Source organism: Solea senegalensis, linkage group LG11, assembly GCF_019176455.1.
Source record: "Solea senegalensis isolate Sse05_10M linkage group LG11, IFAPA_SoseM_1, whole genome shotgun sequence".
Taxonomy (NCBI): domain Eukaryota; kingdom Metazoa; phylum Chordata; class Actinopteri; order Pleuronectiformes; family Soleidae; genus Solea; species Solea senegalensis.
This window is the reverse complement of record NC_058031.1, coordinates 4173824-4318002: the sequence shown is the minus strand read 5'-3', so window position 1 is coordinate 4318002 and position 144179 is coordinate 4173824. Positions and strand designations below refer to the sequence as shown.

At 40.5% G+C, this 144179-nt stretch overlaps 7 protein-coding genes and 1 non-coding gene across 18 annotated transcripts in view; 5 read left to right on the top strand and 3 right to left on the bottom strand.

Moving 5' to 3' along the window:
- Positions 1 to 38798: 38798 nt before the first annotated feature.
- zgc:113278 (Translocating chain-associated membrane protein 1-like 1-like) lies at positions 38799 to 49218 on the bottom strand. The gene is made up of 11 exons (XM_044039083.1): positions 48785 to 49218; positions 46922 to 46982; positions 46674 to 46792; positions 45097 to 45213; positions 44949 to 45007; positions 44622 to 44706; positions 43190 to 43260; positions 42926 to 43030; positions 42696 to 42839; positions 41400 to 41560; positions 38799 to 40113 (listed from the first exon to the last, which is right to left on the bottom strand). The coding sequence occupies exons 1-11, from the start codon at positions 48902 to 48904 to the stop codon at positions 40040 to 40042; spliced, it is 1116 nt and encodes a 371-aa protein (XP_043895018.1). The 5' UTR covers positions 48905 to 49218; the 3' UTR covers positions 38799 to 40039.
- Positions 49219 to 50477: 1259 nt separating this feature from the next.
- On the top strand, positions 50478 to 50550 carry trnak-cuu. Its single transcript has one exon. It is a non-coding gene; the product is annotated as a tRNA-Lys (tRNA).
- Positions 50551 to 51364: 814 nt separating this feature from the next.
- LOC122777891 (protein kinase C-binding protein 1-like) lies at positions 51365 to 71807 on the top strand. Of its 8 annotated transcripts, XR_006361373.1 has the most exons (22): positions 51365 to 51840; positions 57193 to 57263; positions 57684 to 57847; positions 60506 to 60727; positions 62165 to 62278; positions 62403 to 62495; positions 63041 to 63128; positions 63224 to 63279; positions 63367 to 63444; positions 63537 to 63652; positions 63767 to 64242; positions 65369 to 65497; positions 65608 to 65763; positions 66349 to 66861; positions 67264 to 67779; positions 67895 to 68040; positions 68145 to 68225; positions 68324 to 68402; positions 68898 to 69137; positions 69879 to 69910; positions 70009 to 70119; positions 71503 to 71807. XR_006361373.1 is itself a non-coding variant. In XM_044039422.1 (21 exons), the coding sequence occupies exons 2-21, from the start codon at positions 51827 to 51829 to the stop codon at positions 71679 to 71681; spliced, it is 3531 nt and encodes a 1176-aa protein (XP_043895357.1). In that variant the 5' UTR covers positions 51366 to 51509; positions 51605 to 51826; the 3' UTR covers positions 71682 to 71807. The 8 variants fall into 8 exon arrangements, 7 of the variants coding, with proteins under 7 accessions (XP_043895361.1, XP_043895357.1, XP_043895356.1 ...); XM_044039422.1 differs by lacking the exons at positions 69879 to 69910; positions 70009 to 70119 and having other exon boundaries at positions 51366 to 51509; positions 51605 to 51840; XM_044039421.1 differs by lacking the exons at positions 69879 to 69910; positions 70009 to 70119 and having other exon boundaries at positions 51366 to 51509; positions 51602 to 51840.
- A 1524-nt stretch (positions 71808 to 73331) lies between these two features.
- Positions 73332 to 103091, top strand: si:ch73-181d5.4. 3 transcript variants are annotated; one of them, XM_044038998.1, is made up of 16 exons: positions 73332 to 73418; positions 74585 to 74616; positions 74748 to 75906; positions 76026 to 76251; positions 76663 to 76947; positions 77329 to 77512; positions 90982 to 91501; positions 91889 to 92048; positions 92617 to 92733; positions 92845 to 92967; positions 93093 to 93252; positions 93362 to 93953; positions 94084 to 94237; positions 94333 to 94422; positions 94524 to 94719; positions 95302 to 103091. In XM_044038998.1, exons 2-16 carry the CDS (start codon positions 74586 to 74588, stop codon positions 102405 to 102407), a joined length of 11103 nt encoding a protein of 3700 aa, XP_043894933.1. In that variant the 5' UTR covers positions 73332 to 73418; position 74585; the 3' UTR covers positions 102408 to 103091. The 3 variants fall into 3 exon arrangements, with proteins under 3 accessions (XP_043894933.1, XP_043894931.1, XP_043894932.1); XM_044038996.1 differs by having other exon boundaries at positions 74585 to 74631; XM_044038997.1 differs by having other exon boundaries at positions 74563 to 74631.
- A 3012-nt stretch (positions 103092 to 106103) lies between these two features.
- On the top strand, positions 106104 to 111169 carry LOC122776800 (transcription factor-like 5 protein). Its single transcript, XM_044037524.1, has 6 exons — positions 106104 to 106648; positions 106746 to 106902; positions 106989 to 107130; positions 107219 to 107393; positions 109810 to 109951; positions 110720 to 111169. The coding sequence occupies exons 1-6, from the start codon at positions 106104 to 106106 to the stop codon at positions 110819 to 110821; spliced, it is 1263 nt and encodes a 420-aa protein (XP_043893459.1). The 3' UTR covers positions 110822 to 111169.
- A 384-nt stretch (positions 111170 to 111553) lies between these two features.
- col9a3 (collagen, type IX, alpha 3) lies at positions 111554 to 129748 on the bottom strand. Of its 2 annotated transcripts, XM_044039010.1 has the most exons (32): positions 129415 to 129748; positions 128494 to 128562; positions 127348 to 127383; positions 126845 to 126916; positions 126599 to 126652; positions 124283 to 124318; positions 123763 to 123786; positions 123574 to 123627; positions 122759 to 122812; positions 122287 to 122328; positions 122135 to 122191; positions 121968 to 122021; positions 121051 to 121104; positions 120914 to 120967; positions 120764 to 120817; positions 120597 to 120650; positions 119904 to 119957; positions 119763 to 119816; positions 119627 to 119680; positions 119306 to 119350; positions 119068 to 119121; positions 118895 to 118948; positions 118352 to 118405; positions 118178 to 118249; positions 117695 to 117730; positions 117502 to 117546; positions 117240 to 117272; positions 114638 to 114784; positions 114456 to 114510; positions 114188 to 114370; positions 113101 to 113178; positions 111554 to 112645 (listed from the first exon to the last, which is right to left on the bottom strand). In XM_044039010.1, exons 1-32 carry the CDS (start codon positions 129478 to 129480, stop codon positions 112461 to 112463), a joined length of 2037 nt encoding a protein of 678 aa, XP_043894945.1. In that variant the 5' UTR covers positions 129481 to 129748; the 3' UTR covers positions 111554 to 112460. The 2 variants fall into 2 exon arrangements, with proteins under 2 accessions (XP_043894945.1, XP_043894946.1); XM_044039011.1 differs by lacking the exon at positions 129415 to 129748 and having other exon boundaries at positions 123763 to 123781.
- A 1190-nt stretch (positions 129749 to 130938) lies between these two features.
- On the bottom strand, positions 130939 to 137926 carry ogfr (opioid growth factor receptor). The gene is made up of 7 exons (XM_044039015.1): positions 137595 to 137926; positions 136976 to 137041; positions 136011 to 136092; positions 135841 to 135919; positions 135014 to 135080; positions 133446 to 133594; positions 130939 to 133368 (listed from the first exon to the last, which is right to left on the bottom strand). Exons 1-7 carry the CDS (start codon positions 137718 to 137720, stop codon positions 132309 to 132311), a joined length of 1629 nt encoding a protein of 542 aa, XP_043894950.1. The 5' UTR covers positions 137721 to 137926; the 3' UTR covers positions 130939 to 132308.
- A 5455-nt stretch (positions 137927 to 143381) lies between these two features.
- The window catches only part of kcnk15 (potassium channel, subfamily K, member 15), a 2069-nt gene continuing 1271 nt past the window's right edge, over positions 143382 to 144179 (top strand). The window contains exons 1-2 of the mRNA XM_044039031.1: positions 143382 to 143936; positions 144091 to 144179. The exon at positions 144091 to 144179 is cut by the window's right edge and continues 1271 nt beyond it. Coding sequence (XP_043894966.1) covers positions 143654 to 143936; positions 144091 to 144179 — 372 coding nt within the window. The 5' untranslated portion in view covers positions 143382 to 143653. The remainder of the gene's footprint in view (positions 143937 to 144090) is intronic.

The window sequence follows — 144179 nt, the reverse complement described above, 5'->3', positions numbered from 1 at the left end:
CAATTTTGGGTGGAAGATTAATGATAATGTACACACCGCACACGCCTATAATCGGGGAAAACATGTGCATGCAATAGCACATCAGTGCAATTTATGTGAAAAATGAAGATGACCAGTGTGTACTCTTACCCAAATTCCAACACACCTTTACACCACTGATCCATGTGTAAGGAAATAACCAATGACACATGTGAGTCAAAGTGTAAATAGTCAAATGTGTTCAGTATCTTAGAACGAATGCAGAATTTGCACACAGAGGCAGTGAAATAATCAAAGTCAATAAATGAAACTTAGTGGAGTTGAAATGGAGTTTTAAAGAAGAGAGAGGGGTTAGTGTGAAAGAACAGCATGTCAGTGTAAAGGTGTTTTTTCTCAAAAGATAATTGCATGCATATAAAAACCCAAACCTCTTCACTGCTGCCGGGAGAAAGTGCACTTCTGCTGATGTAAGTGTGTGACGATGAGTGAGCGTGTGTGTGTGTGTGTGTGTGTGCCAAATAGCTGTGAGACTTTCTTTAGAGGGAATGGGACATAATTGGCTCACAATAACCCATCAGTGTGGTCTTAGTAAGAGAACACCATCTTCTCCTCAACCTCTTTCCTCCACACCTCCTTCCTCACTCTCTTGTTCTCCGTGGTGACAGTGAGGGAGCAGATTCGACACATGAACACCACCCCTCCCTCACTGTCCTCCCCCTCCTCCCTCTGTTTATTTACTCAGTCCAAAAACTGCACCGCACAGGGGAAAAAAAAAATAAAAAAAATGACGGGGGATGGGAGGTGTGGAGGAAGAGGAGTGAAGAAGAGAGGAGGGAGCGAAGGAGGGAGGCAGATACACAAACATACACACTGCAGATTCAGCTGCACACACGTGGATGGGACATGAAGGCACTGCGCATGCGCACACACGCGCACGCACACGCACACACACACACACACACACACAGAGTCCTGGTGGAGCATCTAAATCACATTAGCTGCCTGCCTGCCATCCATCACTCCCACAGACAAAAGCACATGCCGGAGAGGCAGGGAAACTGCATGGCAACATGCATAACCACCCACAAACAAACACACACTCGGTCACAGGGCAGCCAACACACCTTACAAACATACGACAGGCAAAAGGAAAAAACCCAGCGGTCCCTTCCTCGCAAATCAACTGGCATTCCCTCGCACACACATCATTGTCAGGGCACATCAGCTCTACGTTCAGGGACGCACTCGTTCACTGCTGCTGCTGCTGGGTTTGCTCAGCAAAGTTACATTAGCATCAAAAATGATCAACAATTATATGATAATCCAATGAAGGAAAAAAAAACATGGTCACTTTAAATATTTAGATGGGAAGCAGGGGCAGAGAAGAGAGGTATCAATCTTGTTTCTCATTAGAGGGGGGATGGGGCCCTTATCTACCTGTGCGTGTGTGTGTGTAGACACAAGTTGTTGTGGGGGACCCCTTATCTTGAAGATGGTGCGGGGTGCATGTCCGTGGGGTGCTCCTTACCCAATGAGATGCATGGTGAGCCTCTGTGTGCATGCGTGTTAGCGTGTGTGTGTGTGTGTTTTATCTAATGGGCTGTCTCACGGGAAAAGTAATTGGCTGGCACAATGTAGGGGAGGGAGAAGACGGAGAGGAGAGAATGGAGGACAAGAACGAGATGAAAAGAGAACAGGAGTTAAGTTTTAAGGGGGAGTCGGACAAACTTGATGTATGTTCTATACACTAGAAGACCATATGGTACACCCATTGTGTAGCAGACGCAAGCAGGGCACCGCCGCGCAGGCAGCCCTCATCCACTCGTCTATCAAGCTAGTCTCTCGGCTCCCTCCCTCCCTCTCTCCCCGTCTCTCTCTCTCCGCCTCTGTCTAGTTAACTCAATAACATCCCCAGCCTCCTCCTCACTTAACTGGCTACACATAAAATAAAGAAAAAAATTCTCCTCCTGCTTTCTCTCGTCCTAGACAACTGGTTCTGGCTTTCGTCTCCTCCACACCTTAATGCCATAACAACCTGTTTTCTCATTGTGGAGCCTAATCCGAACCAAAAAGGATTATTTCAAATCGCATTAAAATCTGACAACTGACGGTCCTCTGGATGCAGCATCTCCATGATGATGACAAGACTGTGTTTACACATGCACATGTGAAGCACAGGAGGAGGGGAGGGGGAGGACACTGAAATTAACTTGGAGCAACAAACATTTACAGTAGACACTTCACCACACTGTTGCCTCTGGCCAGCAAACCTGTTTAATCCCAGGTTTTTTAACCAGCGTGAATGTGTTTAAATGGACAAATGACTCTGGAATGCATGTGGGGTTTTTAATCGGTTTCGGCATGTCTGCTCGATTATTTACCAGCAAGAGAACAGAGACAATCTCACTGACGTTTTCAGCGGCCCTTACTTTTAAAAAAACTTGAGACAGCGCTCAATGACATTTATTCCATTAATCAGGTCATATAAGATAAGATAGTCCTTTATTAGTCCTGCAGTGGCGAATTTTACATTGGGTCCAATATCGAAAGATACAACAATAACAATAGGACTATAAAAAAAGTAAGAATAGAATGTACAGTTTCCAGAATATATACAGTATGGGCTTGATATTTACAGTATAAACAAAGATTGAACATGGGAAAGGTTTGATTTAAAGACAGACCAGAGTGAAACATGCCAAATTGAACCATAACATAATCACAAGGGCTATGGTGTTTTTCCCTTTCCCTGAATCATTTTGTTTTCGGCACATCGGTGACAACTCACACTCCGGTGAGAAAGAAAACACCACTGGGCAGAACAACCACTGGCAGTGGGAACGGTGTTAATCACCTTTTTTCAGAGCGCTTCACCCGGGTTTAAAACTCTGGAGTATGTCCTCTCATTTTAGTGGGAGAGAGGCTTAAGAGAGGCGGCTAATGGTCAAATGCAGCTACAAGCCCGCATGTCCGTCTACGCGCATGCATGTGGCATCAAAGCGGCAAGTAAGGGGGCGCTCTTGTCTCTTGGCTCGTGGAGTCGTTTAAAATCGGCCCTCCGCACACATACAAACGTGCACAAACCCTTATGCACATAAAGCCCCCGACAAGTCGTTTGATGTGTAATGAGAGAAGCCATTAGCAGTAAAAATGGCCTCTCCCCGCCCTGCTGCTCAGCAGATCTTAGCCAGAGCCAGTTACATGTCTATTTATACATTCACTCCCCTTTAGATTTTCTTCCTCTGTAACAGGGAGCAGTTTGTGCTGCAAACTCGCTGCATTTGCTCCTGCCCTGCTCTCCCCATGTCTTCTTCTACTGCTTCTCTCCCTCTGTCTCCTCTCCCATCCCCCTCACCATGGCTGTCTCCTTCCTCTCTATACCCTTCCCCCAGCTCTTTCCTGCTCTGTGCCTCCCTCCCTCCCTCCCTCTCATCAGGCTATATGCAGCGAGGCACAAATTCATAGGGAGAAAGAGAGGCAGCAAAAGAGAGCAGGAGATAGGAGGAGTTTGAGACAGAGACACGGTTTGGACTGAAAGAAAGCAAAAACAGCAGCGAATAACAGACTAACGGGGCGAAAGAAAAGCATAGACGCCACATAGAGAAAGACACAGAGAAAGTGAGAGGGTATCGGGGACGGGGGTAAGCTGGTGGGAGACCAGTGGCGAAGAGGAGGAGGAGGAGGGAGAAGCTCATGCTCGCTACAGGAATGGGCGTTCCTCTCCCTAGATTCTGTGGGGTCAAAAGTTTACCGTGGTTTTAATTTCACCTTTCCTCAGCCAATCAGAACGCGTCCCTGGCTGCTCGGGGAACTTTGACCCACTCGTAGAATTAGACTCTGCTTCTCCACAACTCTCACTTTTTTTTTTTTATTTTCTACATTTTTCTTTTCTCCCCCAAACATGTTTATCTGAGAGTTGTAAAAATGATGACTTTTTTCTGTTTTCCTAGCAGACACCACCAAGAACACGCGTGGGTCAAAATCCACAAGATCCTCAAGGATGAACAATGCACATCACAGCAACGACAAAGGGAGTCCACAGTCCACACTTCACCTGATCGAAAACAACATTAACGTAAATACTAACAGACAAGGAGCAGAGGCACACCCCGCACACTGCCTGTGTGCAGAACGGAGGGTGTATAATCACTTGTTTGTGTGTGTGTGTGTGTGTGTGTGTGTGCGTGTGCGTGTGTTTAGGCATGCCAGTGTGGAGAGAGTGGATGTGTGTGTGTATCTATGAAGGGGGAGGAGGGTGCAGTTAGATCATAGCATCAGAGAGGGGAGGGACGGCTCTGCAAATAGAGCGAGCAGAGAGTCGGCATGGCTGGCGACAGCAAAGCAGAATGGCTTCAAGCAGCTTGTAAGGAGACTAAATTGTGTTTGTGTGTGTGTGTGTGTCTGTGTGAGTTTTTCTATAGCCACTTCATCACTGTCTGAGTGCGTGTTTGATTAATTAACAGCCTCGGTCAGTGAAGAAGCTCCCTGTTGTTCTTTTCTCCAGATATCAACTGCACAATTGCTCTCACACCCTCCTCTCCCTCCCCCTCCATCCACCTGACTGAGATAATAAGGTGCATGCAGGCGCTTGTGCATGTACACACACACACAAAGAGAGCAGCAGGCGTTCATGAGTGTATGCATATATTTGATGAGGTACAGCCACCTTCCACCTATAGCTGGTTCTCTTCCCAGATTCTGTTTTATCACCGAAAATATCACTTTTAAATCAGGGATGATGAGCCCAGACAAACTTAAGCATCCTTATTTTAATTGAATATCAGGGGGGAAAAAAAGAGTTGAATCCAATGCTATTTGCAAACCCCTAAAAATGATGTCAATGCTTCACTATGCACTTAGCAGAAATGTCAGCCGCCACTGTCATGTGAGCAGGACGTGAGTGAGGGCTGCAAATGTCTCCCTCACAGTGAAAGCACTATATGTTTTTGAACTGGCTGATTATCACTGATGATTCAGCACAAACGTCTCATTAACAGCTTTTGAATTCAATATCTGACATAAAAACTCACCTCTGGATTTAAACGTGTGCTGGTTCACCGTTTACCCTTGCAAGTTGTGGGTAATCTCGGCTAATCGGCACAAGATTGACAGACGCCGAGTGTGAAATATTCAATTTATGACCTGCAGGAAGACCTGCTGTCGCATTCCTGACATTTCATAGACCTCAATGTCATAGCCAGCATGCCAATCAAGGGCCAAGATGGTGTGGTGGCAGGTGAAACACCAACAGAAATAAAACATCGGTCTATCGTAGAGAAGATGAAAACAGAAATGCCAATTAAACAAATTCACATTTGTGAAAAACCCATATTAAATTGTGGGATTGGGGTCATACATGAAAATTCAGGTACTTAAATTGACACCAACTGTTACTATTACTGCTTTTCTTACTACGGGTTTTGAAACATCGACATAAAAACAGTTCCATAATTACGCCAACGTAAAATTCATGCACACAAATGGGAGCTTGACAAGCAGTCGAACCTGAATAAGCTGCATCGTAAAATCTGCAACACCTTGCCCGGAGGGGGGAGGGGCTCAGTGTTACCCCTAGGTTTAAAGTTACACAGTAAATGGTCAGTTTGAAATTTAACAATGTCAACTGCATTGCCCATTCTTCTGCTGTTTCAAATCCCCCCCAACCCCCCGTGGCAGTAAAACCATTTAAAACCTTTTCCACTCTCCCTCTTCTTTCTCTGAGCCCTGCCTTCTGCCTTGAGGAAGCTTGAGGAAACATCTGCATCACATCTGCATCACTGTGTCCCCTAACCCTTATTCAGGGCCTCGGTTTGTTTCGTTGGTAAACACAAACACAGTCCACAGTGTTTGTCGTAGAACTGTAATCACACAGCAACAGGTTGCCCAACCCCTTTAGCCCTCCTCAACTCCTCCAGCTTTATTTCTGTTCCTTTGTGCAGCTGAAACATGTCAGGGCAAAGGTTAAACGCAGAGCAGTCGCAAATTAGTGCTAACGAGTCAGGGTTGAATATGTGTGCGTGAGTAACGTGGTGTCAAAAGGACACGCGGAGCTCACGGAAAAGAACGAACGACATGTGCAAACAATAAAAACCGGCACAAACAAGGACTCGTCATTGTGCGGTTCAAACCCTTTTTATTATACGTTTATTTCACACTGTGCCGCGCAGCCAAACTGTTCAATGCTGTAAGTTTAATGCGTCTACCACCACAAACACAGGGGACTATACAATAAACTGTAATTGCTGTCGTTAATGGACGAAGCATAATATTTTTAATTGAAATAAAACTGTGGTCCGGTCATTAAGATTCTGGGTACAAGCTTGACTTTGTTTTGCCAAAACCCATATTTAATTTATGGAATATTTAAAAAATGCCATGTGCCAAAAACTTTGGTCAACTTTGGTCACAAAACAGCTAAATACTTCAGTGTGCTTGAAATACTTTGTTGATAAAGTTGAAACTGATCAATTCAGAAACAAAAGTATTTACAGCTCCGTAGTGTAGTTGCAGCCATTTATAGTAGGAGAGCAAATGATCAATTCATCTGTATTTATTTGTATTAATTTCTTTGTCGTTTGATCCAAACTGTCAGAAAATGGTGATCCGTGTTTTCCAAAAGCTCAAATTGACAATGTCCTCTTTTGTTTTTCACCTTGTCCAAAGATATCCAGGGCATTGAAATAAAAAAACTGAGAATATTCACATTTAAGAAGCTGAAATCAGAGTTGTTCTTATCATTTATCAAAATTGAGATGAGGAACTTGACCAAACAAAGCAGAATATGGGAGGAAAAATGATGAATTATGAAAGAATAAAGATTCTCTCCAAGTTCACACTTCGCAGGATGAACATTATAATTATATATCAAGTTCTTCACAAGGGAAGATGACGTTATTTTTGCGTTAATAACTTTTCCCATAATCCTCATGGAACACCCTTGTACATTTGGCAGCTTCAAACTCATTAATCTCCTACTTAAACCGTCTTTCCTACATCATATTTCATCTTCTCTAAGGAGAAAATCTCAATGCTATTTTGGTGTCTGAACTTCCCACTAAGCACCTGATCACACCTGACCAGTCGCGGTGGACATGCACTTCCAGACTGTGCACAACACAAAACAACACTGTGCTGATATCATGTGAAAGACTTTCCAAACACTATAAGGCATTCTGCGAAAGACTTTGTTCTCTGCTGAACACCGCTGACCAGAAGTAAAGGTCGAACTAAAAGTGTCCTCCAGGTAAATAATTAATGACTTGTTTTCTTTTCCTCCTAGCACCTCTGCTCCCTCTCTCCGTCCACCTCCTCTCCCCTATCTCTTGCTTAGATTGTTGTTTTCTCACTCTCCGCCCTCCTTCTCTTCCAGTCATCCCCTCTTTCGCCTTCCCCACTTCCCCCCTCCAACCACTCTCTGTGCTTTCCCTCGCTCCCCTCCTTTTCTCTGGGTCTAGTGTGGAGTTTTATTTTTAGCCGTGGTGAGATTGGGAGAGAGAGAGATCATGCTGGGCTACCATGGACTCTCCACAGGGCCTCAACTGGAGACCCGTCACCAAGGATCAAGAGAAAAATGGTTTTCTGTTAACACATTCTAAAAAGTTATTTAGAAAGTAGTCAGGCTCACAGGAAACATCAAAGTTCCTAAACACTTCTATCGAGACCCAGAAGCTGGTGCCATGCAATCCCTTCATTCAACAGTTGGAATCAAAACAGCGCCACTTTGGCAGGAAAGTGTGCTGTTCTACACCATAAACTACAATCCACAAACCATGCTGATCTACGCCATGCAATGTTGGCTGTGTTTAAAAGTCAAGATGGAGCATAGCTGACAAGATCACAAACTGATTCTGTGAATTCAATGCTTACCAACTTGAATATCTTTATATTTCAAATAATTTCACTGCAATGTATAAGTGTTCTGCAGAGAAGGATGAGGGGAAAAATATCGAGATACTGAAGGTCTGGATTAATGTCGGCTCACAGCTGTCTCAATACTTTGCGATATATTGCTTGATCTCTATGGATTTAAAGTGTGCAGTGAACTCCGGCAGCTTGAGACCATGCCAGTATGATGAAATGGGAGTCTCATGACGTCCGGAGCTCTGTGACAGCAAGAGCTGCATCGGCTACGCAAATGTGAGACATTCACACCACAGCCAGAAGTCCTCCAATAAACTCAACAGAAAAGAAGAATGTGACACAATATGGTACTGCGCGCTGACATTATTCATTAAATAAGAAAGACAAATGACCTTTAAATCCTCTCGTTGTCATAACGCACAGTATACTGCAGCGTGTCCAGCTCAGCCCTTTAGAGGCTCCCTTTTCGGCACCCTTTTCAACTTTTCACATGGTTTCATCAACAGCTTTGTTGACAGTGACTACATCAAGAATCATGCGTCACTTGTCAAGAGTCACCTGTAAAGAAACAGCTAACACTATCGCAATGAAATGCACAGGTGACAGATACGCCAGCGAATTCATCCATTCAGTCCTATAACCCTACACACAAACTCAATAAAACAATAACAGGCAAGTGTATTACAAAAAAAACACTTTTAAACAGTTTTTCTGAGGGGGAAACTGAAACTTTTGGCAACAGAACGTAGGTTTACACTCCGCCAGTACAATGAGTCCTTTCCTGGAGTTGGTGTATTAAACGTTGTCCATGTCAGGGTTGTTTGGGTAAATGGTTGATTATAAAGTCACACCCTGTCACATCCTACAGTAATGTTTGCAGACTAACAGACAGAAGAACCTGCCTTGCTCGAGGATACTGGGTGATTTGAATTGGCAGTCAGGGAAAGTCACGTCTTTGGGGATAAAACAAACATGAATCAACAAGACTAATCGACCCTGTCCAATGAGTGAGTTTCATACAGCAGAGTTTGAGGATTTTGAGAATTTGTGTTGGCTTTTATTCATTATTCAGTTTGAGCTAGACTTTATTTATTAGTACACTCTTCAAAATAGGTCTAAATGTTAGCTTTAATATATGATCCTGACAAGAAGGTAACAAAACAAACAAAAAATACTGACATTTTTAGATATTCTAAAGGCTCTTGAGGTAGAAATGCCTGTTGATAAGTCCAAATAGTTGGAACGGGAATGGTGACGTTTCACTGAGCACCAAAAAACATGGATCTACCAGGGATGTCAACGGTCAGTCAGTCAGTCAGTCAGTCAGTCAGTCAGTTCAGCTGCCTTCTAGGTCTCCAGGAAAGCTGAGGCTGCTCACCTGATGGTTACCTGAGTGGGCAGCGGAGTCCAGCAGGAGATGATATTTCATCCTGGGCATCTAGTCTGACCAACTGATGCCAAACTGAGCTGCAGCAGCGTGTACAGAGGCACATCAAGCGTTACCACAAGCCAAGCCTTCTCTTTTTTTTTTGGACGATTTTCTGGAAAAATGGCTAAAAATAAAATAAGGAACAACTGGAATCTTTGTCTCACATTGCAAATCAATATTTAAATTCTGGCCGCCTTTTTCCGGGAGCATGAGGACGTCAGTGCCCGTTTACTACCACTCAGATCTTCCACAACTACCAGAGTCATTGTGAGGGAGGCAGGCATTATTAGAAAGTGAGTAGGGAGAGTGTTGAAGAGGAAAAGCTGATTCAACCAACGAGCTGATGCTGCTACATGGAAGGTTTCTTTTACTTCCTAACTTGGCAGAAACAGATGGGTAAAAGGTAGAAACGCTGCGTAATCCACAGCAGAATATGAAATTCAGCAGTTTGACTAAAGCTCTGAGCCTGCATCTTAATTTCACAACTTTCTGTATCCTTTCAGTCATACACGATCCACTGATCCATGCTAATACAGGGTAGAGCTTCCCTTTGCTCCTAAAACAGCCTCCATTCTTCACAGGGCATGGTTTCCATTGATCAGGTTTGACATGATGCATCATATCATTTATCAAATCTCAGATCTGATGAATGAGGAAACCACGACACTCCCTGCCATGCTCTTGAAAACCCTTTCCACCACTCACTTCATCACCGATCAACGGTGATGAAAAAACTTTCTTCTTCATTTTGGTAGATGCAAATGTTTCCCCTTTTCCGGTACATTTGTTGTTTAAAAAACATCCATATATTCCCATTCAATTTGGTTAAAACAACATTTAAATCTCCGAAAGAGCTCTTACACATTTAAAATTACCATACTAGAAGTAGCCATTCGAAGATGGCTAATTGAAGACATTAATGGATGCACTGCAGTGGCAGCATTCATCAACCAATGATTGGTTGGTTTTAAGGGACCTAAATTATGTCAGGAAAACATCCTCCTCTACTCATTAGACCACCAACAGCTGCCTGCACTTTTGATAAAAGGCAGATTTTTGATGCCCACCTCTTATCCTTCTATCTGCATCCCTCACCAAAACAAAGAATTTGTGAGACTGACCATGTTTATGATTTTTCCAGTCCCACTGCAGCCTCAGATTTCTGTTCTAGGCCCGACAGGTGTGGAACCTGACCTGGTCTCCTCCCGATATTGTCCACCCACCTCGAGGCTTGTCGCGTTGTGTGTTTGCGGTTTTTCTTGCTCATCACAGTTGACTATGTGAGTTACTGTAGCCTGACAGCTCCACCCAGTCTTGCAATTATCCTGTGACTTGTCTCATTAACAAGCTATTTGCAGTAAGGATTTCATTTTGCCTGCCGCACATGGAAATCCTAAGAGGATACATTTCAGAAATACTTGATCCAGCAGCCAAAAGAACCAGTTTCAAGCAATAGAACTTTCAGTCACATGACACTGCAGGGGAAAAAACGAGTAAAAAAAAATGTTACTTCCAGAAATTCACCATCTCATATGTAGAGGCTTTTGTTGTCATATTTTCTGTCAACGTCAAGAGGACTATAGTTGCCACTCCTATGGAAGCCAATGTTTATGTGAGGGGCAGTTGTGTACAGTATGCTGCAAGTGAGCATGACAGGAGGTACAAATAAACATGGCTCTGTGACATCACATCACCGACAGTGTTGCCTCGAAGGGGGAGGCGGAGCAGCAGCCAATCAGGCGACGCCTGCTCGGCTGACCTGCTTCCCTACACCAAGGTGATGAGGTGGGGGTAGCAGACCTTGAAGTGCTCTCCTGCTATCCTGAGATGAGTGATGCTGCTGCTGCTGATGACACTGGAGAGAGGAGCTCATGGATGGAGATGGAAACCGCGTTGGGGGGGTGGGGCGGTGGGGGGGGTGAGAGTTATACAGGAGGTGTGGCAGCTGAGAGGAAGGCAGGACAGGAGTGAATTAAGTTGAGGAGGTGGTCACGTAACAGTCAGGTTCAGGCAGAGTTTAAACCACTTGCTTGCTGTGCTGCAGCTGGTAACATTTACCTCTACTCCTAGCCCATAAATGTGTGTACGTGCACGTGTGTGTGTGCATAGGCATGTTAAGGAGCTCAAAAAGACATAAACTAGGCCTGGATTTTTACAATGGAAAAAAAAGAGCGAGAAAGGACTCACACACACACACCTCTAAATACCTCTTTAACAAGCATCTATTACTTTACATCAGAAGAAAACATGAACTAAATCCCCTCCTCCCTCCATAGTCCAGCTCTTATCTACGTGGGCCTCACAAAAAAGGTGTCAGATTGTGTTTTTCTAACTCTCTTGTAAACACTGATATACAACCACGCCGTTGCCCAACGTCACAGCATGTCAATGACCACGAAAAGTGGAACAATTCTCCGCTGTGCTCACAGAAAATGTTGACTTTGTTGTTGGCTTGTGTAAAATCCAGCTGAACTCTGCGTGCACTCTGTGGAGAGCGAAGGAAAACAAGGAGGTAGAAGAACAAAAACCTCTCCTCCATTTTAGGCACCAGCACGTGTTGTCTTTACAAGATTTCGAGGTGAGATCCAGGAATATGTAGCCCGGTGCTTATCTGTAACATGCTGACAGTGGGCTTCTGCTGTATGACCCTTCATCTCTGTGTGTTTGTACAGCGACGGCGTGCGAGTCAGGTTTCTTGAGGCCCCTGCTCTGTTTGATTTTCAGCGCCCCGCGAAAAGTCGATAATCGGGACGGAAATTGGGGCAACGCTCTGGACACGGATCCAAAACAGTGACCCTGCTGGAGTCCAGCTGATCAATAATCAGCTTTAAACTAATGATGAACTAATGTGTCATGATATCTTCATGGTCCCACAGACATGAGTGATCTCCCAAATTTCCTTTTCACACGTTTATGAAGTTGACATTTGAGTCTTGAATTTAAAATGTCTCCACTTGAGCTCAACAATTTGGGGAAACAGTATCTATCTGTTAATTTTTGTGGACAGATTTGCTGTTTGAATTGTGGTACAGTCCCACTTCAGTTCAATGTTCTTTATGTAATGAATTAAAAAATGTGATGAGCATTAACACAGCCCGTCACCATCAAGTATGAAAGCACAGTTTTTCCCAAAAGTGTTTGTTTGTAGCCCCCAATCCCCAAATTACTATAAATTGTTTACTTGTATTTAGTTTACTCATCTTTTTGTATTATTTAACTTTTATTGACTTAGGTGTTAATGTGGATTCTTGCATCTTTTTATTCCACTAGAGGTCTGTTGTTGTGTACTGTATGTTCATAACTGAAAGGAATATCAAATGTTTTATATCAAAACAAATGATTGTGCAGCCATAATCTTTACATCTGCTGATATTTAGAGACGCCTCCCTGACGATGCAGCTGCAAAACTAACTATAGACCGACATACAACAGGATCACACCAGCTTATGAAGCATATGCCAGCACGCTGACATGGTGACCCATCGGTACTAAGTGATAATTACAAAATTATGACACAAGTCTCAGTATTTTACGGTTTGGGGACCATGACCCATCATTGTAGACGGCCTTCATTTTGAAGGCGGTTCCACCAAGTGTCATCATTCCCATCTGTGACACGAATACACACACACACACACACACACACACACACACACACACACACACACAGATAAACATCAAGGTCTTCCCAGAATCACATATGCACTGCCATGATGACGCACACAGCTGTACATTGTGTTTAGTGCTAATTACAATGTTAGTTTTAGCAATTAGCTCAGGGTATAACCAAGTTTACGGTCTCACAATTAACGTGGCCGCTGAGCCGTCTTTCCCAGAGAGTGGGTTGAGGGTGGATTTACGGGTTTTTAAATAAATAACCAACATTTTATGTGTTTAAGTTTTAAATATCAATTTGTCAATCATATATTTTTTGGAAATGGCTGCTTTTGCTATTGTTTGTAAAACAAATGACCTTAAATTAACAGTAAATTGCAAGCTTCTGAAAGCATTACTTTCTAGGCATATTACTGTATATACAGTATGTGTGTATATTTACAGTAAATCATTTAATCCTATATACTATACTTCCACAGTTGTACTGTATTATTCCAGAGAAAATTACAATAAATATAGAACTGTTTGTATATAAACATTGTATTCAACTAGAACTTTACTGTAGTTAGTGTAGGTGTAAAAATGTTATATTGTGCACAAATCTGTTCTCGCAATTTATCCTCTGAATTGGGTCATGATCGCTAAAAAGTGGGTCCGGCATATAACAAGTTTGGGAAAGGAAACTGCCGTCAACTCTCTGTAGACTCATCACACATAATGACATGCCTCAAAATAGGCATCATCTGACACAAACCCCCTCACCACAAAATCTGATTAGATTTATTAATTTCAAACGGCACGAGACACAGTGACAGTTGGAAGATGGTTGATCATGCACGGTGTGGCATCGGGGTGTTCGGTGTACAGCGCGCGCATATGTGTGTGTGCACGCTGCTGTACTGGGTCCAGTCAATCAGGAGAGGAGAGGAGAGAGGAGAGGAGAGACGAGACGAGAGACGAGAGGAGAGGAGACCCAGGTAGCTCCACAGCAATGCACCATTAGAGAAGTGAAAACACAAAGCCGAACTGCTGCTTTCCTCATCTCCAGCCACTGTATTCCTCTCTCTCTCCAACTGACCAGATAAATATTTTATCAGCTGGCAAAAGAACCTACAAGCCCCAGGGCCAGAGGTTCTTTTTTGGTTTGTTTCTTTCCTGAAGAAAGTATCTGTGTGTGTGTGTGTGTGTGTGTGTGTGTGTGTCACGGAGAGAGCTGCGCATGTTCACTGACCACAGTGTCACCCAAAGTGCTTTTGATTGGTCACTTTGAAGTAGTTCTTCAGCCTTACTCTCTCTCTCTCCCCCTCTCTCTCTCTCCACATGCATCCTATGTGCAGCACCCTGCTCAGTTCAGAACTGGATGAACGACCTTGAGCAGGCGCGAAGGGCTGAGTTGCCATGGCAACGAAGCCTCGCGCAACCAGTAACAGCTGGATGCAACAGCGCTCCCTGAATTTTAGCGGGAGTCGCCACGTTAATAAAACGACTCTACACATCTCCTCCCCCTCCTTTGCTCCTCTCTGTCTCTCTCTGTCTTTCGATCACTCCCTCTTCATCCCTCTCTCCCTCTGCCCCCAACCTCCATGATTCTCCGTTCACACACACACACACATACACACACACACACGGGCCTGTACAAACACACAAAAGAAAGCCACGGTCGCACGGGTACAGTACAATTTCATTAACACGTGAACTTATTTAGCTTCTCGGGCATCGTGCAGCTAATTACATTCAGCCAGAAAAGAACCAGAAACGAAGGAGCCGCCCGACAAGGACTGTGGAGGCAAGTGGAGGGTAAAAAAAAAAAAGACGGAAATCAAGAGTGAAGTGCAAGTAACAAAACAAAACCCAGAACAGGGAGAAACGCACCGAGATGGGCACTTGACATTCCTCTCACAGAAGAAATAGCTCTCAGAAAAAAAGACATGAGCTGCAGTGAGGCATTCTGGGGAAAGAAACAGAAACCACCGGGTCGACTGAAGAGTGCATCAACTCATCCATCTCTCTTCTTCTTCTCATCATCATCATCACTTCATCCTTTTGAGCTCTGCTTGACAAGTAGCTTTTTTCCCCACTAACACAAACAAATGTGTCCGCCTTTATTCAGCTCCGGCACTTTAGCAACAACAACAACAACAACAACAACAACAACAGCAACATTGTGTTACTGCTAATTTCCTCTGAAGCAATGAAATAAATATCAACGTGGTCAAGAGCAGAAGTGAGCGGCAAAGCCGTCGGATCACTTTCAAAAGTGAGGACATGGCCCCGTGTTTGCTGTGGGTCAGCACATATTATTACAACTCACTCCAGATCAGAACGTTAGATACGTTAAAAAAAAACAAAAAAACATTGAAATACCCAGATTAGTTGGACAAACTGCAATAAATAAATAAAAATGTACATCTACTGTGCAGCTTTACCCTCTTTGGTACAGTAAACAGACTAGAAATGTCACACAAACTCCATTTAATTATTACTTAGACAATGACAGTGTTTTATTTAAATGAGTATTCCCTGTTGCATCGGTGCGCAACAGTGTGACAGTGTATGCATGTATGTGTGCAGCACTCTGCCTCCATCCTGCACTCTGTTTCCTTCCACAATGAAAGTGACTAAAGGAGAGGTACAGCTGCAAACGCGGGAGCTCTTGTCATCCGCCTACAGCTCGTTGGCAAAGAGGAGGCACAAAGCAAAATGTGGAATTATTTCATAGCCGACGAGCAGGGCGGGCCCGCAAAGGCCGCGTGTGAGAGAAGTTTTTAAAGCTACGCAGAGCGAGGGGCGCCGACGCAGGACGTGACACAAACAAGCTGTGCTGTTTAAAGAGAAAGCAACAGGTTGGAGAGACTGCTTCAACTGCTATAAAACTTTGTTTATTGCAGTCACCTCTGTGGGAAATTACCAGTGTGCTGCATCTTCAAGACAGCGACCAAACAGGAACTGCTAAGGACTCGGAAGTCGTCTGTTACTTCTTTATTAAGCAGGGACACACCAGAGGAGCGCTGAGCACACACAGGATCCAATACACCTATACTTGCACTCAGTCGAGCACATTTCCTGGCGTCTATTTCTAGATTTCCATTATGACTTTTAATGAGAATATGCATTTGAGTGACATATTGAGGGAGGGGTCTCAACGAAGTCAGAATGTTGTATTTAGAGTGAGGGGGGCGGCCAACAGCTCTGAAGGCAGGGATGCAACTATTAACCAATTTCACTATCAATCATTAAAAATGGTTACGCAACAGTAAAGGTTAACCTACACCAAGAGTCACACTCTGGAAACTTGAGATATAGGCGCAATACTTTTCCATGAATAAATGACAGGTTACTGCAGACACAAGTGGTGGCAGACTGCAGGTGGAACGACCGGGTGCAGCAGCTTACAGGACTGTGCAGTAACAACATCAGTTGTGCGGTACTATGAACCACACTCCAGCAGAGCAGGTGGTGGCCTTCTACTACATCTGCACAGTTAACGCTCGGTGTGACCTGACGTTAAATAATAGCAACATGACTCCATTAGCTTGAGCAACAGCCAACGACGGCTAAACTAGGGATGGGAATCGGCACGGGTCAAAATTACTGGATCGGATATGGGACAGATAAAATCCAACAAAACCTATATTTGTTGCACAGTTGGAGAATTTATGTCTGAAATGAACCAGCACAAATGTGTTGTTATAACAGCTTTATAGTTCACAAATGGTCTAAAATGACTTTATCGGACTAACGTCAGTATCGGTAGCGACTCGAGTTTGTGATATCAGTATCAGTATCCTTCCATCCCTGGGCTAAACTCAAGCTTTGTTTCAACCAAAAAAGAAACATTGTGAGTCATCGTGTAGGAGCATTTTGGACACTCAAAGACCAAAGTTGTCCAATAAGACATCCAATGTGAAAGGAAAAACAAAAATGCTCCTCAAAACACCTCAAAATTTTGCAATATCTTCAAGATCACCAACCAACTGCACATGAACAAGTAAAGTTGGACTTAAAAGAATGAGTTCTGGCAAGTTGCTTGCGAAACACTGAGCTGGTAAAGTAATAAATGAAATATGAACATGTCACTTACAATCAATTTTAAGCACAATATAAAGCACCAGCAGCTACACAGACCAAACACTCTCCTGATGAAGTAATCAACTCCAGGCACAATGAAATAAAAGCTATCATTAAAGATGTTCATGTGACTTTATAGTATTAAAAAATATAAAACACAATGACTGTAACATTTTATGTAATGAAATGAAGTTAATAGTTTTTATTTTTTCATTGGAACCATGTGTCTTCACATCTTTTGAACAGTGGCGTCATCACTGAGAAACACTCCTTCCTGTATCATCTTGTCTCATGAAGGAAGCTTCCGGGTACAACCACTAGAGCTTAACTACACACACACACACACACACACACACACACACGATCAGCAGCACATTAAACATATTAAATAAGCAACTGTTCAATTATTAACAGAATATCCCATATTTTTTAAGTGTAAAATACTTGTTATGAATGAGCAACGTGGGGAGACAGAGTCAAGAGCTCTCCAAAAACGGAGAGAGTTGACAAGCAATTAAAAATAAACAACATTTAAAGATAAACTTACACATCTAATCATCGTTAAAAAAACTTTGAAATGCACACCATGAACGACTTTAATTGATTGTAAAATAAGTGAAAGTCCTTTATGAGCCTTTAAAGCTCCCAATAAGTTTTTTTAACTGGATGAAGGTACTCTGTCTGGTTTCAAACTGTTAGCTGTACAATAAAATGGAGCTCATTTGACTGTCAAAGCTAAAGCCAACGCATAAATCCTCCGTCTATCTCCAATTCATCATCAGAAGAGCGGCAGTGAAATGAGTCTCTTGATGACTTTGCAGGTGGGAATGCTGGCTCAGGAGCAGAGCCATAAATGTATCAGGCAGATTGTCTTGATTTATGAAAAAATCATTGAAATGACACATGAGAGTTCTGTTTTTGCATTTTATTACGTCTACAGCCATCTCACAGTTAACTTGTTAAGTTGTGGTTGACTGTATACACGCCTTTTCTCACTTATTTAGTGTTATCATGTGTCAAGACAGATGACTGAACTGGTAGTTTCATGTTGATTCAGGTTCTAGGAGCATGTTGCATGACATTGTTTTCATAATGAATTTTACTTATAGCTCCCCAAACTTAAAGGTTAAAAATGTAAGAAATGTATGATATTAGGGCAAGAAATACTATAATGTGTCATCAGAGATTCACTTGAAATACTAGCAGACCGAACGGAGACCAGCTCGCTGCTAAATGTCGTAAATTATGAACAATACCAGACCTAAAAAGCCTCAGTACACCTCTCAAAATGTCTCAACTGGAAGAGAAGAATTATTTATTTCTATATATATATATGTACATATATACATACATACACATATATATACATATACATACATACATATATATATAAATGAGAGACTGTATTTGGAGAGGTAGATGACAACAGAGCGTGACAGAGATACTTTTTTCTCAGACAGAATAGCAACATAGGGGAACTTCAGTGAAGAATGACCAATGCCTCCTTATCTTACACTTTGTTAACATGCAAAAATGAACTAGGTGTGCAACGATAAGTTAATCATCTTCTGTTTTGATAATCAGTTTGAGAGTTTTTTCAAAATTAGAGCAAACTTTCTGTCAAAGTTATATTCTATATTTAATTGCTTTTTAAACATATTATATAAATAATTGCTTTGGACAAGGCGAGTCTCAAAAAAAGTACATGATGAAAAGATGAATAGGACTGCAACTAACAATAAATCTCTGTTTGTTTTTTTATTAGATGCCAATTGCAAATGTGAAGCAGGAAACGTAGTGTCTATAAATGCTCTTTCGTCTCCAACCAGTGTCTAAAGTTTACTTTAATAGAATGTAAGGAAACCACAAAATATGCACATACAAGTGAATGAAACCAGAGAATTGTAGCATATTGGGAAATCTGAAAAACAAAATGAGTGATCAACTCGGTCATTGAGACAAACTTAGTATGAGTGTATCCACCAATGCAATGTAAATGCCTGGGTGAATGACAGGATGACACAAATGAGTGAGATTATTTCTTTTTTTTCCTGTTTTAAAGAAAACTTCCCCTCCTCCACAAAGCAAAATCAATGAGAGCTGGTGAAGATAAATTCCTGTTTAATGCATCCTGACACATGAGAGCGAGGGCCCCCAACGACAACAAGACAACAGTTCAGCTCACCACACTGCTGCCATGGGGGAGGCAGGGGGCAGCAAGAAGACGAAGACACACACACACACACTCCATTCGTTCACAAGACATTAGACAAAACCCAATTATTGTGTTAATCCTACACAAACTGAACTGTTGAATACAAAGTTAGTCTGATTGAAACTGCACTAAATCAAATTTAAACTAACACCCAGATAATGCAATTAGGAGTTGAGCTACTTCTGCATGTATCCCTTCAGTCGACCAGATTTAATCTGGCCTGGGAGTTCTCTGCATGTGCCACAGTTCCCACCTAATACCCAGGAACAATAGAAGATGCTTTTGTTGTTGTTGTTTTGTTTTTGGACTGAGGAGGAGACGACTGATTTTATGTTGTGTCACTTTAAAGAATTTATTATTTTTTAATTGATGGATGTCACTCGATGTGCTAACGACTAGCCTCATGCTAAACTAGAAACCGCCTAATATGCACGAGCTGAAAGGAGGCAGAGGTGGACACACTTCGTTCAATAAATTGATTCCCCACTAGTGCTTGTGTACTGGGACAAAGGACAATGTAGTCCAATTGAACGGCATATGACTTGACTGTGCATGGAAACATATTGACAGAGCGAGAGCGAGAGAGAGAGACAGACAGAGAGAGAGAATGTGGACCGTTAGACTTCCTGATTCCTGGAAAACCACAAAAGCGGCAGAGTTCAACAAAATCAACAAAAGGACCAGGGAAGACACAAAAGACAAAACTGCCAGGTAGAATTCCAACATGGGGCTCCACCTGAGCCCCTCCCCTCCTCATTCTCATCCACTCTCCCTCTACTAGACACACAGCTTCCCAGGCTGATGTGTGAGGTCCCGTGGCCCTCCCTGCCCCCAGCGCCTGACCCAGTCACCAGCATCCCGAGCTAACCTCTGTCCCCTTTTTCCCTATTCAGCAAACATCATGCATCACTGTCACCCTCCTCATGCTCCTCGTCCACAAATTCATTCCGCCATTCCGTGGCGTAGCAAAGACCCCTCATGGGTCCGAGCAGCTCACCCACACCCCTTCCTGTCCGCGTTCCATTCAAATACCAGTGTGCTAGGTCACAGACACACGTGTGTGTGTGTGTGTGCGACTGTAAATCTGTCAGGGGAGAGGTGTGGTGAAAGAAGACGAGGGCTCTCAGCCGACACACCCCCTGTGGGCAACAGACAGTGCAGCCCCAACGATTAGTCAATTAAACAGTTGGTTGATGGACACTAAATTAAATACAAACAACTCAGATAATAAAGTCATGATTTAAAAGCCCCCTAAAAAGCAGAAGCTAGAGTATAAATCCTCCTTCTGAGTTGATGTCCACAGAAAGAGCAGCGCTTTCTACTAAGCTAATATGAAGCTAATATGAAGCTGTTGCTGCAACAATAGTTGGAATATAGACTTGAAATGATTAGCTGAAAAACACAAAAATATAGATAAGTGACCGTTACTGATGTCCAAGAGTTGCCAAATGTATATCTGGGTTGTTTGTAGCCACATTATGTCTTGGCGAGCAAAAGTAAAATGTCCAAAGAATGTTTTTCAACTCTCACCACGACAGGGATGTTGTTAGCTACGCGAGTCCTGCGTCCCTGACACATTCAAATCTAAGAGAAGCTGTGAAATGCAGTTTTTTTTCCATGACAACCATACATTGTACAGTTTCCTCAACTTGCGTGGACTGACTTGTGAGGTGAAGTGTCAAGGCCTCGTTTTTGATCCGCCGCATCTCTCTTTGCAGAGTTCTCAGAGATTGTGAGAGGCAAAACAACGTTGATGAAATTCAGATATATCGACTTTGCCACAACTCAAATCTGTCTTGTTTTTTTGAAAAAAAGCAACATACCCCATCACCCCTTTTTCGTTCATCTCCATCTTGACTTAATTTAGACATTTTGAGTGTCAGACTTTGAGATCAGAATAGATTTGTCTCACTATAAAATGGATCAAGAACAATAACAGGCTTTATTTTAGGTATGTCATTGACAGAGGGCATTTATTAACGTCATTTACTCATTATATGGCAGCAACTTTGTCAAATGAGAGGATTTTCTATTATTTAAATTTCACTAATCTGAATATCTCTACATTTAGGGTTTTGCTGGTCGGACAAAATGTAAAAGTGTCATGTGATGACAATTTAAAATTTGGGAAACTGTAATCATGACAAATGAATTAGCAGATTGGGCCACTTTTACACAATGATGCAATAATTGTGAAATTCTGGGCCAGTTTTGTTTTGTTTTGGTTGTTCTCTTGTAGCAGAGACACAAAGATATATTCATACTTTAACTCTATCACAAATCCAACAATACAAGTTTATTAAATTACCTCAAAAACTACGTTCAATCACGTACAATCAACGTGATTTTTCTTAAATCGGATATATTCAGACAGACTGTCCGCACTGATTGCAAACGGTCAAATCAGATTTGTGTGTCTAGACATAACCATCCTATCAGATGGATCGCTGTGGTTAGGATGTAGGGTATGTACCTGGGTTTTGCGGCACTGCGTTCAAACATGGACGCAGGTAAAATGGACGTGCATCACCTCGCTCTCCAAAACAATCACGACTGTCAGGTCACAGTGTCAACAAATTCTCATTTATCTCTCGGTCTGTGCACTGACTTGTGTTCTCCTCCATAATACTCACTCTGCAGCATGTGTGTGTGTGTGTGTGAATACTTCTGACACTTCCAGCACCTGCCATGATGTGAAATACAATTTGAAATCGGATTTGAGAAGCCAGGGCAGGGTGTTGTTTTTTCTGTTTTTTGTTTTTATTTCTTCATATATTTTTGCTGTCCAGATTTTCAAAAATGTATCTAGATCAAATCAAAATATGCAAAAAAACAGTACATTTGCCAGTATTCACTGGCCAGATAAATATGGTGTCTGTGTCATCAAGAGTCATCCTATTTATTTACCAGTCAACAACATGGACATCACCCAGTGTCAATGCACAACCAATGCATTCCAATAAAAAAAGAAAGGTTCACTATATAATAAATGCACAGCCATAAAATGTAGACACTGACACACTTCCAATTCAACTTCTGCTTGCACACACACACACACACACAGATTGTAGACTGCTATTATTCGGTGTGAGCAGGTACAGTAATGGGGCTCTGGTGACATGTTCAAGGACACACACACACACACGGAGAGTCAAGGATCAACCCTTGGAGGTGCAGATCAGTGTGTGTGTGTGTGTGTGTGTGTGTGTGCATGCACAGGGCCACGGTGCTGCCCCCTGCAGATACAGTACAGTGAGACACATTACTGTGCATGAAGCAGATGACAGGAAGGGGACTGTGTGAGCACGGACAAAAACACAAGCACGACGACCATTCACTCCTTCACCATTACACACGTAAATATATATGCATTTTAATGTGTTCACCAACAACTCCTCACACTGACTGGAGACGGACACGCGTGCAGGAGAGAGAGTCGGTGCACGGGACGCGGACATCAGCCTCTCAAACACACTTGTGCTCTCCGTCAGTGGTGATAACGCGGTGCACAAATGAGTGTGTTAGCAGCGAGCCTTTTCGTCAACACACACACACACACACACGTGTGTGTCCAAATCCCCCTCACGTTGCGACAGCGTCAGTTTGCCACAGACACACCGACCTGGACAAAACTCGTCAACTCTCTCCCGTGTCTTTATCGGTGTGTAACGTGCCCACCACTGAAAACTTCCCGCTGTAATATATGGATTGTTAACACTTGTGCGACCCCTTTGCCAGCTCGTGCGTAAAACTGGCCAGTCTCCGTGCGTGATCGCCCAACTTCAACCTCACAGCTGCTCCAAAACAACTGCTCCGATTTTTGACAAACACGCAGGACACCTGCCACGCACTTCACCGTCACACAGTCACTGATATGTTAGTAAACCTTCGCTGTCACGTAGTAACTGACCCTCCGCACCGCGCTGATGCCAATATTGTGTGTGTGTGTGACACTGTGTATATGTGTGTGCACCGCCGCTGGTAAAGGCAAGTCACTACGTTTCCGTCCTTTAATCGAAACGCAAACCGAATGAAAAGTCGCGTTGAATGAGCTCGGTGGCATGAAAGCGAGCGGCGCGTGCTTACCTGGTGGACTTGTCTCTGTGTCGGGTCGATAATTTCTTCTTTACACCATTAACTCTCCGCCATCTTCGGCACTGTTTGTTTAAATGGGAAACACTCCCGAAGCCCCAAGAAGCCAGTTCTGTAAGTTGAGGCGTCGCGGTGGCTTCTGGGTAAAGGAGTTCGCCCGCGCGGAGCTCCCTCGCTTTTAATGAGCGCGTGCAACCCGGATGCGGACTACAGGCGGACTCCACCAGCGCACAGGAGGGAGGGGGGAGGTAGAGGTGGAGGTGGAGCAGCCACCGTCTGTCTCGCTGCCTACAGACGGATGTCAGCGACGACACCAGCGGAGACAGATGTGTCCACGCCGCGGTGTCTGTGTGTTCAGTTAAACAGCAGCAAACATTTGTTTGTTTGTTCGGGGAGGCCCCGCGAGAAACAAAGACAATTTCCTGCACTTTCCACCATATGGGAGTCGTGTGACGGCGAAGTGAAACAGCTTGAAACTTGAGAGCAATTTAGGTCGCGTACGTCCTTACGCTGATGTCTGATTAGGATGAATTGGTTTGGTCCAAATCGTGGACGTAAAACTCGTTAATCCTCCAGAGTCGTCCTCTTTATTGGAAGCTGGGATTAGTTAACACTTAAAAACAGAGGCTCTCAATTATTTTCTCATCTAAGGAGACTCCACATGATAAAAAAAAAGGTTCCATTATTTATGTAAATATTTTTCAATTATGTCACTAATAATCAGTGAACCTGCTTATTTTGACCATAAAAGGGCCAGAAAATATGCGTTTGCCCATTTTTCCAGAATAACTTTAAACATCTGGCAGTTATTTACAATTTACTACATGTCAAAATAGTGTTTTAACTATTTTGTTATATTTATTTTGAAAAAACAGTGCAGTTGTACACAAACAATGGATTTTGCATGTTAAATTTGAGATTTCAACAGTATAAAACACATTAACAATATATATAAATATGCATATATATATATATATATATATATATATATATACATACATACATATATTGAAATCACTATCTTATATTGCTGACATAATCTGGCAAAGTGACCACAAATGTCAACCACCTAAATCTAACATTTCTTTCTTGGATCATAAATCACATCCTCTTTTTTTAATCCATTTTAATCCATTCATCCTAACTGAAGCCATTTACTTTTTTGAGTTATTCTGCTCACAAACATCACTCATCATTCATCTTCCACCGCTTTATCCTCCACATGAGGGTGGCGGGGGCGCTGGTGCCAATCGCAGCTGACACAGGGAGAAAGGCAGAGTAAAATGAAAATTCCCCACAATCAGCTTATTGTGAATGCTTTTAATGGCGGTGTGTGATTAAATCGTACATTGACCTGTAGAAGATCAATGCATCTTTGATCTTACAATGTCACTGATTGCTTTGTAGTGTACACGTAAACACACTTTACATGAGTGTATATCCACTCGGGGGCAAATCAGGACTCTTCCTGCTTTTTTGCTTAACATAAACAGAAACAATGGCAACAGTCAAAGAAGAAAAAGAGAAAGTGGTAGCAGTGACGTCATAAATGTTATGTCATCAAAAACAAGCTCTACAAGTTTCCCTTCCTCCACTGTTGTGTTGATCCAGAGCTACTGCTGCTGACCATATACTGTATATACAGCAAATAATGGACATTGTCTCAAATGTGGACTGTGTGACACATAGTTTGTCCTAAAAAGCCATCAGGGACGACTTCACTTCAAGTCACATTGTTCTTTAGTCTGTGAGAAAATGACTCTTCCTCTCACTTTTACTTATAACGACAGTAAACCTAACATGTGGACTATACATATCGCAGAGACTGCTTAAACTACAATAAATGTAGATTGTTTCTCATACTAATTTTTCTTTGGCTAATAATAGATAATAATTTTTGTATTGTTTATGTATACAAACATACTCTTTACGTTTAAGAAGAAGTGACAATGAACAAAAAGGAACTTTTCTAAAAGGAAAAACTGTAAAAACGCCAATAGTTCACAGAGTACACTCATACAGTCATTTCTTAGCAAGTTATTGTTGTTGTTTTTTACCACAGTCAATTGTTTTCTCCCTCAAATTCATGTTTTTGTAGAACGTTTGTTTGATTTTATTGGCAAACGTCAAATTCCATAGTCCAACACGGAAAACAACATCTGAATCCAAGACTTCACGGTATATGGTCAAATGTGGTCAGGAAAACAATTGTTGTCCCACCTTTTATGTGATTTTAATACTTTACAGACTAATATGATGTCATCTGTATAGTATTACAGGCATGTTTTCAGATCTAGAGGAATATCTGTAATATTCTTTATTTAAGCAGTCTTGTATAGATACTTGGATACTAGTAAAAGTAAAGGTATCTTACCAGAAAATAAGACTAGAAAAGATCCATATAAATACAGACCACAATACCCATTCTTCTTCTGATTTGGTTTGGTAGTAACGAGTAACAAAGACAGTTAGAGGAAATGTAGAGGAGTAAAAGTAAAAGTGGCCATAAATACAAATAACAAAATAAAGTACAGATACATGAATTGCAGAGTATTGAAGTATTTGTACTTTGTTACATTACAACACTGGATTCCAATATCAGGCTTTTGTTTGACCTAAAGAAGACATTCAGCTCTGCAAAGTTTGGATATATCATGAGTGTTAGTTTTTAACAAAACCAGTAGACAGATTAATTGATAGTGACAATGTAAACGTGATTTATCTGGTAAAAGTAGTTTTTGTTTCCTCACACACATTGAAATGTCACTCCGCTTTCCCTGCAGCCTTCTTTTCGCAGGAGCCGGCCTTCTGTGAAGTGTGTTTGTTCCACCGGAGGGTCTGCGCTCCTTTAGGCCACATATCTCTTATAGATGAGGTCCATATGTGGGCTCCATATGCGAGCCTGGCAGGGTCAGCAGAGGCAGTGACGTTGGAGCCGCGCGGCCTATGAACTGGGACGCGTCAATGCGGTGCCCCGTCTGCTGCCAAGATATACAAGGCAGCGACGGAGAGCTACCAAAAATCCGTCACCATGGTTATACCAGACAGACAAAGCACACATAGATGGCTAGATACACACGTGTACACACACACACACAGACCATGAGTCAGGATTCTATTGTGTCACTGACAGAGGGAATGAAAGCAGATGTGAAGAGGAAAGAGATAGACAAGATGATGAGATAGTGGAGTTTAGTTTAACGCAGATTAAGAAGACACTGAGGCAAGATCAGAGATAATGATAAATGAAGAGGAGAGTAGCTCAGAAAACCTATAGGTGTTGAAAAGAAAAATAGTAGAAAAGAGGAGGAGACCGCAGAGACAGCGATGTGATAGAGGATGACAGGAAGTGCAGCTCGAAAGGTTATAAAGTGAAAATGATATAGACTTGCTTCTGTGTGACTGGGAAAATGAGCGAGAGAAAGGAAGGATGAAACTGTGTGAGGCTGAGGAGCGTATAAGAACACGGTTGTGGAGAAGGTTTAAAGCAATTAGCCTCATCTGTCAGGAATAATTCATCAGGCAAAACCAAAAGAACAGCTAAGGAGAAGAGAATGTGATTCGACTATTTCTCAGCGAAAGATGTGAATGTGCTTATTAATTTAAAAGATCCTTAAGATTGTAATGTCAAGAGCCCGGGCACACTTTACAAGAGAACTACCCAAATGTTTTATGAAAGTTTATCGCTTCTGTGTGTGTGTCGTCCATGAGGAAATGATCAGTGAATGAATCCCAGGCAAAGAATCTGGAGAGATTTTAAGTCTCCTTTAAAAGAAATTGGCATTGTGGCACATTCGTGATGCACGCGCTGTTCCAGCAAATGCCAGTGAGTAAAAAGCTTAACGCAGGTAAAAGGTTGTGCGGCGAGAAGAAAAACACTTTATTGTATGAATGAGTATCATGTTGAGTCATTGTTAGTTTATAGAACACATCACTGTAGGCGACCTTCTAGAGGAAATGTACTTCATATACCAACACTTCATTCTCAGTGACAAAGGAAATGTGTGTTTGACTATAATTCCACAATACAATACACTGTCATTTATTTACATTATTACATTTCACAGTGGATGTTGCTCTAATGAATTATATAATATATATAATTACATATAATAATGCGGGAACTCTTCGTGCGAGTCATGTGTTGTTGGAGTGTGAGACGGGAAGATATATTTTTGCATTGCGTAATCCCGAGCAAGCTCAGTGCTCTTTATTATGATTCATGGTTGCTAATTGTGTTAGCTCCCATGCGCTAGCTGATGTCAAGTGCACGCTGTCGATGTACTGAGGTCGTGCTGAGGAGAATTAACAGTCTCGTCACCATCAAATATCAAATTTTCACACACACTTTGCCCCCCCACAGGCAACATTAACAACACCTAAATACAACGCAGAGTAGCGGCAAGAGCGTGTGGGTGACATTAATATATATCATTCCATTTTACTTTGAAACGATAAGCAGCCATTACTTCAACCCACCATCTCCTGTCATCGCTTTTTATCAAAGCTCCGCCCCCAAAACACTGGAATCCATCGTTTGAATTGTGGAATCAACCTTAAGATCGCTGTTGTCCAATGACAACGACACTCGTTCTGATTGGTTCGCGGTGAATTTGTCGGGAAAATTGACCACGATCCACATAAACAATGATTGGACACATGTTAAAAAATATTTCAAATGTGCAAATAATTTGCAATGATAATAATAATAATAATAATAATAATAATAATCATTTTAGGCCCAATCCACGCGGAAACGGAACGAAACATGAAAAAGTCGTTTTAGGAAATCATCTGCATGAAAAAAAACCAAAATGACTGTAAACGCTGCAATACATGTGTCAGGCCTGTATGTGGCGCTGCTACAGAAATACACCAAGACTAAATCCTGAGAGGATTTTAAAATCTGAGACCACAGACACAACATACTTTGAAAGCGGAGGAGATTCCAGGGATTCGGGATCTCACAGAAACTCATTTAAACGTTTAATAGCTGCTGTTGTGTGCGCTCTCACCCCAACCACTGTTCAGTCATAAATATCAAAAATGTTCAATTGCGTTCGTTTGTCTGTTAATCCCTCACACTACAGGATCATTTGGCCAGATAATCTGCTCGAATCACACTAAAATCGGAAGACACCCATGATTGTCGGAAGGTCCAGATCGGGACCGAAATCTGGACAATTATCTTCTAGTTTGGGGCAGAATTAAGGAAAGAAAATTGAGGTCTGCTACTGCTAACTGCTACTTCCATTCTCCTGTTGAAACCTAAAGGCTACATTAATGTGACAGTCTATGGTTGCCCCCTCAGCAAGACCCACTATGAATTGGAGTTAGGTTAATTGGAGGCTGTGAATTGCCTGTAGGTGTGGATGTGTTTTGGCCCTGTCATATCCTGGTGACCGGGCCAGGCTGTGGTCAGCCTGTCAGCTGAGACTGACTCCAGCTCCGCCCACAACCCCCACAGGATCAGCAGTAAAGATAATGGATGATTGGACGCTTTATGGAGCTATTTCTTACAAATATTTACAATATGACAATATGTTTTATTGGGTTCTGAAAGTGAAACACTCGAATTCATTAGTGCTACTCTTCGACTCTGTTGTGTCAAAGTGGTGTCTATTGTCCATCATTTGGATAGAAAAAATTCCACCGCGATGCCTGAGGCCAAAAGGAGAGGAAATGGCAGAGAGTGAGATGTAATGTGAAGAAACACACACACACACACAGAGCAGAGTGACTTCTGCAGTGCTTGCACCTCAGCATCGAACTGTCTTCACAATTCAATTAGACCATAATCCTCAAAGATACAATAAAGCACACTTACGACCTAATAGCAGTCCATTAGATGTTTAGAGAGTGGGCAGGAGATGATTGTGCTTTATTTACCAGCGTACAGTTTATTGTTTATTGTTGAGACGAATCCTCAGTGAGAATTTAGGGGATGGCAGAGAGAGAGAGGCAGAGAGAGCTGAGGGAAGGTGAGATGAACAGGGAAGCTGTTTAAAATTCTAAACAGGTAGGAATGAGGCTTCAGGAGGATAGTGGAATCGCTACTGACACACACACACACACACACAATGATGATGTGAGACATGGACACAGAGAGGAGGCAACCTGTAGAAAATGCAGAAAATGTTGTTACTTTAACTTCAATTATAAAAGAGTCAATATAATCTGACCTGGGTTTGGTCTCATTTATTAGAATATTAAATGGTTCAAATACACACACACACACACACATATATATATATACGCACATAACGACGTGTTGAGATTAGGAGTACTCTCTTAAAGGGGCAGGACCAATTTTGTGTGCACAAATTAGTTCAGTCTGTGCGGGTCAGAATTCTCGCTGGTTGGTACTGGATCAAATACTTATGTCACTTACACAAAAAACAATGCGTCTCTTTTTGTTAAAATAAACCTACAATAAAAATATGGACAGTTCATTTCTTTGTTTGTCTCCGTTTTCTGTTTGAGTTTAAGTTTTATTTTTAATTTTTGTACAATTGGTTTTGGGCTCAAATTTGTCCAGACGTTCAAAAAATGAGAAAAAAGAAGTGGACACTGAACTAGGAAGAGATCAAATTGAGTATTAAGTATTCATTCAGAATAAAACTGTCATGAGAACAAACGCTGAGGAGGACAAGTGGAAGAAAAGGAGGGAGAAAGAGAACGAGATATCAAGGAGAAAAAGAAAGAGCAGAGAAGAGGAGGGATAGAAAAGACGGCACTAAAAATCCAGAAGATGCATTTTTCATTTTCATTCTTAAAGCTGTTTTTTAAAAAAGCTACTTGAGCAGAATGAGTCGGCCCCAGTGAAGTAGACACTTATTTGCCCAGAAGAAGCTGCTGCTGTCTTTTTCTCCATCTAATGGGACTGTAAATATGAAGACACGGAAAGGTTAAGAGGTGGCCTCAGCTATACACAGTCTGAAGTGGGGGTTATATTAGCACTTAAATGGATATACTGTATAATGTAAGGAAACAAAAGGAGGGACGTAATTGCACACGGGTCACAAATGAGAAGAAATAAAGGGGGAAGATAAAGGTGGAGCTAAATTAAGTGAAGTCAAATTTATTTTCTAGAGCACATTTAAAAACAACCAAGTGCTTTACAGAGTTAAAGGCACAACAACATAAAAGGTGTAAAACAGTGTGTGGGTTATTCTAATGCCAAAGTGAAGGCCAAGGAGAAGAAAGAAGAAGCAGAAGTTCAGAGATAATGTACAGTATACACAGTAAAGAGGGAAAGTAAATTTAGGTAAAAGTATGTGTTTTTCAATCCCGGGGGTTAAATTATGGATGAATTAAATCCGTTTAAAGGAATATGCAAGATACACATTTTAAATAAATATAAGGATGAAGAACAGCAGTTTAATCCAGGACGGTGATGAAAATGTTCATGTTTAAAGACAAAAATAAAATAAAAAATGAAGAACATCGTATAAAATACTGTAAATATGTAGTCTTTGGGGTAAAGGTACATATCAGTTTATACTTCAGTCTACTCCTTTTCAAACATGTGACGAGATGTAAATGTAAATGCACATGTGAAATAAAAAACTATCGATCTATCAATAAAATAGAGGCGGGGGGCGGGGACAACAAGTTTGTTTTGCATTTATGAATCCATGTGGCGGCACGGGTCTGGTCCCCGTGAAGCCACAACCCTCTGCTTCTGTTTGTGAAAACCAACCTCAGCATCATCCAATGCAAAATCAATACGACATGATTGAACAGATAAAGCAAGAATGGGGGCAGTTGTTGAATCACAGGCTCCAAACCCTCGAGGGACGATAAAGTTGCTGTTTGGAGAAAAGAAAACCCAGAAAAAGAGGGAGGAGGAGGAGGAGGAGGAGGAGGGAGAAGGGGACAGTGTGTTTACTGTCACAGTGGAAGCGTGCACAACACGAGCGTTACAGAGTGAGTGCAGGCACTGAAGGAACAGATGAGACTGTGTAAACACACGTGACCTTGCCGGTGTCGTCAGCTGTCCCACTTGCCGGGCTGAGCCGTGTGTGTTCATGTTGCACACACACACACACACACACAAACACCAGAAAACATTCTACACAGTCTAGAGGACATGCATAAATCATATTCATACCCCCACCCCCCCACCCCCACTGCATTTTTGTTGATTTCTGTGTTGCGCAATGTGAACCAACGCTTGAGGCGAAAAGGACACATGCTCGCTCCTCAACCAAGGTCTTCAGCAACTCTATATAAGCTCACCATGTCACACATGTATACACAGCCTGCAGCAGTGAGCAGAGTGACCTCTGAACAGTTTCCACGTGTGGGGAAGTGACTTCATTGCGATATACGACTAAGAGAGAGCACAGAATAAAATTCAGGCTGTAACCAATCTGAATTTGAAAAGCGTGCAGGGACACATTTTAGAGGCATGAAACAAAATCCTGATTCTTTTTGAGCACACTCAGCTCAACGTGTTCCCTCCTAATTTATCACAGCAGTTTTTTTTGGTAGCCTGACCTTTTGAGAACTTTGGTGGGAGATCATTTTCTGGAGCTTTTTTTTATTTTTATTTTTTTTACTGTATTTGCCAATTAATGAATGCATTGTCACATAAATGTAAAATGTCAGTCACCTGTGGAACGGACAGGTTCCATCATGAAAACACCATCCAATCATATTGAACGGCCCGAACGAATGAATTGGATCGTGATGCATCAGCCACCTGACCCGCCTCGTCCCCTATATGTGCCTCTCAGATTCAGACTCAGTTTTTCAAGTATCCAGAAAAGGTGGCGTCGCCTGAAAAGTTACCGATTGCACCTGTTGCTCTCCGCGTGTCCCTGGAGGCGGAGCTTCAGATGGAAGTTCGAATAAAGAAGGTTGGACCTTTGAATTCAAAACGTAGTCTGCTCTAACTGTGTTTTTTTCTAGGCTCTCCAACCCTACCTTTAATGGTAAAATAAAAAGTGTGGAACATTAACCAATACGTATGTTTGTATAAGTGTAAAAGTGTGTATCTGTGTATCTGTATGTGCGTAAGTTTTGTATTTTAAAGTCGAACACAACAGCACTTTAACTCTTGTCCTGGAAACTCATTTCAATCTAAACTCGTTTCACACTCAGCTTTCAGTTGTTTGGTTTCAAATGAACGTCCACACACACACACACACACACATTATAGCCTTCTTCAACATTTGTTGCTCATCCTTCAGCTTTTTGCTTCGTGTTTGACTCTCAATAAGAACACGTTCTGGCCTTAATTAAAACAGTCACACTCGAACATGTGTTCGGTAAAAAAAAAGAAAGAAGCCTTTAATGAGGATATGAACTCAGTCACAGCTCTTTTTTCTATCTTCTTTCCTTTTTTTCCTTCTCATCCAGTGATTAAGTCTCTCACTGTTCTCTAACTTTTTTATCTGTACCATTTCAGAGTCCGCTCTAATTTGCATTCGCTGGCTCTGATGGACACGGATAAGACACAGCTGTCCAAAAACACACACACACACACATACATAGACCAAAAACGAAAAGTAAGGCTTGATGCGACTATTTTATATCTAATAAATAAATAACAATATCACAAGCTTGAATTTCCATGGATCGTGATATCAGACCCACTCTCTTACCTCTTTGACAACAACATAACAGTTTAAAACACATTTGTACTGATGTATTTACGACCATGTCACATGACGTGTATCCTGGTCACATGACGGTTGACACACGTGTCCATTTGTTCCCCGTGCTTAGAGAAGCATTTATGTAATATTTAGGATGACTGGATTTGGATGTTGGACGATCGTATTGACGTTCTCCCCATGTGGACGTGGGTTTTCTCTGGGTTCTCCGGGTTTCCTCCACCGTCCAAAGACATGCAGATCGGGGGATTAGGTAAATTGGACCGTGAGAGTGTGCGTGGACGAGAAGGATTAGTCTCTATGTGGCCCTGTGATGGACTGGACCCATGTCAGCTGAGATTGGCAAAGCGACCCTCATGTGGAGGAAGAAGAAAATGGATGGATGGTGGAGGGTAAAGCAGTAGAACATGGACGGCGTGCTAATACTTGGTTAGATTGAGACCGATCCAGATAATAATCCAGATTTTAGAGCATTCATCCCCTAACAGAGTCCTTCCTCCACAATCTCCCTTCTTTTTCTGTAAATCACATCATTATGCTGTCCCTCCGTTTTCCACTCCTGTCCTCTCTCCTCATCTCACCGTCCCTTACACGCTCATAATCCTCCAATTCACCATCGGTCTCCACCTGCTCTGTTCCTCACCTCCTCTCACCCCCTCTTTTTTTGCCTTACTTGCTCACAAATAGTCACAAGGTCATGAGCATCTTTAGATCTCCACTGAGCTTCATGGATCGCTGCGAGTAAACCGGGGCCGAGAGAGCAGCTGCTGCCCAGTTTGCTCATATGAGACAATCAATGGAAACAACACTGATGGACCACAATACTTCCACGAGATTACACACGCACACACGTGCAGTCCTGCTAATTGTTGCCTATTAGTCTCAAAGTCTGGGATTACATGTCTTATTAAATACAGAATTTCAAATGAGCTTTGTTAAATAAGAAAGTACTCCCCCTTTAATGAAGCTAATTTATATGGAAATTACACATAATACTGACGATTCACTGAGAGATTTATCCTCATTGGATGAAGGGGAGGAGAAGGATCGTGGTTTTCTTTCCCTCCTCTGCTCAGCCGGCCCACGTGTGCAGCCTCTAAGGGCTCAGGACATGTATGTGTGTGTGTGTGTGCGTGTGTGTCGGGGTTTTTGGGGGACACACACAAATGTGTTTATGTGTGCGTGTGATGGAGAGCATGTGTGTGAACTCCTGTCCTTGTGCTGACCCTGCAGAGCTCCAGCCTGCCTCTCTGGTTCCCACTGATCCATCATGCTGTCTGATTGCCCAGAGAGCAGCCATTAGTCTGAAACAACACAAAGCATTAGCAGTGAGCTGCAGGTGTCTCTTCTCCGCGCCGAGCTCGTCCCTCACCGTCCACTGTCATGTCTGCAGTGCCCCGGCACTCACAATGCACAGCAGTGAAGCTCATAATGTCATCATTTCTCTTTTGGATTTGTGTAAATACAGATTTTAAACCCATTAAGTGGTTGATTTTCATCAGCTGCACAGTAAAAAGACAGCTGAGCTGCACGCTGTGTGATAACACCACATTTCCGTCTGACTGGTGATTTATTAATGCAGGTCTGCATGCAGCTCTGCCCCTGCAGACTGTGCTGCCTCTCTGTCCCTCAGGCTAAAAAGCTCAGTGTTGCCCCCTGGCGGTAATTAGCCAGGAAGCAAACTTTGGCCAATATTTCATAACGTCTCCCGACACCACATTCCCTGTGGGTAGCATTAAAAAAAAAAATCTTTTTCTCAGCAGCCACTTTATTAGGCACACCTGTTCAACTGCTCATTAATGCATAAATAAAAGTAGCTATCATTGTTATTATTATTCTTAAAGTCTGTGGGGTAATAATTATTTATACTTACACTCATTGGGTTGATACAGCAGAAGTGTTCATATTATTAATGTATTCAGGAGTTGAAAAAGGAACCAAAAAAAATCTCTTTCGAACATGTACTGTGCCATAAATAATTTGTGTTACTTGTCTTTCTCGCTCCGCGTTTCCTTTTGTTTAATTTTTTTGGTCTTTCATTCATGTACATGTTCTTATTCACTCATTCATCTGGCCTGTCACATCTCTGCGGCATCTCCGGTCAAGACGACCTGCTTAAACTCAGCCTGAGTACCAGAAGGAGGGAGTTAATTTCAGGGACTTTGAACGAGGATCTACGAGGAACCATCTCTGGAAAAGGAGTAAATATCCAGTGAGTTGGAGTTCTCTGGGAGAAAATGCCTTGTTGAGGTCAGAGGTCCGAGGAGGATGACCACTGTGGTTTGAAATGATAAAAAAAGGCAACAGTAACTTGAATATACAAGTGTTGCAAAAACATGGAATAAAAATCATCGATCATTGAAGCAGATCGGCTACAGCAGCAGACCACACTGCTCAATTAGGTTGTTCCTAATAAAGTTTACTGTTTACTGTTATTATTATCATTATTATTATTGTTGAAAATGACTAACTCTGAGAGTTTAAATGTCTACACATGTTCACACAATTTTGTGTACTGATCCAAAGCTTTATTCAAACATGAAACAATAAAAACAATAATAAAAAAAATGGTGACGAAGAAAAAAACGGTCAGAGCTCACGAGAATTTGCATAAATAGAATAATAATAATACCATCAGAGCAGTTCAGAGACAACACAACTGAAAGGGGAAATAGATCACAACATCTTTAGACAAGCGGCGGCAAAACGAAAAACAAGTCGAGGACAATGAGTGAGTTGAGTTTTTAAGCGCTTGTGTATTCAAATTAGGGCTGCAACTAACCATTATACTGCCGATTAGTTGATTAAGTCGTTTGGTCCATAAATCCGTTTTTCTTCTACCCTCAAAATGATTCTCAAATGAGTCCATAAGCCAAAGTCAATCAGTTTCAATGATTTCTGCACATTTAAGAAGCTAAAAAAGACATTTAAACCAATTATCAAAACAGTTTAGGAATCAATTCATAACAGATGAATCAATGCAGCCTTAATTCAAATGCATCACAGATTGTTGCCACCTACAGGTCGCTCATACACATAATTTGCTGCGTGTCTCCCTTTCTTTTTAAAAGTTTCAAACAATCATAAACAACGCACAGAGGGAGAATCGACGCAGAAAGAGCCCAAAGTGTCCAGTGTTAGGGTGCTTTGACAAAATAACAACAACAACAAGAAAAAGAAAATGAAAAGTGCATTCCTGTGGGATCATATAGGCTATTGTGTCGCAAAGTGAGGAGGGTGTGACCTGCAGTGTGGCCTCATGTTTCACAGCCTCGACCTCTGCCGTGCAGTGTGACATCCGATGAGCAGAGTGAAGCTCAGAGATGGTTCCACAGCAACAGCAGCAGCATGTTCCACGTCCAGGCCTGTGATCACAAGTACAGAGAGAGAGAGAGAGAGAAACCGCTGCAGGACAAAACTGTGCCCCTCCTCCTCTGCGTGCACTGTATATTTAAAAAATAATAATAATGTGGATGACGACAGTGTCATTATGACGGCGCTTTGTTAACAATCAGGAAACGCGTCGTTGTGAAAAGCTGCGGTGAACACCTGCAGCGTAGTGTCGACTGTTGTACAACTCTGCTCTAGAATAAGGCCATGAAGTTAAACAAACCATTAGGCGGAGTACATTTTTCCTTATTATGTTTTTACAGTCATACCACAACAACATACATTAACCCACATTAACAGGTCAGCAAGCATCATTCTTATATATGTACTGTGTGTGAATATGTATATATATATATACATATATATATATATACATATATAATATTATGTATATATATATATATATATATATACACATATATATAATATTATATATAATATAATATATACATACAGTATATATGTATATTATGTATATAAAAAACAATTCATAACATTATGGATGCAAAAACAATATCTACACGCGTGTACTGAACAACAGTGAGTTTCAACCATTTCCCCCTTTCTATAAAAATAGCTTAAAAATCTGACATATATTTCAATTAGTACAGTGTCGGGTTAAGTTTGTTTTTGTTGTTTTTTTCCTCTCTCTCCGTTACATCTGAGACAGTTTAATAACAGGCTGGTACATAAATCCTCTGCTCCTCCTTCCCTCCTATGACACTGCCAGACACAGACGAAAGCAACAAAGTCCCAATAAGGAGCACTAAAGTAGCACTAAAAAACAAAACAAAGAAAATGAATGGCATCTTCACCTCCTCCATGTTCAGACCGGGTGTTCGCGTCCCTCCTCGGTGATGCGATCACACGCGGACAGCCATAAGTACCTAAGTTTATGTCCGTCATAAAAGAAAGCATCTTGGATGCTTCTCCTGTGACCACATAAGATCACATTTGGGCTTCTTCGCCACCTTTATTCAAATACACACCGATGTCATATCGGTGACCTTTGCGTTACTGTTACATTCATGCATGATTGGAGATTAATGTACAAAAATTATAAATATGAAGCTGCTGAGGACCAGAGGACCTCAGACGCCTCCATCACCTCCGAGCTGACCACTGGCCATTATTACCAATACCGGTCGATAACACTCTACGTCCAGAGTTCTCAAACTGTGGTACGTGCAACACCAATGGTACACGAGCTTCCTCTGGTGGCACTTCAGAAATACTGTTCTACTGTATATACCAGGGTATGTGATCAGTGTGGAGCCAAGGAATCTTTGGAGTGTGTAGAAAATGAAACAAATAACGAAAAATATATCCAAAAACATGCAGATTTTTGGGGGATTAAGGAAAATTGGGACACTCTAAATTGTCCGTTTACGTCACCTAATCTATTGAACGATTGATAAACACTGCTCTACATGAGTGCTCACACAAACTACATAGCAACATGTCCGTGGATTAAAAAGACAAGAAAAGTACTTTGTGTCTGACTGACAAATAAGTAAAGGAGTGGCAGCATTTTGGAATTCTCTGTGTGGGTTTGTGATGTTTTCCAACTGAAGGTACCCCCCCCCTCAATTTGGACATTGTAACTTCCAGCTACAACTGGAATGCACCACTATGTGTTTTAAGGGGCTTCGTTTGTGAATTCCCAGGCGCGTGACCACATACGTCCTCAAACGGTGACTGCAGGACACACTCAGTGTTCAGACCTGTATCTGCCCGTGATCGACTCACTCAGGACGGACGTGAACACCGGGTTTGAACGAGGTCACAGACTCACACTGCAGCCGTCAAGCAGTACAGTCTTCTCTGTACAGAACTTGGTGCAGGACTTGGTCCATGACAGAATGCAGCCAACAGAACAAGAAGTGCGCTCTATAGCAATGTCAGGATCATTGAAAAGGTAAAAGCAGGAGGGACAAAAACAAAACGGAAATCACAAAGAAATCTCTCTCACACACGGCTGGGAATCTTAAAAAAGCCGGGACAGAAAACAGAAGCATTTAGTAAACCAATATCCTACAGAGCATACGCACACCTAACCACAACCCAGTGTGTGACATGTAGAAGGAACCAAGATGGGCCCGAGAGAAGTCAATGAAAAAGATTGTCACGTTTCATGCTCTGCACACAAGCAATCTTGTTTTTCTTTTCTTTTCTAGTGTGTGTGGGTTTTTTTTAACAAGACAAGCAATAAACATCTTGTCATCATTCAGGCGTGGTTAACTCACAAACATACACACACACACACACACACACACACACACAGTAGGCAAAGACAATACTGTACACACGCTTACACACACGCACGAGTGCAGGCACAATCCCAAACAAGCTTCCCATTACAATACAGTGACGTAACTTATAGCGTTAAGTGGCAAGTGGCTCATCTCCCCACCCTCACCCTGATACCCAAGAGTCCGAAAAAAAAAAATCAGAGAAGGCAGAAAAGCAGAACGAAACTCAAGATGAAGAAAATAAGACGAGTGAGTAAAACCATTGACGCTGTAAGGACACTTGAAGAAAGATTGTATTGTTTTGGATTAAATAAATGCAGTTGCTATGTACCGCTGTTTGCTGGTTATAGCTTTCCAAAGCATATAATAAAATAACTATCTGTAGTATACATGACAAAAATAAATAACTCAATAAATCTTGCAGCAGTTGTAAAAAAAGGCCACTGAATGCTTGTGTATGCTGTATATTTATATATATATATATGTGTGTGTGTGTGTGTGCATGAAAGAGAGATGCAAACTCAACAGCACAGGTAAGGAACTAGCCGTAAAGTTGTTAGCCTTAGACCCCCATGCATTGACGTTACTCTATAGAAGACTGAAAATGCAGCCTCAAATACAGGTTCTTGCTCAAGATTCCACATCATGCCATTGGTAAAAGACTGTGGACTGTGTGTGTGTGTGTGCGTGTGTGTGTGTGCAGCAGAGCATCACAGGTTACAGCACAGCTTCATCTTGGCGAGTTCGCGAACCCAGCTGAAGTCCTGGGACAGGCTGGTTACCAGCCTAATGAAAGAAAAACAAACAAAAAAAGCGAACAAAAGTGCCTCAATCCGCTAGAATATTGGATTTCAAAGGCAGAGGTCGTCTGGTAATGGCAGTATATGATCGAGAAGTTAAAGACGAGCTTCCGTTTTCTGGCTACAGCTACGCCAAATACCAATAACAGCACACGTCTTCCTCTGGAGCGACTACGTCAGGAGCTTTTTTTCTCCTGACGGCAGCAGAATAACGCAGTGCTGTGCTGCAGAGCAAGCCCGGCTTTAGTTTGGGCAACGAGCCAGAAAAAAAAAAGACACCTTGTACATTAACACTTTATATTAAGTTGCCCTAAAGTCAAAACTCACTTTTTTTAAGGTGCGGTGATATTAACTGATTTGACCGTCAAATTACTGAAGAGCAACTCCGTTTAAAATACCCGACGAGTGATCGTAGTTTTTTTTACACAAAAGGACACTTTGAAAGAGCGAAGTCTATCCTGTTAAAGCATCAAAACCATCTCTGCACTGCCGCCATCTCATCCGCAGAGAACCCAAATCAGGAATAAATATTTCAAGCGGCCGGTAACACTTTTCAAAAAAAGGATGGTTACAACCCCAGAAGAGGGACAGGTGTAGGTGTGTAAGGTTTCTTAGTGCGCTGAAACATTTGTTTTTGGAGAACAGCGGAGAAACATTTTGAAGTTGTGTAAAGACGTGAATGTCACATTGTCAGAACTCCCTCACTCGAGTTGTTTCTATGAAGCTTTGGCTTTTCTGGCCCGCGGTGACGTTTTCTCCTCGGACTTCACAACTCCATTGGTGGCACCTCCTGCCGAGACAAGTGGACAGAAATATCCACGATTAAGTCAAATATACTGGACAGAAAAAAGAAAAACAGAATCACATTGAATTCGTTATTCCAAGTCACCAATTAGTACTGAATTGGGTCATCAGCCCTCGTTGGACAGGATTTGTTTTACATGAGGAGTTGGGGGAAAGTAATTATGATCAGACCCCGGGGTTGTACTAATCCTGTCCGAATACAGCAGTAAATATGTGTGTAAATATTCCGCCATCTGTTTACAAGTACTTTTCTGCAGATTTTCAAGCATGGATCGAGACACCATGATGATGTCTGCACTTAAAGAATAAGATAAAGAAGCAGTGGAGTAGGCACATGACGACAGGAGGTGACGGCGGTGCAGAAATCTGGCGCCCCACAATGTCCGGGGAAGTCGGGGTGAAGTTGTTTTTGGCACGTAGCCGGTGCCAGATCAGGGATCAACAGGTCTGCTACCCCCCTTGCCCCCACATGTTGGGACCCTTGTCAGTGCACTGGGTTGCTGGGTAAGGTGACAAAACATGTGCCTTGTCTGGGGGATTACCCGCGGCAGGAGTGCACTGAACTGGTCGTAACAGCGGCTCCTAGGACAGACGGAGTGATTTACCCCTCCCAAGTAAGATTTCTTATCCAGTACAAATTGGCCATTAATATTACAGATGTCCTGGGGTAAAATTACATTACTCCACCTCCCCATGTAAAACTAATCCCGTCCTAATAGGGCTTTTCGTCACATTAGACATTTGGAAAAACACTCAGCAGCGAGTTAGTGCGACAAAAAAACTGACTACATGTAAACCTGTCGGTCCAACTGAAATGGAACTAAAGCGAGTTTCACAAAGTCAGAAAAATACACCCAGATAATGCATGTATAATCATGAGTAAGACCACAGCAGGACTCGAGCTGGCCACATGCGTCACAGTTCCCGCCTCCAGCTAATACCCGCAGACAATAGAAGAAGCCGGTAAATGAAAGAATGAGAGAACTGAGATAAAAACATGGTAAAACTCAGGCCGGTACATTTTTTGGATCACAGTGGAGAGAAATTTTAAGCTCTACCAACTTAAAAAAATGGGATATTTATATGTTCGTGGATGGCTAATAAAAAGCCACATGCTAGACCAGAAACGAATAAGCTGTAAGGCCGCGCTTGCCTCCGAGTGGAGGAGGTGGACACACTTCATTCAATAAATTCACCCCCCACTAGTGCGTGTATACTAGCTCAACGTGACTGTGTATGGAAATATCACTGACCAGGTGTCTGAATACTGACCCCTTGTTGGTTCTCTCTTGTGAGGCTTGCTTTTTGGGCTGACCGTCTTCTTCTTCGAGGCCTGGTTTTGGCTGTGCTCCCTCCACTTTTTCAACTGGAAGTTAATGAATTTCCACATCATCCAGGCCTGTGTCAGGCAGATAGCTGCCAAACAAGTCATCCTGGGGAGGAAGGAAAAACAAAACCGACATATTTGCATATAATTATCAATTGTATACTCATTGTTGTCACTGTTTTTTTGTAGGTAGGCATACTTAACTGAGGGTACAATGAAAGGAATGGTCTGCCTCAGCAGTTTAAAAGTCACAGACTGTTTATTTAGAGTTTGTGACTGCATGCGTTTTGAACAGATTGAAAATGCCATCTATTTTCTGTAATATTCTTCCTGAAAGAACGCTGCTTTTCAAGCTCCTGGAAGGTTTAACAGCAACTCAATGTAGGATTTCAACCTCCAATAATAATGTTTAAAAGGAAGTGAAAGCCAGATTGAAAACACAAACGAAGCTAAGTGAAGCGCTATCGTTCTTGTGTTGTTTTTTGGGGGGATACTTTTTGTTTCTAATATCTTGAAAAAACAAAACAGTGTAATCACATTTGTATAAAATGCTATAATATAGGCTACAGGACCTGGTCTATTATATCACTGGCTTGTCAACAAATGCACATGTTACCACAACGTACATCTTACAACAGTTGTAACAAACAATATCATTTACCAACTGTAGGGGGACCCCGAGAGCAGTTCCTACTCTTTGTTACTTTTAGGCAATTCTCCGTCACATTTTCATGGATTTTGTACCTTTCATTATTTTTTGTTATATGTGTAATAGTGATGGGACAATATACCATATTGAAATTTGTCTAGCTCACCAACATACAGTCCTTGTGATTTAATTGGGAGCTGCATCTTTCCTCATGACTTATCTGTTAAAATAAAATAAACCTGTTGATTTCCGGATTCGTCAAGTAATTGTTTGGTCATAAAAATGTCAGAAAATGTAAATGATGACTTAAATGATTCTGTTTTATTGATTTCTTTGTTATATGGAGCAAAGAAACCAGAAAATGTACATTTACAACATTTAAATCAATTAATGGAGTAATTGTTTCAGCCCTAAAAAATATGTATTCTATCTATGGTGTTTGAAGTGGAGACAGAGGGCTACGCCTGTATAGATTTCAATTAACGCAATAATATTGTGAATTGCAATCACTTTGGTTAGTAAGAAAAGTTTATATCCACCCATGCCTAATATGTAAATAAATACAAATAGAAACTTTGTCTTTTTATCTTACCGTATGGTGAGCACATTAAAGTTTCCTTCTGTTAGGGAAAAGCCCTGGTTTTCTGTGCGGGGCAACCCAAAGCCAAATGTCAGCACTGAGAGTGTGAGGGTGAGGAGGCGGGCGATGACGAAAAGTAGTGCCCAGAGAGTAAAACTGTGAAGAAAAAGAAAAGGAAACGCATTGCATGAGGTAGATGTGGTCCGACAAGTGCTTCTACACAGTAAATATTAAATGCAAACCCTTTCTGCTTGTTCTCATCACTGAAGTAGAAGAGGCGTGAAGCGTGGAACAGGAGCTCCACCAGGTAGTGAGGGACCAACAACACCAGGCCCAGTCGGTGGAGACTAAACAGACAGAAAACAGAATAATGACAATTACGTTACAAAGAAATTCAACATTTTCTGTTGCTGGTTTGAAATATGTTTCAGATATACTAAATAAAAACAATACTTCAGAATGATCTTTACTCTAGAATAAGCTCCAACAAACTTTATTACACTCACTTTAAGACATAGGCACCAGTGATGTGGACGATATAAAGGCAAATGTAGTAGAGCTGGCGGGGAATGTCTTCCTGTAAAGAAAGAAACTCTACATTAGGAAAAGAAGACTTATGGCGGCAAAAAAGGAAGTGAGTAGCGACACTGGTTAATTACCGTATTATTTACATGTGGTTTCCAGCCACGATTTTTGATCAATGACTCCCTACTGGCAAATCAAGTTTGTATTCAACACTATCCATTTCTACTTATTTGTTACTTTCTAAGTGAATGTCATAAATGAACCACTCACTAACTACTTCTACAATTTGAAGCGGTTCATTCTATAAACAAAATGAGACCCATTATCTTCATTTGATGCCATTTTAGTCTGAAACAAGGCATGAACATGTTCACCATTGTGCTAGATCTAGAGAGTAAAACAACAACAACAAATAACATCTTCTCCCTCTTTCGCCTGTTTGCTCTGTGCTCTACATTTGCATAACCCTCTGCCGATCCCTCATAGAGACTTGTGAAAGCACCAGCAGGGATTGAATGTGGTTAGATGGAAAATAACTGACGCCACAGCGTAGGTTTAGACTGCAGAGGCCTTCCACAACATCCATTTAAAGACAACAATTTATCTTCATAAGTTCTATCATTATACATTGTTTTTTAATGCTGAAGACGCAGGAGACGCATGTCATTTCTGCCGCTTGCATTCTCATTCAATTAAAACAATAACAAAAGACTTGGTCTGATGATGTCAGGGAGCAGCGTGGGATCTCTGTCTTTTCTGTCTTCACACTGAAGAGTCCTGGCATTTTATTGAGTACAGACAAGGATTTAGAGCATTTTAAAGAGTATTACTTATGGCAAAGACAAACCCTATGAAAAGGAGGATTCTGATTGTTATTCTTTAGGTTTCTCCCTTTAGGAGTCACCACAGCAGATCATCTGCCTCCATCTTGTCCTTTGTGTCCTCTTCTGTTACACAACTGTCCTCATGTCCTCCTTCACAACATCCATGAACCCTCTCTGTGGTCCAGTACCTCTTTTCTTGCCTGGCAGTTCCATTTTTTGTCCAATAATAGTGAGATAATCACCATCTCACCTCTGCATGTGACCACAGCATCTCAACCTGGCCTCTCTTACTTTATTTCCAAACTGTTCAACCCCCTAACACGCTCATTTCTAATCCTGCCCATCCTGCACATGACCAAACATCTTACTCAAAGCAACACCTCTGCTAAGAGGATGACGTCATTAACAGACAATGAATGAAAATGAATGTAAGCAGTAAGTACACCGTATTTGTTAAGAGGTCAAATAGATGACGTGTCAATAAAAACCCAAATTCTGATAGCTAATGATAGCACTCTTTTCCATTAATGGGTTGCTGCTCTGTCAAAGCAGGAAAACCTGCATGGGAATACAAAACGGATTGTCTTACCTTCCGTACTTTTTGGAAGTACAGCTCAGGAAGCGCATGGAGCCAATAGGCAATTTGGCAAATGTAGAAGAACTTGACCTGAAAACTAGAAAACAGAGGACAGAGAAGAGGTTGTGCAGAGGGAAAAAAGCCCAGGTGTTATTTAAACATGATCACGGGTCACATCAATATACAGGAGTTCGTGTTGTTCTGTGCTGCTGGACTGTTCTGTAACTGATTAATATACAGGAGAGTATATAAGGAGTGAGAGAAACACAGGCAGAATCCAAAGTGCAACTGGAAAATCACAAAAAGGCTGCAATTTAGAACACACACAACTTTACTTACACCATGTGAGTGTGTGGGTAACCCTCCCATAAGAAAGTAGGATTTGTTGCAAAGTCCTCCTGTCAGAGAAAAGAAGACACCGCGTGAGATAAAGCCTAAAAGCAGGAGACTGAGACCATGCGTTGGTGTGACCCCCGACCGATCGTACCGCCGTCAGGATGCTGCAGCCCCAGATGAAGGAGAACAGGTAGAACACGGCGAGTTGTCCCGACTCGTTGAACTTGCTGTGCTTGGTTTTTGACAGATGCAACCTCCTGTTCATTTTCTGAGAATCAATAAAAGCATTACAAAGAGATGGACACATTGTTAATACTGTTCGTCTCAACTTTCTTCTTTTTATGTACCACTTTCACTCTTACTTTTAGCTTTTCTGGCAGCCAAAGTGAGTATCTGCCAAGTCCCGAGCCAAAACTTACATCTGCCTAGTTAACAGCGGTGCACAGCAAACTATTTCTTTTAACAACTTAAGTTTAAAGAGAAAGACCAAAGAGCAGAGCAGAATCCTGATGTGTTTGTGTCCAATATGTCGTTAAACTGTGACCAAAGTGGTGAAAATGTTGCTTCTCTACATGTTTGTTAAACAGGTGGTTTGATACTGGAGCATTTTCGTTTATATTCTGAAATAAAAAGTGATGAGCATTGTCGTTACAGTTCCTGCTTTTGGTCGCCACTAAAGCGTGTGTGAGCGCATACAGAGACATGGGGGAGTGGATGAAAATGAGGCTACATTATTAAAATACGACTAATATCAACCACGATGAAAACGAGATTATATGATTCATTTTAAAGATCCCATATCAAGTCATAAAATTACTTCCACCACTTTTCAGATGCTTTGGTTTGCAGCGCTATTTCTATGAAAATCTATTTTATATCCAAGCAACATTGGAATGGAAACTGAAATATCTCTATATGAATCTATATCAAATTAAATCGAATCAGAAGTCAAATTGAATTTGGACTAATAATCGCAGGTACATATGAAACAAAAGTCACCACGACTGCTACAGCCACAGCTGTACTACATGAAGAACCTGCTCAGGAAAGAAGCCGATAGCCAGTGCATGTGGAAAACTCTGCAGCTGGAGTAAATGATCTTGGAGAGGTGATCAGGATTAAAAAAAAAATAAAAGAATGCCACAGTTAACTCCGATTCAATACTTGATGGACGTGTGAAGTATACAAAACTGCTGGTAACATAGTTAGAACTGTCACAGCCAGTGACCTGTGTTAGGATAAAAAGAGTTGCCTCTTTGTCCATCTCCTCCACAAATATTGCAATTTAGTTTCTTTGACCTTAAAGAATAAGTTGCAAATGTTTCAGTCGGAACAGCTCAAGAGGTTGCAGGCTTGGTGTTTTAGTCGTAAAACACGCTAAAGTGTCCTTGACACCAAATCCCCTATTAAATGCATTTCTTGTACACTTGTATCTAGCTGGCAATCAAAGGTCACACAGGCTGAACGACTCGATTTTTTTTATTTACAAAAGCATCTACAAGTCAAGTCAGAAAAATCCTGCAATCAAGATGACACTCAAGATGCCCTTTGAAATGAAAGAATATACAAAATTGAAATTGTAGGAAACGTGGAGAGTGAGATTTTATGATGCTTAAAACGAAATGTACACGGTGACAAGTAACAAATATGAGTTTCTTATTCACTTATGCCACGTTTATACATATCAAGTGTTAAAAGGTATGATGGCTGGTGAAGGCGGATACTCACGTCCAGGATATATTCTTGTATCAAGGCATGAAGAATGACCGCAATGAGCAGATAGAAGAACACAGTGGCCACGTCTTTGGGGCCGTACTGGTAAAGGTTTACAGGCTCGCTCCTCTCATCTGCATAAAAAATGAAAAACAATGATAAAACTGTAAAGCATGGACAAAGGCTCAAGAGGAGGAAGGAGGAGATAAATGAAGGGTTTTTATTTAGAAATCAAAATACTGGACCATTAAATGTTTACTCACCAAGAACTTGTGTCACGTTGTACTGGACTGTGATGAACATGATGGCAAACTTTGCTGTGACCTGGAAAGCAAGTAAAGAATGGGGATTAATTCAATTTACCTGGTTACAGTTACATCTGAATCATGTGTGTTCAGAATTGATAATCACACATGCAGGATGCCTTTTCAACAACGGTAAGAAGGAGCAAGTTTCTTCCGTTTTACTCGATTCCTAAGTGGGATAAGAAGTAAGTGGGATAATGGAAGACAACACAGTGAAAAGAATATAACCTCTCCTATTCTTTCAGATTTTCTTCTTTGGCGAGGCAGCTGTCATGATGTATTGTATTGATTGTCTTGCAATACAGAGGAATGCTATAGACTGCCACGGAACGTGTATCATGTCACAACTTAAACAGCAAATGCTTCTATCCTATCGGATAGAAGATAATTTGTTTTATCTCGTTTGAGATGTTTATCATCACATCCAACTTCATATTTATTGGACTGCTTGTATTGATTGATGAAAGGGTGGCTGTACAAAGTCATGGAGGCAATACATCACGATGCAGTGTGCAATCCAATCAAACCACTGACATCATAATCATAATCAAATCAATCGTAAGACCAGTAAAGATCAGAATACTTCATATCTTCATCTGATCATAACCTTAATCAGAGAATGCCGTTTACGTGACGGTGTCTCATTACCTCTGCCAGGTTTGTTTCTGAGTTGTGTAATGCAACAAGGAAAGGACAGATTATGTTTTCAATTGTTAAAGGGGCTGTGACTATAGTTTAAAATGTTTCAACAGGCTGAAATTTAAATGTTATGGCTTAATACCATGGTTCTCAAACTGTGGTCTGTGCACCACCAAGTGGTACTATTTTTGACAAGTGTCCACAACACAAGAAATTTCTACTCTTCTGTCCATTTCGGCCACACATCAGAGTTTAGTGTGATTAAACTGAGTCTGGTGATTTACTGTAGTATGGATTTTGAGGGATGTTATCAAACCTGGACAACATTGAAAAAGCTAACAAATAAATAATGAAAACAATTCTAATAGATTAAACAATAATTAGAGTCACCTTGTATCTCACTCCATCTTCATCTAATTTCATTATACCAGCGTGTGAAATATGTGTGAGGAAGAGGAGGCGGATGACGATGATGAGAGAGCAAATTATCTTATTGGGAATAAATCTGCCTCCTGTGAAACGTCTGTAGCTGACTTTGCTCGACATTATAATATAAATATATCAATATTTTCTCAGGTGGTACTTGGTATTAAAAGTTTGAGAACCACTGGCCTAAAACAATACATTTCTTACACACAGTTCCTTTAACCATAGCTGGGGTTAACACAGTGCCAGGATGAGAGGGCTTTCATCTGCATAATTATGAGCATCTTTCTCCTCGCAGATGAAGGCTGATTTAACACTTTAGAGTGTGGTGGTTGTGTTTAGGTGTCGACAGGTTAGTTAGTGGATGGCTATAGGGTTTCATTTAAACGTGATTAGTCGCAGGTGTCAGCTACAGCGGAGACAAACGGCTGTTGATGAAATGTGTAGCAGACAAACAGTACAGTCTCGCCGCTTCTTTATATGGCTAACGGCCAGATACACGTTTAACCATGGAGGCAGCAGGTTTATTAGCCCACTTGCAAAGTGACCTGTTAGTTGAGCCTGTGGGCCTCCTCACCATCTTCTTTGGCAATCAGTAAGACACATGAGACATGAAGGAGAGAGAGAGAGAGAGAGAAAGAGAGGGAGAGAGAGACGCTAGTGCCCTGCCCCTGGAGATCTGCTGTCATGTCAGCTAACGACAGCTAGCAGCTAACATCTAACATCAGTGGGCTAACGACAGCTCGCACACTGTACCTCAAACATCAGGCCGAGGAGGATAATCATGGCCAAACACGAGACCATGTCGGCGTGATTCTGGATCACAAACTCGTGGCTCAGCACCGGAGGGCTCTTGTTCTTCTTGCGGAAGCCCATGGCTCACGGACACGGCTCTCCCTTCTCTGTGTCCAGGGGTTGTTGAGAGCTAGCTTCCCCGCGCTGGCTGCACGTCTCGACTTGGTGGCAGGATGCTAGCGCTGCTCCGCTGAGTCAGTGTCGCTCCAACGGCCGTCCGTAAGCACAGTGAACCGCTGCTCGTGTGCTTAAAAACTGTCATGTAGACACATCGCACCGGAGAGAACACTACACCGCTGCACTACACCCACTTTTTGCTGCTGTCTGTAAAGTCAGATAACGGGGCCCTCCCACTTCAAACAACTATAACCCCCCCCAATCACGAACCGCCCAGCACCGTTGACGTAGAAGGAGAACCCAGGTCTGTGGTGCCTTCACGTACTTCATGTAAATAATTCAGCAGTGGCGTGCGAAGACATTTGGAAAGGCAGGGACGAAAATTGAAAGGGCACCTTCTGTGCACCCTAGTAAGGCAGACATGTCAGACAAGTACATCTTCTACAGCACTGAATTTTTTTTTTTAGTATTTCCTCTAATGGCAGTAGGGAACTTCATAACAGCACCCACTTTTGATTGGAAGGGCTCCCATAGGTGAATGTAAATAATAATAATAAAAAAAATGTCAATCTTATCAACAGAGGGAAGTACGGTGGCACTGAAGGCCAACACACAACATCACAGAAAACACAACAGCAGCCGCACCAAAGAAGAACAAAAGGTCGACAAAATGTCACCGGTAGCAGTGGAAAGAGTCTCAGAATAAAAAATATATTGAATGATCTGCCTCCATCCTCTGTCCTTCTTCACAACATCCATGAACCTTCTCTGTGGTCTTCCCTTAAGCTTTCTAGATCCACACAAGACACAGTACAACTTGTACTGCTGCTCGCTATTTTCACTTCTTTACTTAACCAAACTCTTTCCCACTTGTTCATGGTGTAGCTGATGAACTTTATTCCTCTGTAGTTACTACAGTTATGCACATTACCCTTATTCTTGAAGATCAATACCACTACACTTCTCTATTCCTTTTCTATTTTCTCCCTCTCCAAGTTTGTGTTAAACAATCTGGTCAAAAAGCCCACTGCTCTCTCCCATAGACATCTCCATACCTCCACAGGCGTTGTCATCCTTTTCATAGCTGCCATCACGATCTCTTACTAATCTCCCCTCCATTTGTCCTCCTCTCTCATTTTCCTCATTCATCAGCTCCTCAAAGTACTTAAACTAACATAGAGTGACAAGGTATTTGACTAACTTGTATTAAATAAAATTCACTAACAAATAATACATTATGCTCAAAACAATATACATAGACAGTAGGGTAGCCACTGAGCTGACGGAATCTACTGAAATACAACATAGTATAATTTTTTGGCACTAGGGGGCAGTATAAGATAGACAAGGGATAAACCCCTTAACCTCCAAATTTAAGCGCGTAGCTCTTAAACTGTAGTACACGTACACATTCGTTTATGTGTGCTATAACCAATGTCTATGATTTATACACATTATATCGTATATAAAATTATAAAGTGTATATCAAAATACGTAATGAATCATCATAAACATACAATTCTTCATGCCGCAGCACGCCCGGCTAGCTCAGTCGGTAGAGCATGAGACTCTTAATCTCAGGGTCGTGGGTTCGAGCCCCACGTTGGGCGAATCTTCGTTTTCCACTCCGTTCAGAATTAGCAGTTGTCTATGAACCATTGTAAATGTATTGGTCTTTGACACAAATTTATATATGTGAACATTTTCTTTAATTCAACACATACAAAGACACATTTTGCTATACAAAATAATATGAAAATCATTCTCCTGAAGAAATACAATACCACCACTACACTGTATATAGGATTTCCTTTTTTCACATCTATCTATCTATCTCTCTCTCACTCTCTGTCTATCTATCTATCTATCTATCTATCTATCTATCTATCTATCTATCTATCTATTTATCTATTTATCTATCGATCTATCTACACAGTGATCCCATGAAAATACAGTTGTTTAATAAATACTTTGTACCTTTTCAACCTGTTTTTGTTTTGAACTCTATATAAAAAAGTCACTGGATTTGATTTAAAATAGGCCCACATTTCCTTTACTTTTATAATGAAAGTACATGTTACCAAGACTGTGCCTCTTATTGTGTGTGTATGTAATAGTTTCTGTAAGGGCACAAAGAAACTAACTATAAACAGACTGAGGCAACACATTTTTTTTTTTTATCATAGAATTTCTTGATTATGAAACTCTGTATATACAGTATAACAATCATATTAATTAATGTGTACAGTAGCAACACCAACATGGCATTAAAAAGAATGGTTACCTCCAGGCCTTCTCCTCACTTTATAAATCTGCCTAATCATTTTGTTTTAGTGTTGAAGACAGGATTATGGAAGTAGTTCACAGCAGATTTTTCTCTGGAAACAGGGAGGGAGGAGTTTAGACAAAGGCCTACTCCACATAAAAAATGGAGGCTTGTGCGGGGAAGCCATGGTGTACTGCTCCTCACACTCTACATGCTGACACTTCCTCCTCTAAAACCTCCACACAAGAAAACCACCGGCGTTCTCTACACCTGGAAACTTCAGAACCTTGTTCTATGTGGTTTGTATGTCAACACTGCGCGCATCAACGGCGTTATTTGGTGTCTTTAGACGTTGTTCTGTGCTTATTTTTTCCTTCCCTGTCTCTGACACTCAGCAGTGCTGCCCCTGCCTGCACTGAACAAAGATAATTACTCAGGAAACATTTCGGCCAATCACGCGTCGCCTTCTACCCTGCCTGTGAGCGCGGCGGCCAATCAGCACCGCGCTAACATCACCGGGGCCTGATCGCCTTGCCTGAAGAGCGGAGCCTTCCTCGGCTGAAGGCTGAGAGTGTCCTCCATGTTTTATAAGTGTTGACATAACAGTGTGTCAGGCAGCCATGCATCCACAGAGGTAAGCTCTGTCTTTTTATTCCCATCTCAGCTCTATTCTAACAACATGGCTTCCTTCTTCTTGTTGTGGTAACTGTTAGTTTCTCATGATGAATGTTCACACCTTGGAATCAGTTTAGTGTGCAGCAGCAGCAGCAGCAGCAGGAGGAGGAGGAGGAGGAGGAGCTGGGGTTGGATTGGAGGCCTTACCAGGCCTCTAGTGTGTACTGCACCGTGCTGAAGAAGAAGAGGGGGGGGTGGTGGGGGTGAGGGGGTGGGGGGGACCGGGTAACGACTCTCACCCTTGCTCTCTCCTCTGTGTCTCAGGGTCACATGGGTGCCCCAGACAACCATGCTGCCATACAGGAGGCAGAGTGGACCATGGCAAATCCTTTTCCTGTTTTTATAATGCAAAGTGGAGTTGGATTTAAAAATGGCACCCATGTCTCCTTTTATGCCGCAGCAGTCCTGCATTATAGCTTGGCAGAGGAAGAATGGGGGATGGGTGTGGGGGTGTGTGGGGGGTTACCCCTTTTGTAAGTACATTGGCTCTGTGCTGTTTCCTTGTGTGTCATGCCAGGCCATGGAGTTATGTGCAAGGAGGCAACAGTATGTGCTTGTTGGAGGACTAGGAGGACAGGGCACGGCTGATAACTGGTGTCAGCCTGTTGATATTGACCTTTTTACATGTTAATTAATGTGATATTGTGAAATCTTGGCCCTAAATAATGGCAGAAACTGCTTGAGGCTGGACTTTGTACACTCCAAACTGGTTGGAGGACAACCTACTTGTAACTAACCTTTTGACCAACGTGTAATCCTCTCCAATTCTTGCAGTCTAACCTTTATAACAAGCAAATATTGGCAGACGTGTTGCCTCTATTTAAGGCCCTGAGTGTACAGCAGTATGGTGAAACTGCCTCCTTCACTCTGCTCCTCAGGCAGTGGCCATTTTGTGTTCATGAGAGGCCGTGTAGGGAGAAATAGATCAGACAGCAGCACAGAGAAACAGCCGTTTAGTCCAGTAGCTTTTTTTTATTATTATTATGGTGCTGTGGCTTTTATACCCTTTTTGAACTCACACATGAGATACAAACCAGTTTTTATATATTATTGTGTCATCATTGTGTATAAACCACAAAAAGAACCAGTAACTTTTTCCCCCCGCTGTAGCACATTTTAAAGAAAAAAACACTGTTCAAAATGGTTGATCAAAACCATGACATGTAGGGAAACTGCCTCAGCTCCACAGCAGTGTTGTGAAACAGCTTCCTCCACTCTGATCCTCACACAGTGGCCATTTTGTGCACACGAGAGGCCGTCTTGGGAGAAACTGAGGCTTCACTTGCAGATCACACAGCAGCACAGACACACAACCTCTCACCCTGTTTGCTTCTTAGCTTTGTTTTCTATTGTGTATTTTGCTGCTTTTCCCTGGCAGAGAAGTGGCAGACACAAAATGTAGATACAAAATAAAACAAGCTAAGGCAAGGCATGTTTGTTTGTACAGCACATTTTCAAAAAAAGAGGGGGGGGAAGCAGCCCAGTTACTATTGCATAAGAGGAAAATGCACTTAAAAGCTTAATAATGTAATTGTAAATAGCTGATAAAAGTCACAACGTGTAGGAAAGCTGTTTCATTAAGTCCGGAAGCAAAATAAGAGCTGCGTGTTGTTTCTCTTCAGCAGTCTCACCAGGGAAAACAAGGATTTTTTTTCTTCTCCCTGTGGCTTGGAGTGCTTATTCTACATGTCAGCCAGAAAATGGTAACGCTACTATCTGTGCTTCATCTTACACCAGATCACTCCTGCTTGTAAAACTGAAACCAGAAGTGATCCTCTATTCAAAGTGCATGACTCACTGTGCTGAAATGAGTGCGCAACATAAATGTTTCATTGATAGTTGGGAGACGTCGGCGTGTAACGTTGTAGAGTTGAGAACAAATCCTCTGGGCCTGCGTTTTTAGCATCTGTGTGTTGTCTGTAAACAGGATGGCAGTGGTTTGAAATGCAAAGGCAGTGAGTAATGCGCCGTAACCACTAATGTTTAATCTTCACAAAGGCCTTTTTCTGAACCTCTTCTGGTTCATACTTCAATAATCAAGAAGGACCAGCTCAAGCAGAGGGAAATACCATGTGTATTGCAGTGGGAAATGTCTGCATTGCAGCAAAAGTGCATTTTTAAAAGGACAAGGGGAGCCTGCACACTGTGTGATCAGTGTGGCTTAGCATAGCCGACCAATAACATTCCACCCGGTTGGCCCTCCAGCCAATTGCAGCTGCAGTTGAGGTTAAAGATTGACAATCAGACGGAGAGCAGCAGCAGGGAGAACAAGGGCCTTCTGGAAAATTCCACAGCCATCTTTGATTCAGCCTGTACAGCCTCGTATAAAAATCCAGGTCAAATCCCATCTTTTATACTACATTTTCACCACACACTGCATAATCTTCATTTTGGCGTGGTTGAAATCATTTCAAGAAGGCAGGAAACGTGTGTTGTCCTTGCAAGCTGTGTTAGTTTGGTTGATTTCATGAAAAGCAAGAGGTAATTATTAGCATATATGCATTTATGCACACGTAGTTGCTGGTCCAGTGGGCGCATGGTGCCTTTTCCACAAAGCCTATTAATCTCAAAGAGGATCTGAGTAGCATTTTTTTTCTTATTAGTGGAATTCCAGTTCCTGTGTAAAGCTGTTTATACTGAAAACCTCTGCTATGTTTCCAGGGTCATCAAGATATTTCTCTGTTTCATTTCTAAGAAAAATCACAGTGTGTCCTCTGTGCATAGAGGATACCATTGCTCATATAGGAGTGTGGTCTCCCTCGCTCTTCAAAATGAAATCTAATTATTCTATGACAGCAGTATTCACAGAGAAGGAGGGAAGCCAAGATCGAAGACATGTTTATAAAAAAAGAAAGGAGGAAAAAAAAAGGAAAGAAGGGAGAGCGAGTGCTTCTCCCTGTGCTGGACTTCCCCATGTCTCCCTCTCTTTATTCCTCTAGTCCTCTGCATGTTTTGTCTGGACACAGTTGTGTTTTTATTTATTTTTTTTAACATTTTGACAATTCTCCAGTCTCTCTCTCCTGGTCCTCCTGCATGGATGTGCCAGTGCCTGAGCCTTGGAGTGGGGGATGGGGAGAGGGGGGAGGGGAGCGAGCTGTGGCCTCCATTTTCTGTGACGAGAGAACCCTGCTCGTCTCTCACAGGAGTGGAATCTGAAAGGCACTGACTCAGTGTTGTTTCCGTTTTGTCCATCAGGTACCACTTGCAGAGGGGGGAATACTGTCAGTGTTTTTCTCAAACCCGGGTCTCTCTGGAATGTTTCACAGAATCTGCTGTGGATTTTATTTGCCTAACTCCTTGTGTGATGATGGATCATAGCTCCTGATGTGAGAAATGCCCTTTGGATCAGCATACTTTTTTCACTGCCGGCCATCCTGTCTTCCTGGTAGTTTGCAGCAGTGTCTTGTCATTGGTATTAAGTGTGTGGATATGTAATATAAGCTTGTGGGACTGTGTGGTTCAGCAGCTCTGGGCTGCCTGATGATGGCGAAGGTTCCTTTTTCTTTTTTCCTCTTCAGGGCTGTGGTACACGTAGCAGAGTGACTTGGCTAGTGTTAAGTTATTTTCATGTGGGCCTCGTTTGTTCGCTCAGTCCTGAACAGGAAGGCCCCGGAGGATGGGTGTGTGTGTGTGTGTGTGTGTGTGTGTGAGTGTGTTTGTGAGAGAGAGAGACTCTTGGCAGCCTGAAACAAGATACCCATGTGCCATGTTTTAAAGAAACGGCTTAACCCATGTGTGTCCTTCTTTCTGACTACACAAGTCATGGAGCATATTCCTTTTGGCTTTCAGTTCGAGGAGTTGTCTGTGACGATGTTTTTTTTTTTTTCATTAAGTTAATTAGAAAAGGCTTTATGGTTGTGAGTTACAGTTTTGGCTTGGTAATCATTAATCAGTCTTAAATCTCTGGGGAGTGAAACAAACCTTTACTCATTAAGGGACTTAAGGAGTGAAGGCTCAGCAGCTGATGTAGCTGATGGTGTTTGGTTGGTCACGTTTGATTTACTAAAGTGTTCAGGATGTCTATGTTAACTGTCACATGCACATCAGCGCTGACATTTGATCGACTTTTGTGTGGAATGACTCTATAAGTGCGGAGGAGGGGACATGAAGGACATTCCTTAACTTTCATAAGAGGAAGGGGAGGAAAAAAAAAAGAAGCTTATCCAACAAATGTGGTTGACCTTTGGGTTGTAGCCTGTAAACCCATCGTCCTCGATGGAACCCAGAGCTGCAGGCAAAGCTGTGAGCTGGTCAAGTGTGTGACCTGTCAGGGGTCTTTGGGAGGGTTCTCTGCTCAGGGCTCGAGAATAAAGGCTACATCTTTGGAACAAGGCCCTCTGTCGCTCTAACAAAGGAGGAGCCAAGCATTCAAAGCCCTTCGTTTATTGCTGGATCCTCTTTTATTCCGGTTCCTTCTTCCCCGCAGAGGAGATGAGATCAGTCCTGGAGACCTGAGAAATGAGGCTTTCCCATTGCTAGGTGTGTTGGAAAGGATTGGATTCTTAGCATCTGTAGTGATCAGTAAAAAAAGAGGCCTGTATATTGGGCTATTGAGAATCACTAGATTATTTAATATAGATTCTAAGTGTGTGAAATCCTCATTTCATGATTACAGATGAGATAAACAAGATTTTAATCCGTAGAGCCTCTGAGATATGTTTGCGATGAATGTTTAGGCCGCCTACATTTAGACAGAAAGTGTTTTGATGCTTATTAGGTGGATCTCTTGCTAATGGTCTCCAAGAATGGGCCCAATTCCTTTGGGTGTGCATCGCTGTAGTTACTGAAGGGACTTCGTTAATCATCATGAGACCCTCTACCTACAATAGCGAGGACCAATTCCATCTGACTGTCTTGTTAGCACAGAGCCAAGATCAGGAACTAGTTGGAGTGAAATCTTCCAGCCGCAGTGTCTGGAGGTGCAGGGTAATGTCAGCTAAACGGCCCTATGTGTTGTTGTGAATATCAACTTGTGCTTCGCTGAGAGCAGTGTTGCCATGGTGATTGTTCTCATCCTCTCTCTTGGAACATAAAGAACATATTCAGACTCGTTTTGTCACCGATAGTATGGTTAGGATGTGAACTTGGTTGCATAGTGTCAGATGTGCAGAAATCCAGGGGAAAATAGTAACAATGGAAACCGGCAGAGTCCCTGTTGACAGACCCACTGGGACCTCGGTGCACGAGGTGGTGCTCCACTTGTTTACTGTTAGGCTGCTGTTGTGGTCTCTGGTTTGTGTATACCACTTCTGACTTTGTGTTTGCCTCTCTTTGTGTTCCGTGTGCTCCCCTCTTGTTCGCTGCTCTGCAGTCTGGCTGAGGAGGAGGTGAAGACGGAGTCGGATGTGGTAGAGGGGATGGATGCAGCTCTGCGGTCCAAAGGTAAGTCTCTAAGGCCAAATGCCTTGCGTTAAGAGGTCAGATGTCTGAGGCAACTCCATTTCATAGAGGTTATTTATTGCAAGTTTCAGTGTAAAGCGTTTTCTCAGTCTCTTTGGGCTACAAAATAATCAATAATGCCTATTAATCTTTTGCTGTGTTTAGGGTCTAGTTAGTTTGAAGTTATGAGGTGTTCTTCTAATAATGTAATGTAAAGTTACACCTTCAATAATTGTTTTTAGATCAGTACTCTCTGATATTTAAATTGCATTGAATTTGTCTTCTTTCTTTTTTTTCAAAATGCTCTTATGTGGAATAATATCACTGATTTATCAAAATTAATGTCAAAGCAGTCCAATCGTTTTTTTAATCCTTTTATGCTTGTGTGATGTGTTGGATTTTGAATCGTCTTTCTGCCTCCAGTCCCTGATCCACCAGGGTCAGTGGAACGATCAGTGGCACCACAGAAAAGAAAGGTGTCAAGTCCCACCCATTCCTCCAATGGGCACTCTCCCTCAGACACCTCGCCCAGCCCTCTGAAGAAAAAGAAGAAGCCTGGGGCCGTCAACAGTAACAACAAAGACCAGGTAAGGGGTTTCATTTGGGATTCTGGTATGTTCTCAGAAACTGTGGCAGTATGGTAATGGGAAGGGTGAATATCAGTGGCGTGCGTACTGCGAGTGGAGGTCTGTCCTCCCACACCCTCAGGTGGAGTTGGCAAAGTAGGTGGCTTCAAAAGAGTCTGAAAGAAAAAAAACAAGTTTGAACAAGTAGTTCATCAGCACTGGCAACCCACACCACTGTGAACGGAGTGGGTGTGAATTTAGTAAGAAAATTGCAGTGTGATTGGGTTTATAATGCCATTGATGGTCAGACAACTAGTTTTGTTGGCGATTCTACGTAACAGGTTTTAACTAGGTGAGCAGGGCTTTCTATCAAACTCAGCCTGGAGGCTTGCACACACTGCAGCGACAGAAAAAAAAGCATGCTGCCACATTGCCTGTGAGAACATGCTGTTGCCAATCGTGATTATGACTGCAGTATACAGTCTTGTACTTGACTACATGGTGTGATGAATGCACGGTCCAGTCAAATACACCACATTTTTTAGTATTTATGTGAAATAGAGTCACTATTTTTATGTTTACAAGACGTTAAAAAGCCAGTAGTACATGGAAACATGTTGTTATGGCTGACATTCATTTCAGCCATAAACACCCAGATAATGTGATCGGGGGGTCGTACTGCTTCTGCCTGTGTACCTTCAGACCATTGTCAGAATCAAACTGGCCTTGGAGCTCATGTGCCAGAGAAGGAGATGCACTGATCTGTGCATGGAAAAGTACTGACGTGTGCGCTGGTGTTTTTTGACTGACATGGAATTATGTAGATCTGTACATTATTTTCAAGGTAGATAAACCTGGCATGATGTCAAAACTATTGGAGCCTTTATTGTGCCTTGTTGGATTTTGATCATATGGTACAACGAATGATGGATGACTTTTTACCAGCACGATTGCAGATAATGTAGAAATGAGTTAAGCTGCATTTCCACCAAGCATTACAGTACGGTGCAGTTCAGCTCGCTATGGTATGGTTAAGAACGGTAAACCCAGATCTAGCTATGTAACCTTCGTGACATGATAGCAGCCAGACAGACTGTGGCCTGTCAATAAATGCAACACGTGACTCGGGCTGACATTTTTACTTAACGCAATCATCCTTGAAACCTCTGTCATTATGCGAAGGATATTTAAAAATGCTTCATTTTGTGGTTCAGAGGTTACGATTCTCTGACCAGTCAATGGTTTGCCGTGTGTCTATCTTCACCCTTTACCTGCATGACCTCTGTGGTTTTTGGAACCCAACTAAAGGGTTCCAAAAAGTGGGATGGTGGGAATCAGTTGTTTTGGTGCCCCTCACATCTTTTGATAATCAGAATTCAAATATTCATGTAATATACCAGAATGAACCCAACTGTACTGCTTGGTGGAATGTTGGGTTGGTGATGATGGCCAAAGGTTTATCAAGATAACCACGATCGAATATCAATCATCACAATAGGTACACAATAAGTTGGGTGCTTATCAGAATGCAAAAGACAAGCCACACGTCCATCCTAAAAACCTGTTGGGTTAGTTTGCAGTTGAAACCGTCACATGATAGTTTCAGGATATGTCTACATAGTTTTCTATAGTAAACAACAAAGCTGACACACCCCTGAGTAGTATCATTGAAATGTCGAGGCAGTTCTCAAACTCTTTATACCAAGTACCACCATTATTGCACAGTGTTTGAGTCCTCTCACAGCTCCACCTCAATGCAGCAAATTTGAATACAGCTGTGATTTCCTGTTAGTTTTATGAATATTATTTGAATAAGACAATCTGTGAACATGGCAGCTTTTCAACATCCCTCAAAGGCCATGTATCACGATACTCGTTTAATCACCCTAAATCTGAAATAGACAGGAAAGTAGAATTTAGCAGATTCTGTCAATTTTTTACACGCCATTTCAAGTAAAGTTCTGTCACTGAAGCCTAAATTGATAACATTGCGCGACTCGTTTTGTCAATAAAAAGTTTTCAAAATCGTTAAATTGTTGAAAACAAAGCAGCATTGCACTGCTTGGGACAAGAAGTATTTATTTGTGGAGACTGTTGTTTCAGTGACTGATAAGTTTGAAGGACACAGCGTGGAGTAAGACCTTGAAAGGTGCCCAAATTTCACAGAACTTCTAATTTTAAACCTAATCTATTTTGGCACAGTGAATGTGCTGATAACACGCTGCATGAGTGCACAAGGTATATGAGAGATGACTGTTGTAAATGGCACTAACAATACAAGATTGTATGCACACGTACTGAATTAAAACATGACTTCAAATATTTGCAGGAGAGGAATTTTGTTAAAGTTAAAAAGTAATTCAAAACAAATCTGTGACTTACTTGTGGCGAAAATCCTGAGGTGTGCCAAACATGTTAGACCCCAAAGAAGACAGTTAAAGTTGGTTTACTAAAATGGCAAACCTACCATATATTGTTGCATTACATTACAGTGATACTGACAAGGGGTGTACAGTGTTGTGTACTGTATTTGATTGGATTCATTTCGTTTTAGTACCTGTGTTGCTTACCCTGCTTACCCTAAACCTACTGCTGCTTGTTTCTGTTGCATTGCACCTTTTTTGTGTTCCTGCGTGTTTTTTTGAAACCTGCCCCCTGTTTCTCTTGCCTGCATTTCAGTCAGAGCTAAGACATGGTCCCTTTTACTATATGAAGCAGCCAGCACTCACCACAGACCCTGTTGATGTTGTACCGCAGGACGGCAGGAATGACTTCTACTGCTGGCTGTGCCACCGCGAGGGCCAGGTGCTCTGCTGTGAGCTCTGCCCCAGGGTGTACCACGCCAAGTGCCTCAAACTACCAGCCGAGCCCGAGGGCGACTGGTTCTGTCCAGAGTGTGAGGTATCTTGCTGAAGACGTGTAGCTGTGTGGATGCATAATCACATGATTGTGGGACTCGTGGCACAATCTTGCTTGATTTAGTTCACAAAAGTGGTGTCGGAACAAATCAGTTAAATCAACTGCGTCTTGTGATTGATCCTCTCCAGTTCCTTCATAATCACATGATCTGACACCACTGGAAGCGTAACTCATAGCTCACGCTAGAAGTTTTAAGATTAATGTAGAGATGTTCAAATACTGAGATTTGTACGGGAAATTCCAAATTGGACGTTGGCAAATTTATGCACCGGCATTAACCGATATTGCAACTTTTAAGCCTATTAGTTCCACCTGGATTACAATAATGTGACATTAATTGAAGAAATGTCTTCTTTGACTCTCTAAAACAGCTTTTGCACCCAACTGCTGCTGACATCTACAGTTTTGGATTAGCCTTAGCTGGAGCTAGCTAGCATGACATTGATTTGGCGGTATTTGTATGTTATGCCGTTTTAACATTTAACTTCCTAGTTTGTCAATCAGGAATTACCATTACACATATTTGTGATGTCATTTTGACTAGTATGAATTGCAGTTGTAGATATCTGCAACGTCATTCTTACTAGTCACTTTTGCCATTCATGTCATAGATATCTCTAATTTCACTTTCACTATGTCAGTCATTATGACTAGTCACAATTCAAGTTTGAGATATCTACTACCTTATTCTGACTATATGAAACTTAATAAAAGATATTTAAAAAGGACAATGTAGATATCTTAAATTAAGGATAATAATAAGATATTTTGAACTTGAATTGTGACTAGTCATAATGACGTAAACTGGAATTGTAGATATCTATAATGACAAACCCCATACACATGAATAGTAAATATCTGAATTGCAAATATTTGTAACTACAGTTTTGACTAGCAAGGATGATGTTGCAAATATCAGTAGTGAATAACCTGTCTACTGATTAAATGTTAAAACTGCTTACCATGGTATTTCACATTGGAAAGCTTGTAAGTAAAACGACATGTACTGTAGTTATGTTAACTGTCAAACTAGATAAATAAGTCATTTAATTTTAAAGCATTTTACCTATGCTAGGCCAAACATGGGCTAGTAGCATTAAAATGGCTGTTAGCATTTTTCTATGCCCTGGTATTGGGTCAGAACCAGAAATTGGTAGGTGCGTAGGTTTTAAAAATTAAAAACGGTATTGGAACATCTCTAGATTAAAGCTTTATATTCTTTACATTTTGAAAGATTAACTGAGCACGTCTTTTAATCAGCACAATTTTGAGCATCTAGCATTTGTAGACGCTAAATCAAAACTTTACAAAAGCTAAGTTGTAAAGTACTAATTTCTATGTTTGGTTATTTTTTGCTTGATTTCTTTTTTGTTATTTTCATTTCATTTTCAATAATGTCACAAATTAATTTTATTGCAGAAAATAACTGTTGCTGAATGCATTGAAACCCAGAGCAAGGCAATGACAATGCTGACAATAGACCAACTGTCCTACTTGCTCAAGTTTGCACTCCAAAAGATTAAACAACCCGGGGTAAGATCCAGTTAATATTAGTTTAATGTGTGTGAAATATATCAAGGAATATCTACATTCCAGCTAATGTATTTTATTCTTTTATTTGTTTTTATTGTTTTAAATTTTTGTTCGAACTGAGCAGACTGAGCCTTTTCAGAAGCCTGTGTCTCTGGAACAGCACCCAGATTATGCTGAATATATCTTCCACCCCATGGACCTAAGTACTTTAGAGAAGGTAATAACATTTACTTAATTTTCCTTGCATTAAAATGGTAAAAAAAAAAAAACGCTTAAAGTGTGTATAAAGTGAATACAGAGTTTCTCCTCTTCCCACATTATAGGTGTTAGAAAATAGTCACAGCTGGATTAGAGAGGTGTTGAGTAAAGACTGGAAACCACTTCTGTCCAGTATTTTTTAGGTGTGTCTAAAATATGGCCCAATAATGCACTGGAGCCAAAGTTAGCCAAAGTCTTACCTCGATGCAAAAACTGAGAAAATGAAGTGGAGAAGAAGAAGAAGAACACAAAGAACAGCAGATTCCTTCTGTAAAACTAGTATGACCGTTTCAGATTGGAGAATGTTGCTGCATTTTACACGATTTAAAACCAAATTTAACAAAACAGTTAGAGAGTTTGGTTAGAGACACATTTTCCTGTGGCTTGACAAAATCAAAGACATTTGTTATGGCTTTACACGGACTTTAAGCAAGCAAAACTAATAAAATGTATCTACAGATGAATGAGCTTTCATTTAATTGTATTACTTTTATTTTTTCATAGAATGTAAAAAAGAAAATGTATGGCTGCACCGAAGCCTTTCTCGCTGACATGAAATGGATTTTGCACAACTGCATCATCTATAATGGAGGTGGGCCATTTTAACCTTAATCACCAAACAACATTTGTGTTTTAAAGAATTAAATAAGTCAATATGTGATTTATGTGTTCCTTTTTTAATTCCAGGCAATCACAAACTAACAGCAACTGCAAAAGTGATTGTCAAGATTTGTGAACATGAGGTAAAGAAGCTTCTCTAATATTGATGAGCAAATTATTTCTCTACATCTTTATATATTGACTGAATGACTTTGAAATTGTGTTTTTAGATGAATGAGATCGAGGTGTGTCCAGAGTGCTACCTGTCTTCATGCCAAAAAAGGGACAACTGGTTCTGTGAGCCATGTGTAGGTTTGCCTTACCTTAAAGGTCATTGAATACCTTGGTTCATATCATAGATCTGTGAAACACAGCGTTGTTGTTTTTTTGTTCCCAACAGAGTCAACCTCATCCTCTGGTCTGGGCCAAGCTAAAAGGCTTTCCTTTCTGGCCAGCAAAAGCACTTAGAGAAAAGGATGGACAGGTAGATGCACGCTTCTTCGGTCAACATGACAGGTAAGATTAAAGTTTGAGCACTACCAAATTTTTTGACCAAATATGAACCAGGATTTGTCTCCAGGGGTTGCATTTTCTCCTTTCCATTGTACCTATTGCTGTGGTTTCCCACAGGGCATGGGTCCCCATCAACAACTGCTACCTCATGTCCAAAGAGATCCCTTTCTCTGTGAAGAAGACGAAAAGCATCTTCAACAGTGCCATGCAGGAGATGGAGGTCTACGTGGAAAACATTCGCAAGAAATTTGGCGTCTTCAACTACGCACCCTTCCGCACCGCTTACACACCCAACAACCAACTACAGATGCTCGTGGACCCCTCCAACCCCAGTGCTGGGACAGTGAAGACGGAAAAATCAGATAAACTGCGACTAAATTTTGACATAACCGCATCTCCTAAGATGGTCCTCGGCAAGAGTTCCACACCGAGTGGAATGAGTCGGAGGGTCTCTATGACGGACATGCCTCGCTCCCCAATGAGCACCAACTCTTCGGTTCACACAGGGTCTGATGGGGAGCAGGACATGGAAAAGCCCAGCAGAAATCCTGCTTTCCACTATAGCACTGGAGAGGAATCAATGGATTGTTCTGGTAAATAAATAGCCGAGTGGAAATACTTTTAGATTTTATTTTTCATTGAATAAATCTCAGTATGTTTACATGACTTTTGACGTAAATTAGTTATTTTTAGTCAGACTAAAACCAAACTTTTGGAGATAATGCAGTTAGGAGTCAAATTACTATTGCTTTTATATATTTAACTGGACCCAAACTGACCTAGGTGCTCTGCACAATCTCAGAGCAGGAACTGCCCCGGGGCTTTGAACTTGAAATAATTTGAAAAGGCTGGTACATAAAGGAAGAACATCCAGTCCAGTGCATTTCTGCATAAGGAATTTAATATTTTGAAGTTAATGGATGGAGAAAGGATGCAGAATGGCGCTGTCGGCTAAACTTGTTTTGGCCTGTGATGTAACAGGCCAACACCCAATACTATCATGTTTAAAGGGGTCATATCGCCACCTAGCATCAGAGTCAGACACACTAACTGTTATACTGTGACACAACAGCAGACATAGTTGAGCTATGGTTGTACTTTCTGGGTCTGAGTGTCGGTAAAAGGTGATCGTTTTGCTATCCAGTCTGTAAATGTACTTTGTTTTATAGCCTCATCAGCTCCGGCTGTTTTCTGTAAAAACCACTGCACACTGCCAGCTCAGCACCAAACAGTACATAGATAGAGAATAGATGATGAACATAGTGGAACATTTACACACAAGAACCAGCATCTGCTTTTCAGCAACTCGGGACTGGCATTTTTGAGTAATAACAATGTTAAAAAAAAAACTTCGAGCAACATTTGGGAAAACGATGCCTCACCCCTCTAACCTAACCTTTAACCACTTCTCTCTTTTTGGTGTATTTCTGTGGTAGCATAAGGATAAGGCCTTAGTCGCCATATTTCTCACAGTAGTTGGTAGAAAGCAACGTTGGAGTTTAAATAGAGTATATATCAGCTGGACAGTATTGTTTGGCAATAAGCCCATTGTATCTATATAAAAGGTGATAAGTCAGTGTTTGTGTCGTGTTTGTCTGCTTTGAAATTTCAGTTGTTCCAGGTATGAAGTCTACAGCTCATTTTGAATCTTTTACTGACATGTGTAAATGGAAAGTGACCATGGTTGGGTTTTTTTTTTACCCCTTTTTTTATTTACAGCATCTCCTTTGTCTGGAAAGATGGGTCCAGCAGGCAGTGTAACGGGCAGCCCAAAACCCTCAAACCCTGGTCTGGTTCCCAAGCAAGAGAGGACCACCAGCACAGGCGGCATTCTCAATCTCAACTTGGGTAAGTCGCAACAACAGAAATATACTGTATTAAATGGTGTCTTCATCATTGTTATGATGAGGAGCAATACTGAGAATACAAGAAATCACACTGAAACCTGTGCATTTCAGATCGAGTGAAAGCTGAAATGGATCTTAAGGAGCTGAGTGAGACTGTGCAGCAACAACATCAGCAACAACAAGGAGTGTCGGCGACGACCCTCCCTACTCCAAAGAGACAGATCAGGAGCCTGGACAAGACGATTGAAAGCTGCAAGGCTCAGCTCGGTATGAAGCATTACATTACATTACATTACATTACATTACATTACATGTCATTTAGCAGACCCCTTTATCCAAAGCGACTTACAATAAGTGCATTTCAACATTTAGTCATAAGTGCGATGTACGAGTAAGTGCTTGCCTTTTTTATTTCGTCATTGTCTTAGTCAAGGTAGAGTCGAAACAACCTGGACCCATTTTTTTGGACTGTATTTTTGCGATATTTCATCTTTTTAATGTAGCTATTAAAAGTCTTTTTCCAGTCATCTAAAGCAGTGGTCTCAAAGTTGTGGCCCTCCAAACAATATCAAGTTGTAACAAGTCCTTTCTGTATGTTGTTTTCTTTTAAATTAATGTATTAATTTTGCATCATAAAAATGCAAAAATTATATTTAATTTAATATTGTTCCATATTAAAACAAGCACTTATATTTTGAATAATTAATACAATAAGTTATACATTTTCTTGAGTTTTTTTTCTGGTTGTGATTATCTTTGAAGTTTTGATGAATGATGTGGAATTCCTCCAAAGCATGTGATATCTTACCCTTATAAATGGATAAAGTGAATACTGTACGTTTCTCCTCACAGGTATAGATGAAATTTCTGAAGATGTGTATAAAGGTGTGGATCACAGTGACTCTGAAGACTCTGAGAAATCTGACTCGAGTGACAGTGAGTACCTCAGCGATGAGGATCACAAGCCAAAGAGCTCTGCCCAGGACGACAAAGACAAAGTGGAGAGAAAGAGGCCTAAATCGAACACGGACAGAGAGAATAAAGAGAGAGTAACAGGGACGGGGGATAAAGCCACCCTTGAACCCCTGCTCAAAGAGAAACAGGGTAGCAATGGGCCGGACAGGGACATCCAGGACAAGCCCAGAACACCCCAGCCTCAGCCCCTCACTGAGAAGCCCAAAGCTCCAGAGGAGGGTAAAGCGGCTGCTGCCACATCAGCGGCTGACCAAGACTCTGATTCTGAAAGAGAGTTGGTGATTGACTTGGGCGATGAACATGGAGGTCGGGACTTGAAGAGGGCGAGGAGAGACGCAGGGGCGTCTGCTGCCAAACCTCTCAAAGACACTCATGCTGTCAAGGCCGAAGGTGAGACCGCTGATTGTGATCATGTCTTTAAAGGTACGGTGTGTGTACCATTAAAGACAATCCAGCCAGAGGGAGCATGTCACATTGTTAAGCAGAGGCTGACGATGCGGAGAACAACAACAACTTTCTGATATCAGAGTGCTTTCGCAATTCCTGTAACTACGGAAAGTTGCGAAAGGGAGGAGTCTACTGTTAGTTACTTTCAGCAATAAAGGTTATATGATCAAATATTCATTTATATTAATTTCAGAGTCTTCAGTTTGACACATTGGCAACAATTTTAAATTCCCCCCCAAAAATCCTGTTCCTTGAGCTCAAACTTATAATAATATTAATATTATTTTGCCTTTTTTAGGCTGTACGTCCCATGTTTCTTAAGAAACCATATGTTTTTCTGCCCAGGTAAACAGCCTTCGTCTGGCGCTGCAACAACAGCAGCAGCAGCAGCACTACCACGCGAAGTTGCCTCCAGCCTGAAAGACGCCTTGCAACCTGCCATCACGGCTGCCCTCAGCCTTGTGTCCACTGCAGCTTCTGGTCTGTCCAGTGCTGCCACGACGACGACGACCACCACCACCACCACGGGAACCACCAGTGTTCCCTCTTCTGCCTCCAGCTCAGTCTCTGCAGCGTCTCCGGCGCCTGCAGCTGTAAAGAAACAGCGCCCTCTACTGCCCAAAGAGGCAACTCAGGCCGTGCAGCGAGCAGTGGTTTGGAATCCCACCAAGTTTCCCACGTCCTCTCAGAAGTGGCAAATGGAGAAGGTGCAGAGGCAGCAGCAGCAGCAGCAGCAGCCTCCGGAGCAGTCAGCGGTGCAAACACCGAGTCAGGGGCAAACACGGAGTCCACAGCAGCTGCAATCACAACAGCAGAATTCCAATACCAGTAGCCGCTATCAGACCAGACAAGCAGCCAAGGGTACATACATGAGCATTATCAATCATCTGAGCGTTCAACTTGCATGAATGACATGAAATGTGAATTAAAAGATGTGTAAATTGTTCCTTTTCCCCCACCTTTTTATTCCTTTTAGGGCAACAAAAAGACCCGTCACCAAATTCATCCTCATCCACAGCTCCTCAGGTCACATCTGGAAGCTCCTCGTCTTTCACAGGAGACGTACAGATCCCCACAGTCTCGGCTGATGTGGCCGCAGATATAGCAAAGTACACAAATAAAGTAAGTTAAGCTAAGACTCCAAAATGAATTCTTATTGTCACCTTAAACCTTGTCCTAATACATTGATGATGCCCTAAAAGTGTAATAAGCATATTTTTCTGCAGATTATGGATACTATTAAAGGGACAATGACTGAAATCTACAACGACCTTTCCAAAAGCACGTCGGGAAACACAATTGCAGAGGTACATGCTGGCATACACACGGGTTCTGAGACTTTTACCATAATACTCATGCTGGATGTAAGGGATTATAATCAGTCGGTGTATTTTTTTTGTCACAGATTCGACGGTTAAGGATAGAAATTGAAAAGCTCCAGTGGCTGCATCAACAAGAGTTGTCAGAGATGAAGCACAATCTAGGTGAGTCGAAGGCCTTTCCCTACATTTCACAGAGAGGTGCTTACACATCCCACTCACACACACACGTACACTTCTGTTCCATTTATACTAATGTCAAGATGTGCACATTTTGGCAAGACAGGTCAAAAACATGCAATGCGAGGATAAGGTAAATTGGACACTCTAAATTGAGGTGTGATTTGTGAGAGTGGAGAGTTATTTGTTTCATCAAAACCTCACACTGGATCCAAATGTAGCTCTACTGGACCCTGGCTTTCCATGAATTCATAACTGATACCGTATTCCATTCCTTTCCAATGTATTATCCTACCTGGAGCATATACAGTTGATGACTATTACAATTTTGGGCTGTACGAATTAAGGTCCAGGCATGGCTGGATGATGCCATGGCATTTGTTTCCCACAAATACAGAATTTGCCTGAACATGCCACTAAACCATTGTTCACCTTCTATGAGTTTGAATGTATTTCCACCGTTTTCCGACTTTGTCACAGAACTGACGATGGCGGAGATGCGGCAGAGTCTGGAGCAGGAGCGAGAGCGGCTGGTGACCGAGGTGAAGAAGCAGATGGAGATGGAGAAGCAGCAGGCGGTGGACGAGACCAAAAAGAAACAGTGGTGCGCCAACTGCAGGAAGGAGGCCATCTTCTACTGCTGCTGGAACACCAGTTACTGTGACTACCCCTGCCAGCAGGCCCACTGGCCAGAGCATATGAAGTCCTGCACACAGTCAGGTAATAAAGACACATGCAGAATCCACCAGTAGTTACCATAATACAGTCTCTATACAGTACATGGGTGCAAGTTCACTCCTTGCGTTGCCTGAGGGATTATTCTGTTGTTGTTTTGTTAGTCACTGTGATGTCCCAGGTTTCTGTAACTGTGTTAAAGAGGAACTGTGATTTCTGATAGACATAGCTGTGCTGATATTCAGTACAACGGCACGACGTCGAGTGTGACATCGCTTTTATGCAACAGTTCTAACGCTGTTTAACAGTCACAAATTAGAAGCTACAACAGTTTATTTATTTAACCATTTGTACGACTCTGCCACCCAAACAAAAGCTCCGCAACTGGACCGACTTGACTGTTGCCTTGCAACTCACACAATTAGCTTATCCTGCACACTACACAGGTTATGTCCAATACTTTGATTCATGTACGGTGCTTAACTTAAATGTATTAGACCACCACTCAATGTAAGGTTTATGCCACAGTTGCTCTAAATTAGCAGCCAAATCATTTTTTTTTTTTTTTTTATGTTTCTGTAATGTTTATACATCAGTATGTAGAAGCTCTTTAACTGAAATTATATTTTTAATGCCAAAATCTAATTATTAGGGAACAAATAGTAAATAGTAAAGCACATTATTATTTCTTGATTAAGATGTCAAATTATAGTTATCAACCACTAAAAATTAGTTGTAGTGGTTGAATGTTATGCTTGATTAATTTGTTGATTAATGTCTTCTCAGAGAAGCCCAGTGAGCCGCCTGGGTATAAAAAGGTGAATTCAATTTGTTATTTGCCAAATGAATAACAATAACGTTTTTAGTTTTTTGAAAGATTTCTAAAATATTTATGTTTTTCTTGTTTTTATGACAGGTGGTCTAATAAATGTGTTAAGCACTGTACATTTATTTTATATGTTTCCCCTCATTTGTTCACCTGGAGAGAAAAAAAGTGAGAGTTGCGCTGGCGGTTTGTATGAATCTGGTGAGTTAAACAGCTTGATCTGACGCTTCACTGCTCCCTCATTTCTGCTCTCAGTAGATGGTCTCCAGTCTTTTTTTAACGAACATTCAGGTCTGCAAGACAGAACACCATTTTTGTTTAGGCTACTTTTTAAGAGGTCATGCTTTATATCTCACTTGTGCTCACTCACTCTACCATGATCTCCCTCGTGGATGTCACATAAGCACAGCTGCCCCTTCTCCTCCTGATGACTATAGTTTAATTCAAGTGTTATTTCTGCAGTGTACTTTGTAACAGTGTAGTAGGTTAATGGTGCCCGACCCTCTGTAATTATTATTACCCAGTATCAGCCTCTCGTCCAGTCAAATGACTTGCTCACAACCGATTAGAACTAACTGTTGTATAATAAGTATTACAGCCACTCAATGGTAGATTTTAAAGTTAGATTTGACTTTGTGTTGTTGTTTTAATGCCTAAAGAAGGGGCACACAAAACATTGCACACTGTAGTTCATTTCAAATAAGTTTGGGAGAATAAACTTGATTCTTGGCTGCGTTATGAAGGATTATGAAGATAAATCAATCATTGAAGACTACTTTACTTTAATTGTGCTTCCTTGCATGGATGCCATGGGAAAACGTGACACAAGTTAATTAAAGGACTTAAAAAAATTAACACAACTAGCAGAGAGGTAAATAAGATTTACATTTATGAATGTTTCTCCAGCAAAATCAGCTGAGGGACTGGCCTGGGAAAAAAAACTGTTTATTGCAGCTCCCTTTCCACTCCCACAGTGTGATTCTATATTTTAACATTCACAACAGCATTTTAGGGCTCCCAACACGCTGGATATGTGTGAATAAAAAGCAAATCAGGAGACATTCTCATGTGTATGGGCCCTTAACAAAAGAGTTTGTACCAATTTTAATTCTGCATCAAACACAACTGTAAATGCTCCTTTCTTCAGAAATCCCTTGCTCCATTTGATTTAATAAAAGAAAATGGAAGTAAATACATGTGATTGATTGTTTTATTTATTATATATTAATTATGGAACTTTTGTCAAACGCTGTCTTTTAACATACTGTGTATATACACTGAGAGTATATAGTAGGTTATTGTCTTGTCAAAGAGAGTTGTCTTTGGATCATCTTGATATAATCAAATTAACATGAGATCATCTCAATACAATCTGTCCATGGTCACCAGAACCTCAACCCCCCCCCTTAAACTAGAGCACTCATTTCTTCAGCGGTCAATAGGATTTATCCATTATGTACTAATTTTAAGTTTTTATAGATAGTTTTCTAGATCGAACCATACCCTGTTCTCCATCTTTTAGGAATAAGAGACAGTTGTGTCCAGTCCATGTTCTCACTTTTTGTTTCACTTTGTGTCTTCCAGCTTCAGGTTCACAACAGGAGCCGGAGGCTGAGTCCAACTCGGACCCTTATATCAAATCATCAGGTCACTCTCCTGCCACACAGTCCCTGCCCTCAGCCGCAGGATCCATATCAGACAAAAGCAACTCTCCCACATACATGGACAAGAGTAAAGACAGTGCTGCTGTGACTGTGACCTAAGCCCTACGCTACAGAGACTCTGGCAGATTTTTCTTTTTTTTTTACAAAGCCACCGTGGAGCTTGTGGATCAAACATTCTGCGTCGTCAAATTTGGTGCTTAAAGGCCTGGATCTCTGTGACAAAAACAACCCCATCATTCTGGTATGTACATCTATGTGGCTGACGTTTTTGGTTTCCATAAGTCTGTGTCCAGGTGGATTCATCACGTGAAAGTAGTCTGTGTTGAGAAATAAAAATGTGAGTCTGTATGTTTTCATATTGTAGTTCTGTGTTACAACTCTTTCACCATTTTGTTACTAGTCTGAGAAGATTATATCACCCCTCCCCCACGGAATATTTGCTCCACTATTACCTTCAATGCTGCTTTTTAAGTACTTCATGGCAGTTTCCTTCTCTATATTACAAGATGACAACATTTACAAAAAAAAAAAAAAAATAGCCCTTAGTAGTTGATACTCATTCATCGGTGTCATCCAAAGGTATTTTGAGTAACACAAGTTTCACCTTTACTTTACAATCCTGTCCTTTTTAATATCAGTGGTGACATTTTTGGTTCATACCAGTTTTGTATTGTTGCTCCTCATTGTATAGGCCTCCATTAAACAAAAAAAAATGTGATTTATAAAAAAAAAAAAAACTAAAACATGTAAACTGTACAAAGGTTTTGTAAGAAGATAATGGAACAATATTTATAGTGTTATATGTTTTATAGTATGTTTAACACAATCACATTTCTATGTGTCTAAAAAAAAAAAGGTTATTTGAAAGTAAATTACTTAATATGAATGTCGGCACTGAGCAAAAAAGTCTCTGTTTAACCGGTTATCCAAAGCTGATGTAAAATCCTGGTCAGACTGCATCTAAAAACTGGGTAGGTATAAATAGAAACTGCATTTTGGCTGGATATCATTTCCTGTGAGCATGTTCATTTTGAGCCCGTGTCTCGTACTTGTTTACATATTGTACATACAATATATGGACTTGTGAAGCAAAAAAAATAAAAATGCTCTGATCAGTGTGGCTTTACGTCTTAATTTTGTCCTCCAAAGTGGTGAGAAATCAAGACTTTCACGGTGAACACACATAATTCACCATGACCACAGCAATCAACCAAGTGAAAAGATTACTGATCAACTTTAGATGTGGATGAATTGGCAGGAAACCATACTACTTTTTTTTTTTAAATAGGGCATTTAAAATAAAGCAAAAATATACGTAAACAGTACGAGCTAGAATGTATTCAGTTTGTGAAAAAGAAAATGTTATATTGCTTTTATGTTATTATCGAGCATGTTCCAAACTTGTGTCAAAGCACATCTCTTTAAATTTAAATTCACTTTGATCATTTTGTAAGTGGTCGAGCCAAATCCAACGGGTTATATTTTTTCGGGCTATAACAGTAGCTCGACCGCACATTGTTTTATTTATGCTTATGGCAGGATTTTGGAGCACAAGGCGTATTTAATAATATATATAATAATATAATATATAAATACTAATATCATTATTATTATTATTATATAATATTTTTATATTCTTCTTCTTAATAGTAGTATTATTACTACATTAAAACTCGTAACATGTACCCAAACTGCGACCCCACGACGGTACTTCGAGCCTGTGACAACGTCTCGCGAGTTTACGTGTGACCACAGCTGAGAAAATGGATGGCTTCGCTAGCCACCTAGCCGAGAGAATCGAGACCTAAGTGGAATATCGTCGTTTATACATTAAAGGTATGTTTTCTTTTCCCCCTTCGCCGTGTCCATGTATACTTGTGTAACATTTAAGTCTTGTGTATTTGATGACTCTCATTTTCCCCAGCGAATTGCTTTTGTTGTTTGTAGGTCGCGTATCAGCTAACCGTTAGCCAAGCTAGCAGCTGAGAACAATATTGCTGCGTTTAGAAACGCGATTCCTCTTCACTCGCTACAACAAATACCACAACGGATTCTTATTAGACAGGGCATTTCGGGCGTTTACACGCGACTGGGTTCCAGTAGTAAAAGAAGTAAAGACGTGTTCTTTAGTTTCTGTTTCACTACTGAGTGTCAGTATAGTTTTTAGTGTGTTGCAAAGACCTTGTGGAGAAACTCACAGTTTCCTAATCTCTGTTGGCCCACATGTCGTTCACCAGACACACCAGTCGTACAGCTGCTTGGTTAAATTTTATGTATAAATTTATATTTATTTATATAATTTATTCATATTTATTTGGGAAGCAACTGGTAACTCTAGCTCACAATTGTCTTTTTACAATATTAGTGAAGCCGAAAGAAGAGGAAGAAGTTATATGTAAATACAGACGTTTAGGTCCTGTTTATTATTTTACAATCTATCGAATGTGTAATGGTATTTTATTAGATTTTTATGTGAATAGTGTTGCTCGTATTCGTTGCTAGTGTTGATCATTTCCTAAAACAGTAATAGAGCACATGTGTAAAACGTTAAATGTGAATAAACACACACACACTTATTTACCAGGCTACGTTTTTGTAGAAACTAAATAAAAACTAAATCTAATTTTTGGTAGACAACCTTAAAAGTCTCGACAGGCACAGGGACCACAATTAACTACAACTAAATGTCTAATGTAAATAAAGATTACAATTTAAATGAAATATAACGAAAAACACCTTTTGTAGACAAAACCAGCAGAAACTAAATTTCAAACTCCGAAAGCTTTAATAGTGTTGTATTTTCAAAACAACTTTAAAAATTGAATATATTGGCCTTTTATTATTATATTAATATAAGTGCCCACACTGGCAACAGTTTAACTGTTTGTCATTGCTATTAACAGTTTTTAAGGGAGACTGCATCCAGCATGCCAAAACCTAGCATTCATGGAATCTTGACATATTCTCTGTGTTTTAACAGTATTGTTGTCTGTGGATTTCAGTATGGACCCACTGGAAAATAACAGCATCTCAGGTGATACATATACAGGTAACAGGGATGTTTTTATGACTGAATCATAGCAGTTGACATACATATAAAATGTATGCTTGTTCTCTTTATGTCAATCCTGTATGTTTCTGTTTTTTGGGGGGATTTTTTCACAGAGGAACAGCAAAACCCGACAGAAGAGGCAGATTTGAGTGTGAGGCCTACCCTTTCACAGGTCAAGAAGTCCTGGGGCTTTAGGCGGACAACCATTGCCAGAAGAGAGTTCATGGAAGAAGTAGGAGACCTAACAAATAGCCCTCCACCTCTACGGAGAGGCAGAAGTCGTCAAACCAAGCAGACACCCCAGACCACTGCAGAGACCCACACCACTCCGAAAGCTACATGCACAGCAAAGAGCGTTATAGATGACCTTGAATGGTCATCTCCTTCCTCGCCTGCATCAGAAGAAAGTAAGCCAGCATCAGAAGCTTCTGCAGGAAACAGCCTTGACCCAAGCTTATGGCAGGATTTTGGATCTGCTTTCCACACTGCCTTCTCACTGCTTGGTGGGAATGAGGGCTTGTCACTGGACATGCCAGACACACTGACAGTCCCAAACTTTTTGGAAGCTACTAATGCCACTGAGGCCCAAGCTCAGCAGGCTATAGATGAAACTGAAGAGCCTGATCATTTAGAATCATCGGATGATATGGAAATCTCACAGCCGATTGCCCCTGAAAATGTGGCAGTGGGAAGTGATGATGTGGTGTTGATTTCCAGTCAAGAAGAGGACAGTGATGAAATGACTCTGATACAGATGAAGGAACAGCTGTTATCTAATAGCAGACAGGGGGCCACAAAAGCGAAAGGTGGGAGAGGTGGAAGAGGGAAAGCCAGAGGAAGGGGTAGAGGCAGAGGAAGAGGCAGGGGAAGAGGGAGAGGGAGAGGGAGAGGCAGAGCGAAGGGTAGGGCAGTGGAGATTCAGCCAAGCATTGCAGATGATGTGAGTGATGATGAGGTGATGTTTGTTGATGAATCTGAGCAGCCACAGCTGCTGGGGGTAAATCATCAACACAGTCCCACTGAAATAGAGATAGCATATGATCACTGTGATAAGACTCCGAGTCCTTCACAGCAATCAAACTCAGACTGTATAATCATAGAACCTGGCTTAGACCATGATACTGATGTGACTTCTGGTCAGTATGATGACGCACCGGAGGAGGATGAAGTGAAAGACGATAACAATGCTGGAGATTGCTCAAGCGTATTGGACAGTGAGGGTTTTGACCTCAATGCTCTGTACTGCATCTGCCGACAAAAACGCAATAAAAGGTAGATCCTCAATTTTTAGTAACAAAACCTGTTTGGCTGAACTGCCTTCTCAGTGGTTTGTAACCTGAGCCATCTGTTTGTTTCACTTCCTTACAATTGTTGTTTGCCGCCTCTTTTAGGTTCATGGTCTGCTGTGACACTTGCCAGGAGTGGTTTCATGGCGACTGCATCGGTATCAGTGAGACACAGGGCCGGGAAATGGCGACGCAAGGGCGAGAATATACCTGCCCCCCCTGCACAACCAAGAACCAACTTCAATCTGAGCCCGAGCCTGAGCTTAGCTTTCCAGAGTGTGTAACACTATGTCCCTCAGGAGATGAAAGGGATGAACAGCAAGCCATCAAGGTTAAACTTTAATTTGGACTGCCAATGATCTCCAGATCACTTCTAACTGTAGTTCATTATTTAGGTGGAATATGTTTCTCTCACATATGACAGGAACTATATAATAAGTCAGTCCAGTATATGTGTAGCTAGGCCTCTAACCTATTTTAATAAAAATCAAAAAATGTTGATTAGTGTTTTCCAAACCCAAACTTTCTTATATGGAACAAAGGAACCAGAAAATATTGACTTATAAAAAGAAAAATCCTAGAATAAAATTCAGATTCCTCAGATTAATCAGTTATCAAACTCCTTAGCAATTAATATAGTCATTGATTGATTCATTGTTGCAGCCTTATGCAGTCAGTAGTCAGTGGTTGATTTGCATGAAGGAAGTCTTTTCTCAGGGTCTAAATGAGAATGTGTTTTCAGGAGGCTGTGGTGGATGAGCAGCAGCAGAAGGAGAAAGAGGAGAAGGAGGAAGAGGCTTCTGTGATGAGGCCTGAAATCAAAACTGAGATGAAAACGGAAAGCTCTCTTCCTCTATGCATCGGACCCGACTGCTCGAAACAACGCTTACCAGAGTCAGTTTACTGTGGTACTGACTGCATCCTTCAGCATGCTGCCTTCACTATGAAGACACTTTCTGTCCCAAAGGTGCCCAAGTCCAGAGGACAAGCACAGAAAAAAGCTGCCCCTGCCAAAACCACTGCAAAGGTAAGACATTTAAACATGTAGGCAGAGAAGTTGAGATAGATGTTTAAAGCTGCAGTGTCTAACTTTTGATTTTTGTTATTGTGCCTCTGTTTGAGCTTTGTGAACAGAAACGACGTGACATTTGTTTGCAGAGTTGTTCATCTGCACAGCAGCAGTGCAGGGGCATAACTTTTTGTCACATTTCTTTGCGTTTTCAGTCATACTCCAATCTGTTAGCTGTCGTCTCACTTTACCAGTGCATTGTTGCTGTTGTCTGTTTTGATGGCAGTATATGTTCAGTTGGGCCTTTTTCAGTCTACGTTTGCAAAGTTGTGTGAAAATACAGTATGAAACCCCAAGTTTTGAGTGTCTGTTTTTGACCTGTGTGTATTTGTGTCACAGGTTCAGAGGTCAGTTAGGATGTCCAAGAGGTTAGCTCGAAAGGCAGAGGAAGAAGGTGGAGAGGAGGAGGCGATGGAGAAAGATGACGGAGGAAGTAAGGAGGCTGCATCTCCCGTAGCCTGCGACCCCAGTCGCTCAGAAGTTCAGACCACTTCCACACCATCACCTATGTTAAACACAACGTGTATGTACCATTCACTACTCATACACATTCAAACCACACAGCAGTTCAAACACCAATTATCTGTCGTCATACACGCAATTACGCATTCTGCCTCGCTCTGGGATGGCTGATAAGTAGCAGGGGTCAGCAGTGGGTAAGTATGTCCACTTTTATAGTTCCTTTGATGCAGCTCAATGTCCTAAATGTTTTGGCAAAACCAGTCACGATTCCAATATTCAACAAAACAAACTCATTTAAACATGTTTCATTGCTGGAAACGGTTGAAAAGGCAACACAGCCGCTTTATGCGTGTAGGTTGATGCTGTGTAGGCAGGGGTTTTCTACATGTGGTATCCATCGATTCAAACCCTTACTCCATGTTCAGTTGGTCTGGAAGTATTTTGCAAACCCAAAAGGTTCGCACTGAAAAACATACATGAATATATCATTCACTGAATGATGGACACAAATTCAAGGAAGTGTTAGTTGTAAAAAATAGAACCTGGGCTTCTAACATTTATATATGTAATTTGTAATGAAGTATAACATACACAAAAATCACTTTTAACTCCCTTTGTAGATGTTAACACATTTTGAGATGGTGCCTTTTTAACTCTGAAGCTCAGTTAAAAGGCACTGTTGTTAGATGCTGTTGCTGTGGAAAGATGGTTGTGCATGTGCAAATAAGTACAGCCTTTGGGCACCTGGGTGATTACACTCGATTTGATCACACAAGTATTTTGGTACGTGTTATACACAGCGCGGATTGCACACTTTATTGTGGACTTCATACAACATGCTTAAGGGCTTATTTACTAAAATGGCAGCATGGGAATGACAGCATGAATGAAACTTTTCTGTTGTCTTTCATGATTTTTAAACACTCAGCCGTAAAAAAATAATGGTTCCAGTACGTCTTGTTTGGAGATATCAAACCAACACATGCATCAAACCTCTCGTGACTTCTAAGTACCACTGGTTTTTGCGATGCTTGCTTAATGTCATCATGCTCAAACCTTATAGTTTTGCTGATGCATCTCAACTTTTGTAGCTTTGTTGGCAGTTGCATAAAACATCGCGTGCAGTGATCGATATACACTTGTCACCTGTCCCTGTCCGTGTGTTACACAAACAATTTTCCAGGTCTGAGGTACCTGTGGAACTCCTTTTCACACCATCAACTCTCTTGATGTTGCAACTTTCAGTGCCTAAATCACAAACATTCCATACACAAATCCACAGTTATCGACCAGTTGTTACACAAACACACCATTACCAGAGCAGATGGGGATCCCAAATGACTTGGGACTGAGCTTTTGCTATGGTGGAGGACAAGTTGACTTCCTGCTGCTGCAGAAGGGGCTTGAGGATTCACCAGTGCAGATGGAAGAAAGATGTTCCACCAAGACTCCGCCCAACAGCAAGAATGAGATGCGTTTAAAAAAAAAAAAAAGGAAAAAAAAGAACCATTCCCCCTGAACTCCTGAGGAAAGTCCTCACTGCACAGCAAAGGAAGAAACTGCTTTACAGCTCACCATACATGCATACAGCGCTGAGAGATGAAAGAATCTGTGGGACTGTTTGATCTACTTTTTTTGAAATAGATCAAACGGTATGAATACAGCACATGCCCCTTACATTCTGAATCCCTACCTCTTCACATTCACCCCACATATCTTCATTTTCCTACAAAAACAGTTTGACCACAAACAGCATCTTTTTTCATTATATAATATTTGAAACGTAAAAAATCACACTTAATGTGGTTTTCTTTGTATACGGGCACTTTTTCATTTTAATCCTTGTGTGAAATTTCAAACATTTACCTTCAAAAATATGCTCCATAAAACAAAACACAGCATAATTATAAATACAACAGGAATTGTGTTCGTGCAGATACTTTTCAGTTAAACAATGCAGCGGGCAATTATTTCTCATTTAAATTAAGAAGCCTAAATTGAAGCATTAAAAAAAGTACCATATTTGCATAAACTGTTACAAATTTAAACTTTAAACTGGGTGAACACACTACACAAGACCCTCTAACCTACACAACAAAGGAAAGGAGGAATCACATTTCAAAGGTTCCCTGTGGAGTTTTTTTTTTTTTTTACCTCCAGCAGCTCCATGGAGCTGTTTTTCCCAGTTTTGTTTGTCACAGCCACACACGACGACGCTCACGCACATGTGCACACAGGGTGATGCAAAGCACAGTTCTGTCTCTGGTTTCACACTATTCCTCTGATCACCACACCAACATATGCTGCATTGTGCCAGCAAATACGGAGAAGAAGAGTACCGCAAGCTAGTAAACATGGATATAAACAATGCTGCTTTTAAAATATTAAACATCTTGGCTTTGCAAATATTTGATGAGGGCGGAAATGCGTTCACGAAGTTTGTGAAACCCCCAGGATACACAGTGTTTGGAGGAGCAGCAGTGAATGTGAAAATAACTTGTTTTTGTTTACAAGACAAAGCAATCACACAGAGCACCTTTAAGTTTGTGGAGTGATGGTGGCAAAATCCCCACATTTCTCTCGGTATTCATACAAACTCACCAACAACGATGAATAGTTTTGTTATCTCAGTCATTTCTGTGGTTTCCCTGGATCATGAGCCATGTCCAGATTCTCCTCATTTTCAAGTTTGCGCAACTTGTCAACAAGAGTGGAAATTTCAATCTTCAGTAATGACATTTGTTCTGCAGGCCAACATCAGTATTGCACAACTGAGAGATCGCACAACTGCATCACCCATTTAGTTTCACAACAATTAGACAACTCACATCTTTATCATTCACTTAAGCCTGCAAGCATACTAATGACACACAAGCGTTGCCTCGAGGTATTGGGCATTTTGGCTGCATTTGCACTGCATGGTGGACGTGACCAAATTGTGATCTTTTACCCCCATATGGCACAAATCAGATATGACCCAGGAAGGTGTAAGCAGGAAGAAAAAAGCACATCTGTGGAAATAAATCGACCAGTTCAGTGGAGGACGAGGGCTCAACCCATTGGACTTGTGCCGAGGTTTCATGCCATCACTTATGTTTTGGCCTAACCACGTCCAGTTCAGTAGCCAAGCCCACCCCCTGTATGTTCTCTCCCCAATTGTTAACCCGAGTAAATGCAGATTTCAGATATGAGTTACTTTTCAGAGGCAATGTTGGGATGTCCTCAAAAAGTCCAATCTAGGCAGCACATTGGAATTTGATCATCAAGACCTGCAGTTTAAATTCAGCCTTTGTGGCCTGTTTCATGTCTTAGTAGTCCAAGCTGATTGGCCTATTACAGGCTTTAATAGTTAATCAGCTATGTGCAGTAATTGGATCCTTGTACTCAACTTTGACTTGTTGAGTCATGACAAGGTCATGTCGTATTAGTTGGCTATTAAATGTTTGCATTTAGATTTGGGCGATATTAGCAATTTGAGGAGGCGGTTCAAAGCTGTTGTGAAAGAACAATAGGCCTTTTACACAAAAGTAGCACAGCTACCATGAAAGCGGTAACAATACTGCAATCTCCTCTGCTTTCGTCGGTTTTCCACTTACCAAACACGACTTCTTCCCCTGTTGAAAAGCAAAGAAGAGTCCACGCTATAGCGCAACTTCACATGCAGCTGTCGTTGTTGTTGTTGCTATATGGTAGCGCACGGGATGTGACGCCATATAGTCTGCTGCTGGAAATTTTTGCACACGAAGAGAGGGAGGTGATGTTAGGGGGGATGACCAGGTTTAAATGCATTTGCTGAGGTGCTGTCCCATCGCTATCTGATCAAAGAAAATGCATTCTATTGCCAGGTGTATTCAGGTTCTATCCTGGATTAAACTGTTTCTCCAGCTCTCTCACACTCACTCAATGAAGTTGATTCAGAGTGAACTGTGCTTGCTCGCAACTTGAATGTGCAAATGCAAAATTAGCAAGTGTTAGTTCAAATATTGTTTTTTGTGCTAGGTGCATTTTTCCAAACAAAAAACTGACTACGCCATTGGTTTGACGTCCAAAAACGTCATAATTGTTTTCCCATGTTTTTAGCCTTCACACAGATACTTTGGTGAACATCCACACAGATCACTGTAAATATCTTTCTATAGAAAATAAACGTACCTGTCGAGTGACAGAGGGTTAGGTAACCAGCAACTAGTTTCAGCAATTCTTTGTCCACAGACTAAACTCGTAGTAATACAGCAGTCCATCAGAACCCTCTGGTTGTAACCCCATGGAGCCAATGAGCCTCTGAATGTGCATCTCTTATGTGTTCTTGGGAGAAAACCTAGACTAAGCTGTTGGCTCTCAGCAGGCAGAGGTCACGTCTCCAGCTGCTGTGTTGCAGGCTCTCACAGGTTCTCAGTGATGGTTGAGGTCAGGAGATGTAAGCTGACACAGCATCTACTAACCAGCAGTCGTCAGGGCAGGGGTACTCTGGTGAACAGAGAGGTCTTCTCTTGATGAACGGAGGCGTGGCACACATGACATCATTGAACTCAGGAGGCAAAGTGTGGCATTTGTCTCAGAGCGATACTGTATCGGGATGTTTTAAAACATGACCGGAGTGGATACTTCTTTTGCAGGACCTCAGAGTGTACAGCCTGTCATCCTCATTGTCAGTGGCAAGTTGTAAGTTTTGGTGCTAGTCAAAAAGCAGAAGATGTTTGACATATCCGTGAAGGATGAAACCCATTGTTATACCTTTCTTTTCCATGAGTATATAAAATATAATTTCCACATGGCTTCATCTAACAAAATGTCCCTCATTTTTAAGTGTCAAAACCTACCCTTAATCTGTCGAAACCAAAAAAAGAGGAAATACACCAAACATTTATAGTTATGCCAGAGTTCTCTTCTGGATGAATAGTCATGGACATTTTTAGCCATTTATGATTTTGTCATTTCTGCCCAGTACTTAAAGTTTATTGAAATGGTGTGTGTGTGCCTTTGCACACTTCTTGCTCTCCAACACCCACACATAATATGTGAGTAGAAACTCATCCTCGATGATGACCCTCAGTTCTTCTACCAGTGTTTTTGACTTAATCAAAAAAAAACATGCATAAGCAGCACACTGATCAAATACAACTTCTTGTCTATACAACAAGCACTAACTGAATCTTTTTTTCTGTAGAGGATAAGGAGTGAATGAATGAGACTGATTGAATTAGATCAGGGACGTCAGCTGAGTGGGCAGTCCTTCAGCGGGGCAAAGTATGTGTTTGCATTCACAATCTGCAGTCAGATCTAAAATGGATCCTCAGTAACTTTTTTTGTGTGTTCACACCTCTACTTAGAGCTGTCCACTTCGAATCAGATCAGAGTAATTTTGAGCTGTCTACTTTCTATACCACAGGGAAGCTGTTCATACGTAAATTATTGTTACAGATGGATGGTATTGGATTCATTAACTTAACTCTATAGTTACTATTTTTATTAATAGTTTATGGTCGTTTTTTTTCGGTCTTCCTCCTGTCTCTTGCATTATCTTGAAATCTTGAGCTTTATTAGGAGGATCACTGCCACACTTGGCTCATAGAGCATCTGGTTCTGTGACACAACACAAGCACACACTGATACCTCCATCTTTGTAAAAGAAGTAACTGGCCTGGACAAAGTCTCCTCTCATTAGTTTCCCCACTATGGAATAATTTAAGTCACCTCACCTGACAGATCCCCCCCCCGAGTGTTGGGAGCGTGCACAACATGTGTTTGGCTTTCCATTTGTGTAATGGTTTTGGGATGGCAAGGTCATAAACTGGACCATGCAAAACCAATAAATAATAAGGTCTGAGTGAGACTCTCATGGGGTCAAAGCAGCGCGAGAAGCGTGGCATGCATAACATTGTTCCATTTCCACAACTTGCAATGCAAATCCACTCATATATTTATATATCACAATGATTACTGCCCTTACACAAACATCTGTCATTATACATTACATGGGATGTCACTTTTTCCAAAACCTCAAAAATAACTTCACTTCATCCATAATGTAGTCAATGTTTCTTTACCCAAAAATGTATCATTGAATTCTCTCATCTTGATTAACCAATTACTAGCATTAGAGTGAACTGAATTTCTGTGGGAACTTTGTTGCAGTGTGACCACATGATGTAGTGTAACTTGCACGAGGAAGACACATGATTGCTTTGATCTGGTTTGTGTTCACTGGAGCGACACGTTGGATCTGATTCTCTACCCTTTGTTTCAAATGCTCACTGGTCATCTCCAGCTTTTGAAAGTGAGTTAAAGGTTATTATGTCTGGATTAAACAAATACATTGACTATTGCCTCTGAAAGGTGCTGCTAATAATTTCACTATTTCACATCTATTCTTGTATTTTGTCCATGGAAGTATTTTTTTGCCCCTCTCATTTCTCATTAGTAACATATCTCCATGTTGTGATTGTGAACTTGAATTTCTTCAGCATGTTTTTTTGTTTTTTGTGCTTTACTTTGAGTAACTTTCAAGCGTTTAATTGTGAAACATGAGCGCCCTCTACTGGCTTAACAGATAACATGCAGCCAAAAAGAAAAACTCCTTGAATTCCTAGTATTCTACGCAGTGTGGGAGATAATCCAGGTTGTAGAGCCCAAAACAATGTCGATTGCTGCATGGAAACAACTGAGCAAACACAGAAAAGAGAAAAAGGGTGACTTGGTTTGTTTGTCCCAACTGCGGTCACATTCATACACGAAGAAGTCTGCTCATGTTCTGTAACATGTTCATTTACAATATCAGACCAAAACAGTCATAGCTAATTAGAATATCTGTAATGTGTAGAATTGAGGTGAAATTATTCAGTGAAGGTACAATTGTACTCCCATCACCTATGAATTGTTTTCATTATCCCTGAGTTATAGCCTTTGATGTTTATACAGTAGCCAGGTCAACTCTACAGACGCAGCTATTTTGAACCATATTACAATATCCTTTTATGGTGAGGTGAGGGATTTTCAGCTGCAACAAGCAACAATATATATTGCTAAATTTTTACGATGCGTAGCTTAAAGAAATGGGAAAATAATTACTGGTCAAATGCACAATATTCATCTTCTATAACTTGTTTTTCTCCCTTTCATGTTGAATCCCTTGATACGTAGTAGTGATTCTCTTTTTCATGCAACATTTCTCAGACTTTGGGATAGAACTATTAAAATAAACCATCTGCTGAATGAGCCATGAAAAACAACTGCTGTTATACATGATAGACAGTTATTATGATTTCAGTGATTAATGTAGATGCAGTGTAGAAATATGGTTGCAGTTATGTAGTAGTTTGAGGCAAATCAAATCTGCTGAATCTGCTGAAAAGTGTGAGTTACTTCTAGCAGGAAAGAACCTGAATTCATGCAGCGTCTTGGCTTGTCGGAATACGTGAATGTTTAACTGAGAGATGGGATGTGAGGATTATGAGTTTATCTTGCAGAGGACACAAGGGCAAAGGTTAAATCAGAAAATCAGTACAATGCTTAAATTAAATTAAATTAAATTAAATTAAATTAAATTAAATTAATTGCTTTAAAAAGAACCTCTTTTATGTAGTTTATGCAAAGGCCTTGCTTTTTATGGAGGGCGCTCTCTTGCACTGCTGTGTTTCTCCTGCAGTCTGAATTTAAAAAAAACAACCAGTGCCTGCTTTTTTCATTTTGCAGCAGAAGCTTACGGCACAAATGAAGAAGAATAACATCCTTTCTGGTGTGCAAATGGCACTGTAGTACTCCAATGTGCTTGGGAAAGGGAGGAGTGAGCGGAGTCCTCTTCCTCCCTTTGTTCCCATCTGCAGTCTCTCCATTAGATGTCACTGATTCTTACACACTGGATCTGTAAGCACAGATAGCTTAAATAAGGACACTGCATATCAGTAAGAATATAAGTAAGACTTTTGTACCAATGAATGAGTATTTATTTCTTCCTCATCAAACGCACCCACATATACAAACAAAATAGCATAAGAATACAAAAATAAAATGTGTTTTTTCTCCATACTTGTTTTATATGAAGAAAATAACTTGCTTGTATACTCCTCCCTCCCTCTCTTCCTTCCCCATGTTTATTCAGAGTTTTTATTCATAGATGGACTCTGCTTGTCAGTGGCCTAAAGCAGAGGGGAAGTGTTCGTCTGATGACGCAGTAAACCTGCATCGTTCTCTGACTTCCTTTATCCAGTATTATATAAATATGTAGGGTAATCCTTCCGCATGGGAGCGTGTGTCCTTGATTTATTTGTTTTGATTTAGTGAAGTTTTTTAGTCTGCATTGAATTTTACAGGCTTATGTATAACTACATGGACATAAAAATAAAAATAAGTACCTTTATTGAAATATTGGCTGCATGTTTTTGCTAAACTTTTTGAAGCCATCACGCTGCTGCTGTGTAATATTTTGGACCTGGAAATAATATTTAGACCTCACATAGACATTTATCGTAATGCTTGACCATTAAATTAACATAAATAATTGATGACAGTAATTATTTACATTCACTGTTAATTAACTGATATTTTCATGTCCATTTTATGTCCATCAGGTTTGTTTAAAAGGGAGTTTTGTTCTCTCCACTGTTGCCAAGTGCTTGCTCATTGTGTTCCATGCATAGGATAATGTCTCTCAGATCAAACTGCTGTCATTGTGTGGGATTAGAAATTAGCATATTGAAGGGTCAGCTCAGATTGAGCGCTTTATAAATAAAGACAGAGGGTCCTGGTTGAGATGGTTTGGTCACGTATAGAAGAGAGATGATGAATATATTGGTCCAGAAATGCAGCTTGTTTAGACAAAAACACTATGAAGTAAGGCTGCAACTAACAACTATTTTGTCCATTTATAATTTAGTTTGGTCCATAAAATGTCAATCAGTGTTTCCGAAACCTCACAATAATGATGTACTCAAATGTCAATCAAAATGATTCACTTTGGAGCAAAGAAACAAGAAAATATTCACATTTAAGAAGCTGGAAAATATCAAAGAGCTTTTTTAAAAAATATTAAGGAAACACTCAAACTGATTTGTCAACTTTCAAAATAATTGATTTAGTAATTGATTAATAATGCGTTAAACGTTTCAGCCTTACAATGTAGCCTGCACCAGATGTGTGTATTTGTTCTTTTTCAGTGCCTCTGTAGATCATGTAAGCGTCTATATGGGAAGCTGGTGTGAGTGGACTCTTCACACCACCCTGTGGATCAGTGTTTAGCTTAAAGTCCCAGCTACATGGTCTCGCTATGTTTAGATGATTTCTCTGAGGTTGCTCTGTTGCATTTCAGATTTACTTGAGCTGCATATGATCTACAGGTGCTTCACTGTTCTTTTAAAGTTCTCATGCAGGGGTGCGAACTCAAATGACCTGGGGGCCAATGAGTGTCTATTCTGGTCAGGAGGGGGCCGGCCTAGAGAACAAAAAGTCGAAAAAAACAGCTGCTCAGTAGCACAAGCTTAAAATTAAAACACAATATTGCATCCCGATATCACACGTGTACTTCGTACTACTATTTATGATGCAAAATGAATCTATTAATAAATAATAAATAATAATAAAAGACAATAATAATTTGGACAACTGGATAACTGTAACTAGGACTGCCCGCAGTAATGATAGGGCCCTCGCGTCCCCCACGCAAATCGGGGAGTGCAGTTGTCCCCTGACCTCACTTTTGAATCCACAAAACCTTTCAACAACTTTTCGACTTTGATGTGTCTAGCTCATTTATGTAGGGTGCAAATTGCCACAATGGACACCTGAAATTCAAAAAGGCAGACTTCCTGTTGAGTTGAGGCCATGGTTACTGTCAACTTTTTTGTGTGTCTTGGTCTATAACATCTTCCCACCAAGTTTCGGGAAATTCGGTGGAACCCAACGTATGCCGACGTTATGGGGCACTTCCTGTTTCGTGCCTAGGGTTGCCGTGGCCACGGCATTTTTGAATCCGCAAAACCTTTCAACAACTTTTCACCTTTGATGTGTCTAGTACAAATTGGCACGTTTTTTTATGTAACAAACGCGCTCGGACGAGTTTGCTCAGTAACGTGACCGGAAAGCTTGGTCCCTAACAAGCTTATTTATATATGTAATTGAATGTTTTATGTAATACATTTAATAATGTGATAATTATGACTGAATGTCTTGTTATTACTATTATAAAAACATTGTTAGCAAACATATATTATATTATATTCTGTTTATATTCTATCACCTCGCTGGCAACTGTGCCTCAGCTACACACTGTTTAAAAGGAGGTGAGGTCGTGGGCCATGTTTTTATTATAACATGATATTTAAGTGGGGGGCCACATGTAATCAATTGGCAGGGCACATATGGCCCGTGGGTAAAAATCAGATGATGAAATAACATTTTTAACCCCATTGTCTCACATGGCCAATACAATATTTAGTCAGGAATTTATTATTTATTATTATCATTATTATTATTATTATTATGGGAAAACCAGAACTTTGCTTGTGACTGGAGAGGTTGCTAGTGACTATAACAGACAGGGAAGACAAACCTGGTAATCCATTAATAAAATAAGAAGTATAAGTAAAACAATTAAGTTAAAAACAATAAGTCAAATTATGTAGAAATGTATGTGTAAGTCAAAAAGTATTTAAAAGCAGGATCAAAGTAAATGTTTTAAGTGTCCTGAAAACACAAAAAACTTTGTTCCACTTGTTAAAAAAAACGGTAGTTTTCCAAGCTCAGTGTGGACTTGGGGAGTTTCAAAATGCATTAAGTGTTGTGAGTGTGTTTGGTGGCAGAAGGATTTTGGTTTTAAGATAGTTGAGGTTGGACGTTAGTAGGCCTAACAATGCTTTGTACACTAAAATGAGGTGGTGTCTGTCCCTTAGGTCACAGTGATGAGTTCTGAAGCAATTCCTCAAAATAAAACAAAGAGTACTATGGTCTACTGTGTCAAGAGTTTTCAATGTGGATGGGCCTGCCTGCATGGAAACACTCTCACAATAGTCCATAACTGACATTTTTAATAAAACATTTGTTTAGTTTTCTATAGAAACTTGACCATATTCCATAACTGCTTTATTTGTATGGCACATTTCATTCACAAGGGCAACTCAATGTAATGTGCTTTACATAAAAGTACAAATTACAAATTGGAAAAGAAGTACAGAATAGTAAAAAGAGAGAAAGAAAATGTGATAGTGCAGCATAAAACCATCATTTAATCTAAAATTAATATAAAAAAAATGAATAGAATTAAAGTGCAGAAGATTAAAATGTAAAATGCTTTAAAAGAGCTCAATCTTGAACATATGAGATAAGCATTGTTTTATAACCTGGATTTAAAAATATTAACATTTGGTGCTGATTTCGGTTTCATTGGTGGCTCGTTCCACTTGTGTGCAGCATAACAACTAAATGCTGCTTTGCCATATTTGGTTTGAAATCTGGGCTCGACTGTCTTGACAAAAGTTAGTAGCTCTCACAGCCCTATGAGGTGTATATTATTTTAATATGTCATTAATGTATTGTGGACCTAAACCATTTATTGGTTTGTAGACTAGAACTTTGAAGTCTATTCTATTATGACTGGAAGCCAGTGTAAAGACATTAAAACTGGAGTAATGTGGTCCAATCTTTTTGTTCTGGTTATTAAAACCCGAGCTTCAGCATTCTGAATAAGTTGCAGCTGTTTTTAGGGAGTCTTGTTCAAAGGCTGTTACAATAGTTGAACCTACTGGAGATGAAAGCACGGATTCGTTTCTCACGGTCTGTTTGGGACATAAAACCTTAGACTCTGGATATATTTTTAAGCTGATGGAAGGCTGTTTTGGTTATTGATTTGATACCACTGCTTAAGTATCAGCACACCAAGGTTATGGACTTGGTCTTTGGTTTGCAGAGACCAGGACTCTGCTTGTCTTTATTGCTAAAAAAACAATTACCTCGGATTTCTCTTGATTTAATTGGAGAAAATGTTGCTTCATCCAATTATTTCCTTGCTGTAAACAATGACACAAGGACTATATTGCACTGTAGTCATCTGAAGACTCTGCCAGCTATATCTGCATGTCATCTGCATCACTATGAGAGTCAAGATTAGATTTATGCAGAATGTGGCCCAGAGGCAGCATACTGTATATAAGCTAAACAGAAGGGGCCCAAAAATCGATCTATAGCTTCCCATGGTCACAAAATAACGCTGAACCAATCTAGGACTGTTCTGTTGAGTCCTTCCCGTGTTTCCAAAGTGTTTAATAGTACGGTGTGAAAAACGTACAGTTTCTTTATGAATTCATGCACATGTTTTAAATTTGAGTTCATCATCAAGCCAAATATACAGATATTTAAAGTCATCTAGGTATTTGGGTCCCATTAAGTAAAAACAGGTGCTGTTTTGATCACACATGCTTGACCTTGTAAAGAGCATACTGTATATATCGATTTATTTTTGTAACACAGCGTTTTCTAGGTGTCAGATGCTGACAGATTATGATGCGTGTGATTGATTGATTATGCAAGTGAATTGCATATTCTGGTTATTTTTTGAAGGAAAATGATTCAATTTGCTTTCAATTTGTGCCGCTTGCTGTCGACTGCTGTGACAGATGGAGGTGTTGATATTATTAAAGAGATGAATTATTAGAATTCCTCTTTGTTAGATAGTAATTTACTCACACAACCAACTCAACACAGAAGGTGTCGGCTGTTGTTTCCCATTTAACTGGATGTTTTGCATTTCATTGATCACTCAAGCAGGACTTTAAATGCATCATTCAAGGTGGTATCATATCTTACGAATGCTTTATTAAAAAATCATTCAAGTTGTGCTGAATCACCAGATAAATAATTTAAAAAAAAACATGAATACTGGCAATTAAACAGTCATAAATTCTAATGTCTGTAATCTTTTGACCATATCTTTCACAGTTTTGTTGATACTGTATGCATGTTTGTCCTCATCAAATGTATTAGACCAACTGTCATAAAAATACGAACACATAAATATTTCAGAAATCTTTCAAAAAAACTGGTCTAAAGTTAGAAATATTATTATTTGGCTAATAAAATACTGAATTCATCTTTTTATACCCAAATTTGAGCACCAAACCATTGAAACTATTGTTTCTGTTCAGGAGTGCAAGTAAATAACTATAATTTGGCAATTTTGGGTGCTTCTACATACTGGTGTATTAACCATTACAGAATCATAAAAAAATATTTTGATGATTACCAAAACTGTTAATTTACATAAATCTTACAGTGAGTGGTGATCTAATTAATATGTTAAGCAGTGTATATTTTATTGAGGAATACTAAATAAAGTGTTTGCAAACATTTTCATATAAACATGGTCAACAAATATGTATGATTTTCATCTAATGTTAGTCCTACTTTTAAATGAAAAACAAAACCAAAAGTAATTTTATCTATTTCATTAATATACATCTCTACAGATATAAATACCATGTGTGTACACGTACCATATTTCTATTTCTACATATTCATAAAATGCCTCATTGTTCTTCTTTCTAGCAGCTGGAAAGGACAGTGAACAGGTAGAGGCCGCCAGTGAGGCTCCAACTCCTTCAACAGAATCTCCAGGGGATACGTCCACAGATGCAGTTCCCTCTCCTCCAACTGTCACAGAGCCAGCTTCTGCACCACAGAGAGACACTCAAGAAAAAGCACAAGAGCCAGTAAGCAGTGGTTTGTCTGAGCAACAACCAGCTGAGTCCGATCCCTCAATATCAGCCACCCTAGCAAAACCTAGTCTACCTCCAGCTTCACTGTCCCCAACCACCTCCGCACCCAGACATCATGAAACGGGGGCCCTGATGGTCACTAAAACGTCATACGTCATACCAAAGAAGCAGTGTGCACCGCAGCCGTCGTCCATATCAGCCACGGCATCCTCAGCCCCAGCGCTGCTAAACGAAGCCAGAAACTTGCTGGTGCCTCCTGCTCCCAGTGCCCCATCCTCCAGACCCTCTCAGCCCAATAATCAGATCAGGCAGAGCATCCAGCGCTCCCTCACCGGCATTCTCTTCAAAAGGTGAGAACCATTTAATCTGAAAGTATCTGCTCGGGTTGAGCACTGTACAAATACAGCTATTTTAAAATTCTAGCATCCAAACTTAACACTGTTAATGTCAGTGTTGGTTTACTGATCAGTTTACTTATAAGTCACTGACATTTCAGTAGTATTATTGTGAATAATGCTCATTTTTCATATTAGAACTTGTATAGCATAAATATTTTGAGTAATCAATTATGAACACAGGTTTTTCATATTGTCGCACAAGTTATTTTCATCACACAGTATCCAAAAACACAGTTAGAAGCTGTAGCAGACATCACCCCTCAACTTGACAAACCTGTGATTTACAGTACAATAAGAAAAAAATCTGTGGCCTGACTTTTTTTGTTTTTGTCTGTCAAGGGTGTGTGATTGTGAGGATTTGGAAATGACTGAGAGTGATGCTGCCAAGCTTGTCGCAAACATCGAGATGGAGATGTTCGACATATTTCGCAACACGGACAGCAAATACATGAACAAGTACAGAACTATAATGTTCAACTTGAAAGATCCAAGAAACAAGGTTTGTTCAAAGCAGCTAGAACTTTTGTTTTGTGACGTACCACGTCCTTACCTACAGTACATCATTTAAATGTAAATGTGTGGGTGCACTAGATTATGTTCACTAGCTGTTATATCCAAATTGCTGCAGTGCCTTTTTTCACCCTTTGTCTGAAGTGCTCTGCTGTAGTTTTCAGCTCGCCTTACTGATAGTCGATTCTGCTTTGCTTGGTCACCTGGTCCACCTGGTTTTTGTTATAAGTCAACATTCCAAAAGATTCTCAATTGGAAAGACCAGAGGCTTGTAGACATTGCTGCAGCCATGGTAACCGTGGCTGTGCTTCCATCCAAACAATCTAAGCTGGCAGACGTGTGTTACAAGGTGATGCAGGCACTTTATTGCCAAAGCCTGTGAAACATATTAAACCATTCGTATGAAACCATTGAATAGCCCACTTAAGGAAAGGGAAAACTCAAAATGCACAAATATTGGCACTTAAGTATGGTAGAATGTTTTGGCATGAGGTTTTTTTAAGAGCAGCTCATAGTTATTTATGTCTAAGCAAACTGTCCACTTTTGTTTTCTTCAGGGCTTATTGTATCGGGTTGTACGAGGAGAAATCGGTCCCTTCAGACTGGCAAGGATGAGCCAGAAGGATATGCAGGCTACAAAGGCACCAGAACCAAGTGCAAAAGAAACATCAGAGGTAAAGTGGTGGAGCCAATCCAAATTAGCAGATCTAGCACTAGCACTTATCAAAAAGGTTAACAGTCTTTGTGTTAGGTGTGATTGTGTTCTGTTGCTTGTGTGTGTATAGGCTAAGGATGCAGCTGCTAAAGCACCAAGTTTGCTGCAGAAGCCTGAGGCAGTGAAGGTTGATTTGCCCAGTTTAAATCCCGCTAGACCAGAAAGAAGACCCAACAAAAGACCTGAAAACACAGTATGTCCACCTCATCTGCATTATTTAATATTTTCTATTTTCTATATGGTCATTATACACTGTCATACCCTCCCCATTCCTTTTGAGTCTTAGTTTTCATTGTTTGTGTGTCTGTGTCTGTATAGGTTGCGTCTCAGGAACAGAAGAGAAGTTTTCCTGCTCCTGCTCTCAAAAACAAAATAAACCAGAGCAGTGCTGCTCCAAATATTTTCACCTGTATGCTTAAAGACACAACATCAGAGCACAAAGCTCACCTCTTTGACCTGAAATGTAAAATATGCACAGGTAAATTAAAAACCTATTTTATATCAGTTGTGTATTTGCTATTAGATATTATCAAATGAGCAACAGATGATATTTTAGGTATTGTAAGATGTTTTTTTCATTTCCATAGGCCAAATACTTGCTGGTGAAGTGGATGAACCTGCAACAAAAAAAAACAAGATCACTGAAAAAAGAGATAAACCTGAACCCTCTTGGAGAAAACATTCAGGAGATGACTCCCCCTTGCTGGCGCCTCCTGACTCACCTGACATGGACTCTCCAACATCCCGCCTCGTCATTGACTCTCCAGCAGCACTGACTATAGTAGAATCCCCTGCTTCCCCCTTAATGGATTCTCCAGCCTCTCCTACTTTAGAGTCTCCTGCTTCCCCCATCTCAGAGTCTCCTGCATCCCCGACTTCAGACCTTTCCAGAGCTACGGCACAACAGAGAGCATACACACCTGTTGTCATTCCAGCTGTCTCCACTGTGACCATCACAAGACGTGATCCCCGCACTGCAGCAAACAGGTTCTCCACTGGTCCCAGTAACACAACCCATAACCAGTCAACCCCTTATTTTCCTGTCAAAGAGAATACCTCTGCATCGCTCTCTGCACCAACATCCTCACTACCACCACCACCACCCAAAATGTTACCCAAATCTATCTTAATGAAGCCATCTTCCTCAGCAGATCCCAGACTCTATGGGGCATCCTCAAGGTATGTAAACAACTGTTGAAATATACATGTAATGAAATATTCCCATTTCTAGAAAGTGCCCATTGTGCTTGATATCACTCTGTAGCAAACATATGTGGGTGTAATTGTACTTCTCTGGCTTATATTTCAGGACTGTGATTTCTGAATCACCCGCCAATGGAGAGAGTGCTCAGTTCCTTGCTAAGCAAGAGATTGTGTGGAAAGGCTTCCTTAACATGCTCAATGTAGCCAAGTTTGTCACAAAAGGATATCTGGTTTCTGGATCTGCTGAAAACCTAAAAGCGGTAAAAGCTTTTCATACATTACTCAAATTTCCAGCGCTGTTTCAATCAAGTCTGTCTTTGCCATTGAAACTTACTGATATTGTATTTTTGTGTAGGATCTGCCTGATACCATACAGATTGGTGGACGAATCCTGCCACAAACGGTGTGGGACTATGTTACAAAGCTAAAGACATCTGTCACAAAGGCAAGCTTTTTATAGTAATTACTTAAGTGGCTTATATAATATATGTAAAATATTTTAATTACTTATTATTAGTACTTATTTTGTTTGTTTTTACTTATTAGGAGTTGTGTGTCATCCGGTTTCACCCTGCAACAGAGGAGGAAGAGGTGGCCTATGTTTCCCTGTTTTCCTATTTCAGCAGCAGAGGTCGTTTTGGTGTTGTTGCACATAGCAGCCGTTCCATCAAGGATGTATACCTCGTCCCGCTCAGTGCAAATGAATCAGTCCCATCCATACTGCAGCCTCTTGAAGGGCCAGGTGAGATAATACCTCAACTACTGCACATAGTCAAGCTTAATAAACTGTTACATAATTTGGCTTTGGCAAGTATTTGTATTAATATTTTAACCGTAACACCTATGTTCAGGCTACAATATCTGAATAATTAATAATATGGGACCTGCTTTTATTTTTCCTATTACTTATGATTAAGTAAACAACTTCCTTCCCAGTTCCAACCAACTCCTTAAAAAAGATTGAACATTGACAGATGGAACAACAAGAAAAGACAACATTAATTAATGACAGTAAAACCTGAAATTATGTTTAAACTGGCTATTTCATTAAATCTCAATATTTACTATGCACATATATTTAAATTAGATTTTTGGTCATAAATGCAGACATTGAAATAATTTATTAATCCTTACAATAGAAGATTAGGTTTACAAAGTGTATGCTAATATAATAATATTTATTGTAATTGTTTTTATTTGTTTTGATAGTAATCCCACCTTTTTCCTAAATAAATTCCCACATGTTTTGAATTTGAGGTAATTTGACCTTTCTCAGCAAAATACGTTATAAAGAATTATGTGTCTTGTCTTTTATATTTTACAGGACTTGAAATTAATCGACCCAATCTTCTTCTGGGTCTGGCAATCGTCCAGAAGCCAAAACGTCCAGGAAGCGTGCTTCAGGAAACTGAAGAGAAGAGACCAAAGGTTCATATGTCCAAAGACCCCATGTGGATCCCAAAACCTCCTATCCTCTATGGCTCTGACAAATTAGAGATATTCCAACCCTATGATCCTGAGACTCCCTCTAGTACCACCCCACCTGGTTCAGCATCTTGCCCTGGTTCACCTTCAGATACACCTTGTGGCCCAATTACTGCACCATCTTCTTTGACCTCTTTGAAAGCAAATCCTCCTCTCTCTGCCTCTGCTGTCATTGCTGCTTCTTCCTCCAGTAGCATCTCTGACAAAAATCCCACAAAAGGATCCAGTAATAAGACTCCACTACAGACTATTTTGAAAACTTTGTTTCGCAAAAAGGAAAATGACTCCACAGTTGCTTCTGATGGAAGCTCTTCAACAACAGCAATAAATCCTAAAAACACCCCACTGTTTTCTCAAGTAGATCCAATTGTCCAACAATATGGGCAGAAATCCAAAGTCAAAATGATGGAAGAAGTGGAAAATGACTTTGACCGACCATATGACCCAGAGGAGGAATATGATCCAGCCATGGGATATGGAAGGGTTGGTCCACAGAAAATGGAGGAAATTAAGAAAGAAGACCCTCCATTGTCTGACTATGTGGAGGATGACATAGCCTATGATCCAGAGGATGAGACTCTCTTTGAAGATATTCGAAGTGATACTCATGAACCAAAGGCTCCTGTTCCAGTATCAGATTCTACATCATGTCCAACAACACTTTCCACCCAGATTGCAACACCAGCTGCTACCCCACTGCAAACTACCCCATCTACCCCACCTGTAGTAATGCCAAACCTTCCAACAGGCACCGTGGTTGTTTCAGCTGCAACACTGACTGAACAACAGCGCATGCTTGAAGAGCTCAATAAGCAGATTGAAGAGCAAAAACGACAGTTGAAGGAGCAGGAAGAGGCACTACGTCAACAGAGAGAAGCTGTGGGTATGTTCATGGCTCAATTTTCTGTTTCTGATTCCCTGTTGTCTCCACCATCAAAATCTGTGCCAATCAGTCAACCGCCATCTCTACCAAGTGGCACAATGCAAACAGAACCTTCAGAATCATCAGATAAGTCCAAAAACCCTACAGAGACTGCAGACAAATCAACTGGGAATTTTTACACTGCTAAAGGAGAAGATACCACTGTCCTCCCTGCTTTAAAAGATGATACAGATACCACTATAAAGCAAGATGAAACACAGGAAAATGTTGAGGAAACTGAAAAGTATTCCTCTGCTGGAGAGATTGAAGATTCTGATGTAGCGTATGACCCAGAGGATGAGTCGCTTTTTAATTTAATTCAAGAGGATGTATTTCAAGGAGCTAGTTCAAAGACTCATGATTCACCTGGGCAAAGTTCCACTCGGAAGAGTGCTACGCCCAATTCATACCACGGCAGGAAGCGAAGGTCATCACCGAAGAGGCGGAGTCATCGTGAAAAGGACAGAAGTCCTTCAAGAAGATCACAACACCGTTCTCCTTCACATTCCCGCAGACGCAAAGAAAGAGATAGACACAGAAGAAGTGAAAGGGACAGGTCAAGACATAGATCTAGAAACCAGTCTGAGCGCCAGGGTCGCCATCATAAAGAGCATACTACACACCGACATTCTCATGGCCGAAAAAGATCCCCATCATCTCCTAGAAAAAGAGATTTTGTGTCCCTTTCGCCACAACAGCACAGAGAACTTTCCCCACAAGTACCTGAGAAGTCACAACATGGAATAGTTCAGTGTAATCCTTCAGACTCTGTTGTTGGAGCATTGGTAGAGAGAAACACATCACCATCTACCCCACATACTGTTAAAAATGACCCCGATGGATGTCAGCTAAAATACAATCTTGTTGAGAGCTCCGATAAAGATGTTTCTCAAAATTCACATTCATTTCACAATGTGAAGAATGAGGTTTCAGAACCACCAGAATTCCATGACTCTCAAAAAAAGTCAGTTACTTGTCCTTCCGCACAGGAGGACAAACCCTCTCAACAAGAAATTATGCTTATTGATAAATTGGAAAGTACAGTTCCACTTAGAGTAATTGACCCACCTATTCGAGATTCTCCTGAAAGCCCTGACCCAGAACCACAGTTCTTGAAAGATAGCAGCGTTGAGAAGATTGACTGTATTAAGACTGAGGAAATCAGAGATCATGTGACACACACTGACATCCCATTGCCATTTGTTAAAGTTGAAAACAATTGTATGCCTATTGGTGGTCAAACGCCAGTGGCAAATATTTTGGAACTTATTGTGAGAACCCCAAATCCAAAAACCCAACATTTACAAAGTCCAAGTGTCAATGATCAAAGTATTATAGGGGTTGACAAACAGTTAAAGGAGATGAAATCGGATGTAAATTATCCAGAAATAATGGGTCAAGGGGGAGCATATTTAAAGCTCGCCAGTAATTCAGATATTCAAGGCACAGCACCTGAAGTAGATCCAGTGACAAAATATCCCAGGAATCTAGGTCCAGATATGAAAGATAAGGAAGGATCTAGGATGCAAGGTATGAACCTAGAATGCACTGATAAAAAACACTGTGAAACAGGAATGAGAGGATCTGTGCATATGCCAGTAGGTACAAATTCATATGTGGTAGATTCAGCACTACACAGTGAAATGAGAGATGCAGGGATAAAGGGTCCTTTAGAAACAGACCAAAAAGAAAGAGGTGAGAGTCCACATACCGGGTGTATGAGATCTCCTATGATTGGTGGCGGACGAGATCACAGCCCAGATTTAAGGAGTCAAGGTCCATATCTTTTAGGGTCAAGAAGAGAGAGTTATCAGAGAGATGGGTTTCAGCCGCATGGAAGAAATGAAGACTTCAGAAGGGTGGGCCAAGAAAAGAGTTTAGATATAAGTACAGTAATAGAGAACCGAGTTCAAACAACTCATATAACACCAACCCTTTCAATGACAAGTGAAAGCTGGTGCCCACAAAGCGGGCCAGATGAACCAAAATGGGACAGTACAGGACATAATACACCCCGTGGTAAATATGGGGATACAAGGGGTAATAGAAACCAGCCACATGAAAGATGTACAAGCAGAGACAAGGGAGAAATAGGTTCAAATTTAAGGGATGCAAACATGCAAAAAGTAAATATAGAAGGTGTGGGGGTTGAGAGGAAAAATGATCCAATGGGTCAAGAAGGCATAGGTCCAAATGCTAATATTTCACATCAAGATTGGAGAGGAGCTGGTTCTGATCTGAGGGGTCATAGAGGTCAAGATAATATAAGAGATGACTGGAGAGGGCCAGATAGGAGAGATTCAGTTACAGGAAAACCATTTATGCAAGATGGCTACAGGCCCCATCAGTCTGATATGCGAGGTCCAAACATAGAGACCCAGGAGTCTGACAGAGGACTAACTAGCTCTGGTTTCATGACACCTGAAACAAGAGGACCTGCCAGTAATATCCCATTGAATGACAGAAGAGGACCAAGAGGTCCAGATTTTTGGAGACCAAAACCTGATAGGAGAGGTCCAACTATGGACGATACAGGACCCAGCCCGATAGGACCAGGAGGTGCACATTTCAGAGGACTAGAGAATGAGAGGAAAGACCCATCTTTAAATTATCATGGACCTGATATGAGAGGACAAGGTCCTAATTTCAGCAGACCATGGCCTAAAATTAGAGGTCCAGATATGGTTGTTCCTGAATGTCAAGGTTTCAGTGGTCCAGGACCTGAACAGAGTGGCCCTCCTCTAGAGGGTCCCGGATGTAATAGGAGAGAACATAAAAGTCCAGATTTCAGACCTGGACCTGTAAGGAGAAGTCCTGTTTTGGGGGGTCTTGGGACTGACAAGAGACCACCTGAAGGTCCAAATTTTAGTGGTCCAGGACAAGAGAGTAGGGGTCCCATTATGAAGGGACCTGGAACAGATGGGAGAGGTCCTGAAGCTCCACATTTCAGCAGACCAGGACCTGAGAGAAGAGGTTACCCTGTGGAGGGTCTTGGATCCAACAGGAGAGATCCTGAAGGTCCAGATTTCAGAAGACCGGCACCTGAATGGAGAGGTCCTGCTATGGAGGGTCCTGTGACTAACATGATAGGACCAGGTGGTCCAGATATCAGAAGACCAGGGAATGAAGGTAGAGGCCTGTCTATGGAGGGTCCTGGGACTGACGGGAGACGACCTGAAGGACCACATTTCAGTGGACCAAGACCTGAGATGAGGGGTCCTCCTATGGAGGGTCTTGAGACTAACAGGAGAGATCCCCAATGTTCAGATTTCAGAGGACCAAGATCTGAGTGGAGAGGTTCTGCTATAGATGATCCTGGGACTGACATGAGAGGACCACCTGGTCCAGATTTCAGGGGACCAGGGCATGAAAGCACAGCCGTGCCACTGGAGGGTCCTGGACTTGGCAGAGGAGGACCTGGAGGGCCAGGGCCTGACAAAAGGGGATCTGGAACAGATAGGAGACGTCCTGAAGCTCCACATTTCAGCAGACCAGGACTTGAAAGGAGAGGTCTAGCTATGGAACAACTTCGGGCTGACCAGAGGGGACCAGATGGTTCATATTTCAGAGGACCAGGTCCTGAAAGGGGAGCTCCTATTATGGAAGGTCCTGGGACTGATAGACAATTATCTGAATATCCAGATATCAGCAGACAAGGACCTGAAATGAGAGGTCCTGCTATGGAGGGATCTTGGACTGATTGGAGAGGACCAGAAGGTCCAAATTTCAGTGGAGCAGGACCCGAAAGAGGAGGCCAAGTTATGGAGAGTCCTGAGTTTGATAGAAGAGGCCCTTCAGGTCTTGCTTTCAGGGGAATAGGGCCTGAAAGCCCATTCATGGGGGGTCCTGGGTCTAGCATAGAAGGACCTGGAGGTCCTGATTTAAAAGATATTGGACCTCATAACAGAGCACCAATAAATGAAAGGATAACTCCCTGTATAGACAGCCAAGAGCCTAACAAACACAAACCAGTACATTCAGATTTTCAGGGACGAAACACTGGAAGGACAGGAACAGAAGGTCATGAGTTCAGAGGGCCTAGGTGTGAAAGAAGAGGTAATTCTGTAGAAGATGAAAGACCTACTATTAGAGGGCCAGGAAATCAAAATATTGGTGGTTCTGACAAAAGAGGTATATATATTGAAGGCCCAGGGCCTCACAATCAGGAAAGTGGGGCACCCCACTTTAGGGTTCCAGTGTCTGATAGGGAGTATCAAAACATGGAGGGCCCAGAGCCTGACAGGAGAAGAGCAAGAGGTCCAAACATGAGGAGATCGGTGCCACAGCATTTAGGTTCAGTCACAGATGATCAAGGGCTTGTAGGTAGACACCCAGAGGGTTTAAATTTCAGGGGAACTAGGCCAGAAATAAGACCGCCAAATGTGGAGGGAGCAAAAAACAGCTGGGACTTTACAGGAGACCCACAAGTCAGGGGTCCTCGGCATGAAAGAAGACCTTTAGATATGGAGGGCCCAGACTTTGTTAGTTGTCCACACCCTGAAAGAGTGGGTCCGGAAATAACTGGTATGGAGGGTCATAGAAGGGGACCAGATTTTAGAGGATTCTGCAGTGACTTCAGAGGTCCAGATACTGAGAACACCGGGCCTGGCATGAGAGAATCAGGGGACTCTGGAGCTGAAAAGAGAGATGTAGATGGCCCAAGACCTGATTGGAGAAAAGCAGTTGGTCCAAACTTTAGAGGCCCAGGCTGTAGGCAGACAGGCCAGAATACAGAAGGTCCTAGACATGATAGAAGAAATGAATGGGAAAGGGCTGACTTTGGAGGGTCAGAAGTTATCCATGAAAATCCAGGTTTGGAGGGCCCAGGACCTAGTAGAACAACTCCAAATTTCAGGGGTCAAAGGCCCTTTAGGAGGAACAGTAGAGCACGAGGACCACGTGGGAACAGTTTAAATCAGGGAGACAGATGGAAAGGCACAAACATAGAACGGTGGTCAGATGGAAGAGGTGCCAATGTAGAGACTGCTGTTCATGAAGGAGATCACAGGGATATATATTCCAGGAAGATTCAAGAAGATCCAGACGAGCAGGACCATCAAAATAGGCAAGGTCCACATAGTGGTCCTGGAGATAGGGGATTAATACATATACAGGAAAGACCACAAGGTGATTGGCATGGTCCTGGTTGCAGTGATCAAGGGCCTGGCCAGGATAATCTAGATATGTGTCCAGGACAAGGGCCAAGGGAAGAAACTGTAAATGAATGGAGAGGGTCAGCTAGATGGGGTGCTCAAAATCGAAGAGGGCGCGGGGCATTTTTTAGAAGGGAAAGACGGCAAGATCACAGAGGAGAAAGCCACGAAAGAAGGGGTACAGGCTTTAGGGGATCAGTATCAGATGTGAAAGGGTGTCCAGATGTGGCAAATGACTGGAGGCAGTCTCACAAGGGAGGCCCATACTTGATCAATTCGTGTCCAGACAGGAGAGAATTTGAGCCTGAAGGTCCATATAGAACAGATTCAGGAGGTTCAGATTTAAGATACCCAGAACGTAGACACAGAAATTCAAACACTGAGGGTCCACAGGCTGATGAAACATTTTCAGATTGGGGAGGACAAGGTAGACAATTTGAGCATGAGTTAAGAGGGGACAAGAGAGGTCCAGACATGGGAAGGCTAAGGCCTGTAAGAGGTTCAGATATGAGACATGGGTCTGGTAGGTGGGATGCTAACACTGAGATTTCTGGATCTGATAGAAAGGGTTCAGAAATTAAGGGGTCAGGCTTAGACCCCAGGGGTGCTGAGCATGACATGCAAGCTTCGAGGTTGTCAGATATACCTACATCACTTAATTTCAGTCCTTCTCAGGATCCTACATGTCAAGGTACTAGTGATATACATTCTCCTCAGTTTAATAGGCCCCCAGGAGGAGGTCCACAAAATCAACCATTGGTAAATTCCCAGAGACACAGAACGGCTTTACTTCCCACTCCACCAGGTCTGATACGCTTTCCAAATCATATGATGAAGAATCCTAATGTCTTCAACGCCAAATACAATTAAATGTGTTTCTCTACAGACAGGGATTGGAGTACAGATAGACCAGTGGATGGAAAAAGTTAGAAGCACACCAATAGATAGAAATACAGGTGCTGGAAATGACAAAACAGATCAGGGTAATTAACATGCTTAGCAAGTATTTGGTACATATAGCGAGGAAAATAAAACACATTTCAGTTCAAGTACATCAGGCAAAAATCTTAATACCTGGGCCCCTCAAGACCTAAAGTTGCTGAACTAAATTTATCATCACATTGGATACTAGAGTAACCATAGCATTGGATCGATAAACTGCAACACATAACACACTAGTGCATTTTATTTTTTTCAAGGAAACTTCCTTAGTGTCTGTGTCCTACTAACGTTTATAGATCTATAGATGATCTACAGTCAAGGCCTTCCAAGAACAGAGATTGTAACTTGATTTGATCATAGTCAAAAGTAGAACTATGTTTTGTTTTATGTTTAAAGTACCTGGATTTATTTTTGTTATTAGGACTGAATGCCTCTTAACCATAATCACCTGCAAATTGAGCTTGGTGTGTATTTATATATGCAAATAGAAATGTTTTGTACAGTTTTTTATTTAACATAGCCATAACTCTGGTACAGTAACCTTGATTTGGCTTTTATGTTTCTCTGTTGATAAAAATTTTTCGAGTTGAGAATAAAATGACGCTTTAAAAAAAAAAATCAAATCTGATGTTTCTTTTGTTTGTGATATTGTATTAGTTACTGTGTCCCCTATACACTTGAGGTAAAGTTAAAAAGTCTCCTTTTACAGACACTTCAGCTTTATTGGTGCAAGACAAGAGCCTCACATTGGTGATACATATGCACATAAAAGTATTCTTTAAAAAAATAATGAAGTATTGTGTAGAGTATGTATTATGATATCACATGTCATTTAGCAGGTGCTTTTATGCATAGTGCATTACAATGGAATTCATTACAATCAGCCAGGGGTCGAACTTGCAACCATTGCGACAATAATGTCTTTCGCACACAGGGTACCAGTCTTAACCACTGAGCCACACCACCATGCGCTGGTGAAAGCATTTAGTTGAATTTATAGATTTCACTGGTTAGTTTTTTTTTTTATATAGTTTTAGTATTTGAATAGGCAAAATACTGTACAACGCTATTTCAGTACAGTTTTGAGGAATTCATATTTAACATTACACTGAACTGGATTCATGTTTTTATAGTTACAGCACTACATTACATGATTTCCATTTTATTGGAAAGACTACCTCTTGTAATTCATGCACATGTAGTATGGAGTACTTTTACTTTATACTTTTGTAATAATCCAGGATCAAAGTTCACTTTTCACAACAAAAATTAGGTTAACTGTCCATCTTTTAAGTGGTGTAGAATACTTCATTTGTATTAGTAGTTTATGATTTCAGTTTTATTGGATAGAGTACCTCTTGTACGTCATATACAAGTTATAGGAAGTACTGTATTGTATACATTTTTAGTAATCCAGGGTCAAAGTTCATTTTTAGCAACACAAAATATAATATTTTTCCATCTTTGAAGAGGTATAAAATACATATTTTTACAAGTAGTGAATGATATAAGTTTTATTGGACTCTACTTGTGTCTACTTCATGCATAATTTTACTGCATACTTTTGGAGTAATCTACGGTGAACACTCAAACACATTAAATTAAAATATTTGATTTCAAATAAGCAAGTGGATATCAATATGCTGAGCATAACGTTTTAATTTGGAGTTTTATTTTGAACACCGGATGTCGATGTCCTTACAAATCAGTTTACCGTAAAAGCCTTTGTAAGGAGGTCGTTAAAATTCAGCGCCTGATATTTTGACCACGAAGAAACGACGAGTGTCAGGTAGCTTGACCGCAGTTCACTGCCCACGCAGCTACAGAGGAATCACCTGGATATAAAGTAAGTGCAGAGCCGACAGAGTAGATGGTATATATAATAATGTTTAGTTTGACGATTTAATTACGGACACTTGGCAACGCTAATTAAAGGATTGTATGAGGTTGAGCAGGTTATTAGCAAACCTGTCATCGAAACTAGTTCCTAGCGTAAAGTTAATTGTTTGCTAATTTCCGTTTACGGGCTAGTTTTTGTCTCTGTCGATTGTCTCTGAGTTTTGTAGATAACAATTATCACAACTTTTATTACTTCTCTTTAAGACCAACTTCTAAATTAATTAAAAAACTGGTTCCGTGTTCATATATTCAGATAAGGTTGTAGTTATTATATATGTATATGAATATAATATATTCATATACATTTCTAATAGCTAGTAGCATTTCAAGAATACCATAAAGTGATTACACTTTGGCCACAGACGGTCCTCCATTTACCAAATTAATTGAACCAAATGTTCTTTGTTCTAAGGGGGAAAAAACATTGGCGTTTGGCGTGTAAACATTTGAAAACTAGCCAAATCAAATACGACGCCTCACTTTGTTATTCGCATGTAATTAGAGTTGCAACTGACGATTATTTTCATAATCGATTAGTCTGTTGGTCCATAAAATGTTAGAAAACGTTAAAAAATATTTATCAGTGCTTGTCAATCCATGTCTTGTTTCGTCCACAAACCAAAATGATTCACTTTTAATGATTTCTTTGTTATATGGTGCAAATAAACGAAGAAAATATTCACATTGAAGAAGCTGAAACAATCAGAAACCTTGTTTTAATAATGAAAAAAGCTTCAAACCGACTAATCGATTAATTTAGTAATCGATTAATAATCAATTAATAGAGTAATTGTTTCAGCTCTACATGGAATTGATGTTCATTAGTTGTGTTTACAAGTAAATATTTCATAAGGCTGCTCGATTACAGCAGAAAAGGTCTTTTTGTATTGACAATTTATCCAGAGTTTTAATTCAAACTTTTGTTTGCCACAGTTGGTGTCGACTGGGGTATCTTTGATTGCTTGGGTTTGGTTTCAAAAAAATAAATACATTTCCAAACAAAATAAAGTCTTATTTATTATAATGAAGAAATATGGCTTACAGCTCCTTTAGCCATTTATTTAAAGAATCAACAAAATAAGAAATGGCTCCTACATTCTTGTTAATGATCAAGTCTGCGCCTCGGTTTAAGAAGTTACTGTAACTTATGGCGCCTTTCCACCAGCTCTACTTGCCTCACCTTGGCACGGCACAGCACCATGAGGTTGCAACTCCACTACAAAAAAGTACTTAATGTAGACGGATTCATCACTGCACGGTTGAGTGAATCTGCGGTGACTTCGTTTTGTACACGACTAGTTACTTTACACCAGACTTCTGTAGTTGTTGGAGATTAACCCAGGTTTTTAGGATAGTTAAGGAGTTTAAGTGATCTATAGTTCGCGCTGTTCGGCTTGATTTGTGAGTGGGACGTGGCGGGACTCTGGCCAGACAGCTGCCAGCAGTCTGACCAATCATCGCATAGTACCTACTACTAGCACGCTTGGAACCTCGCCGGAGCAGGTACTAAAAATAGTACCTGGTACCAGGTACTATGCTAGCTGGAAACGCTACTTAAACCGTGCCGTGCCGTGGCGAGATGAGTAGAGCCGGTGGAAATGCACCATTAGAGTCCAGAAAATGCTATATTGCAATATGCAATATTTAATCATGGCAATATAAAACAAGCAAAAATATTTATCTCCTTTTCTCTTTACAACTTTTGTCTCATCCTTAGAGTAAAATATGTCAGCCTTCTCCTCGGCTCACAAAACCACCAGTGACCTTTTCTCTGACTCTGTGGGCCAGATGTTGAGCCAAGGTGGATGTTTGACACATGATCTGGGGCAGATGATGGGAAGTGAGTCCAGTCTGATGAAGATGACAGAAGTTGAATATACTCACCTCCAACACCTGATCCAGACGCAACTGGAGGCACAAGCTGGGCCTCCTGATGGGTCCGGTGTCCATGGTCACCCTGCTACAGTGATGGTTAAAGATCCCACTGCATCCACTGGGCTTTCTGCTTCCACAACCACTCAAGCTATTGACCTGTCAACTTCAAATGAGCTGGTGATGCAAGGAGACAAGACACCAGGCCCTTATGGAGAGGTTCCGGGTTTTGTTCTGGCCAGAATCACAGGTAAAGGGAGTCTGACTAAACTGCATGTTAACAGCAGGACGTCTTCACTGAGGCAACCAAGATCAGCTGTGAGAGTTCGCTTGGAGAAGAGGTTCAAAAGCATGTCTGCTGACTCCCCAAAGGATGTTCAGTCAGTCGTCCTCAGCAAGTAGGCTTCGCTGATGTACATTTTAATTTTTTAAGTAAATTGTAACTTGATGTACTAACTAAAGTAATTCCTTCAATCTCTGTTGTTGTGTTTTTAGCGTGTTTACATTATTTCAGCAGTCTGCAGAGGCTCAAGAGGCAGCTATACATCCAAAAATGCAGAACTGGTTAAAAACAGAGGGAGCGACTCCTGTTGTTGCTTCTAGCCCATACGTGGTGGGTGTGAATAACCCTGCCCCCAGTATGTGTGGCCAGGTGGGATGAAAACAAAAATGAAAACGCATTTTTTATCACTTTGGCTTATTAGCTGAACTCATTGTTAAACTTTATTTTAATCTTAGGTGCTCGGCCACATTCCTTACATGGTTGAAGAGCACCAAGATTCATTCATCCACAATTTCTGCTTGGACCCGGTAGTTACAAAAGCTCCCTTTACCAGCAGCAGCAACTCAACAGAAGAGACGCCGTTGAGAAACATAGAGAGTAATTAAACTTTCACTCAACCTTCTTTTTTAAAAAACAAAACAAAAAACAGTTCAATATGCATGCAAGTTGTTTCCTTTTTTCATAGATGTGGTGACACATGCTGCCTCCAGGAGGCGTGGTAGACCTCGCAGCCCTCAGCCGACCAAGGCTGTGGAGGACATCCCAGACTCTGCTGGAGCAGCAGGAAGCAGCACCAGGCGAACAGCTCAGTCTCATAACCAGCGCAAGGAGAAGCACAACATTATGGAAAGAGAGCGCAGGTGAGCAGCAATTACTCACCCAGAGTGAATACACCTCAATGTTAATGATGTGGTTTAATGAAACATTCAGCAGATACAATCTTGATATAACTTTGTGTTATGTGTGCACGTTTTTTTTTTTTAATATCCACATATACACTTTAAATGTACTGTGTACGTGTTCAACCCTCAGGACTTCCTAAAATTGTTGCTACACTACCTTTGTGGACTCAATCGCCATAATATTTATTTTAATTTTTAATACACTTTTTAAACACTTAAAAAGCTAAGGAATTTCGATATGAATGTCTCAGACATGAAAGAGCAAGATTAAAAGTATTTAAATCTCTTAAATATTTAGGTATGTGGCAGCTGAGGTCTGTGATCAAAGCTTTCAGTTTTAGAACAGCAGGAAATTTAAACACACAGTACAATATGTAATTTCCACCACTAGGGGTCCCTCAATCAAAAGCTGTTATAGCTTTGTAAATGTACATTTAATGCAGAAAGATAACGTATTACTTTCATTACCTATACTTTGAAATAGAAAAGCCCAACTTAATCTTTTAGTTCATGACCTAATATGTATTTCCTTAGTTACATACAGTACAGTATATATGTATAAATATCAATGTGTTTTTCAAGCAAATATGCTCAACTTACAGTGTTCAAATGAGTTAAATCCTTACTCTTAAGTGAAGTACACCACACGAATAATTGATTAAAAAAATTATTGACAGATTGTATGAAAGTGTCAGTGGTGTAGTTTCCATTAAAATTTAAAAATTGCATATTTTAATCAAATTTATGAGAATTCAGATAAATAAGATACTTATTTGTGTGTTTCCGTCCACTCCTGTTAAGTGAATATTGGAGTTGTTGCTGCTTCCCAAATATTGTTGTAAAATTTGCACAAAGTTGAGTCATGTTGAGTCATTTGTTTTTGTCATCCCTCCACATATTTCTCCACTCATCTACTTTTTTCATCGATTTGATCCATCATTGTCCTCCTTTATTGGCTGAATCTGTTTCTGTTGCATTTATTATTACAAGGCATTCGAGTGAGAACCTAGAGAAAAACCAAGCCCACTTTGGAGCATCACAGTGTCGTCATACTTTAATGTAGAAACGTGATTGTAACTTTAAACGGGTCATAAGACTTGGGACTTTTCTCACCTAAGTCAAAGTTTTGATACATATTATGGTTTTTATACAATCACAGTTTAACTTTTGACTTTTTTTGGTGGTATTCTGATTTTACTGAATGAGTATGTATTGCGTCCATGGGTGTGGTGCACACTGAGCTGAGATCCAGAAAAATAATCACAAAAACCTCTAAACAAACTCTTCTCCTGCCCACAATTTCCAACCTACACAGACAATTTTTACATTGAAATGTTGCTATGGTTGTTGTCTAACCCTGAGTGTTGTTTTCATACGAATTGCAGTATATCTTAAAATCACCCAAAAGCACAGAGTGTTCTGGTCAAAGCTCTCATTCACTCCCATGTTAAAAATCTGCTTTGGAGTTTTAGAAAAATCAAGAAGAGGGTGATTTTAAAACTGTGATTTCTGTGTCAATTCACACCCGTTTCTCACAAATTTAAATATGGGAGCTGCTGAAAGCCTCCTGACGCTGACAAACCAAACATTTTATCTCTATCATCAACCGTTCTGGAAATACATGCTGTTTTCTCAATTTCTGTGTAGACGACATACTAAATTTTGATATTTTGGACGACATACTAAACTATGGCATTTTTGCCAAATTTTGGACGACACACTTACCTATGACATTTTTGTCACATTTTGGACGACATACTAAATTATGACATTTTTGTCACATTTTGGACATTTTTGTCACATTTTGGACAACATACTAAGCTATGACATTTTTGTCTTTTATTTTGATCTACTACATACTAAACTTTGACATTTTTGTCAAATTCTGGTCCACATAATAAACTTTGACATTTTTGTCACATTTTGGACGACATAATAAACTTTGACATTTTCGTCAAATTTTGGACAACATACTAAACTACGACATTTTTGCCAAATTTTGGACGACATACTAAACTTTGACATTTTTGTCACATTTTGGACGACATACTAAACTATGACATTTTTGCCAAATTTTTGGGAAAAAAAATGTGACAAAATTTCGCTGCGGAATTTTGTAGTTCATATTTACCTTTCTTGGATAGGGGAATTTTTCCACCTCCTTGTAAAATGTATGTGACATGTAGTTCAACAGTTGAACATTTCAACATTTAGTTTTTAATGCTTTAATCAAAGATGGAAAACCCAGTTTTAGTTACCATTTTTTCATCTTCCATGAGCTGTTTGGAAACGACACTAAACGGCCAAAGGACAAGGTCGGGGGGGGACATAAAGTCTTGAGCTGCACAGGTTAAAACTTTGTCTCTCTGTACAGGAAGAGGATACGTTTGTGTTGCGATGAGCTGAAGATGATGGTGCCATTCTGTGACTGCAACACAGACAAACTCACCACTCTGCAGAGGACCACGGCCTTCCTCAGCTACATCACAAAAGTGTACGGAGACACCTTCAAACAGGTAAGGTGAAAATTATTTTGTCCTCATCATTCCTAAACTAAATTATTTGAGACTTAAAAGCAAGACAAGAGACATGAACATTAAAGTTTAATCAAAGTATAGTCCTGCAGCAGATTTTAGATTATATCACTTTAATTTTTGCAGACTTCAAGATCCAATTTCTCTAAAATTAGCAGAATAAAGTCAAATTAATATGGTTATTTTATTGTTATTGATTACATACTATTGCAGTTACTTAGTCTATGAAAATTGGTTGTGACAGCAAATTAAAAAGAATGCTCTCATGCTGCACATGCTGCAACATCGCCACCTCCTGGACTAAAGGGAAGGAGCAGGTCAGACAGATTCCAACTGAATTCAGCACTATGTATTGGATATAAAAGTATAAAGTATACATATAAATATGTATACTTTATTTTGAAAATATAACGCATAAAGTCATTTTTAATTGTCCATCACCTAAAAAAAACGACATAGTCCTCTTTAAATATAGCCGTCTTTTATTTGTTTATTTACGTACATATAACTTTGCCTCTGGTGGTTCTTGTGTAGGTACTGTATATACAGTATATGTGTGTGTGTGTGTACTTAACAAACACAGTCCTCATGGAGACCAGAACCTGGTCCTAATGAGGCAGTAGAAAGAAGAATACCTGAACAAACCTATGTGGTGGGGGGTGTTTTTAGTTGAAAACATTTTGTTTTACATTTTGTACTATACAAATAATGTTTAATTAACGATTGACTGAGTATTCTCCTCCTTAACAGGAGTTTCAGGAGGCCTGCAGCGATGAGATGCAACTCTTTCAGAAGTCCAGATCGCCTTTAGTTCAGAACCCTCACAGTGTTGATCTTGCGGCGGAACAATGATCTCACCCCCTCACTTATTTATTCTGTATATTTATTTATATTCAATCAGATATTGGAGTAGATCAGCTGACGTTATCCCTGTTTGTTTGTTTTTAAATGACAAGAGGTTTCCTTTAGTGTGGAACTCAGCTTCAGACCACATTTCAGAGATTTAGAAAGCGGGAAAATGATTTTGGGTGTCGATGCTGAATAACATTTTCCATGAGTTTACGTCGTTAATGCATGTTAATGTTTGAATTGTTGTGTCATTTCATCCACTACTGATGTTGCTTCCTTACTTTAGAACAGGGATTTTCAACGGTTTCCCTGCTCCAACACACCTGATTCAAATAAATAGCTCGTTATCAGGCTTCTTGTTGACAAGCGGATCATTTGAATCAGGTGTGTTGGAGCAGGGAAACATGTGGGACCTCCAGAACAGGATTGGGAAACCCTTCTTTAGAACCAGTAATAAAAACTAAAGAAAAATAACGGCTTTTCACTTAGTTGTCAACAGGTGGCAGTATTTCCCTTAGAAACTTAGGAAAGATGGTGCCTTTGGCATTTCAGCATTTCCAACTGACATAAATCTGAATATTATTTATGCTTGAATCAACTGTTCTTTCCTCAAATATTGTTCACGATAGTTAACTTTGTTCTTACATTACATTTGTTTAGAATGTGTGATGGAGTTGGAACATTTTTTATTCTGAAGGTAAACACTGTTCATTTGATGTGTAGAGAAGAGTGATGTTTTGACTGAAAAGTGGCTTTATTTGTTCTTTCTTACAACATGTCGCTGTAGCATCTTACTGTACATACAACAGTCACCCACAAATAATAAATAGTATTTAAAGTCATGTATATTTAATAGTTACAGCACTGGTATTACAAAGTGGATGTGGTCATTGCTGGTTGGAAAAAAAAAAACCCAAACGTTTTTTGAAGATTGTCAAACTTATTTTACATTGCCAAACTTATTTTTGCATCCACACGATTTATTTCATTTTTGATTCTCAGATGTAAAGAATCAGCTTCACATGTAATAAAAAAAAAACTATCAAAAGTTAGAAAACATTTGTGCATCAATCTACATAATGTCTGAACACCTGGGTTGTTTTTTAATCATTTTACAATACATACACAGCTCGTCGCCTCGTCGCCTGTTTTCATATTTTACACTGTAAAGCTTGTATGTTGAGGTAACACCTGTGATTCACACTATTGGGCCGTGATAACATGCACAATCGCTTCAGAGACAAACGCTTTTGTTTTTTTTGTATCTGCCAGAAGGATGTTAACCAAAGTAATGGGCATGGAAACAACATGTACAAAGTTTTTATACACAACAGAGAGGGGATCATTATTCATTTTCCAGTTGTTTGTAAGTCAAGTCTTACGTGTCTCTGTTCACCTTCTCTCTGGATGGTTTTTGTGTTACTCCTTGGATTTTTCGTTATATCCTCTCAAAACATCACATCTGATGATGTTACTCTTCCCAACTTGTGATACATGTATTCAAATAAAGGAGGAGGATGTTTTTGTTTGTGATCACTCTCTTCTTTCATTGCTTCCTTGCCTCGCTTTTTTTCCTTTCTTTTTTTTTTGTACTCTTCCTCCCTGCGTTGGATGGCGTCAGGTTGCAGGAAGTCATCGTGTTCTAATGGTTTTTGGGGTTGGAGGTTTTTCCGACGACTGTTGCTCCGTGACAGGCTGATGTGTCACAGATTCCAGGAGGTCCCCGGTGCCCAGTCCTACCCACCCTGCCCGCCTCGCCAGGCTCACCTGGATCTCCTGCAGATCCATCGCGGCCATCTTTGACTATTCCAGGTACTCCCGGAAGACCTGTGGGTGAGATTTTTCCTTGGTATTAGTTCCCGTTAATCGAATAATTTAGCAGTTGTTGGAAAAGTCAGTCAAGTTTGTTTGAGGTTTATATTTAGAACACATAGCTTCCTCCCTTCTCTGGAAATCAGTCATTCCCAGAGACTGGGTTGGAACCCACAGATGTGTGTATCATCAAATGTTTTGCTAAAATTAAATTAAATAACTTAAAACTTAACTTAAAATGAAGTTGTGATTAATTTATCAAATATATATACTGTATCTTGGAAATCACTGGCTTACCTGTTCAAACTAATGAGGCACAAATCTGCTGGAGTAAAGATCTATTTTGTGGACTGGTTTACAATATTTTACCTTTTTTTATCTCTAAAAATTGGGTCCCCAAATAAAAGTAAACTCAGTAACTAGAGTAACTTTCTTATTGATGGGAAATTATGTTGTTTCTAGTCACAAACCTTGTTGTCCCTGGTCTCCAGATGGCCCATCGATGGCTTTGCCGAGGGATCCCTTGTCACCTGGTTCACCAACATCACCTGGTAAAAAAAAAGAACATTTTGTTGTTAGGGGCATTTTACATATACTTTTACTTTTGTGATCATGTTTTATAAAATATGTCAAATTGCTTCCAGAACTTCTAACAACAAAACAGTGTCTTGTTGCGTCTACTTGTCTCAATTACTATATTTATTTATTCAACCATTAAATCTCTTTTTCAGTGTCCATGAGTTTTCCCAGGAAAACGTACAACTAACTAAGATATTTTAATTTAAATAATTATTCAAACTATCTAAAATCTAATATTTTATTGTATAGTAATGTATTGCTCACAAGTACTTTGTTATCCTCAAAGTACATTTACTATGATATAAATAAAACCAATTCAAGCTAACAATTAAAAAGGGACAGTTAGGTTGCGTGAGGTGTTGACGCGGTATCTACACTGACTTTTCCATATTAATCACCTTTAGAAAGACTTTGTTGGCTGGAAATTATTTAAGTTTCTAAACCGCTTATTCTCCACAGTAGCTGGCTTATTTTACTACCTGATACCTGGTTTACTGCTGCCTTATTTGTGCCACGTAGGTAAATCCCATAGAAGGATTTCAAACACTGACGTGATAACATGTCACATGAGAAATAACTGACAAATACAGCAGTGGATTAACGACTCCTTTCTATGGACTTTGGTGCAGAGAGTGAGTGGTTTATTCAATTTAGTTTCAGGCCAGAAAATGCTGTATAAATGTATCAAAACTTCAACTTGAACTATGCCTTTAATAATCAATTAGTAAATGAATCTCCAGCAAAGGTAATCAATGAGGGTTGAGGGTTGTTGCTTTGTTCTCTCATTTCAATTTCTTAAATGTGAATATTTTTGGGTTCCTTTGCCCCGTTATGAAATTAAGTTAAATATCTGTCATATCATTTGAGAACATCATCATTTTAAAGTTTGGGGAAACAGCGATTGACATTTTTCATACTTTTCTGACAGTTTTTTTGTGGTACATAATTTACAGGTAATGAAAATTGTTTTTTTCATACCTCTTGGACCAGAGTCTCCAAGTTCTCCTGGCAGGCCTCTGTACCCTGGTGGTCCACGGGAACCTGGATGCCCAATAGAGCCAACAACTCCTGGTTGTCCTGGAGACCCAGCGGGGCCCGGGCGGCCGACCATACCGGGAGCCAGGGGTCTTCGGAGGATAGCAGCCAACTGTGCGATCTCACCTGCAAGACAGAAAACAGCAGAAGGTGAATTTCCAGCTCGATTCTTCTTCAACGCGAGGATGAATTATTGATCGAGATCTCTCACCATCGATCAAGGAGCCACACAGCTCTCTGATGTGCTGCTCACTCGCCAGTTTACCCTAATGAGACATTTTTTGAAGTAAAACATCATTAATGCAGTTCATTACAAAACATTGACATTTACAAAGGCTTCTTATTGGTCTGACTCTATAGTTTTGCTATAGATTAGATAAGAAAAATACTCACAGGTACACCTGTCCTTCCCGCCAATCCTGGCATTCCCTGTTCCCCCTGGAAGCCCATTGGCCCTTGTTTTCCTGGAGGCCCTCTTGCTCCAAGCTCTCCCTGTGGACCCGTCACGCCCTTTGGTCCCAGTTCTCCAAGTTTTCCTGACTATTATCAACAAGGTTTGTTATTAGATTCAAGATTCAGCTTCAAAAATAATTTTGAGTGGTCACCATCCAAGTTTATTATAGTTCACGAAAACTAACGAAATAATGAGAACTGAAATTAAAAAAAAAACATTTTCAAACTAAAAACTAGAGTTCAATAACTAGCTGTTACTGAATTGTGTGTTTACAAAACTAACTAAAATTGTATTGTCTTTGTAAATTTATTTCATACGTACTTTTGGGTTCATATAACTGCTGGCAATTTTGAAAGGTTTTATTTGAGACTAGGGCTGAAACAATTACTCGGTTAATCAATTATTAAATCGACTACTAAATCAATCGTAAACTATTTTGATAATCGATGAATCAGGTTGAGGTTTTTTCTAGACTTGTTTTCTGGACTTATGTTTTATTATTAAGGTCATTAAACATTTTTGGACAAAACATGATCATTTCCTTGTTTTAAAAACACCAATCAACAATTTAACATTTTCTGGACCAAACAAGTACTCAATTAATCGAGAGATAAATCGATTATGAAAATAATCGTTAGTTTGCAGCCCTATTTGAGACAAAATAGTTATTATCTCACTTTTGAATCTTGAACCTGGCAAATACTACATATTACAAAAAACTAACACTAAAACAAAAAACAAAAACAAAACTAAGCATTCACAAGAAAAACTTATACATCACACTTATGACTAGCACTTCATAGTTTGGCTTACTTGAAGCTCTTACTTACTTCTAGCTCTTATTTGTACCCAAATGTTTAAATGCACTTATTGTAAGTCGCTTTGGATAAAAGCGACTGCTAAATGACATGTAATGTAATGAAAATAAAAATGAACTAATTTTAAAAACAAAAAGTCAAATAGAATGAAAAAAATAAAACTAATGAAAAATCCAAAACTATAATAACCTTGTCACCAACTTGTAATAGGGAAAATGGAGCCTCTTTCACTCTCTGGAGAGCATGTAGAAACACTGAAGCCCAATCCCAACATCTCCCTTAACTCTTAAGTATTTCTGACAGAAACAGTCGTAACGTAAGGGATGGCAGCCATTGTAAAGCAAGGCCATTGTCTTAAGTACATACTGAACAAGAGGCATATTCGAGGCCTGACTGAACTATTTCTTCATTAAAAGCAATTATAAACTCATGCACAAACATACTTGTGGGTAGTATATTCAATTTCTGCCAATAAACCGAAATAAATCAGTGACTCAAACGGCCAGAATCAGGCTCCAACAAAAATCTAAAATCTGTTGTCATCGCGGCATTGTTTGTAACAGCACGTTACATAGTGTTGCTTTAAATAACCCTAAGATTACACTTTTCAAAAATGAAAAAAAAAAAAACCTTATATGATCATCGCCTCAACAGCAGCGAGCCAACGAGCAGCCTGGGTCTGCTGAGACGGCGCGTGGGCAGATTCATGTGGCAGCTTGGTGCTGGATAATTACCCCCGACAAACACGGCAAACAGTAAATGAGACTAAGAGAGAGTGAGGCTCATCAGTGCTGCAACTTTACTTCCACAAATTGTGCTGCAGCTTAATGTGGCTCGTCTCTCTCTCTCTCTCCCCAACGGCAACAGCAGCAAAACAGACCAATCAAGCCTGAGCAGCAACACCTATCTCTAATTAATCCGATTAAACCTGCGAGTGTGAGGCTGGCATCGCATGCAGCGGCTCTGACGAGTGGGGAAACGACAGCTCAGAGTTTTTAATGTTCGGTGAGGGTGAGGAGGGGAGAGGAGGAGAGGGCGGAGGTGTAGGGGAGACAAACTTGTGCTGCTAATTACACCCACCCCCACACACACACACACACACACCATTACTAATTATGATTTGTGCAGATAGACAGAGAGTGAGGGTAAGAAAAGACGCTCACACTGAGGTCATGAAAAGTGTTTGTTTAAAAAAGATGAATAAATAATGAGAGAGGAACAGCTGAAATTGTGATAATTATTGAAATAGATGATTACAGCTTATGGATGAATGGTTAAAATGTTCTGCTTAAAAGGTGCAGTGTGTAAGAATTACTGATATCTATCTAGAGGTGAGACTGCAGATAGCAACAAACAGAGGTCTCCTCCACTGAATAAATAAGACTGCGTCAAAACAAGAACGCATGCTCTGGCTGATTTGTCCATTCAGGCTCCTGTAGAAATGTGGTTGTGTGAAAGAAAGAAAGAAAGAAAGAAAGACCATTGTCTGAAGTACATATAAAAAAAGGATTTTACTGGGTCTAAAGAAAAGATTTTTTGTGTGAGTTATGTGTAAAGAATAAACTGTTGGAAATGATGGATGAATGGGTGAAACTGATGTCAGTGAAGACGTATTCTCTCTGTACGTCTGAAAGGTTTGCGAAGCTGATGTTACAGTCACAGCAGAGATTAAACTCCATTAAATTAAAATGTATCAGAAATGAATGTAAATCATGGCACTCACCTCTCCTTTTTGTCCAACTGGTCCAAAGTGACCCTGGAAAAAAAGGAGATATAACTTTGAATAAATATATAATTTCACATCAAATGTGTCATTAATAAATGAGATTTTACTGATATATAGACCAGAGCAATTAAAATACCTTTGAATCAATACACGTTAAACTGATAACTCATAGAAACACTGAGTTATCAGACAGATAATTACTGCTGATTTACTGGGTCTGTGATTATACTGAGGATATAAAATGAAACACAATACTTACAGGTTCTCCATTCTCTCCTGGTAAACCGTCACTTCCTGCCACACCCTAAACACACAACACAAGACCTGAATTATCCACTTATGTCTCAACCCATCTGATGAGATGTCAGATAGAACCTTTGAGCAGGTGGGTGAAGTCACAATGGAGGTCACATTTAAACATCGTTAAACATTATGATTTATGAACATTTTACCATTTCTCCTTTAGCTCCTGAAGCTCCAACTGGACCCTGCAGAAGAGGGAGAGAGAATAAATGAGAGCCACGGAGAGAGATTTGGTGAAGAAGGAAGAGGGGGATGAAGGGGAGAGAGGTGGGCTGTTTTGAGGGGGACCAGGTCTGGTATAAAGACAGGCTTTGTTCTGTCCTCAGTCTCTGAACAGGAGGCTGCTTTGTGTCTGTGAGCTCTCGACTGGCTGCAATTCACGTTTATAGCCATCGACGTACAGGAAAGACGGCTGAACAGGGATGCGTCTCATGTTTATCAAAGCAAGTATGTTAAAATCTAAAAGGTAAGAAGTTGAACTAAACCTGTAACACTTAGACAATTATTCCGCATCTACCCAAACTGTTAGAATAATCTGCGATAAATGGGAGAATGAGAGAGAGAGAGAGAGACAGGGTGACGTAAAACCTCGAGGGCAACTTTTCACATCATCATATGTGCGTCACACTCACCCTTTCACCAAACTCTCCACGGATTCCTGTTGGACCTGGGAGACCTGGATCCCCTAAAGCTCCTTTTCCTCCCTGCCAGGCCAGGTACATACAGAGAGTCACACACACATACACCACATATAGAGTCAGTGGGCTGACCAAGTGAATGATAATTAGTGATTCCATATCACTGACCTGATATCCTTTCCCTCCCTGAGGCCCAGCGTTTCCTGCTGGTCCGATGCCTCCCTGTGAGAGACAGACATGTAAGAAACACCTGGCTATTAATGATGTATGAGGCGCGACGCAGTGCCGCAGTACTATAATATATACATATAACGCTGTGTGAGAAGATTAAGAAGATCTGAAAGGCACAAGTTTATTAACGTGCTCTTCCAATTTCAGCCCGTCATTCACTTTGCTTTACACTGCGATGCACTGTGTTACTTTTAAGATGGCTGCTTTATATTCTCATTGCATTCAAACGTCCACTCTTGTGATTAGGACTGCATAATTTAAGACTTTTTTTTTTTTAAAGATAACTATGCAAATTTATTTGGCAACCCGACAAAATCTCCTGTGACCCATCTGTGTCTCTAGTCCTGGTAGAGTAGACAAAACTCAACAAGCTGGTTAAATTGAACAGACGGCCATCTGTGAAGCAGGAAGTTTCCTTAATATTGGCTTTTTATACTTCTATGTAACGCAGCAGACACATAAGAGTGAGCATTAACTCACAGCCACTCCTCTGGGTCCTGCTATCCCCCGCTCTCCCGGGACGCCAATATCACCCTGAAGAGAGTGGAGAGAAAAAGTTCAAGTCAGGGACGTTTAACTTGAATGTAAATGTCAGAGAGGCTGTAACCCAGTGATCCCCCCTCCCCCCCTCCATAAACCCATCAGATACATACAGGAATACCTGGCTCTCCAGAGGGTCCCGTCTCCCCAGGTGTGCCTGCATCGCCCTGGTGTGAAGAACAAAAAAAAAAAAAGACAAGAGAGACTCTCAGTCGTCCAGTGTCGAGAACATGCTTGAAGTGAATGTCATAGAAGATGTTTTCCTCAGTTTTCTAGTCCCCACACCAGGAGAAGCCTCGTGGCTCGTCTTCCAAACCTAAAATCATTTTTCTGTTTGGTTGCAACACTCACAGTTTCTCCTTTAGTCCCATTGACACCAGCTTTTCCTTGTAGACCCTGGAACAGACAAATACATGGTTAATTTTCTTTAAACTGTCCATTATTTCAATGGTTGCTTCTGTGTTTTCTTTATAAATTAAACTGCCTTTTGTTCCTCCTCAGTTCTCAGGATGTTTGCATGAGTAGGTCTGTTTATTTTTATTACTATTTTTATATTTATACTGAGAGTTTTCCCCCTTTTTTTTAGGACACTAACATACATCACATGGATTGGGATTAGAACTGAAGGGAAATGAGTGGCACTGAGAGACGAAGGTGAGTAAAAAAACTTACAGGAAGACCGTTTGGTCCTTTCTCTCCAACTGTACCATGGCGTCCGGCATCACCCTGTCAACACAAACAACAACTGTGACTGTGATCCTGCTCACAACTACATTTACAAAACCATCATACTGGTTAAAAAATGTACCTTCTCGCCATCTAATCCTGGTGTACCATCTTTGCCATCTCTGCCAGGCATTCCCTGTAGGAGAATATCATCATATATGATCTCAGTGCAGCTGACGTACATTAAAAAACATACATATAATTATTCGAGCGATGAACTTACAGGCTCCCCTTTGGGTCCTGATCCTCCTGGACCTCCTTTGGGACCAATTTTACCCTGATAAAAGACACATGAGTCATCATTATCATTAAAGGGGTAGGTTTTTTATGGTTGTATATGGTTATGAAACTTAAACAAAGCTGACTTTGCCGAGGATACTGCCCAGTGTGACACTGTTTCTGTTAACCATTCTGGTACCTGGCCTCCCTAAAAGCCTGCTTAAGTTTTCAATATCATGAGAACATGATCAGTGCCATTAGAAGTTAGATGTTTTTCCCTAAACTCCATTGACAAAATCAACTATTTTGAGTCACGGCACACAGGAATTGTTGATCCTCTGCTGCCTCCACGAGTGAGTTCAAATGTGTTATTTGCGCCACTTCGAGGTTTTTAAATCCTTTGTCCAGACTGAGAAGTCACTTAAACTTACTAAACGAGGCAGCAGTAAACCAGCAGCTCCCCATGAACCTGCAAGCTATTATCAAGCAATTTATAAACTTTGTCTTTGTCTTTCAGATGTAAAAGGATGTCCAACAGTGAATTAAAGCTGCAAACATATTCTTAAAAAGCAGGTGTCGATTCAAAAAGGTGAGCTTTTTGTTAACTGTTTAAAATGTGTTTCCGTCCCTCTGTTGGCAGCTACGTTACCTATGAAGGCAAGTGTCTGAACTGAGCGAAACAATAGTCCTTACTTACAATTTCTCCTTTGGGTCCTTTAAATCCCCGTGGTCCCTTTTCACCGCCATCACCCTGGAGACATCAGATGAAACACACACAGCTATTCATTGATGGGACCGGCCATCTATTTTGACCGCTGGCTACCGTCAAACGCAAGTTGAAGTTACAAACGAGGAGAGACTCACTGTCTTTCCGATGATGCCGGCAACACCAGGCTTGCCTCTGAAACCAGTCAGACCCTGGAGACAACCGAGAGAAGAGTCGGCGTGTGACGTCAAATGTTAAGTTAGTAAAACATTTGTGAATGTCTGTATGTGACAAAAAAAGTGGCTCACTCTGTCCCCGACAGCTCCCATAGGACCCTGCAAACCTCTCAGACCACGTGGGCCCTGAAACACAACAGAGTCACAAACGTCACAACCCAATCACAATAAGCCAGAGCTTATTAAATATCCCAGCTTCATGATCTCACCTGCAGACCCACAGTGCCGGCAATACCTGGTGGACCAGGTGGACCACCGTCACCCTAGAAACAGAACAGACCTATTTATTGTTTATTCAATATGTATAGCATCAAAAGAGCATGAGCAGCTAAATGTGTGGTTCAACGTGGACATATGTCCGGTCCATTAAATGATCAACGAACAGAGATGAACAGTCCCTCACACCTATGGTCAGTTCAGAGGGTCAAATGAACATAATTACCAATCTGCATGGTTTGTAGGGATTCAAATAGGTGACGTATTTGCTCAACAAAAAACATGTTTTCCTCTAATATTTATTCAAATATGCTTCATTTTTGGCTTTGTTGTTTTTCTTTTTTTTTCTTTTTAAAGTGCTCTTACTAGGAAGCGGATGCACATGTTAGTCATGGCTATAGATGATATTTTGATGATGCCATTATTATTTCTATAATAGCCACTAAGCAACAGCTTGGTACCAACAATGGAAAATGTGTGGGGAGGACGAATTTCAGCTTTATAATATGGAAGTTATCAATTTTGATAAAAAGGAAAAAACCCATGTATAGTTATAACACTGATCGTAATCTATAGTAATTCTCTTTATCAAGCTACCACATCTATGTTACTTTAGACAAAAACATGGTATAACTGTCATATAATCTGCTGACTACCAGTCATAACATAATAAGTTATGTTAAGTGTTCTGTATTTTCAGAGTCTGCACGTGTGTGTCTAACTTGGGCCGGATTTGGGTGTTGATTTATGTAAGACTGCTTTGTTTATTGCGATGAAGCGTAATTATAATGTCTAAAATAATAACAAGCTGTGAACAAGCCAATGAATGATATATATATATATATATATGTATATACATACATATATCTATCTATCATTACTTGAAGACTGTGACAGATATTTACGTCACCTTCTCTCCATCTTTTCCAGGCTCTCCTTTGTCTCCTTTGTGTCCCGTGTGACCCTACATGAGCAAAAACACACACGGGAATGAACTATTATTCTCAAGGACATTCTGTATGAGCAGCATATCATTCAAAAACTAAAGAATGAACTCATGATGGAAACTGTATTTACCTTGAATCCTGGCATCCCAGGAGGACCAGGGGGGCCGGGGGGACAGATTGCAGGACACTGCAGAGGACAGGGACAAAAAAAACCACCAAAACACTGAGGACATTGCTTCACTTTGGTGCTGCTTTCAACGGTTTGAGTGATTCAAATCTTACCAGAAGGTCACCGTTGAGGTCATGAAGAGTACCAGGGAAACCCTGAGAGAGAAATCAGATCAGTTCAGTACAGTTAAGATACTTTCATTTATTTAGTTTATTAAGCAACAAGCAACGGCTACTCTTCCCAATTAACAGAAGAAACAATACAATAAACCCACACCCCTATATAACAATTCACTTACTCATATATTAGTTATATTATCACTCATATTTTAGATGTTTTCCCTGCTCCGACACACCTGATTCAAATAATCAGCTCGTCATCAAGCTCCGCCTGTTAACGAGCCACTCATTTGAATCAGGTGTGTTGGAAACATGCAGGACAGTGGGCGTCGCCAAGGACCAGGATTGAGAAAGTACAACAGTGTGTACGTAATTCACAAACACTCAACTACAAAGAAAATACATGACTACATCGTCACCAGCTGCACCAGTTTATCTATGTATAAACAATGATGGCGACACTTACTGGGGGTCCATCAGGACCAGGAGGTCCAGGAAGTCCTGAAGCACCTTCACCACCCTAAGAAGTAATAAAAAAAAAAAAAAAAAGAGCAGGGAGATCTTCAACATCTTGGTTTAAAATCACAGTTTTTTAGGTTTTGGAAGCGATGTTGTAAGTACTACATGGTGAATATTCCAGTGTGTAAACCCCTATGCTGTATCCCTGACATTAGCCTAACAACGGTCGAATGGTTTGAATGAATAAGTAGAAAATCCAGTGTATTTGGAATAAAAGTCTTGATATTTCTGCAGGTGAGAATTCACCCATAAATCCATGATTTCTGAGCTGAGCAGTAACAAATGTCTCCACTCTGCTGCTGCTCCTGCTCTAACGTAAAGCTTTCCCTGAAAGCAAATGAGTTTTTAATTACACATAAACAGAGTGCGAGCATTAGACAATCCAAGTGTGACCCATTAGAGAAACACTGACGTCTGTGTCTTCCCTCTGCAGTGGCACCTTTTTTTTCTTTATCATCCTGCGACGCTGTATGTATGGAAATCTAGAACAACGTTGTGTCAGCTAATTTCAGCACAGTTGTTTTATTTTATTACAAAAATAGCTTTCTTTCTTTTTTTTGGCTCCATTCCTGTATCAGCTTTTACCGTTTATAAACTTTCCTGCTATTCACTATTCATCTGATAAATAAATAAATAAATAAATAAATAAATAAAGTTTTCTTAAGTTTTTCCCTGCAGCTAGCTATGTGATAAATCAAAGAGAGATAATTATTAGAATTATGAATGAGTGGATAAAAATGTGGAGATCACACAGACACTCACCACTGGACCCTGGGGTCCAACGCCACCTGGCAACCCATTGGTTCCAGGGAGTCCCTGGGAATAAAAAGACATTGTGTTTATGTATGTGGACGTAGCACATCATTCTCAAAGTGATGCAGCAAAAGAAAAAAATACAACCAAATCACTCTTTTCTGTCTTTTTGACAATGGCAGCGTGTTGTTTACTCACAGGAGCTCCTGATCTCCCTCTGCCCTACGGAAGACACAGGAAGGCAAATTAAGTAACAAACACCGAGGGACAAACTCAATTTCATCGCAATATCGAATCTACTCCCAAGGTTTGTTGCAGTGAGGTGAATGTGCACTTCTGCGGCTGATTGGGACACAAAGAAACTATAATAAAAGAGTATTAGTCTTTATGTGATCAGAGTCTGTTATTCCTTGACAGATTTGACACAAGTTGAAATGATTTAGTCCAAATTAGAAGGAATAAAAAACAACAAAGGTATATAATGTATGTCACATGTGGTCTTTTTAAGGTGATTTACATTTTGTTTTCCATATGCGTCTGTTTTTTTCTTCTTTACTTGTAAAAATGTGTAATTTCTTAAATGTTTATACATGTTTGGTTTTTTTAGATGTTCTGTTGGGCAACACATCCTCACATTTATATTATTTTATTATAAATGATCAACCATGTCCTTAATTAATATGGTTTTATAGAATAATAAAACAACAGGAGTACTTACAGGAGGTCCGGCAGGTCCAGGAGGTCCAGCTTCACCCTAAAGTGAACAAAAGACCCCAATCACCCTTTCAGATGTCAAATGTCATATGATTCAAAAGAAAATTAAATATCCACTTTTTAACATAACGTGTGACCACAACCACAGCAGGAGAAACTCAGGAGAATCCACAGAATGGAGTGTTCCTGCTTTCTTAATCCACTTGCAACTCCCTCACCTGGATCCCGGAGATCCTCCTGCTGTTGTTGTCCTGTTGCATTTGTCACAATATATGAACGGCCAAAATCCAGAGACTGTCTTCAAGCTTCAACCACAGTTACTGCTTTAAAAATGTTTTTTTGTTCTTATTTCACTACATACAGAATGTCTTTATTTCCCCAAGTATCATGGGAACAAGTGTTGTGGGATTCTCAAAAGGTTTCTCCTAGATTTACTGTCAGACTTCTAAGACTGAGGCTAAATCCTTCTTTGTGTTTTCAGTCCACAACCTCCAACCTGTTAGCAGCCATTGCTTTTTATGTCATAAAACACAAGATCTAAATATCTTGAATATTTGGTTTTCTTAACGTAACGTAAACAAGTTAGTCTGACTAAAATCGAGCTATTGGAGCTAGTCAGACTTCACGTTCTGTGCATGCACCAAAATGTCCTTCATGATCTTTGACCCGGAAGTAGGAGACGACGTACTGCAGTACCGGCGACTGACATGAACTCGCTTATAGAGAGATACAGCGCCACCTTCGGAGGCGGAGTCAGATGTAGGTGGCCAATAAATTGATTTTCTCCTCCATACTAATACAATGTCGATGTTGCCTTAGTCGGACTACGGCTGTGCGATTAAGCTGCATGTAAACATTACTGAGTGTACTTATGTTTGACAATGGTTTGAATGTAGAAGACATTTGTTTACACTTTCAAGGTCACACACATCAGATTTTAACTGAACAATATCACTTTTGTTTTTCCATGTTATTGAATTGCTGTCAGTAAAAAAAAAATGGTTTCATGCTTTCATGCATTAATGCTCTTTCCTCTACCCTCTACCACCCTGCTGCTACCGCCACCATCCCTCTTCCTCCTCCTCCTGCCCTATGTTTACCTCTCACAGCTGTATTTGTGTTTTTGCCTCAGAGGTGAGAGGGCAAATAAACACGCTATAACACGGGGATGCGAGGCCTATTTACCACATTCCCCAACACGCAAATGAGACAACGAGCTTTACTTCTGGCACACAAATCACAAACACAGGGAAAAAGTAGCCATTGTATAACCCTAAGAAATGTCTTTAAAATGAAACACAACCTTATAAGTTGATGAACTATAAAACTATTTTTTTTTCTCCTGCTGTAAATGACTTCCGTCTTTGTTTCAATCTCCAACCGTCTGATCCTGTTTGCCTCTGCACGACTCCACAGCCACAACAGTGTAGTAATCGGAGTAATTAGGGACACTGGTTGACACAAGCTTCCTCATTAGTTCGGCTAATTAGCTGAACTGCTGCGAGCGTTTATCTGTCCTGACAGTGACTTTGCAGCTTTGCAGTAGAGGTCTTTCAATATGTTTTATATCTCATGTGGGAAATTATACATATTGCTGTTCAGTCCGGACGCACGGTGTTGGGTTAATGTTGTAATTCTGTTTTTTTTCTTCAGAGGACAACACCTGTTTCCCCTCTGCATCAGGACAACAGATCATCCTCGCTCTACAGTCTCACAGGTCGATGGGAAAACCGGGTGCATTCCTGGCCGGATTAGGAAAGCGGCAGAAATTATTCCAGTTCTGAACCCCTCATTAGTAATATTTCCAACCAGACGCTGAGCCAGTTTGACAAAATCCAGTGAGAAAAACACAGGCCTCGTGTTTTCTAAAGATCTTTGACATGTCATCTAACATGTACATGTAACATGTGTCTATCTATACATGTATATACACGATACAAGTATGTATAGATTCGAGGAAACGATGACACACGGTTGTGTTCTTGTTCTTAACTATTTCTAAAGCATTTACTTGATAAAACTTTGGTTACATTGTCTTGCTTTTGTATGTATTCATTTCATCTTTAGCATTTCCTTTGCTCACTCGCTCTCTCTCTCTCTCTCTCTGTATGTATTTATTTATCTATGTTTTAACATACTTTTTTAGTGGTCACTGGGTGTATGAAAACATGTTCTTTGCAAGGATTTAAAATGTTGTATACAATAAAGTTCTTCATGACTTTGCAAATGCAGATTAAAGAGCAGTACATGGGTCATAAAAACCAAATTGGGGGCATTGTGTCAGTGTCACAGAAAGATCTCAAGACTGAGACACACTTACTGCTTCTCCTGGAGGCCCGTCCTTCCCAGCAGGACCATCAGGACCCGTCAAACCCTGGATAGAAATCAGACATCACTTTTATCTCACTGCCCTGCTGTTATTTATTTATTTATTTTCTAAAAACATGGTTAGTGATCAGTCGTAGTCACGTTTCACAGCAGAACAATCACTGGATTTTGGGCAATAAGTCACTCGACAAAGGCAACTGTGATATTGGTCTAAAAAAAAAAACTGTCGGACACTCACATCCACCCCTGGAAGTCCTGGCAGACCTGGTTTCCCTGGAGATCCTGGTATTCCTGCTTTCCCTTTGGGACCCTACAAAGACACAGAATAATGAAGAACAGCACAAGGAAGTGACCTGTACATTATTTTTATTCTATTTTTGTTTAACCCCTGTTAATGATAGAAATAGAAGAATGGTATTGTCATACAAACATCAGTTTCAATCATGCAGTGACATTTCTACTTTGCCAATCTCCCTTTACATAAAACAGTGAAATTATCATTAAAAACTCATTAAAAAGGACTACAATAAAAGTGGGGGTGAAGAAGCCTAAAAAAACGATTTTAAAAAGTCAGTTGTCCAAATCAAGAGTTTAAGAAAAGCATGAAAACTGTATTATACAATATTTTTATCAAGGCCTTTACTGCAGTATAGTTTGCAGTTACACACAAATGACTTTCCTTTGTGTCATGGTAAAATAATCATAATTACAGGACAGACATTAAATAATTGGAATACTTACTGCTTTCCCTGGAAGTCCAGCAGGTCCATCTTTGCCCTTTTAATAATAAGAAAAATAATTATAATATATTAGTGACATTATCGTACTGCTAATTGTTTTCATGTTTAATTTGTTGTGCACTTCACAGGCCTTTCAATTCCACGGCCACACAGGCCCAGGGACATCAAGCGTCTACAGAGTTTAGATCTATAACTACTGTATGTGATTCTGTCTTTTTGGACTCAGCATGTAGGATGTAACGTTTAAGCTTGTGCAGTGACTGGGGGAAGAACAAACACCGCTAAACCCAAACCCTGTGCCCACTGGTCACATGATGAAAGCCCCAGTTTGTTTTGGATGGGGGCTGAAGGTGCAGGGAGGAGGTGTGAGGTGAAACTCTAGATGGTCTCACTGGGTTGGGGAATGTATGAATGAGCTCTCTGTGACTAGAGTGGCACAGAAATATCAACTAAAAACACACACACACACAGAGACACTTTGACATACGACATATGTAGAGTTTTTTTTTCCATAAAAATCACATTTTTCATTCTTAACTTGGCAAATTTCCTCTTAAAACATGTGCAAATTCTAATTATATCCATTTCACTTTACCATAACTGTAACCATTTAATCCTTCAGGCGACCAAAAGTCAATGAAGCACCTAGTTGTTCAACTTAAGTGGATTTTCCACATTTATGGACATAAATGATCAGTGCTGGCCACTAACAGTATGGCTATAATCCATGCTATTAAAGGTGTAGGCCTAACATGAACTATCTTCATATTGTTCCATTCAGTACAGCACTCCTAAACCCAACCCACCTGACATCCATTATTATGACTTGATACTTATGGGTGGGGTAGTGGGAGGAGCCAGAGTGATAAAAACTAACATCAAGACACATTTTCAGCCACATTTATGCACAAATAAACCTTTCTTACCAAAGGAGTTTGAATGTAATCTGAATGTGCAAAGCCTCAAATGTGCTAAGACTGTTTCATTGAAAGAAAAGAAAAAAAGAACATGAAAAAACACAAAAAATCTTAATCTTGACCTATAATTTGTACCTAAGATAAAACTGCATTTAAATCCCAAAAAGTTAATTAAGCGGGGGGAAGACACATCAGCTTTAAGTAACACTTTTGGGGACTGGTCAACTCACATCAGTGCCATCCTTCCCCAGTGGTCCTGGTGGCCCTGGTGGCCCAGGAGCTCCTCTGGGTCCCGGCCTCTGTAAAAACAAAGTGTACCTGTGTCACTTGTATCTCCATGAATGTCTGTTATTTTACCAACCACCAAGAAGAAATGTGCAGATGTGAAGACATGAAGTGGCTAAAACAAAAACGTGAACAAGTAACCAGCTTTAAATTATGGGCAACATAAAACCAATCAGTGTAATTCTTAAGATGTAAGTACACATAAATTAATCGATACAAGTGGGAAAACACTCAACTAAGGCAAATACTAAGCGCGTAAAGACGCATCGGCTCCTGTTTTACGCACAAACGGGAGGCTGGATTTATTAAAAAAAACAAATAAAGTAACGTTTCACACTTCCCTTGAATAATTTAATTTAATTTGACTGAGAGTTTGTTTTAAAAAACTAAACGTCCTGCGTTTGGCAGAGTCTGGAGAGCCTGGCTGAACAGAGATGCCATTGTGCGCTCTAGCACTGATCTCTCCAATCCGCGCATTCCACAGGTTCAGAGAAAACATAACCCCGCGACTTCATCAGCGTGTGCGAAAGACACAGCCACCTGCAGACAATTAAGTCTGGCATGACAGAGCGTGGACAGGATAAGGCCCACGGACGACGCAAAAAACAACAACACCAACCACTTTTACGCAAATCATGATTTCAGAAGAGTAACACTATGCGTTTTACTGTGCAGGGGGAGCAAGCAGGTCAGGCCTAAATCAGCTGGAAGAAGATGGTGATGCTGATCATCATCATCATCGTCACAATAAGCTCCACAGGTCACACAAAACTCACGGCAACTTTGAATTTAATTTTAATGAAAAGCTGCAACAGCAACTGCATGAAAAAAAAAAACCGGACGCGGCCCCTGGTGATCATCCTTACCTGCGCTGAGGATGATGTCAAAAGCTGGCACAGTAAGAGCACCCAAAGAGCAGAGAACACCGTCATGGCTCCTTCCTGCTCACTCGCGCACTCCTCACAAACCCCGAGTTTCTGTGGAAAAGGTCCCGGTCTCTCTCTCCTCTCACTCCCCCCCAAGCGTTCGCCACGGAGCCTCAATCCTTCACCTGACGGCGCAAAGCTCCTGAATGGCTTTCTCTTTTGCTTCCAGATAAACCCGAGCCTCCAGCCGAAGGGGCTGAACTCAACCTCGCGCACTGTACACGGGGGTGAGGGGGTGAGGAGGAGTGGAGGAGGCAGCAGTAAGAAGAGGAGAAACCATTTCAAGACTGTTGGGAAAAAATGTGGGCTGAGCCAAACAAAAAATGTTAAAAATATGCAGAGGGTCAGTGTTTTTGACCAACTACAAGCTGACCTCTGATCAGGTCCTCCATGTCTGTGAGGTAGAAAAGTGTATGTTGATTGAATCCAAAAGGTTTAAAGGTCCAGTCTGTAACATTTACAAGGTTTTTTTTTGTTTTGGCAGAAATCGAATATACTGGCCATAAGAATGTCTAAATAAGTGTATGATCACTTCAGATTAAAGAACAAGTTTGTTTTTTGTAGCCTAATGCTGGATTAATCACCAGAGTCATCAACTGTTTGACTGCAGCCCAAATCAGATTTACAAGCATATACGATCAGAATCTGATCTTCCTGTCCAACTGATCACATCAAGGACAAATATGATATGGTGTCAACACTACTGATTCTACAGAATTGAAGCGCTGTGTTCAGTCATCCAACAGACATAGAACCGCACTGACAGAACGAGGTAGCTGGTACATGACACATTGGGATTTGGTGGAAACTGACACTTCGGCTAGGGGATGCTAGTGGATGCGTGTCTCTTCCGATGCCGGGAGTAAAACTGACTCCAAACAAATGACTGGTTTTAAAGTTGTCGCTTACTGTAGATAATGGTTTTAAATGACATAACAGAAGTGTTTTGACATTGAAAATCATAAGCCTTTCTTTTTTAAAGAAAATACTTCATATACAACTGCTTCTATACAGATAATCACATCCTCTGTCGTGGAGGAAGAGTCGATTATGAGCACTGTGTGAATTTAGAATAATTCAACATAATGTGTGTGTGGATTTTTCTTACGATCTTCCAAACTAAACTGTACTGCTCCTGAAGTATGGACAAGTTGATCTGCTTTAATGTCCAGTGTGTAAGAATTAGTGACATCTAATGGTGAGACTGCAGATTGCAACAAACAACGATTCCTACACTTACCCTCGTCATTCCCTTGTGTCAGCAAACTACGGTGGTCTTCGTATACTTCTTTGTATGCGTAGTGAACTTCAGATTCAAAACATAAAAACACAAGTTGGCAGCATCTGTAGCTAAACTTGTACCAATATTTCAGAGAAGTCAGAGAAGAACCTCCGGATTAACGGAAAAATCAGCAGGCGACGTAATCCCGAGACCTGGATTTAAAAACAGAGTAAAGTCATGGCAGCATGAGAAAATAGTATAACTTTATTCTGCTTTGTCAACAGCCAGGTATTTATACTTAGGGGGGGAAAGTTAAATTTATAAAGGATTCAGCTTGTTTTTTTTGTAAAGTTATTACCATTTCAATATGTAAATACCATTAACTTCAACATTGTTATTCAAAATTAAGTGCAAATATAAAAAGATGCATCACTGTAACTGCCCTGGCTTGTAAATATTCACTGTCTGCAGCCGTCTCAACTAACAAACAGTTAATATTAAATCATAGACAAAGCTTTTATCAGTTCTGCCAATAACACACACACACACACACACACACACACACGCGCACGCACACCGTACAATCAATCAGTCTTTTCTCTCTTTTTTGGCAGTTGTTCATAAGTCTACTTCCCAAATCTGTGCGTTTCCACACAGATGTGCAACATTTAACTCGAGTGACATTCAGTCTTAAATCGGTTTGAACAGCTGGGTCCAGTTCATGTCATTTTTACTTACAGGACAAAAAAAAAAAAAGGAAATAAAAAAGAAAAACAATTCTTCCAATTATTTCTCAGTGCAAAAAAAAACACCTAACTGTTCAATTTTTAAAGTAAGCTTTTAAAAACTTTTAAATCATCATTTCACTGACACAGATCAATAATAGTGCTCTATGTATTCTATGGAGATAATAAATATCAGTTGCCGACAGCATTGGTCTTTTCTCCCTTAAAGGAAAAGTCTGGTAATACTGTACATTTTTTTCTTATGCTCAACAAATCCCATGAAAGCAATTTATGCAACTTACAGAGAACAATCTTTGTTGTCAAAGCCTGACGTCAGCTTATTCCTCTGTGCCCTTTTTTTCAGTGTTGTCCGTAACATTGCGGAAATAAATGAGCCACAGTGTTGCACTGGGTCACATGTTCTTCTGTATCAAAATAAAGAAAAGAAAAAAAGGGCACTTAAGTTTTAAATCATTTTTTTTTAAATCAATACCGCTGCACATGCTCCCAAATCAGTCTACAAAGAAGTTTGAAATAACACTTGTAAAACTACAACAGAGAGTATTTAAAAAATATACATCTGCCCTGTTTTTTAAGGATTAGACAGTATTATGGGAGTTTGAAAGTAACATTGTTTTTTTTTGTCTTTTCATGGGATTTGCTGCGATATAATATCACCAGGCTTGATCTTTAATATCCGACGGCCTCGTGTCACATGAAGTCTGACGAATGAATCAGTCCATAAACTCCTTCAAATTGAAAATATCTAAAATACATCAAATACAGTAGAAATAAGGCTCAGAAAGTCATACTCTTTAACTTAATATCAAGACCCATTTTGGTCTGAGAGTGTTTTTTTTTTGACGTGAGATCAACATCCTCCAAGTCTATTCATCCACCACTCTGCCGTTTTTTGTCAGCGACCCATTTGTTGTGGACACACTTTCCTGCGACATGTCCTCATCTTCTTCCTTTGTATCTGGCACTTGATTGAAGTCAGTCCTTGGGATTTTTTCCTCTCTTCCAGAAGAAGGAGCAGGCGAGTGTTTTGAAGTCTTTGGAGGGGTTTGTGCCGACGGGCTTGTTTCAACGGTGGCTTTCTTAGCAGCACTGCTTTTGTCGTCCATGTGCCCATTGGCCTCAGAGTCTTCGGCAGAGCCGCTGCTTGGCGCCATCTCGTCATCTTCCTCCCTCTTCTTCTTCGGTGGTTTTTCAGTGTCTGTGTCGACATCCGTTTGCATTCTGTTGTCAGCGTCCTGGATGCCATCGTCTGAGTTCTGGGTCAATTTGTGCTCACTCTCTGCAGCACCGGTGTTTACCGGCACAGTGTCAGGAGTGGGCGATTGATCCATTTCTTCTTCATCATCATCACCACCATCTTCATCATCATCTGTCGAGTCATTTCCATTCCCCATAATTTCATGATCAAACTCAGCCTCTGCACTTCCATTTGTGACAGTCTCAGATTCTGGTTTCAGCTCGTCAGACGTCTCAGAGAGTTTGTTTTTGTCTTTACTCGTTTTATCAGTTCCTTTCTGAGCCTTTGCTGTACCATCTGCCGATCCGTCCTCTTTTTGTTGCACAACTGCCTCTCCGTCTTTGCTTTTACCCTTTAAATACACGTCGTCCTTCCCGTCTCCATTACCAATGGCGTCCAGTCTTTTCTCCGCCTTCCTGAATTGTTTCTGAATCTTTCTGGGACACCACACAAACTTGTCCTTTGGCTCAAACTGAAGGTAGGCAAAGCGCACAAGTTCCTGGCGCTTCTGCTTGTCCAGCACCGCGAACAGGAAATAGTCGAGCACGCTGCGTTTAACACTGCTAAGGGTTTTCTTGACGAGCGTCTCTTCCAGAAAGAAATGCACTAGTGGGGCCTGATAATGCTCGAATCCCAGCTCTCCAAGACTCTTCAGGATGCGAGTGATGCGCAGGTTGTTGTGCATATTCCTGCAACAGAACAGACAGCTTCAGTGGCAGAAGAACACATTTAAGAAGATGTTTGCATGGAAATGTCGCATATTTACCGCTCAAGATTTCCAAAGCGCTCCTTCCAATTTTCAGCTCGTTTTACTTCACCAGTCTCTTTGTTGACCAAACGGATGCCATAGAAGCCCAGCATGAGTTCATAGGATTCCACTAGTCTCTTTTTGGCATCTTCGTTTTTCTTAAAGGCCTGAGAGTTGATAAAATGTAAATCAAGAAAACAATGTTTGAAATTTCAACAGCTTTTATGACAAAAAACGAGAGATAAGTGGCTGCTCCGGTGACATCTTAAGTGTACGAGGGATAGTCTGTATGTCGGGGGATCTTGGAAAACAACATACTTCAAAGCAAGACGCTGATCCGGCTTTTATGATCACACAACAGTAATAAAACAAAACACTTATAGAAGTAGATAAAATGTAATGTGTTAAGAATAATTTGCATCCTTACAGGCCAGCTATTATTAGAGTCATAGTTTGAAAAAATTTATGAAGGAAAATGTGTAAGAAAATAGAAAGAAAAGAAAAGACCTGGCATCAGTTTCCGTATTAGTTACAATCATAGAAGTCACTAAAATAAACAACTTTGCATCTTTAATGGCTGCATCTTAAAGCCAAGTTATAGTAAACCACACAACAAAATAATGTTTATTTTAGGGTGTAAAAAGAAGCTCAGGCTTCGGGTCACAGTGGACGCATGAGCAGCATGGTTGTGTGGCGGAATATCCTGCTTTTCATTTAGGTAAACATATCATCAGCAGCTACACTCGCTGAGTGAGTGCATTTCACAGCAAAATAGACAGTGAAAATTATCTTTCACCACAGTTTCCATGTCTATATCTGTCAAATTATCCCACACACAACATGTTCAGTTTTCCTTTTCAAAGTCAAAGAAAACTAGTGTTTCAAATCCCTGAAGCCATTGATTTTTCCTGGGCAGTTAGTTGAGGAAAGAGGAGGATTTATATTTATACACAGGGATACACTGATGCGTAGTTCCCTTTCTCTGGGTATGTAATGATCACATTTGACTTTGTAGTATTAACCTAAATTAGAGTTATTCATCAATAAATGCTGGTCTTTTTCGTAGTTTAAGATTTTAAAATTGCACATAGGTTAGTTGAGCCTATAAAAAAAATAACGGTCTGGTTTGAAAAAGCTGGTGGTGTCACCTTGTTGTTACTGAACATACCGTCTGATGACACAGATACCAGATGCAGTAACATCAAGGTTGTAGCCGCACTCTCCTCGACCCGAATCGCAGCAAAGTTGCAGTTTAGAAGCCACTTCAACTTGTTTCACTTCTCGGCATTTTGACTTCTTACCCTGCTAATTCAATTAGTGCTTTTGGTGGATTGTTCACCCTCTGCTGGTATAAATCATAACTTCACTGTATGTGAGGTCACGGGATATTAGGTGTCGTCAGTTAACTAGTTTAATTCTTGATGGCCATTAATTGACAGTATATCATCAACACCACCAACCTAAATAGTCCAATTAATTTGCAGTGTTGTTTTAGGTTGCGCCAACATTACTTCCAAGTCATCACAGATGGCGAATTTCTGCCCAGACATTCTTTTGAGACCCGTTGTTTCCTAATATAACCTTACCTCAATTTCCTTCTTGGTGAGTTCTGAAGCCATGTAATTAACCCCCGGTTCTCGCAGAGGAAACAGCCTTCAAGTGGCAGAGGATTCAAGAGAGAGAAACAAAACAAACAAAACAAATAAATAAATCAACATCTAATGAAACTGTGCCCTTAATCAAATCAAAATGACTTTTAAAAACATAATTTCTAGGAGCTTCATCCCAGAGAAATTACACACACGTACAGCATTTTTCCATCTTTACAGTTAACTGTTGAGAGGCAAAACAACAAAACAGTGTAACAGTAGGCCATCCCTCAGGACATCACTGAAGTTGTACGTTAATTTAATCAGTTTTTCATTTGCAAAGCTTCAGTGATGTGTAAGAATAATAAACTTTAACATGGCCTGTGGAAAGAAACGGCAGCGGCGTCAAAGCTTGATTTAAACATTTTTGAATAAAAAACACCACAACTGTAATCACTGCATTTTGGATTATCATACCTTAATCACTTACTTTTGAACAATTAACAAGGTTGGAGTACATCAGAAGTGGACTATTTGCTCATCTGTTACTTCTTTACATTGTGGTAGCAATATAAAAGAACTGACATTCTACACCAATAGACAATAGCAAAGACTTCATAAAGAAAAATTTGTTTTTGAGGCATCACTGAAGCAGTTTCACTACACTTTATTATTCAGTGTAGACTTACGACATACATTGTGTAATGTATTTGATAACTTGTAATAAGTAATAAGACTGCAAGGTCACCTGGATGACACAAATATGCAGACACTGACTTCTTACAGTTTTAGATAGTAGTAGTGAGGGGATAAACACTACGTACCACTGAATGTAGGAGTGAACCCTTTCTAGTCGTTTGTAGTCATTTTTCCAATCCTTCAGAAATGACTCAATGTAGACATCTGTGCCAAACGAGGAAAAACAAGGAATATTACATCCACAACATTCTATAACATTTAGAAGTATATTGACGTTACAATCGAAATGTGTTACCATCAGGAGCAGAGGGAAATTTATTGAGATAAAACTGCAAATTGTTCATTTTGTCTTCCGAGCACTCTTCATCTGTAAGATTCTAAAACAAACAGAAACAGAATTTCAACACTTTCATTTCAACAAACTATAACTAGGATTTCTAATGACTAGCCGATTTTAGCTGAAAGTAAAATTTAGTAAATGACATATTGTGATTTGTGTGTGTTTCCATCCACAGCTGTTCAGGAAATATTAGTTAGTTCACTGAGATAAGCAGAAGGTGGCACAAAATGGGTCACCCCAGAAGAATAAGATGGTGCAACACAGTGACATAAATAGAACATGAAGGAGGATCAGAAAGTGTGCCACGAAAGGGTTTCATAGTTGCTTACCATCTATTTCTACAGCAATATTTGCGTCATACACTAAGTAAGGGACTGTTGAGGTTTCCTTATCAGTCCAAACATACCTCCCCTCGTCCACCATTGCCAACACACTCCACCTCTTTCTTGCTCCTGCATTTGCTTTCACCATATTTGCCCTGATCCTCTTTTTGAATTTGAGGTTAATGCACAGCATGCAAGCTGTACGCACATAGTCTTGTCTGATTTTGGTCCATTTCTGTGGCAGCATTACATCGTCACATACATTCTGTGTATGGAGACATTTCTTGAAATGATACCATGCTTATAGAAAATGTTTTAAAAACAAAAAAAGCTTATATAGGGAAAGATCTGTTTCCATGTGGATAACGCCTCAGCCAATTTCTATACATCATATTTTATTAACTGAATCCGTTTCCACAGACATCATATGCATTTAACTTTTCTAAAGATTTCCAACTACTTCAAGCACAGAATCTTAATGCATTTAGATTTAAAAAAACTGTTGTTAATGCTGTTTCCATTAGGGTTTTATTAATGCACGCAATGGAAAATGCACATAAAGACAACACGTTTGTATTTAATGTAGCTGGTACTTACTGGGTATCCTCTTCTGTAGTTCTGCATGTCCTTTGCTGCCCTCATGTTTCTGGGCGTGTGATGCCACTGTCACGTAAAAGTGAAAGTAAAATGCATCAATGACAGATTTACCGTTACACCAGCGGTTAATGCCAAGTCAATTAATCCTGATTAACCGCAAATATAACGAGTCGTGCTATCATTACATATAATGTCACAGTATACAATGACTAAGGTGACAGCAAAAAAAACAGGCATAACATAGTTGACATATAAGGCCAAGCTAACCAATTACCCTCTACAGCAAAATTATGTAGGTAACAATTAAACCCTTTCTATATTCCAACTTGTATTATTGGAATTGTGAGTTTTTATCGCTGTATGTCGGTAATAGACAACATATAAACACAACCAGCGACGTATAGTCCCTAAAAAGTGAGCTAATGTTGGCGGCTAGCTAGGGTAGTTAGCAAGCCTGCAGTAGTTGGGAGGTAAAGCTAGCGTTAGCTTCCCAGTCATGGCACGAATACAACCGACCATAGTGGTGCAAACCCTGCGAGACATTCGTCCACACGCTCGACGTCTATGTACCATGTCAAACAAGTCACAGTTTCGCCGAATGACATTAAAAAGCACGTACCAAAGTCCACCCAGATTTGTTTTTGTCTTGACTAGACCGCCGGGTTTGGCTCTCTCCAGCCGGGTCGTCTCCATCACTCTCCGTGTCCCATGTCGAGTCGTACTCACAAACACATTCGTCCTCCATTCTTTAAATAAGTCACCGTGACGTGACGAGCTGAAGCCAAACACGCGTTTCACCCCGGTCCCGGACTAGAAACGGACATGAAGCAGGTCACACATGCATGTTCAGGTTAGACGGGGGCGGCCCTGACCATCCGTCTCTCCCAGTCTACCATCGTCAGACAGCGGCTGCAGTGCCGATGCTGCTTTCAGGTTCCTCCCTCTGAGTGGCTCATGCTGCCTTCAGGTACCTCACTAAGAGTAGTACTTTTCTAACGTCACTTCACTTGATACGCTTGCCTTTAATATTGGCATTTACTCAAAATGGAAATTCGTCTTTGAATAAAGTACCGTTTGACCCGTTAAGACGACTGATAGAAGCTAAAATCGCCTAACTTATATTCCTTCAAGCCCAAATACCCCCATGGAAACCCGTTTCCACCACACGAAAAAAAGAATGCATACCCAAGTCATAATTATGAGATGCTAAGTCATTAGTATGAGATGCTAAGTCATTAGTATGAGATACTAAGTAATAATTATGAGATGCTAAGTCATTAGTATGAGATGCTAAGTCATTAGTATGAGATGCTAAGTAATAATTATGAGATGCTAAGTCATAATTATGAGATGCTAAGTCATTAGTATGAGATGCTAAGTAAATCATAAATCATAGAATGAAATACACACCATTTAAATCAATCAAGAGATTACAGCATTAAAAGAAACCCACATTGCAAACAATTGATGCTATGGATAGTCACTGCAAATATCAACGTGAACTGTGACTATTTAATTTCATTTATATATTATTATTGTATTGATTGATTGATTGATATATTATCTTACAAGGTTATTGCAGATAATATCTGCGAGATTGTAAGAATAAAGATGAGAACAAAAAGTTTGCTGTTTTAACTTTTATCTTTATCTGTTAGACTTTTTTTATTTGTTCTTGTTTAACATTATATTACCTTGTTTTGAGAACAAACTTATGGTATTGCTGTGTCAGACCTTATTGCTTGGTTTTGTTGTCCTAAAGTTGTAAACTCTTTTGATGGATTTCAACATTTTTTTCATGACTGACATCATCACAGATTATGATTATAGAGCATACTGATCATCTAACTGATCAGCATTAATTGACTTATAATTGAGTGATAATTGTATTTAAAATGGTTGCGGCTGCAAAGAACGTATGCACATGAACTGGAAGAAATTGACACTTAAAACGTGTTAAAAGTTTTTATTCATGTCATCTAATTATGGATGGCCAAATGCCTGTCTGTCTATTTGGCTGCCGATTAATATCAAACTGGGTTGTATTAGGTGCAGTGTTGAACACAACACACTTTGTACATTTTCATCAAATAACAAAGTGTTTTCCATGCAGACACCAACTTACATGCTTTCATTTTCTAAATCTTACAGCCTCCACCCACACACACACACACGCCGAATATACAAACTCCAATTTATCCAAGTCTCATTAGTTTGTTACATTTCATATCTCTGGGATCATAAGTTTCATTTGGTTTCCTCGCCGTAAGAAGCGGCAGCACAAATACGAGTTCAGAGGTGCGAACATTTAATTGGACCATGATGTCCTCCTTTTGACAGCAGCCAGACAAATGCATTTATACATGAGAGTATTTCACCATTAGAATGTATAAATAGAACTGTGTGTTATCACAGGGGATTCGGCGTTGAATGGCCGCTGGTGTGGAATTCTATTTTTGGTCCTGGTTACTGTGGAAACCAGAGGGCTCTGCAGGCATCCAGTATTTGCTGTTGCTATTTAGTGCCTCTGCTCCATAAAATGGATTCACTACTGCTCTATTCTCTGTGAAACTGATACACATGGGAATATTTGCTACAGATACAATAATATTTACACAAAGCCAGGCGGACCGTGAGGCTTGGGCAGGAATTTTGTGACTTTAGGATGAGGGCGGGTGGAGTTCAGGGTCGTCTGGGGGGAATTCTGCTCAACAGAAATGCTGCAACAGGTTTTTGTAGATTTGTGTCTAGTTTGAATGTACAGTCATCGCAAAGTTAGGTTTCAGATCTTTATGTTTCAAGATTTAATCCAATCTGTAATTAAGATTAAAATTGGAAATCCATTAATGACACCGGAAAAATCACAAATGACAAAAATACCTTTATCAGAACCAAAACCCACTGTGCTGAGCTTTATTTATTACAAATACAGTTATTGTCAAATGAATGTATCCACATTCTGATGAACATGTACAAGAATAAAAAGGATTACATTATTATAGTTTATGATACTTGGTTAAGAAAGCGATAGTGGCACTTCATCCCAGTTCTCCTCCCATTTAATGTTTTCTATTATTAATATTGTCTTGTACTGTAGCTGGAGCTCAGTATTAGTCCGATCATTTTCCTCTTGTACATCAGCTCAGTGGAGGCTGAACTGTGGTTGAGTCTTGGAGTATCACTGTACGAGAAATATGTGCCTGCAATTTAAATTCATGGCTGCGTCCCATAATTGGTCCACTCTTACACTCAAATCCACATTTATGAGAGGATATACACAAAGAAATGTGACGAGAATAAAAGAGTAAAATCTGACACATTAAATGACATAAATAATTGAATCTGTGCATTCAAAGAAACACGGCACATCATTATCTCCACTAAAGCCCTTGCAGTTAAATTCACAACTGTCTATGTACTGGTGTCTTGACAGTGTCGCCCTCTTTTTTCAACGACTTCTTTTCACAACACATTGTGTCTGTGCACAAATCCTCTATATCAAGCTGCTTCCTAATCTTGCATTCCTGTATTGTCCCCGTCTGTAATTTTCTCCTATCCTTGTCAAAGCACAGCTGCTGTTCCTCGATAAAGACCCCCCTTTGCTTTCTAAAACTTTGGCTTTTGCCAGAGGAGCTTGATTTTTTTTTTTTCCTCCTGTAAACCTTTCTGTAGGATTTTGCCACATTTCCATATTTGTTTTGCTGAACATTGGCAGGTGTGTTTTATTTAGTAGAGACATCTTCAGACACAGGGTCGTCTTATCTCTGCATGATGCCATCTTCAAAATGGTTCTCTACCATCTGCATATTGTCCGCATTGCCACTGAGGTCTCTTTGAGATTTTTTTTTTGGAGATTATTTTAATTGTACTGAATTTCTAAAGATAATCCTCCAAGGGAACGATTACTAAACCACTCAGCTAACGTTCAGCAACCCTCACAAAGATAATAATGAAGTTGATTAAAGATCATGTGAACATTCTCCATTTTAATTTACCAAAATTAAAAACAGTAAACGAAGGAAAGGAAAAGAGATATTGTGATTTCTATAATCTGCTGTATTTATTTTCTTCTTTCCAGGTGTGTGTTGGTGTGCATGTGTGTGTGTGAAAGAGAGCGAGAGAGAGAGAGGGTGTGTGTCTTAATGAAATGTACCTGCAGAGAGAAGAAAGAGATCAAAACAAAATCAGCGAGGCGTCTCTTTGAGTTAAAATAGTTAATCGCAAGCCCAGACCCAGTTGCGCCTGATGAGCCCACTCATTTTGTTCCTTGGGCTTTGAAAAGGATGCGAGTACAAGCTGTGTGGATTGATGGGTGGCTATTAAGACTCCAGGTTCCTCTCTTATCAGCTGTGATGTAATTTGATTTACGGTGAGCTGGTTTGAATCACAAAATGGAAAACAGTATGTGTGCCGATTTAGCCACTTGACACAAAAAAAAAAACAGGGCCACCAAGAATAGGTTGCTCTGTTTTCTGTGAAGCGACTGTGAAAACACACACACACACACACAGTATAGTCCACCTGGCCTGCTGGTGCAGCTAATACCCACTGTGACACAGGGAGGATGCCAAACAGACCTGTATCTGACACAACTGTGGGAAGTGCCGTCTTTTTCCTCCATTACATGTGGGACGAAGGAAAAAAAAAAAACTCAGAAGAAAATAAATCCAAGCCTAAATAATGATACCTGCTCACATGCTTCCATGCGGTGACAACATGATTCACTGCATCATTACGCTTAACATATTAGCTTCAACCTCACTGACAGTCTGGTATAAGTAACCATGGCAACCGGCATCACCTACAGTAGTTTTCCAGAAGCATAGTGTCGTAATGCCATTTATTTAGCCAGTGTAGACGCAGGCTTCAGCTCTCTAATGCGAAACATACGCACTAAAGATCCATAATTATTGGCATGTTTTGAGACAGACCGAGACTGAAGTTACAGAGCAAAGACGCAGATCAGTGTATAAATGTGTATTTATGTTGCTGTTACTAAATCTGTCTGACTTAATTCATTCCTCTATTGTCTATATAGTCTTATCCTAACCCTATATACTCTTATAATAAGTGGTCTTATGTGCATTCTTTAATTAATAGCCTTATTCATAGAATTATATTCGTATAGTTTTTTAATATGGTCTACAATGCTTGTGCTTACAATTTACTATATACTGTATATATATATACATATATACATATATGTATATGTCTACATTCGGGCTGCAATGATTATTCAATTATTAATTAACTGTTTTCATAATCAGTTGGGTTAGGGTGTTTTTTTTCAAATAATTTAAATAAGTTCTCTGATTTTTCATCTTCTTAAATGTAAAATATTTATAGTTTCTTTGCTCCATATCACAAAGTAATCATTCAATGGCGTAGTATTTTTTTTTGAAAAAAAAAGTGCTTCCCAGCCTCAGTTTCCCCCTTTATTCTTCTTTTCTTTGTTACCAGTGATACTTGGTCCTGTTAGCATAACTGTTAGCAAAGATGGCGGACACTGTTTACATTCTAGGAATGAGGTCCCGTCCCCTACATGTCGGTCTAGTAAGTACAGAATTAGCGTAGCAGTTTCAAGCCCCGGACCAAGTGTCACTGGTGGGCATGTAACAAAAAAGAATGAAGATATTTCTCGACTCAGGGGAAACTGAGGTTGAGAAGCAAAATTTTTCAAAAATACTACCCCTGTTCTAGAAATACAAAGCTACATACAAATCGGTGAAGTATTCCTTTAATTTTCAGGTTGGGTAAACACACAACATTTTTCCTCACCTTCTGACATATTAGGAACCAAACCAAAACTTGATTAATCGATATAATGATTGACAGATTAACCGATTATGAAAATAATAAGTTATTGTCAGGGCTTCTTTGTCAGACATGTATGTTTTTGCGAAGTTTCCACTGTTTACATAATGTGTTTTTGGTTTTTGAATATATGAAAGCTTGTTAACATGGAATAACATTAATATTCAAAAAAGTCACTGTCAACTGCATTTGTCTTTACCTCTTTTGCACATACTATAATATATATTATATTATAGTATTATACATACTATAATATATATTATATTGTTTCATTGATTTATTTATCATTTAAATGTCATGTATAATTTTATGTTAATCAGCACAGATATATAGAATCCAGGGTTTTATCTCACCTTGGATGCGCAGTTACCAGTTCAGATGTTGAGTGAAATCCCTGGTTAATACCCCTCCTCACAGATTACTGTCCACCAGGTCCAGTCTGGACTCCACTTGCTGTTAACAGATGTGAGAACATTGATCACTATCAGTGTCATATTGGCTTCATAAATGACATTAGGCACATTTCTCTGTTTTCCATTGGTGACTGCTTTGCGCATGCGAGGAGGCATCGGACAAACTGAGGCCACTTCATTTAACAGATGACCGCGTCGAGAGCATCTGTCGCTCTCCCTGCGCGCCGCACAACAACAAATATGTGCGTTTTCACATTAACAACACTTTTCAAGCCGACGAGATAGATTTCCACGCAGGAGGTGTCGTTCTCCCGCACTCCACTCTCCTGCGTGTCAAGCAACAGGCTGCAGCAATAGGATGTGGAGTCGGTGCGCCGCTGAAGAACATTACCACCTGTAACTGTGCCAGTAATAACCTGCTTCATCCGCGACTTTCGTGCCGACGCCGACGATGAAGAAGCAAAACGTCCGGACGCTGTCGCTCATCCTCTGCATGTTCTCCTACCTGCTGGTCGGCGCCGCGGTGTTTGACGCGCTGGAGTCGGAGACGGAGAGCTCCCGCAGGCGCGTCCTGGAGCAGAAGCGCAACGAGATGAAGAAGAAGTACCGCTTCTCCGAGGACGACTACCGCGAAATCGAGCGAGTGGTGCTGCAAGCGGAGCCCCATCGCGCCGGGAGACAGTGGAAATTCGCTGGCTCTTTTTACTTTGCCATAACAGTCATCACGACCATTGGTAAGTTAATTGAAATCATCCATCTTTGTTTTTCTTATCTCTAGTTTTCTTTATTTACATCTATGATTGCAACATTTATATGGTTTTGTTTTTTTATTAAAACTAAAATAAAAACATTCCCTTTTTTCTCTAATTCCCATGTCTCTGCATTGAGGTTATGGACACGCAGCACCAGGCACAGATGCAGGAAAGGTCTTCTGCATGTTCTATGCAGTGCTGGGCATCCCCCTCACTTTGGTCATG

Coding starts and splice junctions, on each gene's coding strand:
- zgc:113278 (XM_044039083.1), bottom strand. CDS start 48,904: ATGGGCTTCCGCAAGAAGAACAAGAGCCCTCCGGTGCTGAGCCACGAG. Junction 43,031..43,189: donor ACTGGTGCCTATGTCTTAAA/GTGAGTGTAATA, acceptor CTGTCTGTTTAG/TCTCCACCGACTGGGCCTGG. Junction 41,561..42,695: donor TTTAATGTGCTCACCATACG/GTAAGATAAAAA, acceptor CTTCCTCCCCAG/GATGACTTGTTTGGCAGCTA.
- LOC122777891 (XM_044039422.1), top strand. Junction 57,848..60,505: donor ACAGTAACAACAAAGACCAG/GTAAGGGGTTTC, acceptor CCTGCATTTCAG/TCAGAGCTAAGACATGGTCC. Junction 69,138..71,502: donor GAAGTCCTGCACACAGTCAG/GTAATAAAGACA, acceptor TGTGTCTTCCAG/CTTCAGGTTCACAACAGGAG.
- si:ch73-181d5.4 (XM_044038996.1), top strand. CDS start 74,586: ATGGACCCACTGGAAAATAACAGCATCTCAGGTGATACATATACAG. Junction 92,968..93,092: donor ACAAAAGACCTGAAAACACA/GTATGTCCACCT, acceptor GTGTCTGTATAG/GTTGCGTCTCAGGAACAGAA. Junction 94,423..94,523: donor TAAAGACATCTGTCACAAAG/GCAAGCTTTTTA, acceptor TTTACTTATTAG/GAGTTGTGTGTCATCCGGTT.
- LOC122776800 (XM_044037524.1), top strand. CDS start 106,104: ATGTCAGCCTTCTCCTCGGCTCACAAAACCACCAGTGACCTTTTCTCT. Junction 107,131..107,218: donor GCCGTTGAGAAACATAGAGA/GTAATTAAACTT, acceptor CTTTTTTCATAG/ATGTGGTGACACATGCTGCC. Junction 109,952..110,719: donor ACGGAGACACCTTCAAACAG/GTAAGGTGAAAA, acceptor CCTCCTTAACAG/GAGTTTCAGGAGGCCTGCAG.
- col9a3 (XM_044039010.1), bottom strand. CDS start 129,480: ATGACGGTGTTCTCTGCTCTTTGGGTGCTCTTACTGTGCCAGCTTTTG. Junction 122,192..122,286: donor ACCTCAACGGTGACCTTCTG/GTAAGATTTGAA, acceptor TGTCCTCTGCAG/TGTCCTGCAATCTGTCCCCC. Junction 120,968..121,050: donor CCGGCACTGTGGGTCTGCAG/GTGAGATCATGA, acceptor GTTGTGTTTCAG/GGCCCACGTGGTCTGAGAGG.
- ogfr (XM_044039015.1), bottom strand. CDS start 137,720: ATGGAGGACGAATGTGTTTGTGAGTACGACTCGACATGGGACACGGAG. Junction 135,920..136,010: donor ATTTCCCTCTGCTCCTGATG/GTAACACATTTC, acceptor CGTTTGGCACAG/ATGTCTACATTGAGTCATTT. Junction 135,081..135,840: donor GTTCACTCCTACATTCAGTG/GTACGTAGTGTT, acceptor TGCCACTTGAAG/GCTGTTTCCTCTGCGAGAAC.